The following is a 129,315-nucleotide window of genomic DNA, read 5'->3' as shown; positions in this document are numbered from 1 at the left end:
TACAGTACAATATTAAAGCTTTGCCTGTACTGTTTAATGCACAGCTTATTGCATAAAAAACAACTTGTTCCTACCTTTGATACATTGTAACCTCTTTCGGACTATAAAATATTTCCCCCTTCTCATCTTCCCTTGAGGATATGTACAACATTGCCAACACATCAGATTTTGACTGCCTGAAAGAAGGATCATAGAGAAGTCTCAGCCAAAACATGCAAGTAACGAGGGACTGCAACTGCAAGTACAGACAGCTGGTAGAATTGTGTGCAAGTGTTATCCTTGCTCTCCATCAGTAATATCGAGGAAAGCACCACAAGGGGACTGGTGCACTGTAAAGCAATAGCATAGCTAGAAGTGTTCTGCCAGGGTCTGTTCTGGTTTTGTCTCCACTAATAGTAACTATCCTACATGAATACATAGTGGTAAATCACTCCTCAGAATTAATATAAATAGTTGAGCAAACACTCATACGTCATACATTCTTTAGGTATGTTTATGTTTGTGCTTACACATGGTGATGACCAACAAGGCAGAATGTATTTGAAATTTCAACTGTGCTGTTGTGCAACATCACTTCAGACCTCATTGGGTCCAAAAGAGAGCATGGTTAGTGGAAATGAATGGTGCACACGGAACAAAATAGAGTATATTTAGGTAATGATCTGGGAAGGCTCAAAACTGTCTATATGTATTTAAAAGGAGTACCTGTCAGACGGAGAGCTGGGCGGTAAGAGGTGTACAACTAGGAAAAATAGGAGAAATATTTAAAAGGAGAAATATATGACAAAACCAAATTTTTTATTAATGTTTCAGTGGGAATTAACATGGAACCAAACAGACACAGCATTCTTTTTTTCTCAATATAGCATTGTCAAATATACAGTTTTCCACTGATTCTCTTACTAGCTTTAATTTACCAAATCCTTGCAAGTTTTAGCTTCGGTGCTTTTTCTTAACACAAATGATGCAGATAGCTAACTTTGCATGGGATTCTTGGTCTGGCCAGGTTTTTTTTTCCAGTGAGTATAACTATTTGTGGTGAAAAAGTGGTTGATGTTTCAACTACCAGGGCCTTTCTTTACAGGCCAAGTCCAAGGTGTTAACTGAAGTTACAGTCCCATAAGAAAAGACTGTGTTGAAACAAATCAATAGATCAAAATAACTCGCCTGGACCAGATTCAATTCTCTAAAGACTCTGAAGAACCTCAGATCTAACACTCATGAAATTAAAATGATGACGTGTGAGCTATTGTTTCAATTTGCCTTGTGCTAGATGAGTAGAAGGTGGCAAATGTGATCCTGATAACTCCTAAGGGGCTTGAAGGGGGACCTGGAGAACTACTGAGTCTGATTTGCATGCTTCCAGAATTGTTAGACACCTGGCTGCATACAACAGTGAAGATTCAGTACAGCTTTTGGAGAAGAAAGTCATGTCTTGTGTTTCTATTAGAGTTCTTTGGAGGAGTCAAAGAGCATATAGAAAATTGCCAGTCAATCAATAGGTTGTATTTGGCTTTCCGAAAAGCTTTTGACAAGGTCCTCAGATAATACTTTTAAAGAAATCAAATTGTTATTAAGAGGGATGATTTGCTTGTGAGTGGACAATTGGTTAAAGGAAGTAAAGTAAAAGGGGGGAAGAGTGACCAGTTTTCACATTGGTGAGAGGTTGTCAGGACCACTATGTGGAGGTCTCTCGTAGGACCTGCACTGCTCATAAAGAGCCTCTGAAGAAAATATGAAGTGAAATAAAGTATCAAAACGACAGGTTTCAGAATAGCTTGGACTAAAACTGAGTATGAAAGAGTACATTGTTCTAGTAGATAGTAAAACAGAAGGTGGAACTCAACGTTGACAAAACAATGGAATAATTCTCTAGTGGAGGGATATTTTGGATTCCCCTTTTACAATTCCAAAACTTCTGTTACATCTCCATACATTTCTATAAAAATACCCATTTAATGCTATATGGTAGTCAAAACGGCAAATAAAATTATTGGGAATTATTAGGAAAGGAAATGAGCATCAATATGTCAGTGTGTAAGACCACTGACATATTGTCCTGTCTCCAAAACATTACATCAGAACTAAGCAAGGTACAGTAAAGGAGAAGAGCTATAATAAGATGTATAGTACGTACAGGTTCTTAAAGCCTAAATAGATGAGGCCTCTTCAACTTTTAAAAAATTATAACCATAGGGAGATACAAATAGAAGTATATTAAATAAGTGGCATGGAAAAGGTAAATATAAAACAATTACCCATTATTTTTCCTAAACAAGAACTTAAGAATCACAGTGGTCAGGGGACAGACTTAAACCATGTTAATATATTGTTTTCATTCAAATATTTTAATTTAGAATAGGCTTGGGGTTGCTTTGTATTCTACTTGGAAGCATGTGCTTTTATTCTGAGAAATGGCATTTTAGTATGGACCTGTATGTGTGCACACTGATAGCAACACAGCACAAATAACAGGTATGTAAACTGTGCTCATCATCTTGCTAATCTGTTTTATCTCAGGTTACTGCCTTGTGTAAGAGTGTCGTTTAATGGAGTTGTTGTATGTAAATTAAAATACGCAGCACATTGTTTACTGTGGTTTTGTACAGTACATATACAACCATGCAGTTATTCTGATGTTAAGGGTACTGCTACTGTCTGTCAAAAAAGCCCAATTAATATCAAATTTGTCAGAAACTAATTTTGTGAAGCTGGTACTTTGCTCCTAGCACAAGATTAGGGCCCCAATGTATTTTATTCAGTTAGCCCAACAGTAAAAAGGTTCTTCATTCTCAATTACTTCTTCAAGCCCCACAAAACAATATTATAGAGTGTTTATTAAAATTAGAAAGCTAGTCCTGCACTGCCTAGAGAAGAAAGTTATTGCTTTTTGCATGAGGACATGGTTATGCAGTGAATTTCTTAATCTCAATTACCTCTTATGTAACTAGATTACACAGGAAAATATTAACATGAGTAATTTGTTTGCTGATGTGCAACTCCCTCATTTTGAGCCTTCTAACAATACAATAGGTCTCGGTCCAAAAAAATAATTGGTGAAGTCTGTGGCTAAACCAGCCAATTAATTTGATTTACACTTACTCATCTGAACTGAAGGTGACTATCAACCCCAGGCAAAAAGCCCTGATTTTGTTTCAGCAGCTAAGTTAAAGCTAAGATCTCAGAGGAAGAACCATGCACAAAAAATTATTACATGTAAGATTAATGTTTCATGAACACAATAGCGTGCTGACCTACCCCAGAGCATCAGTAGCAAAGGTAGCAGAGAGAACTACAGGAATGCCAGCATATACGTGACACTCTTCTAACTGGAGCTGATTTAGAAAAACACATTTAGGAATTAATCTTTGCATTCTTTCACACTGGAAGCAAACTGGTGCAGCTATTTGTGATAGATGTTCTATTTCCATACTCTATTAAGAGAATAGAAAGTACAGAGACACCCTCTGCTATGGATATGCAAATATGGCATAATCCTAGAAAAATATGCAATAATTAATGCAAAGTAATCTTTAATCAAATAATTACGTATATAACAAATTGGAACTAAAAAGATCTACCTCCAATAAAGCTGGGTGAATAACTAAAGTAGGATGAATAATTCAAGTAGGAAAATTCTGAAGGCACATAAATCTGGTAACTGCTGTTTTCTTACATTTGTTTCCTCTTTTCACACCTCTGGACCTGCCACACACTAGTTTTTTGAAAACAGGTTTTGTAATGGCAAATTAATGAACTTCTATGACACTACTACTTATCACATCATGCCCTTTTATATTGAAGATTCAATAAAACATTTTTAAATTTGAAATATCAAAATATGGAACTGCCCAGTTTTATTTCTATGTTAGTATTTCATCAAATGAATGCTTTTCTCAGAAATATCCCAGTGAAGACACCACCCTGCATTAGCCCAATCCCTTTACACAGAAATATTCAGGTTGGAAAAGACCTTTAAGGTCATCAAGCCCCACCATTGGCCCATCACTGCCAAGTCCACCACTGGACTGTGTCCATAAGTGTCACATCTACACGTCTTTTAAACACCTTCAGTGATGGTGACTCTACCACTACCCTGGACAGACTGTTCCAGTGCTTGACAACCCTTTTGGTCCAGAAATTTTTCCTATTATCCAACCTAAACCTCCCCTACTGCAACATGAGGCCATTTCCTCTTGCCCTATCACTTGTTTCTCGTGAGGAGAGACTGAAACATTTCACCACCACCACCACCTGAGCAAGGAAACAACAGATTTGCTGTGGAAGCCAAATCAGTTTCTTTTTTTTCAGGTAGGATTGTTTTTACATAAAACCGTATTTTCCAGTTATTTTGAATGCTTTGATACATTTTGTAATGTAGCCCATCTAACGCACTTTGTGTATACAGTAACTAAATGTTCATAGCACCTGCTTTAATTAGTATTCAGTTTGTCTGTTTATTGTGCATTTCTCTCTTGCTGCAATTTTTAAATTTCCTTTCATAGAAACTCTCAGTCTCTCTTTTCTACTTCCTTCTATAATACAACCCTGTCTTTCTCACAGGGAAGATTACCCTGTTAGGGTGGTTGTAGTGAAAATGTACATCATGCCGAGGATGTGTTTGTGCTACAGCTCTGCCTCATCCTTTCTTAGTTACACACAGCTTCAATTAAGTTCTCACAGTAACTTCACCTCCAGTGTTTCAGGCTCAGATTCTTCTGGCAGGCCCATTTCCCATGGATATCAGGAATGGTAGAGTGGGTGAGATTGGATACTGAGTATCTGATAAGTAAATTTCCTGTTATTCATAAATCCCACTTTATGTAGGTTCTCCTGATTGGCATAAGAAGTTTCTAAGGATCCTTAAAATGAAAGGACATCAGCAAAGTGGGAGATTATGACAATGTTTGTCAGTTAATAGCTAGCTAACACATGCAGTATGATGTTGCTCCATATATGAGTTTTATCACCAGATGGAGAAGAAAAAAATAAATCTGTTACTGCCTTTAAATTACTATTTGCTGCTAAGTAAAAATATTCCTTTTGATTCCAGCAGCTGTGGATTTAAAGGCAGCCACACTGACATTAAGGATGAAAGATATTCAGCCACGTAGGAAGACATTCTCATGAATAAAGTGCTCAGAATTTGTTCTAGTGTATTGTTTTCCCTATGCTTATTTCAAACTCTCCCCTTTTTCCTCATTGACTTACAGTAGCTAAACAAGAGACATGTTTTGCATAATGAGAAGGCCAAAGAGATTAACTCTAGGTTGCCTTTGCCTGCTGAAGTATTTTGTCAAGTCCCATTTCAAGGAGTCTTTTAAATCTTCTTAACATTATGACTTTGAAGGAATACTTTCCTGTTGCATGAGCTGAAAATGTTTCTGATAATTGCAAAGGAAGGTTTAACAACAGCATTCAGGTCATGACCGCTTTCAGATATATCTTCAGATGAGTATGAGCTTGGAACTTAACTTGTAGTTTTCCATGAGTTACGTTGCCAGCTGTTAGTGATTTGGGAAGATTTAGGATCCAGTTAAAGCAAATAGCACTGATACTGCTTTAAAGAGTTTCTCAATGCAACTGCAACTTACCATATTTCTTACATTACTTCTGGATAGGAAATGAAATGCTGGGGGTGACATTTTTTTTATAATTCTTTAAGAAAGCTGTTGTATAAGTATTCTCATATATATATATATACACACACACACACACTCAAAAGGTCTGGTGAATACTGCAGAAAGAGCAAATCTCATTTTTAGAAAGAAGTGGTTTTTCAGGAGACTTCCTGCTATCTTCCTGTTAAGTTTGAACAGAGAAGCCTCATTTCTACATTAAACTCAGTTCAGGAAAGCAGCTGTGATCATGCTCGTGTCCATTATATTGTCACATTCTGCAACATGTCCTAGTATGTGGCACTGCAGGATGACACCTTAAAAAACTCTCCCTTGTACCTATCCTAAGTTGCAGCCTCTTGTTGGAAATAGAATTAAAAACAAGCGGAAGGAAAAAACTACATTAAGATTCCAGAGGAATGAAGAGACAGCTGCTTTCTATGCTATTTTCTCTATTTGACAAAAATAAAGCGACCCCATTCCTACAGTAAATTTTATATAAATTGCTTTTCTCTCTGCTTAGTCATTCTGCCTGCAAGTTTTTGAATAGCCAAACAGGATATAAAAAGAAGTAACTCCAGATCACTTACCACACACTATGGTGTTAATATAAACTGTCATGCTAGATTACCATCTGGCAAAGGTGAGTAAGGTAAACTTTTTTAAAGGATTACACTTGGTTATTCCCAAAGAAACATAGGGAACCTCTCTATATGCTCCTTTTATTAGAAACGAGGGTTTTTTCTAGTTAGCAAGGAAATGGAACAAATAAATTGATGATATCACGGTGGAGCTTTTAATCTATATAATGATGAGAAAACAAGAAAAATTTATTCTACGCTTTTAAGAGATAATGATGAAGCACAAAAATTCTTGAAAAAATCTTACCATAAAAGGGACAATATGTGGAGAAAATAAGTTTTTGGAATTTATTTAAAGCTAAAAGGGGGTAGAAAATCCTTCTTCTGACACTGTTTAGGCAGTTCATGTGATTTACTTAAAGAGGGAAACATATGCCATAAAGAAGACAGTATAAACAAAGCTAAGCTATCTAAGTTTGAAAAAAAAATCCAAGCCCTCAGATTTAAAGTGATGTTATGAAACTGATCATGAGAAGTTTATGGGAGGCCAGGCTGTACGCTGACGCTTCCCAGAGTGGTGCCCCCCGGAGTGGCTCCCGCACCGCCACCTGGCGGCAGCGCTGCTCAGCGGGGGCGGCGCGGCTGTACCCCAACCTGCACCGAAACACCCGCACCTCAGCGCGGCTTTTCTGATCGCTGAAATATTAACCTTCAGAGACTGCGAGATGCTCATTCTCATCGCAAAAGGATTGTCCAGTGCTCAAAAACTCCACGGTTACCAGAACAATATAATTACACTGACAGAAGTTGTTTCTGGCAGTTGCACCTTCCGTGGTAGTGGCGTATTGAGGTTTGCAGATTTGTTCCACAGGTAAGTTGCATAGAGGCTGCCTCTTTATTCAGCACTTACTGCCTCAGACTATCACTTCTGAAGCGCTCATTTGTTCGTGTCTCTGTCAAATGTTTAAAATACTTACCAATTATCTAACTCAAATTAAATCATGGTGGTTTCAAACATACTCTGTCCTAGGAAAAATGCATTAACCAGTTCATGCATTATGCTCCACACACTCCCATCTTACTCTCACAGAAGATACAGCATAAGTACATCTTATTTTTACTTCCAAAACAGTGCTTTCAGAGATTCTTAAAACTATGTAAGATTTAATACTGAGATTACATGGTGGAAAGCTTTAGGAAATACATATATTCTACTTCCACTCATACTAAAGACAGTGATGGCAACAAAAAGAAAGGCAGGAGATAGTGAAGAAATAATAAATTACAGATACTTTAATGTAACTGCTTAGGAGTGGCTTAGGCAATGGCAGATAAAACCAAAAATTGCCTTTAAAAAAAGTTATTATCTGCTTTTTTAATTAGGTGGCAATTGAAAGATTCATCTTGTTGGGATGCAGAAGTTACCCGTTATTTTGGGAGAAAACACAGACTATCAAGAGTTTAGTTGATTTTTAAAGATTTAATTCCTGCAAATGTGTTTCAGCTAGCAAGTAGCATGAGACATACTTGCAAGACATTCTACAGTATCTGAGAAGCTGTGAGTTACAAAAAAGTTCTTGAAATATTGAAGTGATCAAAAATATCTTTCATAAACTTTAAAATCAGACAATTTAAGTTTTTATATAAGCATGCTAAAAATACCTAGAACTGTAAACAACTGTAACTACACAGCTTCTATTTACCAGCAATCTTTATGCTTTTTCCTAATTTTATTGAGAAACAAAGCCTTGTTCCTCCAGCAAAGATCACTATTCCTATCCAAGTTTTGCATCCCTTAATGCCGTTTAGCACCATCTTTGTGCTGCTTCTGCTTTCAGGTTTCCTGTTGTTACTAAGATGAGGAGGTCACTGCCAGAGAACTCAGCAGAGTGAGCTGAGCACGCTGCTTGGTGCTGCACCACTGGAAGCCACACGTTAGCCTCAGCACGAGAGCCGTGCTTCAGCACTACAAAGCCTGCCACTGGGTTCACAAGGACACGCATCTTTGCTGAGGCACAGGAAATGGGGCTGCTATTCAAAAGCCAGTCAGCAAAAGTGAAGTGGCATGGGTCGGAATTAAAAAAAGATAAGGTTGTATTGCAGGGCTGTCAAAAAACTAATTTCCCTACTGGGAGGGGTGAATTGGTGGATTTCACAGCAAGTGCCCACAATTTAATTGCTACTTAACAAATTAGCAAGGTGATGTTCTGTTCCTACAACAGATAAAAAGACATTCACTTACATCAACAGCTGAACTGGAATCCGATGTACTCTCTAAAATGTGCAGATGGCAACAGTGAGCTGAAAATCTTCTTCAAGCATTTTGTGATGAATATTTTAAGAACTAGACCAATGTGAGCACATTTTTCTATGTAGAAACCATTGTGTCCATCGTTACTTACCTGAAATCTGGTCACTGCGGGGAGTTTGCTTCTGCAGCACTTACATACATTTTGTACTCTTGGAATTGTAGATGCTTGATCTATCACATTCTCCTTACATTTATTATAAAATTATTTTGAATAAAGATAACCATTATCATGGCAGACGTAGGAACCTTTCTGCAGCTAGCAGTTACCCTTTAGAGATCACTTGTGATCCTAGTTTAAGACTCCCAAGTAATTTCCTAAGGGAGACAGTGTACAAACAGACATGGCTATTGAAACTGGGAAATAAATGACTTAGGCAGAAGGGGCTGGAGGAGGTATGGTCTCTACAAAACTCCCTCTCCAACACGCCTTTTATAAGTAATACTGTAAGGCCCCAGAATATTGATTTAAAGCTGGTGCTTACCAACAAAGCTAGAGTTGCAGTGAGAACTGGAACAGCACATGTCAGAAAGATTCAGTGATGGAGCCTGTGGAAGGGCACAGCCTCTTTAGGGTGAACTGATGTGAAAGTTTCATTAGACATTAAACCAGCATTTCTAAACAAGATGAAGAGTGTTAAGCTAAACTGTAGACCAGTTTAAATTTCCATTAAAAATGTAAAATAAAACATGGTAACAGTTTTCCTACCGGACTTCGGGAGTCAGTTTTCTGTATACACTGAAATTCTCCAAACTATCTTCCATTTAGTTCTTTGCAGAAGAAAAGCAAGAGGCTCTATTGATAGTACAAACTTCCTGTCTAGGAGGTTATAAAGACTAACAGAGCCTTGAGGATGAATTAAGCCCTTTTTTTTTTAATTCTGAGGCTTTTTGTAACTATGCTTAGTATAACCTATAAGAGCTTAGTTTAACTTTGCAGTTTCAAACATTAAGAAGTTAACTCTCTCTCTGCAATTTTTTAAATGGCCAAACACATTTCAGAATGCTGTAGTACAATTACTCTCAGTATTGTCAAGCTCACAACCAAGCACACCCATCTCCTCTGAACTGTCCACAGGTGATGCTTTTTACTGTATAAAGGCCATGAAGTAGAAATGTATTCAGTTATAATGAAGTGCTAGGAAGTGATACCCTGAATTTCAACAACTGTTCTCAGAAGGCCTAGTCTGGGCTGTTATTTTGGGTTTGATTTGCGATTGGTTTTTCTCAAAAAAGCAGGTTTTAGCTTATGTAGTAAAGAAGACAGGCATTTGATATTGCTATTTATTTCTTTTTAAAAATTAGACAATTCTCAATGTAATATTCTAGCAACATGCTACTAAGCACTCTATACATTCCTTTCTTCAGAATAATTCCAACTAGATCTTGGCAAGGATAAACCAAATGAGAATTACTTTAATAGTACCAACCAATGGAGAACTCCCCTCCTGAATCTGACATTATATTTATGTGAAATTGCACCACTCATATTTAATACTGTGTTGTCTTATATAACTATTGAAATACAAGTATTTCACTTCTCTAATAGAAACATTGTGTGTATATTTTTTCATCTAATTCAGAATAATAAAATAAAAATTTCCATGGGCATTAAGAAGAGTTTCAACTAAGGTTTCATAAGGCAGGCTTTAAAATAGTGCCTGAACCAGTTCTTCCATAGAGTTCTTGATTAAAATCTACACTTTCAATAACTATTTTCAGCAGTGCAAATTACGTGTGCTCCAAAAAGATTTAATGAAAACCATTTTAATTAAAACTGGTTTGACAACCTGAATATGCAAAGTCAAACCACAGGATACTAAGTACTTTTTGAGATTTGTTTGCTTATCTACAAACAGAACTTCCCTCCAACATCCCATGGAGCAGAAACAATTGTGGTAGCAATTAGAAAATACTCATTTGTCAGATTCAAGGTCACTAGTTAAATTATTCAGTCAGTTTTACTTCTAGCAAAGACAACCTCTTACAGGCATGTATGGTTTTGTATGTTGTTTCCCAATTTGTTTAGAAGCACACTCTTATATTCTCTATTTTACACTGTTGTGCTTTTTTACTTATTCATCTGTACCAGTTTTTAGCTGAAAATTATTGTTCAATTTGTACAAATCACCCATAATTTAAACTGTATAATTACATTTCATGTAATCTCACAATTTCATTGGGTAATTAAGTGATTCTCTCTCTACAGCTTTTTTATGAAAAAAAAAAAGCAATATACAACTAATGAATCCCAGTAGGATTTTTCCCCCTCACAAGCACTGACATTAGTTATTTAAACACACTGAACCAAATCCGTGGGCATGTCTGATGAATTGTGCAGGAATCAGACATGCATGCAAAATGGCTCAAAGCTCACCTGTCACAAAGGGCCAGATCCTATAGCAGGCCTGCATCCTTTTCACAGAGAGAGGAGAAACAAAGTGTGAATGTCTAAATTACATCAGCTGTACAGCTACAGTGGACCTTCATGCAGAAGGAAAGCCCAGTAGTATGCCCTCTTAAATTCTCCAGCATTTACTGTATTATTTTAGGAGTGCATATGGAAAAGATATATAGAACTCTATAGCACCAGAGGATTATACTTAAAATCCTCTCGGGGCAAATTACACTGAATTTAGGGCCATTTTAGGGCTGGTATTTCTATTTTCAGTAGCTATACTATTCTAGAGGATCTAGCCTCTATCATCATAGTGCAAATGTAACCTCTTGTATAGGTATCTTCTGGCAACAAACAAACAACATAACCTTAACAAAGAGAGGTACACTTTGTTAGTGAGGCATCATACATGGACTCTGTTATGCACCCAGGCACCTTCTTTCATTGCTGAACCATCCACTTTTCAGAAAACATTTTAAAAATAACATTTCCTTTGATAATATTAAAAGTAGATGAAATTATTTTTTCCTCAGTAAATTAATAAAGTACAGTATAAACTGACTTTTCCAAAGTCATTTCAGTTTAAAATGGGCTGAAAAAAGTTACAATGTTTAATGATAATTTCAGAATAGTACCTGGTTCACAAACATTGTTTTTTTGCAATGAGAAAACTTTGTAAGCAAAAAAATAACCGCATTTTCAAGTGATTTGCAGACAGTATTTTAGGTGCCACCACCACCTGCAGTTACGATGATGATGCCTTGCACCAACAGAACACTGTCCTACTGATGATCAACATTCATCTTCTTCATGCGATGAAGCAGGGCGTCTTTTTCCATTTGGACCTCAGCAAGAGTCATTTTGGCTTTGGCTAGTTCCTGTTTGAGACATTCATTTTCTTCAATAAGCTGAAATGATTAGGTTAGAAAACAAAGCTATTAGTATCCCTGCATACTGACAACTTTTTCCATTACAGCAACTTTTAAAATACCAAACGCTCCCATTCATTGCTGGGCAGAGGTTTGTTGAGGCTGTGTCAATTGCAACTGATTCTCAGTCAGTGAGTGTAGAACATGGAGAGAGCTGATGTCATTAGCTCAAAAGGTGGGATAGCCAGTGTTTTAGCTATACCATTTCCATTCTGGAATGGAATGGAAATGACCCAAGTTTCTAAGCTCTAGGAACAGATTCTTACCCGGTAGGAAAAACAGCCAAATTAATGTGTGAGTTCTATCCTCATCCATTCAAAATCTGGGTATGACTGATAGATCAGTAAGGGTCTGACCAACAGCCAATTCCCTTGTCTTTGGCAGCTGTGTTGTACAGGGATGAGGGAGATGGGGAGAAGAAAATTCCCTCATAAAACTCCCTCTGATGTAAAGGAAAAGAATCAGTGTGCAGTGTATTAATACACTATATAGAAAGCAGTAATTAATTGCTGAACCATACTTGAATATCCACAATCCGTATTTTCCATGTCTAAAAGATTTCTAAACAGAAATATATCCCAGGCCCACCCCCAGATAGCCTTACAATTATGATTAATAATGATTGTAACATAATTTTGAGTGGGCAAGGTGAAGTCAAAATCAATTCTTAATACCTCATTTTTAAGGAAGTCAGCTGAATCCCTGCTTGATTTAGAAGGTCTGGGAGTTTCACAAGTAGTCTGCGTGGCTTGGTCCTGTGTTTTACGTTCAACAGATCCTACTGCTTGCTGCAATGTACCCCTTGAATTCTTCATCTTTGACACATCATTTAATTTTTGATTGTCTATATCACAGAAATAGTGTGCAGGGGTTTTGTCAAAAAAAAATTTTTAAGCTTTATTCTTATCACTAAAAAATTAAACCCACCTACACCAAATATAATACTAAGTACATTTATATTCACCTCTCAAAATCAAATTCAAGAATAAAATTTAATTAAAACTCATAACCTTTTAGAGGAAGAAAGAAACAATATGTAACTTCCAGCCTGAAGAAAATAAACACATTCTTATACCGACCCATATCATCACCACAGAACATGCATTCTGAATAATCAGAAATTTGGGAACTATTAATATTGCTATTAACATACTATCTCCAGGTTCTCTGAAGACTGCATTTACATTTAAAGACACAGTGAGATAAACCTGCAGGACCAAGTTTTTAAATTAGAAAATAGCTTTAATTACTTGGCATTAAAGAAACTTTCTAGCATTTGTAACTGAAGTGCACTGTAACATCTGTTAAAATATGCTCTTGTACATCAAGGGGAAAAGTGAGGGTCATGGTCTAAAAAATACTCTTGTGCTTTTTTTGTCTTTTAAGCATTTCCTTCTAAACAAGGATTTTTTGTTCATTACCCCCCCCACCACACACATGAGGACTCAAAAGATGTAGCACTGCAGACACTTATCACTGCAGTGCAGATGGCATTTGACCTATGCCTTTGAAGTCACTGTACATGAGCAGTCCAAGAAAAGAATAGGGATCAAAGCACTTCAGCAAAAGGGAAAAAATATGAACTGAAAGAAACCTTAAAATTATGTGTTTTCTCACTACATTATTAAACTTTCAACGTTTAGTATAAAAAGACGACCAAAATGCATTGAACATCTTTAACTCAAACAATGCATTAGATAACATGAATAAATTGATCATGCCACAGCATACCTCTGAAAAGTCTGGTCCATCCTTGCTCTACCTTCCCATCAGGTGGATGAAGGGGGCATTAAGATCATCCTGCAGCCTCTAAAGTCATACAATACATTGCTTATTGCTGGATTAACATATCCAGGATCTGGATGAAAGGGTGGGTGCACCCTCTGCAGTTTTGTGAAATCCACCAAATTGAAGGGTGGGTGACTGACACACTGATGGGTTTCAAAAAAGAAAAGAAAAATAGCTGTTTTTCAGAGGAAAGTTGATGGGCTGGAGAGATAGACTGACTGAAGCCTCATGAAGTTCAGCTGAAGCCAATGTGAAGTCCCATAGCAGGGAGTCAATAACCTTGCTCTGCTACAGGCTGGGGACCAACTAGACAGAAAGCAACATCGCAGGAAATGACCTCTAGGCCTTGGTCAACAGGATTTATCATGAGTCAGCAGTGGGCCCTGACAGGAAAAACCAGGGACATACAGGCTGTACTGGCAAGCATATAGCTAGCAAGGTGAGGGAAGTTGTTACTCCCCACTACTCAGCACCAGTGAGACCATACCTAGAATACTGCATCTAGTTTTGGATTCCCATGTGTGAGAAAGATACTGACAGGAGGGGACTACCAAGATAATTGTGGCCAAGAGCACATGATGTACAAATGAGGGGCTGAGTGAGATGCACTCATCAAATCTGAAGATGAGACGGCTGTAGGGTGATCTTAATGCCACCTTTGCCTGCCTAGTGGTAGCATATGGAGAAGATGGACCAGATGTGCCTGAGGTGCCTGGCAAGCTATCAAGCACCTCTGTCTTGAGATGGCAGGACAGGAGACAGTAGACACAAGCTGGAAAAAATGGGAATTCCAACTACACGTGATCAAAAAAATTAATCATAAGAGTGGCCAAACACTGGGACAGATTATTTATGACAGGTTGTGGTATTGTCTTTTTGATGCTCAAAACTTGCCCAGACACAGCATTGAGCGATTTTATCGAATCTGCCCCTGCTTTGAGTAGGAAGTAGGAGTAGGACCAGATGACCTCTAGAGGCTCCCTCCAACCTAGACTATGATTCTTTGACATATCTGTGAAAGGCAACAGTGAAGTTTCAGCTCTGTATGTATTGCCTTGTTACGAGTGTTCCGTATTTGCCGGTGCATGTAAAAAACCCCCTCTAAGCACACGTATATGCTTCATGAAAAATACAAAGTTAAATCACTGTTCTAAATGCAAGTCTCAGTGCAATCCAGCCCTGAGCTGCCAGGACAGCACTGTGATACACAGAATTGAAAATTGCTACTTGTACTTCTTAAATAGTTTTTTGTTTTACAGTAGTTTCTACTACTACCTGTAACACAAAACAACAAAGACAGTAACCACCTTGGTATCTTTCTGTAAAGAAAGGCAATTTTTTTGTTTGCTTTGTAGCAACAAAGGGACCCTAAACTTACAATGATGAAGTGATATGCACTGATGAAGCATATCCTGATGACATTATAAGCATATTTTTATTTCTCTCACATCGATTCAACTGTGGGTTATCACAGCCAATACACTATACAAAAAGGTAGTCTTCCTCTTGGTGACTTAAGGTATATGGCAATATACCTTCCACAAATTATCATCAGTTATCTTTTCATAATTAGTCACATGTATGCACAAAGGAAAAAACAATAGGATTATAGAATTGAGATATCAAGGTGGAGGAACATACAAACCTCTAATGAGAAAAGTGCCATCATCATTTCTTTCTATCCAGAGTATGTCAATATGCAGTTTTATGGGTACCAGCTCAGATGCCTTGAGATTTTCACGTGGACTGTCATCCTAAAAAATACATATAATCAAAAATGAGTTTACCAGGAAATCAAAATAGATAATTAGGATGTTCATTTAAACATAAGTGGATTTAATGAAACTTGAAAGGGAATGTTACAGAGCAGAATTTTCTAATGGGATCTCCACTAAACTTTGGCTCCATTTTTTTTTCCCCCCAGGGATCGTATTAAAGGCTCAAAATTATCTGTGGAGTAAGTCTGCTGAACTCAATATACAGTCTGACTAAAATACTTCAAAGTGTTTTTACAGACATCTCAGTAAGACTATACCCCAACCCAAGACATTTGTTAGCTCAGGAGCTCCCTGAGTCACAGATAAGAAGCCTGTACTATATAGTATCTGATTCTCCCTTGAACTATTTAAAGATTGAATGGGTACAGCTATCATTCTTGAGCAGATTTTGTCTTTTTAAAATTTAGTTTGGTATGACACCAGCTGCAGTTTAGTTACATTACTATACTCAACAGAAGAGAAACTTCACAAATTACTTCTTTGGGGACTCCCCAGGAAGTCTTTATAGTTCATTATCCCTGTCAGACAGAATAAGGCAGCCAGTATAATCAGAAACTATACATATCAGCATTAAACATGTACCAAGAAAGCTGTTGAGATATAGCTTCCAAAGTTTCTTGAAACAGCACTGAGACTGCCGTAGAAAAAGCAAACAATAAAATAATATTTCATAATTCCTCCCTTGCCATGAAACACACTGCATCAAGTCTCATGCAGAAGAAATAAAAGAACATACTGTATTGAATAGGCAATGCAGCATATATTTGAACCATATCCTCTCACACTATAATACCCAACAACTCTGTAGAAATGAATCATCTCTATGTCAAATTTGCAGTTTGTCAACCATCATAAGTAACTTCACCATGACTTGTGTGCACCGCTGAGTGAGCACTTTGGTGCTTTTGCTGCCAAGCAGAATCTTGTTGCCAGTTTATTAATATACATTCCCCATCTCAAGCAGCTGCTTTCTCAACATTTTGCCTAAGTCTGCCTTCTTGCCAATAAACCAGCACAATCCTGGTTCTAAATGCAAATGACTATATGTAAAGACTTTGTTATTTGCATTTGGGCATTCATGTTTGTAATCCACTGAAATCTAAGCAATAGATCCACAGATCTTAAGGAAAATGCTTGTGCTAATCCTGTAAAGGAGAAACAGCTCTAAAAGGGTGCCCAAGGATCCTCAGGGGCTGGAAGGGCTGTATCACTGAGGGAAGGAAAACTGATGCATTTTGAGTAGAACACAAAACAATTGCCTTTCCAGTCAATAATAATCTTGGCAGAATCAAGACCTTAGCCTCAGATGTAGAACTGGAGCTGGTATTCCAGTCCTCACCTTGTTCAAAGTTTATATGTGTGATTATTACTGTCCAAAGCAATGTAATAATTATCTTTATGTTTGTTTGTTTTTCTGTTGTTCTACACCCCTCCAAAAAGTGTCCTTATCTTTATATTCAGTGGTTGTGCAGCACAGAACTCACCATCTTCTTCAAATGTCTGAAAGAAAACCCCCTAAGAGACTTGAGCAGAAGTGTCCTCTTAATGTTACTATTTTAAGATATGGTGCTGAAAAATGCTTGCATAGTTTAGTATCTGTTTCTAGGCAGAGCAGAACATGAAACTTGGGTTGTAAGAAACAGTGTTCAAGTGGTTTGTACTGGAATTCCATAACCTTTTCCTTCTTTTGTACAGAATTTTCATTGCAAGTACTATCCTCCAACTAGGAGAGAGAAATAACCTTTAAAATCCATGGTTTGTAATTAGAAAACCATATACTTTGCTAGGCAAAAAGCCCAACCAGAAAAACCCACATTGTGCCTCTGGAAGCTTGATATACCTTACGTATAAAATTCCCAGACACTGTCCTTCTACAAGAGAGATTTGGGAGAGGAGGAAAAAGTATAAAATATTAATTCATACAAATAACTTGGCCATGCAGATAATTCCCCTCCAGGCATACCACAGAGCTAACCAAATCTATGGATTTTAAAATTGTTTTAGTGTTATCTAAAGACCTTTCAGAGATGATAGCAGTTTCTTTGAAGTTAACTGTATCCAGATTAGTAGTTTATCATCAAAGAAACGAGAATACAATTTTTTTTTAGAGCAGCCAAGTATCTCATTGTTAACATACTTTTAAATTAATCCTTGCATTAGAAACTTTTATCTTCATAGGCATCACTTCTGCGACAGTTTCATCTTCTAGAAAATGTTGAATGTTTGTAAGAGAAGATGTTAGAAATTCAGCACTGAAGTTCTCCACATGACACTGAAGAAACCCATTTTTTACAGCTAGCAGGGAATGTACAACAGCACTAGGCCCGCTTTCCCATCTCAGACTAATCTCAGGTGATGAATTAACAGGTCCAGCCACAGATTTACTGTCAGAACCTGTTGCAAAAAGAAAACAAATTTGCATTAAAATTTTGCAGTGTACAAAAAAATCAATTATGATGTAATTATTTCCGCCCCTATTGTCCAACGGATTTTCCATAAAGTACCATATAGCTATTATTCATAAAAGGCAGTGTTGCAAATACAGAACTTCAGAGCAAATTTCTAAGTATATCACTTCAAAGTACAAAAATAAAGAGTACATTTAAGGACTAGTACCTCATTGTGACAAGAGAAAGGACAATGCAGAAGTATCACCATCCACAAAAAAAGTTTGTGTTTCCTTGGTACCTTGACAATGGAAAACCAATTATTTTGCATACTCTTCCACTAAGTCCTTACATTTCAATTCAGAAAAACATTGAAGTCACTTCACTATCTGAGGAGAGCAGGTATTTTCTTGGAAAAGCTGAAGTTCCTGACTTAGGAAACATAAATAGCAATGCAGTAAGATAGAAAGTATGGCCACACGTGCATTACTTGAGTGGCAACAGACTTGAGCCTTAAAAAAACTCTGGCACTTTCTTGCTAATTTCAGTGTCTTTAATCAGTAAGGACAACTGCAACATTTAACTAAAAAAGTTCTAAAAACCATAATAAACTAAAGTAAACTAAAATAAAAATTTAAGGTAACCAGATTGGGGGGGGGGGGGGTCAGTAGTATCCATTTCTGGTACAGTATAGTTATCCCCGTGGGATTCTCAAGTCATCTCATCACTATGACAGCTGACCTACAGAAATCATCTCTATGACAAGAAGCATAATCACAGTAACTATAGAAAAAACAAGCATTTAAACTTGAAAGATACCTCAAGAAAGAAACTCAGGAAAAATCAACTGAGTTATGTCAATTCATCATGCCACAGACACTGCCTGGAGCTACAGCAAGCTGACTAATTGATTTGCCTTCCTATCTGTACATTAATTGGGTTCCCCCTCCTGTATAGTGTGCCAGTTCATGGATGACCTGGCACAGCAGCAGAGTCAGGACTTACACACTTATCTACTGGCACTAGACTCAGGGTGTATGGACTGTCGATCTGGGCTGACAAAGGCCAATGGCAACATGAACATGAGAATCTTCAGCCTCTGCTGTGAACCAGAATCTCTCCCTTTGTTACCTCTGTGAATAGAGGTTTCCACACCAACAGCCATGACTCCATCCTTCAATCTTTCCAAGGTTTAAGAAGTGCTAAATCACATAATCCCTTTTCCCTCAAAAACCCACCCCAAAAACAAAGCAACCAACCAAAACCATACTGCACGTATCAGGTATTAGCTATCTTTTTAGGCTCAGTCCAGACAGAAGTGAATAAACTACCAGCAGCCCAGGAGAAGAAGGGAAGCTTTCCAGACAGAAGAACAATGACCACTCTATTCAATGAATCTCTGCAACTGGTTTGGGAAACTTCGTTTTCCTCAAGCATCCATACACTTCTCACACATATAGATAAAGAAATAAGCAGTAGGTGCCCTAATTATTTCTGCAACAGTAGAGAGTACCTGCATCATTGCTGGAAGAATCCAAAGTATAGAAAAAGAACAGAGGAAAAGACCATGCATTCAGTCTCAGATTTGAGTCAATTTTAGTTACCTTGCAGATACCTGAAAGGGGCAGCATCATGGCAAGATGGAGTAAAAATTACATTAAACAATTTGGAAGCTGCTGTGAACTGCTGTTGCCTTCTCACAAGCATGTCAAGCATGGTAATATCTCAATAAAAGCACAGCCCTCCCACAATACCTCTGCTATACTCCAGCCCCACCTTCTTTTGGTTTTGCTGCCAGGCAAGATCTGATAAAGCTGCAGTCCTGCATCCAGCCCTGCAGGGAACTGCACAGCTGCCATGTTGCCCTCAACTTAGTCCAGCTTTTAGCCACATTTCTCCCTTTCTACATCTACTGAATTAACAGTATAGTAGGCTTTAAATAGTTATTTTCATCCAGAACACCTTCTAGACTGTAATTACAACTTGAGTATTCACTGCTTTGAATGGTTCGTCAGGTTACTGGTTACAATTGTTAATGCAGCACTTGAGAAAGTTTTATTAAAGGTCTTGAAGGGGGAGGTTGCTTTTATTGGGATATTATCATAGACATTTGCTCATTTGTTCTTTTAGTTGTATTTTATTACCGTTAACTCTTAAATAGTCTCTTTTGATCTGATTCTCCAGCTTTTTCCAAACTTCTTCTCCCTTTGTTCTTCTAACAGAAATGAATATGGGAGATGGGGAGCAGCAACAGCTGCAGAATGTTCCTGACAGTACAGAAATCACAGCTCTACAGCAGAGAGAAGAAAAGATCAGCAGAGAGAAGATGTACATCACAGAATGGGAGTAACCAGCAATGCACAAAAAACCAAAAAAAGTGGTGTTGCCTCACCCCTTCAGGCACTCATCAGAAAAAGAAAGGAAGAGATACAAAGTGGAAGTATTTGGAGATCCCAATCATGTTACAACCTTTTTGTCCACGAAATAATCAGACAGTGCACAAGCCTCTCATTACCAGCTGAGAAGCATTATCATTACCAGAGGAAGCAGGTTCTAGTTGTAGATACACACAAGAGCAGGAAGGTGGCATGTTCATATTATTTACTCCCTCTGGCTTTTACAGAGGATATGGCAGATAACCAGAAATCAATTTGCCTGCTGTATGAACTGAAGGCCAGTCATGAGTCCTCCCTGCTGGACCTCCTCCTTGCCCTCAGATGCTTGAATCATGCAACAGCTGCTCAGGCAGCAGCTGCTGGCAATGGCTCAGCTTACCAGTAAATGGATTCTTTAGCCAGGGCATCAAAGGCTGTACCACCTCTGAAGCTGAAGCACCTCCTGAACAAAATCCATGCTGATAGAAGGTTGGAATACAAAATGGCAGCCAACAGCTGCTATAGCTATTTCCTGGGAAAGGAGCTGAACCAGATGCAGGTGCATCAGGGATCTGCCCCAAAAAACCCACAGTGCAAAAGAGCTTACATCCAGCTATCCACGTAGAAGGCTGGCAGAGAGGAGCAAAGCAGACTGTGACATGAACTTCCATGCCAAAACATCACGCCAAGGAAGAAACCTCACCCTATGAGAACTCAGTTTTCTGGCAAAGAATGTATATATTGTACTCATGGCCAAGAACAGCTCTGACAAGACACTGATTGATCGAGTTGTGAAAATATCTGGCATGAAACTACACTCTTTGTATCAAGCTTAAAAAACCCCAAAAACCAACCAAAAAACCAAAACAAACAAAAAACCCAAAAACAGTTGTCTATCTTTAAAGCTCATATTTCCTGACAGGAAATTTTTAAAATTTTCTTAAACCACGTATTATAAGTCTGTTTAAACAGTTTGTGTCATTTAATCTAGAGAAACTAATCCTGAAGAAAAGAAACTTTCCTTCACAGGAAGGTACACTAGGCAAAGTACTATTAGAGTCATAAAGGAGCTCCATCTTCACAAAACAGTACCACAATGCAATGTGTCAAGGTTCCACCCTGCCAGCAGTCAAGACCCACACAGCCTCCCACTCGCTCCCCCGCCAGTGGGATCGGGGAGAAAACTGGAAGGGTAAAAGCCAGAAAACTCATGGCTTAAGATAAAGACAGTTTAATAGCAAAAACAAAATCCAAAACATAGCCCCATACTAGTCACTATGAAGACAATTAAGTCTACCCCAGCCAAAACCAGCATATAATGCATCTTACTTCATTTTCAAAAAAGCAAACTAATGACCAGAATTCAATGCAATGCACCTTTTCACCCACATCATCATAGACAGCTCCATTTATTTACTCTTCCTTTTTAATGTATGGCAATGGAGAAAGAAATCAGAGTTCTAAACCAGCATAAAAGGGATGCTACTATACTAACATAAAACCATGTTTGCATTTTTATTTACTTATAACAAATACTTCCAGCTCCAATTTCACCACACTGAATTGTTAGTTCTTACCAACAGTTCTGCTGCACAGATATTGTCGAACACCAATATTTCCCAGTTGGTTTGGTATCACTCGGTTGACCTGTAAGCATATTTCTGTGTCTTCTCCTCTGATGTCAATTTCACCATTAACACCAAATACTTGAAAAACCACAACAGACATCTGTCAACAAGACCCAGATAAGATTATAAAATGAAATTACAGTGATTATTGTTCGTAAGGTATGTCTAAACCTTTTCCACCACAAAAGGAAAAAAATACCCCTTTGTATCCAAAACCCTTGCTCACAGAGAAGCACAAAGTATTCTCATTTCTTCTTTTCTTTTCGTACACATTGGCTTCATAATGGATTGCTCAACAGCCTGTCCAAAGACAGACACTTGTATTTATACCCCACTGACACCAATTCAGAATTGGCTAGAAAAGCAGTAGAAGTGAGACAGATTTTCCTTACTCTGACAGAGAAGCACACGACCTATGAGGTACCTGAAATGCATCTGACATTACCTACAACATATCTACAACTGCATTTAACTTTATGCATATCATAAGCACAACCAAGCATTTGCAGTGCTGAATCAGACCAGGTTGAAGAGCTAGGATAGGCTACTAAACTTTGGCTATCTGCATAGTAGTCAGCCCTTTTCCTCTATTTCCTGGGTTGCAGTATTTTTAAGAAAGAAGTAGAAGCCAGAGTTAAGTCAGCTTTGGTATCAGATGATGTGTGTCCATCATCATTACTACTATTTTGGATTCAATTTTCTAATGACTTGAAAAATCACCTCTAAAAGCAACCATTTTAGTTCTGTTTTAAGGTTTAATTTACAGAATCATGTATTCTAATGGAATACAATAATATTACCATTTCTTCACTAGTCTCATGGGCATTTTCTGAAGCAGCACTCATGGCATCTGGAGATGACCCATCACAATTTTCAATCACCGTGCCTCCTTCGTGGGCATTTTCTGATGGCCTTTGATAGTTTGTGGCTGTAATACCTTCCATATATACATCAGAAAAAACACAAAGTTAGCACAGCATAATCTGAATCACTCCTACATTAAAAATAAAGGCAGTGTCTGCTACTCATAAAAAACTCATTTTTTAACATGAGCTGAATGGCTTATTAAACAAATATTTATGATTGAACTGCCAAATCCATTCCTCTTACAGAGAGTTCAAAGTTCTAAATGCTAATCAAAAGTAAAGCAGGATATAGTGACAAAACCAGAACAGCACTCTACATGCATTGTTAAAAGAAACTGTGAAGGCATTTTTTAGTCTTCCAAATAAATGTGATCCAGCCAGGAAAAAAAATTCCAAGTTGTGTGTCTAAAATACTGCACAGTGCTTTTAGAGCAGATGTCTGTGTTTGTATGTTTAGAGAAATAAGCTACATATACTTTCATCAGGGCAATGATGATAATGTTTCCTTGACAACTGGAAAGCATTGATACTTAACCTGCAGTTAAATATTGTTTAACAAGCTAAAAAGACATATAAAGGTTATTTTAAATGGAAAACATATTTTATGGTACACTCCCACACAAACACATGCAGGAATACTCCTACAATTCAAATATGTAACAGGCTTGCAAGTGAAACAGTCTTCTCATTATTGCTCTAGACTGAAGAGAAATCCTACAGAAAAAAATAGTCAGTCTTTATGCAAAGTAGAATTATCAGAAAAGAGGTAGCAATAAGGTCTTCTTACTCTATTTCCTGACATGAGAAAATTATTTCATGAGTATATGCACAGATGAGCAAAAATTGGACAAATACTTGCTATTAAGACAGTCAATAGCTAGGAACTACTCCTTAAGGATGAGCTGCAAGGAGACTACCAAACCTATCTGCCTGGTAATTAGCATGGTGAGCATGAGTGAAAACTCATTTCTTTTTCATCCACCTCTAAAATGAAAGCTTCTTTACCACTTCATTTGTAACACCAATTCAGGCTACGACCTGTAAGTACTTGCAGGCAACAGTTGCTTTTAAGCAGAGCAAGGAACAAGTTCTGCTGAATTCAGATTTGCAACACAGCACTTCAATGCTCTTACTTTCCTCAAGAGAGGAAAATTAAGCTGTGTTAAAATTAAATAGTGCTGCTTAAGTAGCACACATTATTGCTTTCACTTGAAATGATATATAGTGAATACACTTGGTATTACTGGTGAAGGGAACAGAGAGAGTCTTGTAAAGTATCCAGGATTTGCTGGACTAGAATCCTTTTGAGCACAACTTTAATAACAAACAACATTTTCATGTATTGCTTAAAAATATTTTGTTAAACCTACTTACCTTTCTCCAGAAAGCTTTGACTATCACTTCCATCGCTCTCTGTCAAATGATCCTCTAGCATCATACTATCAATAGAGATGGTATCCAGAGAAACTTGTGATGGACTTCTCTTCATATTTTTGTAAGAAACAGAGAATGCAGGGAGGTTGGACGAGCAGCGGTCCTTATGCTTAGCACTTTTAAAATATAAAGATACAAAGAAATTATTATTTCAAATTAAAGGAAATACATAGAAGTTACTTTAAAAAATTCCTCTAAAGCAGGCAAGATATAAAACAAAAAAATATGATTATTCAATAATCCTTTGATAGGAAAAAGAGGTAAATGTGGAAACAACATATATTCATCCAGGTATTTGTGTCAATAATTCTCTCAATACTTATTTCCTAACATTTAAACTAAAAGCAAACAGTTTAAATCAATTAACTAACACTTCATCTTAACTTTCACTGAATGCTGGATATGGCGTAACTTCTAACATACAATCACAGAACAGCCTGAGTTGGAAGGACCATACAGGCCAACTCTTAAGATGTTCCCTTCCTGACTGCTAAAAGTACTACAAGTCTGTGGCCAACAGGATTACTAAATATTTTCAAAGAGTAGGAAAACTGATTTAGTATTAAATCTTCTATACCTTGATGAAGACTGGAATGCAAACATCTTAACTGAAGTCACTTTTTCTTTGTTGATTTCAAGCTCTTCAGATTCTAAGGCAGCTTCTAAGTCAGCGACTCGGTTAGGACAGCCTTCAGTTGTGCCTTCCTGTTCATTTAACTTATTTGAAAATATGTTTCTGTCATCCTCTTTATCAATGAAAAATTCAGTAGAATCTTCTCTCTTATTTAGAATGGACACCGAATCCCTAGGATTCAAACTACTTTTCTCACTTAGAGGTCCACAGACCTCCTCTGAATCACTTCTACTAAAAAGTCCACTGCTTCCTCCTTCACTTGTATCGCCCAAACCTTTTTCTGATGCATCATCAGAAAATGACATTGCTTTCTGAAAATCCATATTACTGTCTGATTTAAACAAAAGAGGATCTATTAAAATTCCTTTATTAACTTCAGCATTCAGAGGCTTGCAGTCATTTACATAATCAAAATTAGTAATACCAGCTTCCACTATCTTACTACCAACTAATTTACTCTCTGAAGTAAGAGTTGCCCCATTTCCCACAGGGGAGAGTTCTGATGCCACGGGACTTCCTTCTTCCTCAACAGGAGACTTACAAGGGTTTCCCTGAGTCACTGGATGGAGCAGTAAGGCTACTTCTGCACTTTTCAGTAGGATCCCAATGCAGACATTTGTTTGCTTTGCGGGTTTTCCTGTCACTGCCTCTACGTCATTCCTTAAGTTTTCCAGGAGCAATATAAGAGATTCATGGAGAAACAGCAAAAAAAGATACTGGTAGTGATTGATCTGCACGCTTACATGTTTTTGAACATGGACAAGAACATGGACATCTGCATCAGAGGAAGAGCTTTCAGAAAGCACTCCTAAAGTCTCAGACATTTGAATACCATTGGTCAAGGGCTCTGTCTCACTGCTGTAATACTCCTTTAGAAGTTTCTTACGTTGCAATCTACTAGAGAGATCACTAGATTCACTTTTTGGAATGTTCAAGGCTGTCTGGTTATGTGATACAAGCTCTTTTTGTGACTTCGCAAATCTTATTGGCTGGCAAATCCAAAGTGAAAGCGGGAAAGAGTCCACAAAGCTTATTGGTCGGCCTTTCCCACTTTTCGTTCCTTCGTAATCTATCCAAAACTGGGAAAAATGCATGGACCAAACATCAGTAGCTGCAGATGTCTTTAATGCATATTTATTCAGTTCTGGGATGATATAACCTTTATAAACATCATGCATTTTGGTATCTTGTTCATGAGCGTGTCTCTGGAAGATTGGATGCAAAAGATTAAAATTTTTTGGGGATTTAGGAAAAGTGGTGAAAGTTCTACTGAAAAATTCAGAGTCCTTGAAGTTCTGAAACAAAGCTTCTAGATCAGAGTGTCTGCAGTTTGGTGAGCATCTGGTATTCGTAGCAATCATCTCTGAACTTTGAATGGAAAGTGCACGAGGTTGATCCTTATGAATTTCAGGTTTGTTTTCAAACGGGATGATGATCTGCAAGGGAGAAATACATTTTGTCTAGTTAAAAATACATAGATTAAGAAGGTATACAATTAAAGAAACAAAATAGTAGCCATGACAGCTGATATAAAGGAATATAATTACAGTTTTATGAGAAATCAAGTACAGTGACACAGAACAGGGGTAAGTCAGGCTCACAGACTATGATTTATGTTTTCTCTCATTTTTAAGAGGGATGATGTGGCATCAATATTTGTACAAAAACATAAGGGTCTCAGGCTTTTCTTATCTGAAGGTCTTAAATTTAGTTCTGCTATATTAGGCTGAAGTGGCTCATTTGTTCAACTCAAGCAGCTTGCTAAAAAGTTTCGTCAAGTGTTTCCAAAATTTACAGCTTTGAAAAACAGAGAATTATAATTTGGAGTTCAATCTGGCTTGTCAGACAGGGTTTTTCACCATACCGAGTCCTACAGTATTTTATTTCTATGTTAAGATACAAGCAAGCAGTTAAATGTGCTAATGCAGCTAATACTTCTCTATTTAATTTAACCTGCATATTTTTAGTGCACATTTTAAAGTAAACATATTTTATGCCAAATCCTGTTTCTTAAATTGTTAACATGAACATTGGCAACTCTAGTTTTGCTAGTATCAGTTACACTGCCTTCTATCACAATATCTCCATTCTGAATCTAGAAAGTAGGAGTAAAAAAAATCATCCCTAAAGACACTTAAAGATGGAGGTAATGAAGCTTCTCCATTTAAATACAAGGACTCAGAAAAAAATAACCAAATAAAATAATTAGCTATCTGATATGTAAACATCAAGCATGCTATTAAAATATTCATCATTTGCTAGAAAAAAAATAATGCTGTTAATACATGGGTGACATAATTAGTTTAGTAGGCTATTCACATATAATAATTCAGTATCAGATCAATCTATATTTGCAGACTTCCAGTCATTTGCTCTTAATAACTGTTTTTATTCAATACAAACAGTATTTCTCCCTTGCTTGTAAAGCTCCATTAAGTATGTACCAGGAGCTTAGACAGATAACCATCTCTCCATATGCTGACTTTTTAGAACCCTTGAAACCTCTCCTGTGGGCACCACTGAAAAGACTCATTTTGTTCACCTCTGAACCTTGGAAACCATACAATGAAATTCACAATGCAAACAGGGGATGGGTGGGAAATTTATCTGCTCAATAATCCTTTTTTTACAAAGGATGAGAAGACAAGGGAAGCAAAAATTTGATGTTCAGCCATATTAACAAGCACCACTCCTCTGGAATAAGCATACAGAGAACTCATGTACCTGAACTACACCAAGAGCCAGCATGAAACAGAAAATGGTGAGAATGGGCTTTGGAGAAGGAAATAAACCTTCAGATAAACTGCTTTCCTTACTCTAGGCACTCATTAACAAGACAGAAAGAGTTTTGATATAATACAACCAGTGGAACAAGGGAGGGCCCTTGCATTAATATAGAGTAAAAATATTAATTTTTCACTAGTTATTTTTACTTTAGTGCTCAATTTCTTTTTAGTTCTGCTATGTCAAGTTCACTGATCACAGGGAAATACTTTGTTAGTACTCCCACTCAGGTCTTCAATACAAAACCAAAATACCCCTAGGACACAGATGAAGGAGTATAGGAGATAAGATGTCTGTCTTCAAACCATCGTATTCTGCAGAGTTTTTTAGATTAGTGTTTTTTCATTCATTTAGGTATTTATTTCTTAAGTTGCTCTGCTAACAGCTTTTCAGAATAAAAGAAATAGTCTTCCAAGGAACCACAAACCCCATCCTCAGTGACAGTGTACCTTTAACATTAGTCCATCCACTCTAACATCAACATGTTCATCTGATTTTGAATTGTCATTTAACTTGTACATGGCCATGAACTGAATAAGACTCTGTTTCAAATCCAACACAAACTGGTTTAGCCAAAGAATACTTCTCTGATCCAGGGTGAACTGTAAAGCATTCAGCTGGCCATACAAATTTGGACATGGAACTAAAAGAGAAAAGAAAATGAAACCATGAGAATAAGTCAAATGTTTATGGGTTGGGTTTTGTTTGGTTTTTAAATGATTACAAACTTACATTTTCACCAGTACTTTTCATCAGGGAAAGAAAAGAAACCTGCTCCCTTAGTCTCAAGGACGAATAAATTGTTAGCAGATACCTGAAGCGATGCTTCTTTCACTCCAAGCAAGTAACTGAATTTTTGAGTGTAAAAAAAACTAATAGAATTAAGTCTGAGGAAAGGGGGAGAATATTCTCATTACAGAGGAAGGGCAAGACCATGGAAATTTGCTGTGCTCGAGCCCCATCCCCAAGAAATCCACTAACATTTCTGTATATAAAACAGGGCCAGCCACAGAATACATTCCTACAAATAACTCCAGCACCTCTTTGTTGCATTTTAGGTATTACTGCAATAGTTTGAGTTCTTTTATGTAGCCAGACAGTGAAATTGCAGAAACAATATGTGGATGCTGGAGAATGAATAATTCATGTGCCAGTAAAAATGCTGCAAGTGTTTTTAGACTGAAAAACCATGTTTATAAAAAATCAGTATTAACAGGAGTTTGCCAGGAGCAAGCACTGTGGAAATAAAGCAGTCTTGTGCTCTAGCCATTTTAGAAAGCCATTACCTATTTCTGAGCGTTAAGCTTCACAAAGGTGAAAGTAACACACAAAATTTATGCTTCAGTACAAAAAAAGAAAAAAAAAAAAAAAGAAGTCTTACTAGGAAAGTCCTTTCCATCTGGGTAGTAATATTCAGTGAATTCAATGTGAATAGCTGGCATTTCTGGTGGAAGATAAAGTGACTTTTTATTGCAAGAGATCAGAGCTTTAGGGGAAGAACGACATTGGTCTGCTGTTGAAACCTGTAAAAGATAGAAGATTATTTCATTAACACATTACATTTTTATGAATGATTAAGCATTTGTAGTTGCAAGGTACTGCCCCTAGTAAGGTAACATTCCACTGCTCTTGGGTGTAGGTCCTCAAGCACAACACAAAGTGCTGACAGTAAGAAAGACTTAACTGCCTTGTAGCAGAAATGACTTGCATAGAACTGTTTCACAAGAAAACTGTTTCAAAGGTACCAGATCCTCTTCCCTCATACAAGGCAAGAGGCAGCAGGTCACTTTCAAAGGCATTCAGCAGAAGCCGAGAATGATCTGATTTTTTATTGCAAATCTTACAGCTCCTGTTTAAACATTTATGCTTGCATGGAGTGTGTTTCCATACAGTCTGGTCTAGATAAGGGAGAGATTAGAAGCTAGATAAGTTTATTACACATGTTAGGAAGTTCTTGTACTGTCATAAGAACAAATTCCAGTACACAGGCCAACTCTCACACTGTATGCTAAGCAAGGTGTTCAGCATGCACTTGGCAGAGATATGTATGCTTGGATATGCCTGATGGTCTGCTTCACAGGAGAATCAAGACACTATGGAACAGTAATCTCCATTTCTATTTCCTTACAATGTAAATGAACAACAATTAAAAACAAGTAAGAAATCAACATTTGATTTATATTTGACCTTAAATTTTATTGAATGTATCCTAGTTTAAAAAGTATGTTGCCAAAACAAAGCTCTTTCATTCAACAGTTAGCAGGTCAAACTGCTAGTTTGAAATTACCCAATGTATTAATATTGAACAGATGATGATGTCTACTAGAATGAGTTTCACTGGAAATAATGAATACTTGACCTTTACAAGCCTGCTTCACTCTATGTAGCTGTTTTCAAGAGGCAAACATATCTGCATTAACACACACAAAAATTCAAGTAAAATGATCTATTTAGAAAAATAGCTTTTAGGAAACTGCATAGAAATAATAACAATTCAAAAATTGAAAATGTGTTTGTGTAGAGAGGAGGAGACAAGAGCAGAAGGCAAATGGAAACATGAACAGTACAAAGCAGTAGTATAAAACCACTTCAGATCCAGATGAATGCTCCTAGCAGCAATCTGCACTCTCCCACAACACCAGAAGCAATATAGCAGAAAAATGTTAGAAATTGGAACAAGAGCAAGCAGAAATCACAATGACGAAGGACACATACTTAACATTTTTGTTAGGACCTGAAATTTATGATCCTCCCATATCACTACCATTCTGCCTAATGGAGATACACTTCTGTATTCCACTTTCCTCAGAACAGTCAACCTGGACCACGACCAGAAACTAAAACTACTCATTCTAACAAAGGGGAGAGGGATGGAAATGGTTAAAGCGTCTGCTCAAAATATCACTGGAGAGGGAGTGGCTGGAAAAAAACCTTAAAAACTTAAAGAAACCTCTTAACAGTTTTTAATGTACTTTGAAAAATATAACAATTAGAAAACCATGATACACAAAACCACATATTAAAATATTGGGCACATAACATAGTACAACGAAAAGATTAAATTTAAATTCCAAATTCATAATTTGGAGAACAGTAGAACTTGGATCCAACACATAGTTGTGATAGGATCACAAATTTTAACAAAGCAGAAGCAGTTCCATAAAGGTCTAATCCAATAATGAATGGAAAGACTCATTAATTTCAATGGGCTTCATACTGTCCCTTAAAAAGCACAGTTACATAACAGCCAAGGGTGGAGTAGCCCCAGTTTTACTAACTTAAAGAAATGTACCTGATATATATTGAAATCTGCAAGTCTAACCACAATAGGACTAGACATCAGTTTGCCCTTTGGTTGTTGGGAAGATACAGAGGAAGCCCTAGATGTTCCTTTCGGTATCTGTTCCTTGCCTGTAGGAAAGAATAGTGATGGAATCATTGAAAAGAACAGGGTTTTTTTTTTTTTTTCATAGTTTTAATATTTCATGGAAGTAGAGAATTAAGTGATGTAAACAAAATACCTGTTTGTAGAATCTGAGGAAATACAGCAGGTGGTGATTTGGGAGGAGAATCTATGACCTGATCTTTCACAGCCTGCTTAAGCAATTCAACATTGCTTTTGAATTCATTTAATAATTCTTTGGCCCATCCACTTCTGGTTTTAGTTGCATCACTATAATGCATCCAGTGATCACAGCTGTCTCCTGCAAATAAGAGAAATGGGGGAAATATTAATTCCTTTGAAATTTTGCTTCTAACAGGATAACAAGTTTCCACTATTTCACAATTACTCTTCAAACTATAAGCTCATTGCATGCTGTAATTATAGAACAACAGCAGTCATACCAGACGTTAAAACAGAAGTTATATATTCCATAAAATAAGTCCCAGCACTTCACAAAATCACTCAGAATATAGCATTGCCAGCTGCCTTATAACACCACTAACACTCAAAACATCATTGAGTATTTTCAGTTCAGAGAAATCTTATGACACATTAATGTCATATGTGAGAACATGCAAAAAAATGCTCAACTGGAAAAAAAAAAAGTGAGAGCAAGTAACAGAACAATGTTCTCATGCTCACTTTTTCCAAGCTTATCTTTCCTGCCAGAACTGTGTCCTAAGAAGTTCCTGGTCCCTTTCCAGAAATGAATTCTTTTTGTCTTGGTTCTCTAGCACCTTTATGGCACACAAACAAGAAGGTAAGTTCGAGAAGTGCTGCAGCACACACAGCCTTAAAAATCAATCCCACTGGAAATTCTTTTGTTCCTGTTTTCAATTCCAACATGTTTCTGTTGGTCAAGCACTCAAACCTCTGAAAGAAATCGCTGTATATTTAAATAGTCCTGTAAAGATATTCTACCAACCTGTTAAATAATGAGGATGCAATAACAAATAATTTGTAACAGTTGGTAGATCACTCTTTAAATAATACCATGTGAACACTTACTTTATTGGGGCTTAATGAATTTTTGGATACTTATACTAGGGATGAGTAAATATGTTTGCTATTAAAATAGGAAAATGATTTTGGAAAAAAAGAGATTTCAAGTCTAAATGCAAATATTGCAGCATTGAAGAAACTTTTAGGGTGGGGCCTATCACAAGAGATTATATTTTTCCCCACACTTCTTCCTCACGCTTATCTTTGTGGGTTATTCACATTTTTATAGCTAAGGAAGAAGATAAAGGAACAGGGAAGAAACCAGAAAGGGAACAAAAGGACAAACTCCGAAGGACCTACAGGACTTGGTTAGCATTACCATAGGGAAAGCTCTAATACCCCTTCTGGGAAGTCAGTCTGGGCAGCTGCCTCTCTGAAGTGCTTGCACACAAACACATGCAGCATCACGAACGCGTGGGAGCAGGGCAACCACAGGGGCGCGCAGGTGTATGCAAATGTATGATCTCATTAGGATCACAGATGTGGCGAGACAGCACACACAACTGAAATGCTGCAAGGGATGAACACGGCCTTTTGGGAAGCACAAGAGGGCACGGAGGGTGAGACCAATGGGAACAGATGGAACTCAGCCTCGGGAGGGATGATCAGCCAACTGAGTGTTTACAGGCTGGGAGTAGAGGACAGACCAACATGAATGATGATGTGGATTTCTGCTCCAGACCATCTGATTAGGAAGATGATCAGGCCCTTTTTCTTGTCACATGCTTTGTAACATATCCTGTCTCTTCTAAATTTTTTATATTTCTACTAGAAATTATTTATGAGAAATGTTTTATTTGTAAGAAACACTTCTTTGGAAACTGCTAACTTTTTTTAATAACATTTCTTAACAAAAGGCTACACAATTGAACCTCTACACACTGAAATTCTTGTTCAGCAAAATAAGATAAAAAGCAAAACACTGATTGGAAATGGACATAAAATGACAGACTTCTATATATGAAAAAAATCTAGCAGATTGATTCTTGCTAATATCTAGTTACTGAATTCTCAATATGCAATACTGCCTTCCTCTGTCAACACAAAATTCTCTTCATGTCAGAAGACCAAACAAAACAGTGAAGAGCGTTTGGCCTAAACCAGCTCATTTGCAGAAATTAAACTGGTTCCCAGGTTGTTGCTTTTGTTGTCTGTTTTTGCATATAGAAGGAAGTAAAAAGGTGCATTTCAAATGGTTTGAGCACGATTATCTAAGTTGTATACATGTACACACAAATTTTTTTAGCATTCAAGCATAGGTAATTCATAAAATGCTTGCTTTCATACCTGCTTTATGAAATGGATAATAGTCCACTGTTAAATAGCTGAAGGAAAGCTGCATGGCCCCTCCTGTAACACGTCTGTTTGGGTCTGTAAAACAAAACAATGCTTGGCTCTGCAGATATTGCATTTAGCATGTTAGTTCTATGTTGCTGTAATCCTTTAAACATCTAACAGCTACTGCTTTTTTCCCTTTACTGTCTCTCCTTACAACCTCATTATCTTCCCTCAAAATCTTCATTCATATAGTCTTCACTGGTTCCTAAAGATCAGCTTGTAGAATTCTGTACTCAGTCACTACTTACAAATTCCATACTGTTTTCAATGTTATTTAAAAGACAACACTTTGAAAACATACTACTGCAGTTTTTCTGAAACAAAACTTTTTACACTGAATATATGATTATGATCAGTCTTTGAAGCCAACATTTACTTTCAAAATACTATATAATGAAATTTTATTTGACAAATACTGCAGGGAAGATGTCTTCTGAGAATCTTCTCCTCTGACTTTTTCCACTGTTGAATTTAAACTTCATGGCCAAAAATAAGGGACCAATAAAGAGATCTCATCAGGAGTGATAAATTCCAACTGCAGTGTATACACTGCATGTAAGGAAATATGCCTCTAGCCAGTGAACCTTATGCTCTGCTGCTCTGAAAGTCTCTTTCCTAATCAAGGAAATGCATTTGTTAAACCCTAAGTTTTTCATACTCTTCTCCAGCAGACCTTGCATGTTTCCATAAATTTTTCCGTGACTAGCCAGCTTCTTACATATACACCAATATGTCACTCTTCTATGATCACTTTTAAAAGGCATGAAAAAAGTGCCTTCATTTGTCTTCTTTTATTCCTGATTCTAAATGTGACTATGTGCAATAGGCTTTTGTTAAAAAGAAACAGTACAAGATTTACACACAAAATTTTAAGGTCACAGGATACTTGCTCCATTCTTTCCATGCGGTGCAGATCATACCAAACTGTCTAAATTAGTAACACAAAGAGGACTGCTCTTTTATTAGTCTATATTTATGAGTATTACAGAAGCAGATTTTATAGTGACCCCTTCAAGCCACAGAAATGTTGCCAGTGCATTCTTCATAATGCAGTTAACTTATAAAAGAAAAAAAACCCCAGCAGTAACCATCAGACTGACAGAATCAGTTCCTAGAAGACAGAAAAGCACAGAAGCTACTAGCAATCTTAGTTTTTGCACTTATTCTAAAACAATTACATTTAATAGTGAAATGTTGTCCTGCCAGAGCCACCTAAATAATTTTACATGTGTCCACAGACACTGGAGACAATTCTGACTGTTCCATTAAACAAAAGTCTCTTGACTTTATTGTATTATTATTGTCTCATTGTTGTATTCCTCAAAATATCTCCTAAAGATGATTATGATTCTCAAACATGTTACTTAAAAAAAAAAAAATTACCTTTTTCTTTAGAATGGATATCATCACATATATGTAGGTCCAAATGGGAAATTACTAAGTGATAAGAAGTTTCTTTAACATCAAAATCATTAAACAATTTTACTATTGCATCGTTTTGATCAGGTGCTGCTGTTGTCTGGTGCGCTTTCACCTGCTGGGAGCTGGGTGCAGGGGCAGAGCTCTGAAAAAATATTTAGTCACATCAATTTATAATGTTTATTGTTTCTTTCAAGCATAAGTACCCGTTTACTGACACAAAACAGGCCTTTGAAACAAGGAAAAATCTGCATGACACGCATTCCCTCTGGGATCATTACTGAGATTTAAGTGTACTGTTCTAGAATAGCTAAGTCAAGCTAATGGATGTGTCACTGCACTGCCAGTGCATCTCCCATTCTCCCTGTTCCCCACACTTCCTTACACTCCTGTCACTTGCAGCACTGGTATTTTTCTAACTTTTGTTGCAAGCTGTTCAGGGAACTAAACCAACAGTGGGCTCCTTTCTGCTAATGTAGCTCCTCAAGCTACATCACAATCGGGTCAAACATGAGTCAGTGCCAGTATCAGGGAACAGGTGAGATGCAAGCACAGGGCACTGAAGGATCAGAACCTCCCAGCTCAACAGCAGGTAACCATTAGATTGCTGTGGCTAGACCTTCACACCACATTGTAAGGCATAAGGACCAGCACAAGAACTGAACTCTCCATTACAGTACACTAGCTTTAATCTAAGAGATTCTCTACAACTGACTTTACAGTAATAAATCATGTTTTATTTACAGCATTATCTTTTTTCAGTGTACCTGTCCTGCTTCTTCAGACAAGAAGAGGTGCCTCCCCTCAACACTCACAAAGCCCAGTTGGTCTAGCCTGCTCTGTGTGCTGAAGAATACCAAGATTTATATGCAGCATCAACAGCACAGATGTGCCAGCAGAAATATATTGAAAGTAGAATTGTTTTTCACTATATATTCTAATGAGAACCACATGAAGGTAAGCTCTTAATAAAAGCTAATTTTTCAGTACCATGAGAACAAATTGGACAAGCACTTTAAATCATTATGGTAAGCATATCTACCCACACATTAAGGTTACCTTAGTGTGTCTTAATTATTTAAATTCATAACCAGAAAATATTTGAAGAACAAATTTACTTAACAGTCAATAAAGAGTTAAGTAAATACAGGAATCTAAACACTCTGTACATGGATAAAGAAATAAAATTTCTTTTATTTTCTGCAATTAACATCAATACACAAATTTTTGCAAAATAAAGACTATTTTATACTACAATTCATTCCCAGTGTAGTTTAAGATATACAGCTGAATGAAAATGAGTAACTGAACATTTTCTAAAATAAATTAACACAACTAACCACACTGTGTTGTACTGTGGAACACCCAATAATGATACAGTGAGACAATCAATTCTCATACCTGGGCTGTTTCAGAAGCCAAGCTCTTCCTCTGTTCTGCTGATTTCTCTATGGCTTCACTAAGAGATTTGGCATACTGCACCATGGCTTTCAATTGGGAATCAGTCAAAACCCACAGTAAATCATCCAGAATCAGAACCAGTTTGGATGCCACAACATTACAGTCTTTTAACTGTAAAATAAAAATTGAAAGAAGTTGAACTAAGTACTTACATTTCTTATATTAAGTAAATGGGGTAAAGAAAAGCTGAATGCAAAAAGCAGTAAGAAACATTTTTTATTTTAAATTTTATTCCTCTCATTACCTAAGAAGTACCCAAGACACAGTGTATTTATGCCTCACTCTATGTATTTGGCATGCACCAAGTATTAAACTGCTGCATTTCTCTAAATATAAGTAGTGTAAATATTACCTGAATCTAGAGAGATAAAACAACAAGCATCATCATAAACAAAGCTCTGCAAATTAAACCATTTTATTAATAGGACCTGTATAAGGTCTTCATTTTCAAAATCTGGCTGTACTATTTCTTGTAAACTCTACAGTCTTATGTTACTATAAATTTAGTTCAGGGAATTCTACATTCGATATGGCCTAAATTAAAATCTTTACTATGGGCATGCATGCATTAAGAGCACAAATTACAAATTAAAAAACAAAATAAGATTTCAAACTTTTCAAATTTACCCTTCTTTTAAGTGTGACCCTAATTTTTGATTGGTTAGTAATCAGTCGAACTGGAGCACTCATGATTTCATGCTTAGAACTCTGGATTGCATCAGCTTCTATTCTGATCATCTGCCAGTTGATTTCTTTAAAAGTCAAAACCTTTAAAGACAGAAAAAAGAGAAAAACACCTTGATGCAATATGACAGTTTACTTGCACCTAACCCTGTGCATGTGTATGTGTACATCTGTCCATATGTAGACACAAACTCACATGAGCCTCATACAACTCACTTGTTATTCCACTTACAGCTGTCAGGAAGTAAAGCCCTCACCCTGCTTGCCACAGAAACATTAAGCTACTTCCAAGCAGGCGCAGGTAATAAGCAGCATTTAAAATATTCAGAAGAAAATAAAGGTCACAACTATTGCATACAAGGTTGCTTTTGGGAGAGGAATAAAAAGATTGTGTAGTTTAGTTTCAAAATGTTAAAAAAGAAAAGAGCAGGGAGGGAAACAAAGCTACAGGATAGGAAACGTTTTTTTGGAGTGTTATTTGGAGTTATCTCAATTAAAAGAGAAAGTTAAACACTGAGCACATGGCACGCCATGTAAATTCAAAGCTCTGAATCCACTACATGGATTTCTAGAAGACACAGCAAGCAAATGTTAGAATAATGATACAAGAGCATCAAGTACAGCTGGACACTGAAAATCAAATACGGAAAAATGAGTGATGGTCCAGCAGGAACATCATGGAGAACATCAAACGAACAGGACATCAATAGGAAAAAACAGTAATTCTAGTTTACGTAAAACTCCTTCCTACATGATCTGGATGATGGGATTAAGTTCCCTCAGTAAGTTCACAGACAACACTAAGATGGAAGATTGTTGATCTGCTGGAGGGTAGGAAGGTGCTGAAGAGGGAGCTGGACAGTTTGGATTGATGAGCCAAGGGCAATTTTATGATGTTCAACAAGGCCAAGTGCCAGGTCCTGCACTTAGGTCACAACAACCACAGGCAGCACCACAGGCTGGGGGCAGAGTGACTGTTCAGTTCTGGGCCCATCACTTCAAGACAGACGTGGAGGTAGCTGGAGCATGCCCAGAGAAGGTGAAGGCTCTGGAGCACAAGTCTTATGAGGAGCATCTGAGGGAGATGGGCATGTTTAGCCTGGAGAAAAAAAGGCTCAGAAGTGACCTTATTGCTCTCTACAACCTGAAAGGAGATTGCAGCAAGATGGGGGACAGTCTCTTCTCCCAAGCAGGAGACAAAACTAGCAACAGAACAAGAGGAAATGGCCTCCAGCTGCACCAGAGGAGGTTAAGGTAGGGACATCAGCAAAAATTTTTTCACTAAAAGGGTGGTTAAGCATTGGAATGGGCTGCCCAGGAAGTGGTGGAGTTACCATTCATGCAGATGTTCAAGAAATGACTGGACACGGCACTTAGTGCTATGGTTTAGTGGGCATGGTGACATTTGGTCAAAAGTTAGACTCAATGTGTTGGAGGTCTTTTCCAACCTTAATGATTCCATGATTCTACGATTACCCTCTGAAGAAACAAAGATCAGCCGTGAGTAAAGAGCAAGAAGGAAGAATTTGTTTGGTATGTGTCTTATTCTTCACCTGTCATTCTCCTCTTGTCAATTTGAAAACCTTACAGCATATGTCCTGAGAACATAAGCAGAGACTTAAGTAAAACATACCCAGTGGGTCTGGAAAGGACGCACACTCAGTCAAGTGAGCAAGATGGAAAGTGCAGTGCAAAGCATCCTGAAACAGTATTTGCAGAAAAGCAGAGTACCCATCCTCCTCATACAGGAGATGCAGTGTGATTGAAAGCTTCTAAAAGAATTCTAAGGAGACTCCTTAACACATTAACAATGTAGCTACAGTGCAAAGCTAAATGATTACACCCTAAAAATATCGTTCAGCACATGTTATCTTCAAAGTACAGCACTGGTTTTGGTTTTTTACCTTTTCATGAAATTTACTGCTAACAAATCATTCTCTGTAATTTCTAGACATTTGTTTCTGGTATTCATTGCACAAAAAGGAATACTCCCCCAAGGAAAGCTCTGTTGTGTACAGTCAACTGTTCAGAATCAAATTCTTCCTAAAAGCCACAAAATCAAAAAATCTGCCAATACAAAACTCCATCTAATCAAACTTTAATTCATCCCATTTAGATTTCATTAACATGGGAGCATCAGCATACAGATAAACTGCAAGAAAGGAAAACTGTCAGAAAAATAGTTTCCAACTTCTTACTTTTGTGGTATTTTTAACTGATATTCTCTCGGCGTTTCTTTCCCTACATAAAATCAACTACCACACTCCTTAACTCTGAGTAAGCTCTATTTGGTTCAGAATTATCACCTCTAAACAGGCACTCATGGGCAAAACTTAAAACACCCCTTTATCCAAGGCCAGATGTATGATGCTAAAATAAGTCTCCTTGAATACAATATTTAGAATCAACTTTGCAGTCAGTATACATTTGCCTTTGGTTACCTGGGAGAAGGCAAGTGAATGGTGTACATCAAAGTAGCATTTCCATGTGCTATTCTCCCAGACAGTAGAAACATATGCACTTTACTGCTATTACTTTATTATATATACATAGGATTTAGGTATTCCAAGAAAGTAATTGCACAAAGAACTTAACTAAAATTCATTTGAAACTGCTTTAGAAAAAGAAAATCCTTATCAGGCAGACCCTCACAAGCAAATAAATAACCAGTTAAAACTTTAAAAATATAATTCTTGTTGTTGTTACTATTATTACTACTACTACTACTAACAACAACAATAACAAAACCAGCACAACTTCTTATCCTTCCACATTTAATATACCATTCTTTGCTCTTTCAGTAGTCTTCAAGTCTGGTTCAGTTTGCATTTTAAAATAGTTACAAGCTTGGAGAACGTAAGAGGAAAACCATACACCTGCTTGCCCTGGTCTTTGTTCTTGCCTAAGCATCCACGTTGGCCATTTGATCTGACTCAAATCCACTATTTTTACATATTTGTGTTCCTAGAGGACAACTGAAATTACTGAACACAGAGTGTCTCCACTCCCAGTAATGGCATGTTCTCTACACTGTAAAAGGTTGCAATTCAACTTCCTCCTTCACCACAAAAACAAGGGAAAAAAGTTAGTAAAAGGTATTATTTACCTCTCCACGTTGAGCTTCTTGTATTCTGGTAAATCTAAGGTCAGCATGTTCCCAGTTTGCATTTACACTATATATTCTCAGCTGGGAAAGTTCAAATGAAGCATTAAAGGCTTTTGCACCAATCCTTATTATAATGGAGTTCACAGAAACTGAAATGCCTTCTACCACTTTTTCAGCAAAGCCATATTCACTAAAAAGTGAAATTCCAACATATTAAATATAAACCGAGTGAAGGGCACAAAATCAAACAGATGAAATAAATAATGAAAGAGATGTTAAATGAAGTTACTAGTGCATTCTACAGTTAGCAGCTTTTGCTCAATATACCTGTAGTTCACAATAATTTCCACTCTGTGATCCTAATCTCTACATAAAGAACATACATTTGACCAAGATCAATCTACATGCAGTATAACAGTTAACACAATCCTTCCACGTTAAATTATATGGAAGGATGTATTATATGTTATGTTATGTATGTTATACATACATAAAAATAGCAGTCTACATCATTACACAGAAATCTTACTCTTCTTTATGCACAGATGAGGAGTAATTAATGTCAAATTAATTATTTGACAATTCCAGTCTGGTTAGTATTTTTCTCTGTAAGCCGAATTATTTTGTCCATTAAGAACAGTAACTTTCATGTATTCAAAATAGTATAAAGTATTTGCTTTTTTTCATTCTATAAAGAAAGGCATCCCAAATGGTGGTTACTCTTCTACAGTATTAAAAAAGATTAAGCAGTTGCAAATAATTTTTTAATAAAAATCTTATACATTCTGAATGTTTTACATTAGTGAATGGAAAATTGAATATTAAATATTATTTTAACATCTAAAAATTTTTGCCCTTTTGTTTTCTTGGGTTTTTTCTGCTTCTTTTAAAAGAACAATTCGTGTGATTTGTCATTCCCTTCCTTTTGACAACTTTCATTCTACACAAAATCTCTGTGGCACAGATTTTCAAGCTGTACCTTAGAGACACAGAGGCCCATGGACTACTTCTACACATTGCACAGAAGTTAAAACGAGAAAAGCAATTGTATCATCAAATTTCTTTCTCTGCACATAGGTCCCTGTGACCACTGAAAAATGTTTTGGGTCCATGTAAAGGAAATAATTGGGGGTGTGGAGAGATGAAAATCACCGATGTAATGCTGAACTGTCTCACCAAATTATTTAAGTCTTGGTCTACACATTGTGCATGAAATCTCCCAGGAAGAATTGGCTGATACAACTAAGAAAATAGAACTTTAAAACACTGCACTCACAAACAGCCCTCAAAACTCTTTAGACAAAACAAATGAAAAATAAAATTTTTAAAAACCCACATGAACATTACATATATTTTCCAAAAAGGATGAAGGCAAGATATCATTAATTTTTTAAAAATTTAATATCAATTAAACTCAGTAAATATCTGACATAGCAGTTGCACTCACAGGAAACATATCTTGCAAGCTCCATACTTAGTTCACATGTTCTCTCCAGGCTTGGGTCTGGATAGCTCCATTACCACTACACTACTTCACACACAAGCAATAAAATAAAATTTTGGAGGAGATAGGAATGGCAACCTGCAACCCTATACACTTCTGAAAATTTGCAGCCAATCTGTTTTTTGACCAATTACATGTTAGTACCATCACTGACCTCTGCCCAGATGCAGTTGCTATAGGAGAGGGTCCATTAGGGGCACGTGGCTCTTCACATGTGCTCATTTCCATTACAACTTTATCCAAGGACTTGAAAAACAAAACAAAACAAAAAATTTAGAAACCTAAGAAGTAACAAAGTAAATAGACAACATATGGAGAACAAAAATACAAACAAAAAAAGGTCACTTGAGAACTTTTTCTGAAATATACATAAAGAATTTCTTACTGTGTCAATTTTTCCATAAACTTTTGTAACACACTAGAATTATCTTTTTTTAACTTTTTTCATTTTTTTAAAATTTTGTGTGTTCTAATACACATCCCCAGTCAAATATTTTATTACTGAATTCTTGATGCCTGAATATTATTTATCCAACACATACATTTTCAAAAATTGCACTCCAAAATGGACATGCTTTAATGTGTGGTTGTCTTGAATTTTCTTTCTATCAGTGAAAATACTTAATGCAACCTGATTCAAAGCAGAGTAGTTAAGATTTTGTTCCTGTCTAATTCTAACTTTCTACCACCCCTTCGGAATTCCTCCATTAATGCTCATAGGTCAGACAAACACCAAAAGCCCCTTTGTCTTCAATTTTAGATTTTTCATGATTCAACCTGCCCTAGCTACTGGATATTATCATATTGTGTTAACCATGCCTGTTGTCATAATCTGCTTGCTCCATATTTTTCTGTGCTACTCTTATCCATGAAAACCTGACTACAACCAAAAAATTAATGAACTGTTGAGTCTGGATTTATTTATACTTCACTGTATTTTGATGCTTGAAGGGAAGCAATAGCTGTTAACAGTAAATCGGACATTTAAAAATTATTTTTTCAGCTGTCTCAATGATTATCTTGCCTTGAAAAACAACAACAGAGGAAAAAAAACCAAGGAAAACCCAATCCCATAGTTTGAGGACAGTGGGGAGAAGCAAAGATTTCTCCTAGTTATCCTAACATTTCTGGATGTTTGACCACTCTTTTAAGAAGTCCCTTTACTACATGACTAGTGCAAAAACCAGTAGGACAGTGATTCGAGGAGATGGCACAATATAAATAAAGAGGTAATGAAGAATGCCTGGATGCAGATCTATGTCTTTTCTCACTGACAACCACTGTACTTGGATAGAGTAAAACCTGCTGTGTATCATCCTTGGGGTCCAAAATAACTCCTCAAAACTATCTTGTTTATAATATAAAACCAGAATTGGGTTGTGAGCAAAGATAACAGTATGTGCCACTGTGTTAAGGGACTGATTCTCACAAAGGGCAACTCAGCCCAATGAAAGGCCCTTTGCCTAGACAAGTGGGTTCTAGTTACCTAGTAAGCTGTGCAAACAGAGGATGCTATGCCAACTTAACTAAAACTCTCAGTAGCAAAAATATCCCCCTTCCCCTGTCCCTGCCAAAATACCAGAAGTTCAGTGATGTAATGAAGGGCTGAGGTTTGGCACTTGGGCCACTGAATTCACTTTCCTTTAGAAATCAAAAAGGCTGTTGTGCAATCTACCATTGAATAGTGAACTTCTGTTACTATCTAATGCACTTTCTCAAGGAAACATTTATGTAAAAAAGGTTACCTTGAAAGTTATCTTAGCCTCAAAGAGTGCTAATGTAAGTTCAGTAGGAGCAAAGCAAACAGCGCCTTGCTACCATAGGTCAAAGTGTGTCATGTTTAAGAATAGCACAGCTTAAACCAATTTCCTAATTTGGCAGTTGCATCTCACAGCCAAGAGGTTGAAACATCCCACCTCGGCATTACCAGACTTTAAGCTCTGGGTGTTATTAAGAAGCAGTACAGACATTAGTACATTACAACTGGGTCACTAGCAAATGCATCAATTATTTAATACAGCGCGTCTTTCCCAAGTCTGATTCAGAGCAAAGGAATTACAAGCACATTCACTGCAAGACTGGGAAACATGACAGCTAAAGGAATGTTCACTCTTAAGCAAATGCAATTAAGAAAGTTTACTCATCGTCAAATAAATTACTTCTGGTGCTACCACAATTGTTAGTATATTTAAAAAGAAAGAACAAAGGAAAACAAATGCAAGAATTAACATTACTTCTAATTGTTGTTGAGTCCTATCTACGCATTTTACCTCCTATTTATATCCAGGCTGAGTCCTAGGTGGTCACAAAAACCCTATAAATGCTATGTGTGTGAAATCACTGTGTAGAGTACAGACACAGAATTGAAAAGTCCCTAGAAAAGATAGCTCCAAAAGAGAGGCAGAAACTTGTAAAAGGGGTTAATTGGACCAATAACTAACCTTCAGGTAAACCCAAATTAACATGTAATGACTAAAAACTTGACAGAAATGAGCTAATGGTCAAACATTACAGTGATTACACTGAAGCCACAGATTAAGAAAACAAACCTACCATGAACACATTACAGCATTTTGCCTTGATCTGCTGCTACTCAGAGGACACTTAGTAAAGGCCTGTTAATGCTTCAGTTATTTCTAGAATCACGTCAAGAGAACTATATAAATATTAGATATAGATTCTGCTACACACAGTATATTTCAGAGTTTATTTCAGAACTCACCAAAGAGATGGGATGTGTTTTCAATTTTGTCCATGGTATCTGCAAGAGAAAACAGTATTCTAAAGCAAATTAAATATTAAAAATACAGTAAAATAAATCGCATAGAATGTGTTTTAGGCATACAAATTATTTTTCTAACTTCTGAACTCAGCATAATATTACTTTCAAAATATTAAGTTTATCTGAAGATACTATATGGTAACTTTATGCACACACTAGATGTTAAAAACTCTGAACTTCAAAATCTACTTATCACTGAGCAAAAAAACAGGGGAGCAAAGTAGAATCTGTCCCTTTAATAGTGAGTTGTCAAGCATCAGAAAAAGCATCACTGCCTTACACATTCTTTCTTTTAAAAGGAAAGAAAATCTACATTGCCTTTGTTGACCTACAACTGATTGGATGCCTGCAACAATACATCAAGTTCACTGCATTCAGAAAAATCAGAACAATCTCCCATCGGAGAAAACAAAAGCAAACAAAAAACCCACCAAAAGACTGAGGAGGTGCCAATGTTTGACCACACTGTAACTTCAGTCAAGAACAAGCCATCCTTCATTTCTCAATCCCACATTAGTATAAAGTGGTACAGATTATATACATTGTTTCAATTATTAGCAGCCACAATGACAAAAAAAAAGCAGCATCTACTAGATTTATTGTGTTTCCATGTTCCCCCCAGAGATCCAAATCCTCAGAAAGGTATGTTTTGGAAATGGGAACAGAACAAGAGGGAAAGCAATAAACAAAGAGAAGTGAAGAGAGAATACACAAGAAAGAGAATAATAAATAATTATGACAGACTAATTCCCATGGACAAATACAAACTTTTACTTCTACCTCACTTTCAAAACATGCAGGAATAAAATTTACTCAGAAAGAAAAAAAAAATTAAAAATAATTGCTCTTGTTTTCATCATTTCCAGATGTATTTTATGTCATCACATGAGAAACAAAAATTAGGAAGAAATTATTGCTGATAACATCTTTGTTGTTCTTTAAAATTTTACCAAGCACTTATCACAATTTCCTATTAATACAAAGTTGCTTGAAAGTTTACAGAGACAGAAGGAAAAGAAGAAAGATTTAATTACCATTCCAGCACAATAAATTACTCACCCTAATGGATGCTTTATTACAAAACACCTTGTTTATAGCCAGCCATGTTGGGAGATCCAGCATGTTCTGAAGTACCTCTTGATCCAGCTCTAAATTGGTCAGCTGACCTTCCCCCTTTAACGTGCTCAGGTTGATCTTGTCAGGTGAGAGATTTTTGGTGAACCTAAAAACAAGCACACCTTAAGTAAATACATATAAAGCAATCAAAGCTATCCTGCATATTAGTGACAATTTAACTTAAAGCAATGGTCTGGGGGTGAAGAAATCATCTTAGGTTCTTAGATAAATTTCATCCTGCAAAGAAATGGTACAATGGAATTGATTTGTCCCTCTAATTTTTTTCATCTCATTAGCTCAATATATAAATACATAAACAAAAACATATTGTGAGATATCTTCTAATTTTTGCATTACCCAGAATAACAAATGATCCTTTACTCAAACTCTTGATTTATTTTAAATTATATAAAGTAGAATTGAATCTATTTCACTCTTCTTTAATTTTTCAAAATGACAAAATAATTCCAAACCCCTAAAATTAGTCATAAACAGTACCTTTCTATATATTTAGTTAAAATCTTTCAATAAAAAAGTTTTATTTACAATATTAATTAGATTTAGCAACAGAATTTAATGACAAATTAGAAATACACATACACACACATAGCAGTATGAGGTATATAAAATACTGGATAAAAACTTGAAAGCTCAATATGATATCCATGTGGTAAAAAGTGTAACTATTTAGAAGAGTACATATAAATTTATTTATATTTCAAAGGCACTTGAATCTGCTGATGCAATAGAACAATCTGTGTGGCTGTATCAAACGGTTCACATCCTTGTGAGACAACATGATAGAGCTCATGGGTTCTCCAGCGTGGGTTCTTCAAACCAACAGCCGTAGCATTAAATCTACCACAAGCTAAGAACAGGCTATACTTAACCACACTTTCAATCTGCCATGAAAAATTGTTTCTACTCATGAATTGCATCTAGTTTAACAAGATTAGTAGAAAATACTGCTGCTGGCATTATGCTTTGTGACTTTTCCCACTGAAATCTCCCAGTGCTGCTATTCTCCAGGCAAAGGGATTCGTCTGTCCTCAATGACGGAACATCGCCCGAAAGCAATGTCCCAGGAGGTGCAATTACAGCATTTGCTTTCCATTCAAGAGACCAACTTCTAACTGAACTACAAGGTCCTCATTAAGTCTGATACTGGGGGAGATGGTGGAAAAAGATGAAGAAGGTCACCAAGCTTCTCCTCTTAAGAGTTTCCAAGAAGAGCTTTAAACAGAGTAGGCATTTCTGAGTCCAACTGCCTTACTCCATATTCCTGGGATGGTTAGCTTTGGAAATGCATTTACCTAGCCTGACAAAATGCCAGCATTATGTATTTGCAAATAACACTAGACATGTTTTTTATGACAGAAGTGCTGCAGTTGTTACTGTATTGCTTACAAGGCATAAATTATCCACAAGCAATGAGATTTAATCTGTGAATAATATAGTTTAATAATTTCAGTACTAAAAATACATTGAGATAAGGCTATTGATAAATGTATTTTCCTTGGCAACTAATGCATTTCTAACTGCTCTGTTTAGAAACATTATGAGGGGAATAAAGGACTTGAATTATTTTGTTTTCTGGTTACCCTTTTTTCTTCCTTTCAACAAGAACGAATAATGAGAAGAGCTAAATAACCTGCCTCATTGAAACAACCTATCAGTAACTGCAAAATATAAAACTTCCTATCTCAGACACCATTGCAAAGTCTCATCTGGCTCAGGTTATACAAAATTCCAAGAAGAAAAAAAGCAGCCATTGAGTGTTTTCAGTCACATGGTAGTACCTCGCACTCTTGACTTTCTACATAAGGGTCAACATAAGAATTACGAAGTGGTGTTACAAAGTCACATTTACACAGCAGAGGCAAAAACCTTCTGCCATTACACACACACACGTACACACAAGTCTCTGAGACTTGTGCTCTGTGAAAGAAGTCCCCCTCAGAGTCCCCTGTTGCTCAGCCACACCAGAAATGCCTCTCAGCTTAGAGACAGATCTAAGCATTATCCTGGTCACAGGTGCAGACGCATCACAGTGAAACACACAGGACCTACAAAAAGAGGTTTTCAAACTTCAAAGCAAGAAAGTTACCAAAATACCATTAAGGAGGAGAATGGCAACGGCACAGCCAATTTGAGAATGGCAACAGCAAAGCCAGTTTTGAGTTACCACAAGCCTCCAGCCTCATCCCCACTGAGCCAGAGGGCTTTGTCCTTTCTTTCTGGTGTGCTTCACACCCAACCAACCAAGACTCGGGGGCAGAAGTACCACAGACACACTGTTGTGTGTGTACCGCAAGTTCCAGTGAACTTGCCATGAAGCTGGTATAATCATCACTGAAAAAATTGTAACCCAAATACAATCTGCAATTTAATATTTTAATACTATTAATTCTTCATTTTATTATGAAATTAAATGTCAATATTATTCTAAATATTCTGGTGTTGGAGACTTTTTCTAATATTTATTGCTAGGCAAAATCTAAGGAGGCAGCATGGCTTTAGAGGTTGGCAAGTTATCTCTGTATCTAAAAAACTTCTGCGATTCTTAGTACTGTAACCCAGAATGCTTAATTGCTTAAACTTCAAGAACGTATTAGACTATGATATTTATCATACATTTTTATGTAAAACAGAGAGGTAATTCCCGTAAAGTTAGGACCATGTAATTCTGAATACAAAATAATTAGAAATCTTTGGTTGTGTCATGATGTTTCATGATTAGAAATCCCTGATAGGGCAAAACCAATTAAAATTTTCTATGAGCTTTTCATGTAACTACTCAGAACAATGGGCCTGAGTTCATGAAACACACACATTCTTCTCCCTGACCAGGCACATGCAAACAGCCCCCCTGCCAGCCTGCCACTTGTTTTTTACCCTGGTGTTCATTCCTTAGAATGAGTTAATTACTCCTTAAAAACTTGGGTCAAACTGGGAGCAGAGGTCTCAACAACAGGGCCATTTCTCTGTACAACATCCCAAGAACTTCTGACTGTTGCTCCTTTTCTAGGACACAGACCAATTGTTAATATCCACTACTCAGTACATGAAATAAATAAAGCAGGACAGAGCAAAGTAAAAGACAAGGACAAGAGGAATGGAAAAAAAGGTCATGGTTGAGTTCACCGAAGCTTTCTGTTACCTTGTTTTGCTGTGTCAGTAAGATACCACTTTTACTGAGGCAATACAGACTTGGTTTACTAATACCACAAGATATTCTTAGCAAAACTGTTTTCACAGATTGAGTTTCCATTTCACAAACTACACTTCCTTTCTCAAAACATATCTGAGGTTTGAATTACTATGTGATAGTATGGATTTCAATACAGTTTTAATATTGAATTTTATAAGTTGAATAATGCTGTAAAATATTTACAGTTAAAATGCAAGAACCCAGAAATATGAATTTATCAGTATCACAAGCAGCCTGCCATAGCTCCTTTGGGTATATCTACACATACATGCACTAAATCTTGCTATGCAGTTACAGATAGATGGTTCAACTTTAATTTACAAAGTACAGACTAAGAGTTTAGTGAAAAGTGTAAAAGACTGTACAGTAACAGCAGAATATTAAGAATCAAAGAGGAGTAAGTTACAATCAATGTATTTTGTCAGGACCACAACAGTTCTTTCAGATCTTTCCCTCTAAAATAACTCAAAACCTGCATAAAACATGCATTTATTTCCTTGCCTAAAATATTTATTTTCTAAAGGTTTGTTTGTAACACCACAGGCTTGGAGCTCTGAATGGAGCATTCCACCACACTGGCAGAGAAGATGGCCAAGAAGTTGAAAACAGAAACAACAAAAACCCAAGAACAGGTAGAGAAGATGGGAAAACACTTTTCTGAAGTCACAAGCTTATGGTTTGTACAATGAAGGCCACAGACCACATGAAGCTTAGAGCAGCGACCCCCAAAGGTTTGGAGCGAATACCAGATGCCTTGTCAAGTTTGACAACAGAAACTCCAACCTCTGGATTTAATAGAGAAATAACAGAAGTCTGGACTACATTTGGACACAGATTCTCAGCTGTTTTGCACATCTCCTGTATATACAGCCGCTTTCCCCAGCTCTACCATGTGCCTTCCCTGCTTTTTAAATAAAATTTCCTCAGTGATATGATTCTAAACGTATGCTCTAATCATGACAGACTATTAAACCACAGTATGTGCTACAAGTTTTGCTTATCTTCTTGTTATGAACTCAAACTGCTTAAACAACAGGCTCTGAAAAAGGGAAGCATGACCTACTAACCACTGGCAACTGGATCAATAATAGAACAGCAGAAACGGAACACAAAGATCACTGTTTGGTTTTTGTTACTGTTTCACCTGGCTGAACCATGTTATTTGATCGCTAAGGAACATTACACAATTTCTGAAACAAGAAAAATGGTCTTTTTCAATTGAGTTTCTCAGGAAAATGTTTGCTTCCCATGACTCAAAGTAACAGAGTGAAGGAGGTCTACTGTCAATCCTCTCACTATACCACTTCAAATTTTAAGACTTCAAGTGGAAGAGGAATAGAACTAACTCTCTGTCAAATCTGCCCCAGAAACAAAGTATTGGGATCAACAGTGTATACTGTTATAATTGAGTTCCTCTCATCCAGCGTAACACCACAAACCATAGCTGATTTTCAATAACTGGATTGGTCTGGAAAATAAATAAATCTAAATCCCCCCCAGCTTTAAGTAAGAAAAAAACAAAGTTACAGGAAATAGCATGCTGCAGGCAACATAATGATTTCCTCTCACATACTTTCTTTGCTGAAGCCAAAAGAAAAATCAGTGTCTCAGGGGAAAAAACACCACATGTAAATTCTGAGTTCAGGAGCATTGCTGTACTTTTTCCTGTGGCAGATCTTCATTATTTAAGTCCTAAGTATCAAAATTATTAGATCTATTTAGATGGCAGCAAGTCCTATACAAGAAAAAGACTCCCTAGATTAAAATACAACTCTACATACCAGCAACATTAAGCACAATGACATTCAGAAGAGTTCTTGGTAGCATTCCGCTTGATCCAAGTATGACAGGACAGAAAAGGTGAGACCCACTATCGTCACACATGGTTAAAGATAAGCTGCCATTAAGTAAATGACAGACTGACTAAAGACAGTCTCTACAGATGAAACAAGTGATTGACCTGTATTGAAAAAGGAACTAATGAAAATTAGTTAAAGGAAAATTAAAGGACGTGATAGGCCAGAGGAAAAAACCCCCAAATTTAAAAGAACAAACTTCTGTAAAAGATGTCAATTTCAATCCTTCAAACCTAAGAAACAAGATTAGAATCAGGCAACTGATATCTTTCCTTGGTACTCCAAAAAACGTCAACCAAAAAGCATCACAAAAAATGCTATAAAAATTAATATAACAGTAAAGACTTAAGGTTAGTATTGATCAGAAGACTGCAAGAGCAACAATATCACATATCTCACTGCCCAAAGGGTAAGCAGAAAGCCAAAAGCACTGAATATATTTAGTAATGCCCTAGAAAAGCTGGTGAACTGTGAATTACCAAAAACATTTGAGTGAATCCTGGTTGTCCTAGGGATGCTTTAATTTTAGTGCATTAAAGTAGTAATTTACCTAACAAGAAACCATTAGCTGCGCTTCGTGTAAGCTTATGAGTAAAAAACTTTTAGCTCTGCAGTCTGAGCTAAAATGTATAAAAGCTGACAGGCAGCATACAAGTCACATTCATCAAGTCCACAGAAAACTGTCCTTCTGAGGAACCCAAGACAGCAGCAAATGGTTTTGCAGCAATAGCTGACTCATTGCTGATGCAAGATACTCAAGATTTGAAAATATAATTCATGGAAACTACTGGGTTCCAAGTGAAAGATTTTTGGGAAATAAAGAGGGAAGATAAGAGACAATTGATGAAAAATTGTCTGAAATACATAAAGGTTAAAGTACTACTGTGTATAAAAAAATGAATGGGAAGTAGTACTAAATATCACCACAAAATATGGAATGTCTTCATCTTGGACACTACTTCCTTTTCTGAAAATACTAATTTTATAAATTAAAATTTATAATTTTTATTATAAAAATAATAATTAGTGTTATTTCTTTAGCACGAAAAGTTAATTGGATGCTCATTTACCTTAATATAGGAACAAAAACATACATGAAACTAAAAGGAACACTTCGAAAGCAAGTAAAAGGAAACACTAATTGCAAAACATTTTAATGTCCATGAAAACATCAGACTAGAAAACAGTACCAAAATCAAAAGCTCTAAAGAATTTAAAAAATTTAAAAATTAAGGCACTTGTGGAAGGGTTTTTGGGAACAGGTAACACCTTCTATGTTTACAACATAATAGGATTGACTAGACACACTCTGACACATAAAACACTTTAGTACTTTATTTATTAATATTAACAGTACATTAAGTTGAAAATAAGCATTAGTAAGGATAGATTTTAATATTTCTGGAAAAAAATTCCTCCCATAAACAATGGCACTCTCACATTCTGCACCAGAAGAGCATTGCCATAAGAGCACTGTAAAATACCACCACTGTGAGCCAGTGGGTGACCAATACACAAGTCTAGAGTGGAGGCATCTTTGGTGGTGTGAGAGGCTATTCCTCCAGCTATCCTCCAGCTTGTATCCAGAAGTCATCTGTGTCAGCAATGTTGTGTCCTGCATGGATTCCCAAATAGCATGCAGTTTTCTCCCAAGAAGTCCCTAACAGCAGTTGAACTGCAAGGGTTACCATCCCTCATTCTGCAACCAACAGGGAATCACAGGGGACTCCTAAATGACAATACCAACTGCAGCAGCTACCCCTGTCACCAGATCTTTCAAGTACACCCCTCGCTATCTGTGACACCCAACTGGCATCTTCTTACACCCTCCAACATTAATTTGTACACAAGAAAGGTATCACCCCTCTACCTGTTGGTATTGTGGCCACTCCACACAAATGCCTACATGCTTTATCTAATTTCACCTTGAATGCTTACAGAATCATCCGGTGTGTATTTTGTGTCTGATTTCAAGATGGAGAACCCTCCATGGCCTGTTGGATGTCCAGCATGGAGAGGATCTGCATCACCTGCTGCAGAGCACTTTGTGAAGGTGCTCATAGTCCAACCCTCTGGAGCAGGACAGGGCATTCCCTTGTTTACACACCCATGGAGCTACTGCTCTCAGGCTGGCCATGAGTTATAGCACACCAGACAAGTCCAAAACACCACCTACAACCCTACAGCTTCAGGTGGGACAGGCTACCATACAGGGCCTCAAGCACCTATCACTGATCATGCTTTTTGACCTATCATAGTCTAAAGACAGATCTTCCTTTCCAGGAAAATCACTAATTAGGACCTTGGCTCAACTAGCAACACGTTTTTGCGTAATATATCCGGTGCAGTGTCACACCCCCCCCTTATCCATCCCATAATAGGACCCCTGAATAATACATCTGCTTTGTTGACATTTCCAAATAATTGCTTCCATTTCATGACAACACAGAAGGACTTTAGCATGGACTCCTACTCCAGGTGACTTCCTGAAGACATCTTAGTACACTCTTATTCACTTCAAGACCCATTCCACACTTCTCAAATACTGACATCCCCACCAAGTCTCTTGGCAGTACATAATGCTTCCCCTAGTTAATTCTGTAATAACACATATAGGAAATGATTTTGTTTCTATTTAGAAAAGCTGTATTGCTTGCTTTTTGGGTACAGGCAGAACTGAGACAGCTGCTGTCATCAGTGGTTATTATCTAATTATGTGTCATGAAGCAGATCTGTGCAGACACAGCCAAGCACTGCGCATAAATGAGGAGCTTGTACTGCATGAATGATAATCATCTTGCAAGCAAAATATTGCTAAAGAAATCTTTCATTTCTGATAAACCCTCACACAGACCAATATTAGCTTTTCTATTCCATGAGTCTTTTCACATCAAGCAGAGAAATGGCCAGTATGATCAAACCCAAAGAACTTTATTCAAACATGACAATCCTATACGTGTCAGGCCTTAATGATATGTTGAGTACAAGATAACATAAAATCCTGAATATATTAAACCACATGTGGCAATGTATATGCAACTTCCCCACTGCAGGAAGCAATAAAACCACGTCAATTTGCTCATACTTGATAACAATTAAATTCTACTTAAAATACAACATTCTGTACCTAATGCAAAAAAACCCCCATTTGATGAAAAATCATTTTAGAAATTTAAAATCAAGAAATAACGATACAGCGTAAAATAATAACAACACCTGCTTTGGAAACGGCATCATTTATTTATACGACATTAGCAGATATCTTTTTAATGCTAACTGATCAGACTTCACAACAAAGTAAGATCTTTTGATAAGACATTAACTATAAGAACTCTTCTAATTTAAAAAAAAAATAACATCAGTCATTTTCTTCTGTAAATTAGGTAAAGAGCTGACGGATCCTTCAAATACATCAATACAGAGGTAATACACAATAATTTATGAAAAGGAATTAAGTAGATGCAAATGATAAACAGTAAATGTCACATAGCCTAAACATATCGGGAAATACCCAGATTACATTTAGAAAATACACATAAAGGTATGTTTATAATGGGATTGCTGATTTAGTTCACAAACCAGTTTTGCAAATTTAGTTCAGGACTTATAAAAACCCCAAAGAAGCCAAAACACACAGCTGCATAGCAAACTATTATCTTTTGCAGAATTTTAAATTACAAAAAGAAACAGGAGTGGAAACGCAAGTAACATTTTATAGAGCACACTTCACTCCTACGTTTATATAAATACATACCACCTCTTACATTTACTCTACAAAGGCGGGAGAGGGGAAGTTACCTGAGGGCAAGGTATTCAGACATAAGGCCCCTACTCCTGGTGAAAGCAAGTGGTCAGTTGCCACGGCTTCTGAGAAGCTTCTGGTACTCATTTTGGTAGTAAGGATATTCACAGCAAACCAATCTCCACCAGAGCCAGCTGGGATCGCTGCAGGGAACGGGACACAGGGGACACACAAGGGATCAAGTTCAAAGGGAAAAAGGAGTGATACAATAATGTAAGAGAGTTTTAGCTGAAGATAACTGCAGTTACAACAGTTTGTTACACATCATGATACTTCAGAATTCAAAAGGAAACAGACCTGGGTAAAACACTAGATTCCCATGAGAGAAACCCTTGCTGTCTAATGCTACAATACTGCAGCCCTGTTTAAATGAACAGCTTAAGAAGCAAATTTTAATCATGCAGAAAAGATCTCTATAATGTAGCCAAGTGGTTTAAGTGATACTCAGTTAGGACATCTGGAAGATGAGAAGGAAGATAGCCCAAAGATGAAGCGTAAGAGGGTTTTATTTTATTTTTAAATGGGAGACAACTCTTCAGTTTTGTTTTGCCTAGCCTGAGATTTCTCAACCCACATTATTTGCTCCTATTTACAGTGTCTCAGCTATTCAAAATTCATACTAAAGAAACCTGACTCTAAAGATATGGAGGAATGGAACTTCTGGATTAGTTTTTGTGGTTGGGGTGGTGCTACAAAGACTTGCACATGTTTGAAAGTCTGATTTTTCAGGCAATGAAATTTTAGTACAATAAGCTCCTCAAAAAAAAATTCTCTGTTAATTGTCTTCACTTCAAAGAGATGCCTCAGCTTAAATGTAACTAATTCCTACACTTTTACCCTTTTGGGTGCAATAAAACCCAAACATTTGGACAGTGAGCTTGGTAGGCAGTTCGTTGGGATATCTGAACAGCATTTAAGAGATTTATCACTAACATGAATTAGAGATACCTAATTACAAATTTTTATTTTTCTCAGGTCTCCAGACCCCCAGCAATGGAAGAAACTACAATATGAAAACTGTTCCAGATGTAGGCAACCATGTAACTCTCAGATTCCTGGGTAGCTGGATCCAAGTGTTGCTTCCTTGGGAGTCAGAAGCAGCAAGTGTCTCTGAGGAAAAAGAAAGCTCTGGTATTCTCAAACTACGTGGTAAAGATGCATGGCAGAGCTGCCACAAAATCTGTGCTGGGGACATTCTTCTTCCAGCAAGGCTCACACATCCATCTGGGGGAGGCTGAAAGAATTAAAAGGCACAGCCTAGCTGGAGCTCTTTCCTCTCCTGTTTTTTCTCATCAAAAAAGCAGACAATGAAGATATCTGAACCATGGTTAGCACCAGCTCCAGAAAGTACAGGAGTTACTGGATTGAGAAACCTGGGTTGTTGTGCAAGTGGCCAAACCCAAGATAACACTGAGTAGTAAGATACTTGTTAGAAATTATTCTCATGATTTGCAAAAAACCTGTGAAATAAACCACTTCATGTAAGCCTTTATAATTCCATTAATGTCTCATCAGAAATTACCTGATCTCCTTCATCCAATGTGCTTGTAGAAAAAAGAAAAAAATAAAACAAGACACTTTAAAAAGCACCTCTCATTCTTCGAATTATTTAGTAGAGACTTTTATTCTGCTTTGATATTAAAAAAAAAACTCAAAACACTAAGGCTTTGGCAAGAGAAATAACAAATTTTTAAAAAATGTAACTGTGGGTTGGTTTTGATTCTTACATACTCCATAATCACTTGATCTTAAGAAACAATTTTATTCCTCACAGGTTTTATTTAAATATCCTTTTTTCCCAGGGTATACTTCATACTAGCGTGTCAGATACTTGAACACAGTGATCTTCAATATAATTTTCATTGTGAAACTTACTAGTAAAACTATTCTGAGAATTCTTTAAAGAAAATGATGACATACAACTAAAATGCTGCTGATTAATTCCTCTTGATTGTGCAAATGTATTCGTTTTTATTATGTATGCACAAGAGTTGTCTGACTTCAACAAAGCTTCAGCAGAACTTTAATTGTACAAATGCAATGTCTGTAGAATTAGCATTTAAATTTATAATACATTTGCAAAAATAACATAAAACAAACTGAAAAGGAGAAGTCAGATTCTGTGAGTTTATTTCATTAACCCAAATGCTACTGAAAGCTTAAGAGATCTTTCTGAGATGCAGCACAAGATTTAATATCAAATCTTAATAAATGTAATGATTAAGAATTTTACCAGAAAATACATTATTGCTTCTTTATCTCCAAGATATCTGTATAATTTCATAAAGCACCACAGCAATTTCAGTTTGGATTTTGGAAGATGTTTTGTTACAGAATCTTAAAATGCACTATGATGCATGAAGCTACTAACAAAAACAGAAGAAAGTGAAAGTTTTTAAATTCTCTTCAAAAAAGCATTTATTGATTCCTTTATGCTCATCACATCACCAACACATTCACACAGAAGAAATTGTTGGCATGAAGTCTCCACTTAAATACTAAAAGTATTGATTTTCAAACATAAGGGAATTTAAGAAATACAGGATTATAGTCAAACTTTAAATTGCTCTTTCTCCTTCTTTTCTGCTGTCTCAAGCAGTTCTGCTCTACTACCTGTGGGTTTTTTTAGGCTTATTCTTTCATTAGGAGCAGCATTTAAGACAGACTTACTGCTGACACTTTCTGCAAGTATTCAGATTCAATACAGACTCATTCAGAACAACAGAGATTGTTATGTCTACATTGTGTTCTGCAATTTTCTCACATAATACACAAGCCAATAAAGTCAGTCATGTAGAATACACTCTGCAAAATTAGTACAAGTGAAGAGAGAAGCAGAAAAGTACACACTTTGTGCTCTTTGGCTGGCTAAAGGAACTGGTTAACTTTCACAAAACTAAAGTGACACAGAAGTGGAATACACAAAACTGAAAATAAGCAAAAACCTACTTATTTTGCTACCAACAGAATTTTCAACGTTCATCCAAACAATTTTGGTCATTTACTTACAGGAAGGAAACAGCCCATTCTAGCCAAACAAAGGTGTTACACGGCTTTATTCTAAAAGGAATCACCTCAGATGTTTTGAGAAGGTAACATTCCTGACCAGTCAGGCATGTCTGACTGGCATAAAAGCAGGTCAATATACAGGGCAAATATTTTGGTAGGAGACGTATCAGTGAAGCTGTACCAGATGATGTAGGGTATCATTGTTTATATCAGGACCAACCCATTCCTGATATCCATACAATTAGTATGCTATTCTTTGTACAACCATTCTTCATATGAGCTTTAGAATGATTTCCCAGCTATGAGTTGAAAACAATTGTCACAAAACTCACTGCAATTTTCTTCTATTGAAATCTTAGTATGTTCACATCTATTGATTCAGATGAGCAAAAGCCAAGGTCTAAGTTCATGCAGAACATTAACTAATGACACAACTGAAAAAAAATTCTGCCATATCAAACACTAAAACCTCTTCCTGTTTTCTTTGTGGAAAATAATGAGTAAGATACAAACTATAACTTTTTAAGTTGAACTATGTCTTATCATTGATAAACTTAAGAGTTAATATCAATTGAGGTGAAGACTATCATATTCAGTGTGGCCACTTAACAGAGAGTCAAAGTTTACAAGCTTGCCTTCATGCTTCTTATACATTCCTTGATAAACAAAACTGGTTTTCATAGAAGGGCATGGATCATGCAGATATACAGAAGACTCAGACTGCTCATTAACTAGAAAGGGAATTTCAATGATACTAAAAGCCACAACTAAAAAACACCTGAAAACAACCTTATACAAGTCTGTGTTAGTAATACCTGATCTCTGTACCTCCCACCCAAACAACCCAAGATGCAACCCCTGCCATGGAGATGATCCCCTTACAACCAGAGACAGTATTACAGTAACACCACAGTGAACTTGCACAGGGAAATCTAGATTCCAATTGGAAATCTTTAACACCATTGTTTCATACACTTGTCCACAAAGTCTGAGAAAAAAGAAGGAATGCTGAAGGATATCTGCAATCATCATAGCAGAGCACTGAACAAAAAATCTCATAATAAAAGGTGCTGTTCAACAAGAAATCTCTCACCCACTGAAAATATGTAACAGCACAAATGAAGATTCAACACAAGTTTCAGTTCACTGGCGAAGACCTTCACAGTAAGTGTTCCCAACACTACAGAGAAGACTTCTCCCAGGGATGGTTTGTCTTTCCCACCTCTGTAAAGGATGATGCCATTATCCAGAAACTTGTTTCATTTTAGGGCACATTTATTATGAAATAAAGACATCATCATTTGTATTCAGCAAAACTACACCTAACACATATGGAGCTGACAAAAATTAAAACCTCCAAATGGCAAACTCATCTCTTCAGTTTAGTTGATAGATTTAGGTTAGTATCCTACACCAAGCACCACATGATCTGAAGTACAACAAAAACACATATATTTCCTAGCCCTTCCCTGCTTCTCATTTTCTACCACAGCCTTGGGAAAGAACAATGCATGTTGAAGATAAAGGACATTTTTAAAAATTTTAAAATATTGAAAAAGCAAAAAACTCATCACCACATCCTGACACCACATCCTGACACATACAGACTTGTTACAAGTTGAATAAAACAAGCTTTATTACTTTCACTGCTCTTAAACTGTAAAACAGCAATAAGAAAAACCCTTTACAAAGGTAAAAAGTAATTTAGGTATCAAAACTGTTTCAAAATGCAGTTTGGATCATCTTCCTGTGCTCAGACGTTAAAGACTCATACCTATGTAAAATTTTCGCTGTTTAACAAATGTAGAATGACGAGGCTCCTTCACACCAGTGCCCATTATCAGTTCAGCTAATAAAAGCACTGTGAATTGCTAAATGGAAACTGCACTGCTGAATGACACAACGCTTTTATATTTGCAAGTAAGGTACCTTGATAGTAAAAAGAGCTGAAAACTGCTAACACATGATTAACAACTATTGCAGCAATCATGGCAAACATTGACAAATCAATGATGATTGGGGGAGCTGGACAAGATGATGGCTAAAGATCCCTTCCAACCTCAACTGTTCCATGGTTTGTGGTAAAAAATCGAAGTAGGTCTCTGTAATTTAAGGTACAAGTTCATATCTTTGTTCAAACATAAAGGGAAATAAAATAATCAGAAATTAAAATAAGTCGAGGTAAGAGGGTAATTCGTTCCACCATTGCTTTATTATTTATGGATTTCTTCCAATAAATTTTAATCCTGCCACTAATACCTACTTTGCTGAAGATGACAAACAGGCGGCAGTTTCAAGAAACTACGAAAACTGCAGGACAGGAACTAATGTAGTAAGAGTAAAAAGTGAAAATGTCCTTTGGCACTCTCTCTATTACAGGAAATTCCTTATGCATTTGGCTCCTTAATCATATTCTTACAAAACTTATTAGAGAAAATCCTGAAATAATGCTGGTTTAATTTTTGTTGAAGTATCAAGGTCCTGAAATTTAAGCAGCTCATGTCGCTTGAATTCTGCTTTCCTGAGTAACCAACTTCTGCAAGCACTGAAACACCTGTTCTGCAGGAAGTAAAGATATTATCTGAACATGTCATGAAGAATACCCATAACAAGGGGCTTAATAATACTGTCTATATTTTAGGTAGCAAATACACTCTTTGAATAGTATGGATTACGAGCATGAAGTTCAACTTACAAGCCTCAGATCACTGGATATATCCCATAAGCTTTCCAGAAGTAATAAAATGTGTCATAATCATTTGACAGAGCCTTGTTGAGTAACCAGGATCACAACACACAAGAGAGCAATCATAAATTTACCAACATGACAAAGTACTTTGTTCTAATCTCAGCTGTTCATTTGAAAAACTAGACAAAAAACAACTCATCTTACTCATGCCTAGTTCCAGACACATATAACCTGTAGCACAGACATTAGAGTTCACCTCTCTTTCCATACAGCTTGCGATACACCACTACAGGAAACAAGCTGCTAAATCCAGCTATGCCAAGCACACTGCTGATTAGAAAACTGACTCAAGCCTGATGACATCTTCTCGTTGCATTTCCATTCACACGGTGCTCTGTCATTTTCATGCAAAGAAAAGATTTCTTTATCAGCATTCCCTGCTACAAAACTCATGAGCAGGGTGGAGAAGAAAAATTTTTCTACTACTGCTTCATACATCACATTTAGCAGATAGATATCAAATGATTTGGAATGAGAATTATGTTTTCCATGTGCATCATCAACAGATTAGTCAAATGACAATCTGTCACTTCATTTTGTTTTTCTCCATAAACACTTTCCAGAAATACCACACAAAAGTGGAATAGAACATTTTGGTAACAAATAACTAAAAAATTGAAGTATTTCAGGTTATATTTTTTAAGATATAAAAGTAAGCTCTGAAGAATTAGCAACGCTGTGGTATTATGACAGATCAAGTACCTAACATGTTTTTCCCTCTCTTTAGAAAATGGGAGAAACGTGATGTGGCTTTTTAAAACTGTATGAATCAGATTGTGCACTTTCTGCGATTTCTCCATCTTTCAAGCACACGACATTGACAGCTAAGAAATTTACAGTAGGCTTGTTTGTTTTGTTTTAGGCCGCGAGGCACCTCAGACATGATTTCAGTCACCCAGAAAACCACGAACTTATTTTCATCCCTCTGCGCGCACCTTTTTGTTGCCCGGCCTCACCTGTGTCTCAAGAGCTCGGAATTCGCGAGCTGATCTGCAAGGACACAGGCCGAGCTGCCCCAGCCGCGGCCAGCCAACGCACCGGGGCGGCTGCTGTTCGCCCCCGCCGCCTGGGAATCACGAGGGTCGGTCTCCCCCGCTTCTCTGCCCCCCGCACACCTCGGACAGCGGGGGCGGGCACCGTCTGCCCGGCGGGGAGGCGGCCGGAGCCCGGCGGTGACTCACTCGGTGACTCCCACCTGCGCCAGGCAGACCGAGCCCCCTCCTCTCCTGTGCCGCCGGCACCGACCGAGGGAGCCGAGGGCCAGGGGCCAGCTAAGCGGCTGTGGCCGCCGGACAGACCCACACGACCACCCGGCCACCCCCCCTGCCTCTAAATCACTACGAGGAGGCGGCTTCAGCTCCCCCTTCCGCGGGCAGAATGGACCCGGTTCCCCCGCCCAGCGCCCAGCGCCCAGCCCGGGGGTCACTCTCCGGGACAGGGACCCGCCGTCGCCCCCGCCCCGCACCCCCTCAGCCTGCCCGGTGCACCGCACCCCACTGACCTGGAGAGATGCTTCAGGATCTGCTTCTTGATAATCCCCGCCATGGTGTCTGCCTGCCCGCGCCCCTCACGACGACCAGCCGGGACCAGGAACGCACCTCATCCCTGCGCCCGCCCCTGCCCGAGGTGCGAAAGCGCCGGGCGCGGAGCCGCTACCCCACTTGCGCTCACTCGACGCCCGGCGCCATCTTGGCCGCAGCATCGCCTGGTGACGGGGCCGAGACGGGGCGGGACGGGCCGGGGGCCCCCGCCCCGCGCGGAGAGCGGCGGCCCCGGGCGGGCGGAGCGGGGAAGGGGAAGCGGCAGGGAGTAGGGGACAGGGCACAGGGACAGGGGCACGGCACGGGCACACGTAGGGGCAGCGGCGCCTACGCCCTTCGCTTGCTCGCAGAGCCCCTGCCCGCCTGATCAGCGTCTTCGTCCCCATTCAGCGCCCAAAGCCTCTGCCCGTCTCATGCCCACTGCCCGCCCGCCCGCCCGCTCTCCTCCGCCAGCTGTTTCTTTCATCCCTCTTCAGCCTTCCCATCTCCAAAACTCTGGAAGCGTCTCTCTGCATCCCCGCCTGTGGCTCCATCGCTCCTCCCGCCTGTGGAGCATGTCCCAAAACCATCACATCTTTGCTTTGCTTGGGCCTGACTTTGGCCGAGCTAAGACAGGATAGCTGCAGCTTCTACAGCACCACACTAAAGTAACAAGGCTAGATAAGATGAGCTCACTGACAGAAACTTACAGTGCTATGGCAATAAATTCACATCTGTGCACACACACATATATATTTATATAATTCCCATACCCGAATTGCTCAAACCCAGAGATTTATAAAATCAGGTTGTCCCTCAGATGCTTATGTTTCACTGTGTATCTGTGGCAAGTATAAGGCCTATGAGTTATTTTAATTTTGAGAGAACAGCCTCTCATGCTGTAGCAAAATCTCCAAGTCAGTTAAGAAATTAATGTCTTGTATTAGTTTTGTTGATCGAGTAGCCCTTTTCCTCTGGCAGTTCCTCATTCAGAAAAGGCATCTTGAAGAATTTCAGTGGTGGGTAACCAAGTACCCTAAAAATATTAACAGGAAAAAGAAAAAGAAAAAAAAAGAAAAAATTATCAATTTAATTTAATTTAATTTAATTTAAATGTTTTTCAGATATGACTTCCATATGCAGGATGGTGCTCTGTAATAGTGTAGAGCTGCAGAGGAAAGACATCAGATACTATTTTCTCTGCTTCTCATATACGTAACATTAATAATTTGCAAGCAATGAACCAAAACCCTAAGGACTTTTAAATGAGAAATATAAAGCAGTAATAGAAAAAAATAGGTCAGGAGGTTAACATTTTCAATTGATTTTCCCAGACATTTAAAAATCAGTAAGTTGTGTAATACTGGCTCATTATATTCTTAAGGAGATTTATAAAGTAGGAATGGGCTGTGTATGAAGCTAACACTTTTATGCCTGTTTTAAGTTCAGTTTTCTCAACTGGGTAAAAGTCTACCAGTATCATGGAGAAACAATGCTCATCATCATGATGGGTCAGCTTCTCATCCAGAGAGAAAATACAAGGGTCAAGGAAAGCAGGACCCATGCCATGTGTTCTCTTTCAAGTGTCCTGCAAGCATGGCTCTGGAAGAACAAGGGAAGTCCTGAGGCTCTTCACTGATGTCAGAACTGAAAAACAGAAATCTTTCTGTCCAGATTGATCTGAATCGTGATCTCATGTGGTACTCCCATCTCCTGGAACACACTGTGTGAAGGAACGGAGGAAAATGCACAGATCAACACACACCACACGCCACACCCTCTCCACCCAGAAGGGTTAGAAGGGCACCAACTTCTCATGTTGATTTCAGACCTTCCCAGTCACCATGGACCTGCATGGTGATCCCTAGACTATGTCTGGCTCTTGCTAATCCAACCAGTCCTGATTCTGATCCTGACTTGAGGATTGTTTTACGTGCTTGACATTGGACCTGCTTTATTACCATGTTTGCCTGATAACCTGGGCTCTGGGCTTCACTCCCATGCCTGTCTGCCTTGCTCCCTGGCTGGCGGGTGGTGGGACAGGCCTTGGCTAGCAAGGCCCTACCCTGCTGGCCACAGTATCCCTCCCAGCTCCCAGATTCTCTCTCTCACGGAGCAGCTGGCACTCATGTCACCAAAAAAGAACCCCACTTGTGAGCATATCCAGGATACTAAAGTGATCCCAAGAAAAAATTTGCCTTATATTTGCCATAGGTATTTTAAGGGCCTATTTGTGAACACAACAGAGTTTGTGAATTCAACAGAACACCCAAGAAGAAGCCATGGCTGTAGAGTTTTCCATCAGGCAGTCATCTCACCCACCAACCTGTTCTTCACCATCACCTAGATAAAGGTATGTGGAGTACAGTTCATTGATGTGAAAACCAGGATAACAACCCCCTGTGTCAAAGGGTGCAATAACTTCTTCCTGAAGGATATTTTTCTTTGGATGCTCGAAACAACCTGGAAATTCTGTACTTGGCACAATTTGGTCATTCTGAGGCTGCTCGTTCCCACAGAGTGGAGCCAAAAAGCACCTGTGCTTTGTATAGGGTGTGCAGAGGGAGTTTGAGGTGGTCATGGGGATTTCTTAACTGTAAAACTGGAAGGGAGTTGAGAGGAAACCAAAACCAACTGGGGCTCAAGCAACTTCAGAAACATGAAGGTCACAGAATTAATAAAAAAAATTATTTGTTTTTCATATTAGATAAAGTAGTAAGAGATGTAGTAAAACAAACTAAATTCAAGCTAAGTTTCAGTGGGTGCTTTGTATCATACTTGCAGAATGAGAAATTTGGCATGGCTTCTTATGGATAATGCAAAAAATGCAAAAAATGGTCTGTCTTCAAATGCAGATGTGCAAGGTTTACATAGTCTTACAGACCATTATTCAAAGAGCATCACAAAATACCAATTCTCACTATTGTAAGGGGCAATGTACAAGATTTGCTACCACATGGACTTTTGAAAGCCCTATGTATGTGTCCTTGCTGTGTGGCTGACTTTGTCTGTGTTATGTACTCTAACAACAACAACAGAAAGTATTATCAGAAGTGCCATTGCAATATATGGGTGAATGTGTAAACAACCTCAATAAATATGTATAAATTGCCCTCAGGTAGCAGTGACAGTAAATATACCAACTTCAGTTCAAAGAGATTTTAAATATTTATGTGTATCAACCACTACACATAAATCTAAGTGAAGTCTTAAAAGCCTCTCACTTGTCCTACATCTTTAAAAAAAATATGAAAAAAGTGAAAGTAACTCCAAATCCAACACAAGTCATTGAATGATAACAGATGTAGCTTCATAAACCTGGAGCTAGTATTTAGAAGGGAAAAAGTAATTTACTAAATTCTGGTCTTTCACTTTTATTTTCACAAGGAAAAAGTTAGTGATATTAGGTTTTTTTGAATCTAAACAATTATTCTAAGAACTTTATATTAATAAAAGGATAAAATAAAAGTCTTGCAATTTTAAGAGTAATATTTTATTATTTTATTTTATTTCTCTTTAACACTGAATACCTAAATAATTTGTTACTATTCTGTTTGTGTCTTTTGGATTTTAATTACAAACCCAAAATTTACTATGGCTATACCTGTCAGTAGGCAAAAAAGGAGAACAACCTACAGTGTTCCTTAAAAGCACCCAAGAGCTCCTGAACTTGAAAAACAAGCTCTTGATAATTCCTCTGACCTCTTCTCAAGAATCAAATAACATATCTGCTAGAGTCAGGATTAAGGATGCTGTCCTTAAGCTACACTTCCTTTACAAGCACATAAAGAGGATTTGTCTAAAAGCAGATTGCCATGTGTTCCAATGAACATCCCAGCTCATGGAAAGACATTTGATACTTCTTAGGGCAGAGAGTCATCATACAGAGTAACATTTTTAAGTTAAGGAAAGTCAATTACACACAAATACAAAACTGTAACGCTCTTTCTATTTTACTTTCTATTTTACAACAAAGGAACTAGTGATTTTAAGTAAAAACATATAAATAGAGCAAAATTCATCATCAAGACAAGTGCAAGGTGCTGCACATGAGACGATGTACCCACAGAGCCCAGTGCAGGCTCAGACCTGTGTGCCAGGGAAACAGCCTTGTGGAAAAGGACCTGGGGGTCTGGATGGACATCAGGCTGAACAGGACTTGGCAATGCACCACTGCAGCAAGGAAGGCAAAGCAGATCCTGGGTTGCACCCACAGGGGCATTGCTGGCAGGGACAGAAACTTGATCATCCCACTCTGCTTGGTGCTTCTCAGGCCACACCTGAGTATTGTGTCTACTTCTGCTCCCAGCAATTCAAAAATCTGTGGACAACTGGAGAGCATCCAAATTAAGGTCATAAGGATGATCAAAGGTCTCAAGAACACACGCTGTGAAGAAAGACTGAAGGATGGAGTTTTTTCTGCCTAGAGAAGCTCACGGGGGACCTCATTGCAGTATTGCAGTACTTAAAGAGTGACTACAAAGATGGAGGCTGGTTCTTCACAGGAAGACAAAGGGCAACAAATTTAATTTGTACCAGGAGAGCTTTCATCTTGATATAGGGAACTTTTGCACAGTGAGAACAACCAATCACTGGAAAAACCTCTCCTCAGGGAGTTCCCATTGCTGGATGTTTTCAAGATGATGTTGGACAGGGTGTTAGATTATCTCATCACGGTTCCCTTTACCACGAAAGGTTGGACCAGATGATCTTTCAAGGGCCCTTCCACCTGGTCCTGTTCTATGGTTCTGTGATTCTATAAAGGTGTGTGCTATATTACACAGACTTCAGTAAAACAAAAGCTGGTCAGGGACAAAGAATTCCAGTAGTACTGCTTTCCATACTGTTTATAATAAAAGTGTTAATTACAGCATGCTTAGAACAACTTTCTACATGAAGGAAGGTTGTAGCCAGTTGGGTATTGATCTCATCTCCCAGACAACCAGGGACAGGATGAGAGGACTTACTCTTAAACTGCGCCAGTGGAGGTTTAGGCTGGGTATCAGGCAGAACTTTTTTTTTTTGTTTCACAGAAAGGGTGATTAGACATTGGAATGGGCTGCCCAGGGAGGTGGTGGAGTCACCATCCCTGAAGGTATTTAAGGAAAGGCGGGACATGGAACCTAGACCCACCGTCTAGTTTATATCGTGTTCAGTCATAGGTTGAACTGGGTGATCTCAGGTCTTTTCCAACCTAATTGCTTCTGTGATTCGGTAACAGTAAAATAATGATGATGGAATTTAGAGTTGTCTCCCTTTTCATTTTGTCCCATTCTTACACAGCCCAGGCCCGCGTTGCTGCGCACTTCTCAGTGTGACGGCCACTCATCACCTTTCTCCCGAGGCGCGGGGTTCCCGCACGGCAGCATCCCGAGCCGGCAGGGACACCCGAAGCAGGGCGCTCTGTAACTAAACCACCGCCACACCGCACTCTCGCCCTAACAGCCCCGCCCCGTCCCGTCCCCAGCGGTCGGTGCCGCCTCCGCGGGGCTGACGGCGGCCAGGGAAGCATCTGCCCGCGCGGGCGAGGCGTGCGGCCGGCCCGGGCGCTGTCCGCGATGACGCCGTGTCCCCTCCCCGCCCACCCGTGTGACGAGCGCTGCCGGGTCACGCCCGGCCAATGGCTCCCACAGCTCCGCCAGCGTCACCGGCAGGGCGCGCGCCCCGCGGCAGAGGCGGAGCGCTGCCGGCACTCCCGCGTCCCGCCGGGCCCCGCGCGCGCTGCTCCTCCGCTCTATGGTCACCGTAGAGATCCACGGCGGTGGCGGATCAATACTGGGACGGCGGCGGCCGTGGCGCCGTGGGGAACATGGCGACGCTGGTGCTGGATAACGGCGCCTACAACGCCAAGATCGGCTACAGCCACGCGAACGTCAGGTGAGAGGACGGGACAGGGCGAGGGCGGGCGTTCGGCGTCCCCTCGCGGCTTCTCCGCCGCTGCCGCTCCCCGCCGGCCCCGCGCCCCTCGGCCGCCCACCGGCACAGCGCGCCTGCGCTCGCCGCCGAGAGGCGCGGCCTGGCCCCGCCCCGCCCCTGCGGCGGCTGCGGGCCCCGCCCCTGCGGCGCGCGCCTCCGTGCCCCAGTGTGTCGCGCTGTCCCGCCGTGTTGCACTGTGTCACACCGTGCCCCACTGTGTTGCACTATGTCACACCGTGTCACACCGTGCCCCACCGGCCGGGGTGGGCGGAGAACCCCTGGCGCTCTTCTTAATGTGGTGGCAGGGGGTGGTGGCAGGGGGTGGTGGTGGTTGCAGCTCAGCGAAGTGTATGGCGGAGGTGGGGGTGGTGGTTGGTTTTCCGAAAGGTGTCTCCTCTGCACTGGAGTTGTCAGAAATTAAAGCTTTCCCTCCTAACTAGTTCCAGTTAATGGACTAAAGCCAAAATACAGCAGCAAAAAATATCATTGAAAGTACACTTGTTTGTGAAAGTGGAGTGAAGAAAGCGAATGTGCCTCACACCATGTTTAATAGGAGACTTCCCAATCTTTCCCAGCGTTATTCCCAACTGTCAGTTCAGATCAAAGACTGCACGCCTGAAAACCTTTACAGCAAATCAACTGGATGAAATTAAGGATCCCTCTGGCCTTTTTTATATTCTTCCCTTTCAGAAAGTAAGTAAGATATCCTCAGTTTAACATTACAGCCAAATGTAAATTGTTCTAAGGAATAGTTTTCATACCACATGTCCCAACTGCAGGGTTGTATGTAGTGTCATAAAAGAATCAGTCAGCAGTGTGAAGTTTAACAGTCATAGAATCGTTTAGGTTGAAAAAGACTTTTATGATCATCAAGTCCAACAGTTAACCCTGCACTGTCCAGTCCATCACTTAGCCATGTCCTTAAGTGTCACATCTGCATATCTTCTAAATACCTGCAGGGGTGGTGACTCTGCCAGTTCCCTGGGCAGCCTGTGCCAAGTGCTTGACAGCCCTGTTGGTGAGAAAATGTTTCCAATCTAAAACTCCCCCGTGCAACTTGAGGCCATTTCCTCTGGTCCTGTCACTTGTTACCTGGAAGAAGAGACTGACCACCACCTCACTGCAACCTCCTTTCAGCTCACTGTAGAGAGTGATAAGGTCTACCTTGAGCCTCCTTTTCTCCAGGCTAGACAGTCTCCCTCAGATGATCCTCACAGGATTTGTTCTCTGAACCTTTCACCAACTGTTGCCCTTCTCTGGACTTATTTCAGTCCCTCAATGTCTTGTTGTGAGGGTCCCAAAACTGAAAGTAGGATTCGAGGGGTGGCCTCACCAGTGCCAAGTACAGGAGGGCAATCACTACCCTGGTTCTGCTGGCCACACTATTGCTGATACAGGCCAGGATAGCATTGGCCTTCTTGGCCATCTGAGCACACCTGGCTCATGTTCAGCTGCTGTCAACCAGGAACGTCAGGTCCTTTTCCACTGGGCAACTTCCCAGCCACTCTGCCCCAAGCCCATAGTGCTGCATGGTGTTGTTGTGACCCAAGTGCAGGACCCAGCACTTGGCCTTGCTGAACATCATAAGATTGTCCTCAGTCCATCAAACCAGCCTGTCCAGCAATCTTTATGGAGCTTTCCTACCCTCCAGCAGATCAACAGTCCTACCCAACTTTGTGCTTTCTGTGAACTTACTGATGGTACACCCAATCCCCTTGTCCAGACTGTTGATAACAGGGACCCCAATACTGAGCCCTGGGGAACACCACTGGTGAGGGGATGCCAACTGGATGTAGCACCATTCACCACCACTCTCTGACCTGGACACTGAGCCAGTCTTTTACCCAGCAAAGAGTTCACCCATCCAAGGCATGGGCAGCCAGCTTCTCCAGGAGAATGCTGTGGGAAATGGTGTCAGGGACTTGACTGACTTTACTAAAAAGTCCAGGTAGACAACATTCACATCCATTCCCTCCTCACTCAGTGGGTCACCTTGTCATACAAGGAGAACAAGTTAGTCAAGCTATAATAAACACATGCTGACTGGACCTTATCACTTGTTTGTCCTCTACATGCTGGGTGATGGCACTCCAAGTAATCTGCTCCATAACCTTCCCTGGCACTGAGGAACACTGACAAGTTTCTGACAAAAAGAATAATGTATACAGAAAACACAATATAAATTGGTTTTGTAGTGCAGTAATCAACATATCAATGGAGAGTATTTGTGACATACCTTAATCCTATGTAACGTTTACTCCTTAGCGTAAAAATGTAAATTTAGACATTTTAACTCTCAAATTTTTATATTATTGGTCTCAATTATTTGTTGTTCGACTTTTTTTTAAAGTATGATTTTATTTTTTCTAAACAGTGTAAATATGTTTCTAAATTCCTACAGGGTTACTTGGTGAACTGGGATGTTCAGAGACAGGTTTGGGATTATCTCTTTGGAAAAGAAATGTATCAAGTAAGAGCCTTTTCTTATTTACATATTTTGTGTAGATTAAATACTGACTAATGGAATTAACAAATATTAAGTAGGACGGGTGATCTTACTGTTCTCTTTGAAAATGCCTTCAATTAGAAATCATAGGAATTTGTGTTTTTGAAAGCGTTTTTGAGTTCTGGTGTAGAATTTAAAAAACATTTAAATTTTTTAGTCTTGTATGTATGTACTGTTACTGAGTGCAGCTCCCATAAGAAATTTGTATCAATATGATTAAGAATTCAAGTTAATAAAAAATAATCACAGACAGATACAATGTAGTTAAGAGATCAAGAAATAGTTAATGTAAAAGGGAGGGATGAGCTGGGTCAGTAGGCCAAAATACATACACATTTAGTAATCATCTTTGGCTAGCCATTTCCTACCCATATATATATTTCCTACCCAAGGTATAAAATATAAATATCTGATACTTTATTGTTCCTATCACACAAGCTGGATTTAGCACCGGAAGTGTATTAAGACTTTCCTTTATTTTTTTCTTTTAAAAATGTTATGTTCTCTGGAAATTCTTGGGTTTTTTCTAGGACCTACATACTGAGAATGAAAGTAATGCCTCAAATTAGCTTAGTCTCTGTACACAAAAATATAGAGCTGGGTTTTGATACATAAATTTCATTGTAGTTTTGAAACTGTATTCAATGTAGGCATGGATTTGAGGAGGTTTTTTTTTAATTCATTAATGAAGACTACAGAGAGATAGGGCTGGTAATATTTTTAGGGCCATATCCAGCTATGATTGAAGTAACCCTATGAAGTCCTCTCTAAAGGAGTGTTTCAGATACTGATAAACATGGAAAGTCCAGGATCTTTTGCTGGCCTCGGTGGAGGTCACTGGGAACTTTATTACAGGTTCTTCACTGTACAGGACTTTGGTTATTAGACGAGTAATTTCGTGGTGCAAGTGCTGAGCTGTCAAGGAGACTTTCTGTATTTGACAGGATTAGTGTAAAGTATTTTACATTAGAATTGTAGTGTTCCTTTGTGGTGTCTCTTTAAAATGCTGGATTGCAATCTGTAAGGATGGGAACAGAATCAGGATATGCATGAAAGTGTTCCCTTCTATTATGTATTTTACCCATTAATTAGATAAACTTGTATCACTGCTTATGAAGCCTTTAAAAAAGCTAAAACATTCTAAGTTTAGCTTCTACAAACAGATATGGCAAGTAGTAATCATGTCTTCAGATTTACATGATCTTCCACTGCTGCTAAAGGTGGTAAGGGATTATTAATTTCTAAGTTTTATGCAATGACAATCATAATGTGTTTTTCATAGGTGGATTTTGTAGATACCAATATTATTATTACCGAACCTTATTTTAACTTCAGTTCAATACAAGAGTCTATGAATGAAATTCTATTTGAAGAATATCAATTTCAAGCAGTTCTTAGAGTAAATGGTGAGTATATCTCCTTCTAGTTTTCATTTTTGTATTTTGAAGCATAACCCTTTAAATAAATGAATAAACAAGCACACATGCACACATATATATACATAGTAAAAAAATTACTTCAATTGCTTCCTCGCTCTTCAGTAAAGGCAGATTAAACATTTTAAAAATTACTTCTTTTATAAATTCCATCTGTACTCTTGTACTACTTTCTAAAGAGTGTCATGGTATATAGTTACAGGAAATTTGAGAACAGTAAGGATGACAGAAATAACAGATGGATTTTGAAATGGGACAGCATTTTTAAAAAATCTGCCAGAAATTTGCATGAAGGCTTTGATAGCTTTCCATTTTTTGGGGGGTAGGATTGGTTTTTTGTTTAGTTTTGTTATGTGTTAGCAAATAAAATGCAGTGTTACAATCCTGAAATGTATCTGACAGGGAATGTGTAAACAACAATACCCCCCCTCTGAACGATAACTGGACATAGGATACTCCTTTAGATAAGTTTGATAAGTTTGTAGCGTGATCAGTGTGCTTGGACTTTAGGGGAAACTGAACATGGACTGTAATTCCTGAAAAAGATCAAATGGGGCCATATACAACAGTTTTATCCACTGTCAAAATGAATTCAGGCGTTGGCCATAGTATTTTGTATTGAGGTCTTGAAAGTCTGTCAAAGGCATTTAAAATATGAAGCAAGTACACCTTCATATCACTGTAAATTCTAAATGTTCATATAAAAATGGAATTAAATTTCTTGTATTTCAGCTGGGGCTCTTAGTGCACACAGGTATTTCCGGGATAATCCATCTGAGCTGTGTTGTATCATTGTGGATAGCGGATACTCTTTTACCCACATTGTACCTTATTGCAGAAGTAAGAAGAAGAAAGAGGCAATCATCAGGTATACTGATATATACAATATATGTTTTCTAGAAAACTGTTTGCTGTGCCTGAAGTTAATGACAGAATTCCTCATGTTACTCTTTTTCTGTAGGATTAATGTTGGAGGGAAACTCTTAACCAACCATCTAAAGGAGATCATCTCTTACAGGTAAAGCATGCTAATTTTTTCACTCTAAAACTTGGTATGAATGTGGGGTGTTCTTACTGGTTCTGTGAATTTTAGATTAATTGCTGTTTAAAGGAGAAGGGAATTTTTTGTCTGTTATTATCTGATAGCTACCATCTTGACCTTAAGATCAAGATGAATTAAGAAGAATTTAAACCCTTTCAGGAATTAGGCTGTTATTTTTCAAAGTGCCAGTGCTTTTGAAGTTGCTGAGGTTACCTGTGTGTTCACAATTACACAATTCTTAACATATTTTCTGAGGTGTCTCAGTAGATCATCAGTCATTTTGCTGACTGATTGTATCAATACTGCAAATAAAATGCAGTAGGATCAACCTTTCATTAGGATCCTTTAGCTTGGAACTTTTTCTAGGTAAAGGTCCTTGCTAAGAGAGCTAATTGCAGGAGTACAGCTATGTTTGTTAGCAAGACAATGGGCAAATGGAGGTTAATCTATTCACTGAACTCTGAAACAGGAAAATACTAAGCTCCAGTAGGCCAGGAGTGCTTTTGTAAATTGAATACAAGTTTAGGTATTGAGACAGTAGCTTCCTGTGGCTGGAAAACAATGGTTGCTCAATTCCAGTTGAAAACTGCACAGGAAATAGAACACTCAATTATTCTCAAACTTCTGTGGTTTTGGTTTTTGTTGTTCACAGGCAGCTACATGTTATGGATGAAACACACGTAATTAATCAAGTGAAAGAAGATGTGTGTTATGTTTCTCAAGACTTCTACAAAGACATGGACATTGCCAAGTATGTATACAATGGTACTAAATGTAAAAGTTGGTACTTCTGAATAATCTGTTTGTACAAACAAATAAAACTATACTCTTAATCAGAAAATTTCCCAGTTAAAGAAGTCTTGTCAGTATAAATAGCTGGAATTTAGAACTTGTTCTTTATTGTTGAATTTCACATTCTTTTTCAGATTGAAAGGAGAGGAAAATACTGTAATGGTGGATTATGTTTTGCCAGACTTCAGCACAATCAAAAAGGGATTTTGCAAGGTAATGATAGGTTTGAAGTTTTTGGGACTGGTCCCCTGCACAAGTCTATTGGAGAGGTTAGAAATACTCCCTTTTTTCTAATGCTGTATTGTAACATCTTTCTGTGCTATGCATTAATTGGTAAAGTTTCTCCTTAGTAAGTTGGGATGAAAACAAAATGCTGTTTTCCCAGCATAGCATTTTATGTTCTATTGTTCAACAATTGTCACTTTGTCTGTTTGTGCTCTGTCCTACAACTTACCCATATCAGTATTTGGGTTTTTTAACCTTAAGTTATGAAATGTTTTCTCTGCTTTGATGTTTTTTTAAAGTTTCTCTCAATTAGATTTAAATAACCTAATAGGTTGAAGGTTCAAAGTCATGTTATAGAAGAGCCTGAAATACCAATGAAGACGATTTAGCAGTTTTATCTCATTTACTGACCCAGACATAGTTTTGAAAGCAGTCCTATATTTTAAGGCCACTCTCAGGCATACCAGTTTTATTTTGCTTTGGACAAAACTACAGTTGGTAAGAGCAAAGTCACTTCAGATTTAATACCAGAGAATGCATTATTCTTAAAAGATTTGCTGATAGATAATATGACAGTGTAGCATACACTGCCTACCTCTGCAGGACATGAAATAGATTAGCTGAATATTCTAGAATGTGATTTCTTTTCTTAAGCAGTGGGTACTATTTATGTCTTTAATTTAGCCAAGGGAAGAGATGGTGTTAAGTGGAAAATACAAGACTGGTGAACAAATACTTCGTCTAACAAATGAAAGATTTGCAGTTCCAGAAATACTTTTCCATCCTTCGGATATTGGCATTCAAGAGATGGGAATTCCTGAAGCCATTGTTTATTCTATTCAGAATTTACCTGAAGGTATATCCTGAAAGTATTTTGAAAAGGACAGGCTGGGGTGGGAGAAGGAGGGATGTTGTGATGGGTTGGTTTAGTTTGGTGTGAAACTGACCAAAATTCAGTAATTTAAGCATCAAAGAATAAAATCTTTCTGACTGCTGTTTGTCAGAAGTAATACTAAGGCTTTCGTTTCATAGATTATGTAGAGGTGATTATTGTTATTATTACAAAGAAGACTTTCATAGGTTTTATGATACCATGTAAGTATGGCAGCATTTAGGCTATTAATGTATTCTTAAAAACCCTGTGTCACTTAAAATCCCTTTTGAAAGGGGAATAGTGTTGGCAAACATGAAATTTAATAGATAATATAAGAAAACAGCAGTTACCAAAACCAAATTCTGAAATCAGGAAGAACACAGGGTGATTTAACTAATACGCTTATTAGATGATCATAAATTTTTTGTATGCATATTTCTTACTTCTGTTCTAATTCATAACAAAATTGGAAAAAACACCACCTTTAATCTTTAGATACATGTTCAGTCTCTAACTACCTATTTACTTAATTATTTTACAGAAATGCAGCCTCATTTCTTCAAGAACATAGTTCTGACTGGGGGAAACACCCTTTTTCCAGGCTTCAGAGATCGGGTTTATTCTGAAGTTCGATGTCTAACTCCTACTGACTACGATGTTTCCGTTGTTCTTCCTGAGAAGTGAGTTCTAAGCTCCTAAATAAAAGGGAGTTTATCTTTCTAGTGGAACAAACAGTGAAGTAGGGTTCCTTCTGCTGATTAAAAAGATAGATTGAGTAAAGGCATTAATTTAAATATTAAGTGAACAAAAATTGTGCACGAAGAATGTTTTAAATCAGTGTATTTTCAGACAAACCAAATAAATTAGAAATCACCTGCTTGTTCTGTACTTAAGCTAATAAAGTTGAGGAAGTGTTTTTAGGGTCAGCCTTTTTATTGTAAACAGATAAATAAGACTGTATTGTCATTAGGTGGGTATATAAGTATGTAAGATTAGAGCTTAGTCTTTTACTTAGAAGAATTGACAGCAGCGTCCGAATGCTTTCATGTCATTATTAATGTGCCACTTCGGGGATTAGGAAGGGGTAACAATTTTGCAGGAGTGGAGACAAAACAAGTATAATTTGAATGCACAAAAAAAAGATCTACTTTTAAAAAAGTTGTTAAGGAGTATTTTTAAATACTATTAAAGAATTATGATCTGTGCAAAGTAAATACAAAGACATACCCATGTTGTTCCCTCTTCACACCTGCCTTCAAAGAGGCCCTTTTTTAAAAACCAAGTCAACTAGCCCTGCTAAAATTTCAATCTTTGTCTCAAAACTTCTCTGGAGTGGAATGGTTTGATTTAGCAATCAAAAATGTAGTTTTAAATAGGTATGGCTAAATAAAAGTCCTGGAAATCATCACTGCATACTTCTATTTTACATGATTTTATAGATGAGTAACAATAACTTTATTCATTTTCCAGCCCTATTACTTATTCTTGGGAAGGTGGGAAGCTCATTTCTGAAAATGATGATTTTGAAGACATGATAGTAACTAGAGAAGACTATGAAGAACATGGACACAATATCTGTGAAGAGAAATTTGATATATAGGTAGCATAGTTGAATATGTTGTTATTCCATTGATTTACTTAGAATGGAATTCTTTGTACTACAACCTCTCTTCCATCAGCTAGGATTGTGTTTTAGCTTTCCTGTATTGAATTGGGTTGAGAAAAAATAATTTTAATAGTTTAGAAATAAAGTTTTACAAGTGTAATACTATGAAATAATATGTTCATTGTGATTTCATTATGTTCTCATCTTTTCTGATAGCTTCATTTTATTTTTATTGCAGAAAACCTCAGTGCATGAGGCAATAAAAATATCAAATGCTTGTACTGGTGTGATGCTAATACATAGTGAGAATAAATGATTTTGTTTTTTTTCTTTCAAAATTAACATTATTTTAACTTATGCATGCAACTAAAAGGGCATTAAACACATCTCAAACGGAGCCTTTGATGTTGCCTCTCCTGAAAAGAAATAAATGAATTTTATTTTTGCTTATTTTAGTGAGTAGCTATGAGAGAAATATACTTGAAATGTGACCACTGCTATTGACAATACACTTAGGCTTTGAGAAAACAGTAATTTGAACATTCCGTTTTTCTAAAGGGTTTTTAGTTTAGTAGGTTGTGGGGTTTTTTGTTTGTTTTTTGTTTTAAACAACGGCTGAGCAAATAAGCTTCCTGCCACTCCCCTCACCTTTCTGAAAAAAGGTGCCACAAAGGTGAACAAAACCTGCAGCTGTGTCCTGGGTGATGATCCACGCATCCTAGATAAACACAAATACCCCAGTACTTGTTATTTCTGGCAGCAAAAGCTCTGTTACTCTGCCATCAGTCTGTACAGCACGGCATGCAGGAGAGGGAAGAGCAACAGCCTGGGCTACAGAGAGAAGGCTGGGAGGGCCAGGCTCATTAGGGGTGCCCCAGCTGGCTTGCTTGATAGCTGGGACAGAGATGGGCACTTGGACAGGGTGGATAATGGACACACTGGTGCTGACACTGACCTTGACCTGGCTGCAGGAAAATTGCCTTTGGAGTAGGTCTGGTGATACTTGGTGGTCTCAGATTTGCAGAGGAATATCCTGTTGTGTCTCATACTTCCTGTCATGTCCGCCCTAACATAAAACCAGTAAGTATTCATACACAGTGCACTTACCTGGCTACCTTCCTTAAGGGCAACATCAAAGAGTAGCCAGTGCTTCAGAGAATGGGAGATAATCTTTCTTCAATTCATTCAAAACCCACTGACCTGCTTCCAACATTTTTGACACACTTTGTACACTTTTACAATACCCACAGGAGTCATAACCTACAGTTTAAGATTAGATTATTATTAATTCGGATAGAAAAGATTAAAACCCCCTACTGATTATCAACCCAAGCATGGCTCAGAACATAGACTTGGCTCAGATAGAAAGCCGTGGAGTTGTGGGACAGATGGAAAAAAGTGCCAAACCCTGAATTGAAGGCAGCCCAAGCAGTGTGCTGCTATTACTAAATTACAAGTAAGGAAGTGTATTCTACTTAAAAGATTAATTAGATTTAATGCTTTTTAGCAGCATTGTAATTTTGATGGTTGTAATTTCCTGAAACTGAAGATGTAAAGACACAAGAAGAAAACATTTTTTTATGACCAGTTTTCATGTGCCTCCTCCATTCTTTTAAAAAAAAAAAGATTAAAAAAAGGCTGTATTGAAGTCTAACCATTCGGAGTACAAAATTCGCATGTAGTTTTACAACCACTACAGTAGACAAGAGAATGGTATTTTCGGAATTCTTTGATTAATTTCTTCTTTTGCTTCAAAGGAACAGTAGGGTCATTGTCCATCTCTTGAATCAGTGCTAGAAGATGCTGAACGGTTTGTTGTTTTTGATCTTCATATTCTTTAGGTGTAATGCGCTGACAGAAGGTGAAGCCTTTGTAAGAAATCAGAGGTTCAGATTAAGTTTCATGCATCATGTAAAAGCCGTGTTAAAAAATATGGTAAGCAACATAGGTATACTGATATTCCAGTTCAGATGTGATTACATCTACAATCAATGTGAAACATACAGCCCTCCATTGAGAATGGATGGAAATCTAAACATTAATTGCAAAAATAAAGTTGAAAAGCAGTGTTACAAGCACAGTATCATAGATGATTCTGTATTGCACACAGGCCTGCAAGACAAGGAGCAAATACAGTTCTCACACAGAAACCACAATGAAGAGCATTACACAACAAGAATGGTACCTTGCATTTGTCAGGATCCAAAGATTCCCTGTAAGTAAATCAGATCTGTGGCAAGGCCCAGTATCTAATGCAAGTGAACAAATACTTTGGAGAAACAGTTGCCTGTAAACCACACTTCAAAAATCAGGAATAGAATTTAGGAGCTTCTAGGTGAATAGACAGTTGAGCATGGTTTGGGCAGCAGAAGCAGAGCTGATGCAAGAGGCAGTGATTCAGGGTGAGGGCAGAGCAAGGAACAACCCTGAGAAATACTCAACTCAAGCATATCTTAGCTATAAAAAGGTTGTGAATCTCTGCAGTAAAGTACTGTCCTGCAAGGACTCAAGCCCCATCACTGGGCAGGTGAGTTCTGGCCTGAGGAAAGACTGGCATTCAGCTACTTCTCCACTCTTTTCCTTCCCATAGATATTAGAGAGCAATTTGGTTGAACAAGTGTCAGTTGCATAAAGGGGAAAAAATGCTTACAAATCTTCTTTACAAACACCATCATCTTTAGGCTTCACATAGTAGTATTAACCTGAGCTGTCAAGAGTTTTCACATGGAGCTGTCCTCCCCTTCTTTTACAGTAAGTTTGTCAAACATCAATATTTTTTATGGTTTAGTAGAATCAGATGAAGAAAAAAAGACAGCTCTTTCAAAAAGGGAAGCTTAACAACTGGGAAAGAGATTTAACTCTTAAAACTTCAGCATGGATCCTTTAGTCTTGTGGTTTCAAGTGTCTTACTAGATTCAAACCAACCCCAGAGTTCTCGCACTGGTTTTAGTCTTTTTTATTTCCAGCAGACCTAAGGATTACCCTCCTGCATAGACAGACCCCTTTTCTTATCTGGGTCTCCCAGCCTTCCCTCCTGCTCCCACCTGGATTTAAGAAGTTCACCAGCTAAGAATGCTCAACAGCTTCTAGGAAAGATTTTTCTGCTGTCTCCTTCATGAGAAAAGGGAAAATGAGGCACCAGACTATGAGGCACACAGGCAAACAGGAATATGCCATGCCGGAGAGCTTACGATCAGATCAAACTAACTATTTCAACAAGTAGATGGAACCTATATGCATTTACAGACTGGGACTCCAAAACTTAGTAGGAAAAACGTAGCATGGGGTTTGTACTTCAGTTGTCTGTTCAACGTGCTCATGGAGATCACCCCGGCTCCAAGAATATTACAGACAGGCAGCCTTTCCTCTGTTGCTCATCTCTGGATTCTTTGGCTTCACAATATGTGATTCTCAGAACACTGAACTGGAAGGAATTTGGACTCATTCCAGAACCCAACACAGATGGTAAAAGAGTGTACCAAAACTACTTCTCAGGCAGCTGCTGTATTAAATATAGTATTACACAGCAAAATAACTTAGTGTTACTTGGTTCCTGAGTGGTTTCTCTTCAGTGTTTAAGCGCACAATGCACTGGCAATACAGAAGTCAGAGAAAGTAAAGAGTCAGAGAGAAATTCAGTTACTTAGGCCAACCCTTTTAATCAGTGTTGCGAGATATTTTTGGCAGCAAGGCCAGATGGAATGTTAGCTCATGAAAGAAATAAGCTGAAAAGCATTAACCCCACATACAGAACGGTAGTGTAGCCTAAAAGGAAGGTATTTGACACTTGGTGTGTAAGTCCTAAGCTCTTAATAAACTTTGTACTTACACAGAAAAAGAAGAAAGTTCTTCAAAACATTTAGTCAAAACAGTAAACAAACAAAGTACGTGCTCAAGTCATCTATCAGAACCTTGAATTACTGAGTTCTGTGAGAATTTCTAGGTGTCTTGTGGCAAAAATAAAAGAATACTGTTCCTAAATACAAAGTCACATCAAATTCACAAACCAAATTATAAGCAAATCACTTCAGGAAGCATGTTTTGCACTACTATTTCCAGAAGTAATTATTTGGTAAAAAAAAAAAAAAATAAATAAATTGTAATATATCCAAACTAAATAATTAATAGAATCCTTGTTCTCAATATTCACACCACTTTTGTTGATAGCGTATAATTTAGTATTTAGTGCATTAGTCACTAATCCCGTTAATGCTTCACTTATAACAAAGGAAAAGAACAGTCTATGCAAAATTATAGTCAAGTGATGATAAAACAGTTTGTATACAATAATTTCAATAAAAATGTATCACATCATCTACCTGAATTGATATCTGGATCTTGCCCTTCTAGCAAACTCTGAAGTCTCCTACTTGTTAGTTCCAGAAGAGTTAAAGGAGCCTGAAAATACAACACAACAAAGAAAAAAATTACAAAAGCAATACTTCTGTATTTTGAGAATCTAAAGCTTTCAGATTACCAATTTAAAAACACTTAGTTAAATGAAAAAGAATCTATGCCTACATTTATTTAGGTACACATTCAAAGTCTCTCACAGAATTGCACTAGAACAAATAGTTTCACTAAGATACATGTGTTTATTTCTGGTATTTCCTATCTTCTGGCCAAAGAAATAGGAAGCAAAAAGTTCTAGATTTTGCTTTCCATGGCAAAAACTGTAGTGTAAAACAAGCTGATTTCAGCTAAGGCTCTCAATTGCAGCTGTCAGTGAACCACTACCCACTTGCTGTCACTGCTACACAGTTCTGGCCCCAACTCCAGTGGGGAATCAAAACCCGAACCCTCACGTCAGAACCCTTAATACAAAAAAAAAAAAAAAAAAAAAAAAAAAAAGAGGATTGGTATATTAACACATAAAAAAACCTCTCACTAATCACTTAATACTTCAAACTAAACTGGAGCTAGTTAAAATAAAAAGTACCTTCTCCCATGTCTCTTGACCTGAAGTCAGAAGTGGAAATTGATGTGTTGCATAAAAATAAAAACCAGTGTTTTACTGAAACCAAATTCCTGTGAAGTTTATTTTTATAGGGTATGGTAAAGTCTCATCTTTTCACATGTAACAATATGATGGAACATAAAAAAAGGAGACCATAAAAAGTCTACATCTTTACACAATTCATCAAATTTAATAAAAAGGCTATTACCGTTTTGTGGTTCTATTTGTTTTCTTTAATTTAGAAGTTAACATTGCAAAATACCGAAGGATCTTTTACAGTTGTCAAATCTATACACATACACTGGGGTACAAGGGCATGCCATTTTTATACCACTCAGAGTACAACAGTGAACTTCTAAAGGAAAAAGACACTAAGATACCTAAATATTTAGTAGGCAGTCATTAGGAACAAGGTACCAAAATGACCCTTCAAAAATTCTTAGTATTTTAAATATTTTCCTAATACAAATCATGCAAATAAAGAGAGGATATAATTTATAAAGGATTGCAAAGCTCTCAAAAATCTGTCCTCTATAGCCTGGAGTAACTTCTCACCCTGTTTGGCTCTACTGTTTGGCTCTACTGTTAACAAATGGAACAGACCTGTCATACTCCAAAAAAGGCAACTCATGACATTTAACATTTAAAACAACAAAGCCAATGATGTAAAGAGAATGATACCTTGAAGAGCTCAGAGTGATTGTCCATAAGAAACTGAGTCAGCAGTTCTGCCTGTAGTTTTGACAGTGTCCTGTTTTGCAAGATGAACTTTGTACAAGTCTTGATGATCACAAATCTGTTCTCAAACTAGAAAAAGCAGTACCCAGATTTGGCATTAGATAGAATTGCAGTGTCCTAGCAAAGACTAAGTATAACAGGATGCTAGCAGTGGGAAGAACACCTTGATATTTGTTTTAAAACAGATCACAGAGAAAGGCAGTAAACAGAATACTTCTAACTGGACAAAAATGATAGCTTTACTATGAAAAAGTGCTATTCTTCACATTAAGCAGAACAGATACTTACTTGTTTTTGCAATCTGTAGCCATGAGATTCCGACGCAATGGCTAGGAATGTAAGGAGCCTGTGTAGTTCTTCACTAATATTTGGTGCTAATAATTTTAAATAAAGTTGTAATGCCTCTAGAGCGTGATCTGTTTTTCCTTTTTCTGCAATGGAGTAAAACAGCACATCCAATGTTACTATTCATTTTCAGAGTCATGAGTACTTATTTAAATCCCAATAATAATTCAACTTTTGGGAGGTTTTCCTTCCAAACAAAATTTCATTTTGTTCCAGTTATTAAAGGATTCTTTTCTCAACCCACAAATTTTACTTTTTCCTCCCCTACCAGGGGCAGGGTGGCAGCAGGCAGAGAGTGAGCAGCTTTGCAGCACTTAGTTGGCAGCTGGGGTTAAGGCACAACAACCCAATAGGACTGAAGTAGCAACAAAGCCTATTTAGGGTAGGATTTATCTTAAACTTGTATTTAAATGAAACCCTTCTGGTTTACTTGTATGCATATGATGGGAGGGTTCTCAATAGTCCCTTTTATCATTTTAAATAACTTCTGTTACTAAAAAAGACCCTAAGTCCAGAACTTTAAAAACCTTATTCTGGTTAACATGAAAAACTTCATTGCAACGATTTTAGTTTTATGCTATTAGTTAGAAGTAGCAATAAGGGAAATTCTGAGTTGGGGTAAGGAACTTTCACGAGAGTAGTTACATATTGAAAGAGTTACCCACAGAGGTTGGTGAATCTCTATCCTTCAGATTTTCAAAATTCAGCTGGACCAGGCCCTAAGCAAATTGATCTAACTTTGAAATTTGTTCTTGTCTTGAGTAGAGGTTCTTAATAGTGATCTTGAGCATTTCTGTCCAACCCAAAAAGTACACCTGCAATGGCACTGCAAATGGTGTCATGATTCAGTCAATTGTTGCTTAGTGACATCCTCTACACAGCTTTCACCTGTATTTTTTGTTCCAGGTTGCTCTTACCTATAAGTTCTATAATTCCTAAGTGAATATCAAGATCCTGAGTGGCAAGAAGAGAGTCCTTCTTTTGAGTGTAATACTTCATTATAACGTCAAAAAGAATCTTTTTGTATGTATTCAGACTGCTGAGGTTGTTAGTGCTTTGAGGTAACTGCTGACTAACCATCACTAGGAACTGGTCAGGAAAATACTCCAAGCATTCAATGGCAGCATAGAGCCATCGGTCAAGCCTGTAGAAGGAAAAGTTAGTTTTAGTGCTTGCTTTAAAATGCTCTACTTATTTTTATTTTCACAGGTTCATAGAATATTCTGAGTCAAAAAGGACACACAAGGTCATCATGCCCAACTCTTAAGTAAGTGGGATTGAATCCACAACCTTGGCGTAATTAGTACCATGCTCTAAACAACTGAGCTATCTCAGGGTCCATTTAATCCTTTAAAGAAAACTAGATAGACATAACCATGCAGGTATAGTCACATATATGAACCACAATGCTGAACTGGTTTATTAAGCAGTTTATGTAACTTATTTCACTACAGCAGTTCAAGGACCTGCTCAAAATGAGCAACTTCCATGTTCTTCCTATGCTAAAGGCAATACACCTGAGATAAACCCAGATCAAGCTGCAATCATGACAGACTGTCAATGACCCAGGAATTCAGCTAGTATTTAAAAACCAAACACCACCCCACCATTACTCCAACACACACACTGAGAATTCACCAGGGCTAACCAGGGTGAAAAAAACCAAGGGACTGGATCTTTACAGAAGAGAAAAAAGACAGTTTGAAAAAAGAGAAAAAAAAATGTAGGTTAAATTCCAGAAGACTACAGAAGCAGTTTACTATATGACCTACTACAAAGGCATAAGTTTTCACAAGTATCTGTTGTCTGTATATCTTAACTAAGGGAAGAAAATGTAAGAACAACCTGAAATTCAGGTGGATAATTCATTGTTGAAAGAAGGCAGAAGATCAGAGGAAAAAGTCTCAACCATGTACAGAAACAATATAAAATTATAGAAATGTGTGGGGCAGAGGGGCAAGTAGTTTTATATGATTCTGGATGTAAAATAACTTGATCTGAACCAATGACAGGTTGCAAATATTATTTAAGATCCATAGAATCTTATTTTTATCATGGAGAGCAGAAACAAAGCTTGTGAAATTGCAGATAAAAATTGTATTGATTTGACACAAATAATAATTCCTAAAGGCATTCACATGAGCCTTGACATATTCATTCAAAGAAAATGCAAGATAAGAAATTAGTTTAAGTAAACAGGAACATGACAAAAGTAAGAGAAGATTTAAGGAAAAGAGCACTGACAACATGCAGCCAACTTTTGCTTTTATACTCTCATTACATAAACATTCTTCAGTGCTACAGCTTAGTTTCTCCTCTTCTCTTGCTAACAAAAGATGACTTACTGACTTTGTATCTTCACAGCATGGCCACCAGGAACTGTGACAAACAAACAAAAAGCCTCAAAATAAAATTTTTGAAGTCCTACTATCTGTTACAGAGACCTAAGAGTAAAGAATCTGGTCTAGAAACTAGGAGTCTTTACAACACTTGAGCTTAAAGTTTTAATGTTTACTTAAAATGCTCAAATGTCCAACTCTAAACATATACTTCCTGTGAAATCACTTACTACTTCTGAAAATAGGTCAATCACATTATTGCCACCGCTGTCTACAAGTATACAAGCATAATTATGTCTGTTTGTTCACTTAACACAAATCTTTGATCCAGAGTAAAATAAAGCCTTCACTAATAAATTCATTTTATAGATGTATAACTTACTCGGGCAAGTTTAAGCTACATGTAACCTCTCTGTCCAGGAAAGTATTTGAGATAATCATGTCGTCTTCTTTGCCAAAACTGTCTGATTTTGTCTTCACTGAAGACACCAAGATATCTTCTAGAAGGGGAACATCAATTAACTGCAGCAGTCGTAGCAGAGTTTGCTGTTTCCAGACATCTTCTATTACTGATACCATAAACAAACAAAAAACCCTCAGAAATAAGATCTTATGTAAACAGCTAACCTTTGTTTTTATGCACACAAGAATATTTTACGTGTTCAAAGAAAACAGAGTAACAGTGTAGTGTGCAGTTGCTGTGTCAGGAAAGAAGGGATCAAAATACGAACACTAAAAAAAAAGTCTCCCCCATCATATTAGGATTCAGAATAATCTACTCTAATTAGTAGAAGAAAAAAAAAAGACAAGTGAAAAGCAAAGGAATCATATAATAAAGATATTCTTAGTCTTAAAACCTATTTCCTTCTGAAGTAGTATTTGCATAAATAGCACAATTATGCAAAAACATAACCCTGTTGTGTTTCCTTCTGTTTAGTTACTACAAGCATTAACTCCTTTAACACTCATTTAGATATTTTGTCATTAGTGACAGGTTAAATTTGGGTCTCTGTGGAGCATTGTTTAAAGAAATGGGGCACTCAATCCAAGATACAGTGAAGAACAATCAAGTTGTAAAAAGAAAAAATTCAGTCCTCACCTCCTTTTGAAAGCAGGCGAGTTGGTTCATTAACCATGATCTTCGGAGGTGAAGATGCGTGAACGTATATTGATTGAAGAAGCTCCTCAACCCTCTTTTTATCAGCTACTTCCAATGCTAAGGGGTTTGAAAGTGTTGCGTCACACTTTGTTCTGCTTAGGGAGTGAAGAAAAGGTTAGGTGTATAACAAATACTATTAGGACACATTTGTCTTTCTGTTACTAAATTGTGCTTAAATCAGAATTTTAGGGCTTCATTATATCTGGAGTCTATCCTGCTAGTAGAATTCCTATCATCTAAATCTGCTTTGTGGAAAGGGCAAGGATATTGATTCCAAATACTGTTTGCTAGTTCCACTTCTTTTACCAGCTTTCAATAACTAGCTCATTCCTGCTAATTCCCAGATTTCAGCACAATTGATTGCAAAATCAGATTACTCCTAGGCTTATGCTACTCTGCCAGACTCTATTCCAAATAACAAAGGGCAGAGCAAGCACTCTACCCAAAAATACGTGGTAGCATCTACAATTTTGGCATAACACCTTGTTTAGACAGACGTAACTTCATCTACAGGTAACCCTCCCTAATTTATTAAAGAAAAAAGAGAAAGAATACATCAGAATAACTCACTTGGAACATCTTTTTGTTTTCTGTTTGCAGATTCGTTCAGGAGAGAAGCTTTCATTGTCCTTATTTTTTCTTGGAAGAAGAGAATCAAGACTGCTATTTACAAATCTATAGAGACTAGTGTCTGTGTCTTCAAACTCTGTTTCTTTCCCATTCTTGAATAAGTAAAGCTTGGCTCCAACTGGCTCAAACACTTTGTGATCCATCAACGCTTGGCATACACGGACTCCCTTCAGCCGAGAAATATCATTGCAGCTTAGGTACATGCTTTGCATAAGATGGCTCAGTACCACATCAACAGCATTGGAGCCAGTGAAACAGTTTCTATATGTTTTCAGGTGTTGTCTACGTCTTTTGATTTCCACTTGATTGTGAAGGGCATGTATAATACTATTCCACAGCTGAGTTGCTTGAAAAGGACCATCACAATCTGCAAAATATTTATATTGAAGTTTCACAGATTTATAAACCTTTAATATTTAAAAAAAATTACACTATGATTTTAGTTATATATCTTTAAAAATATTCAGAAATCAGCTGAATTTTACAAAGCAAATAAAATATTTCATGACTCAGTCCTTCTTGTAAGCTGACTCGCACCCACTATGGTAGAGTCAAGAGAAGAGAAGAAAAATCCACTAAAAACAGGCGAGGAAGGGCTTTTTGTTATTGTTATGACCATGCATACTGTATGCATGTGCTGTGTACATACACATTAAATCATTACAGAAACAGAAAACAGCCGAGGCTTGCAGGAACCTCTGGGGTCCATCTAGTCCAACCTCCCTACTCAAGCAAGGCCACCCAGAGCTGGTCGGCCACAACCACGTCCAGGCAGGTTTTGAGTATCTCCAGAAGTGCAGATGTCCACACACGATATCACAACCTCTCTGGGCACCATTGAAGAGAGTCTGGCTCCATCCTCTTTGCACTCTCTCTTTAGCTACTTGCAGAGAACCCCTCCGAGCATTCTCTTCTCCCAGCTGAGCAGACCCAGCGATCTCAGCCTCAGCCGGGGGAGGTGCTCCCCAGCCCCCAGTTTATCCTCACACATCGCGCCCAGCTCAGCAGACGCCAAACGAGCGTTTGCAGCGCATTAACCGCGCCCGCCTCCGGGTCGGAACACCCAGCCCAGCTCCACGCCCAGCCCTACCAGCGGCGGCCCCCGTAAGCTCAGCTCCAGGGGCACAGCCGGAGGCAGCTCCTCTCCGCCCCGTCCAGCTGCCGAGCCGCCCTAGCCCCGTCCTGCCCGCCGCCGGCCATCGGCCCCACCCGCGGCACCAACAGCCAGGGGTGGCAACACAAACAGCGGGCAGGCACCGGCCCCTCGCAGCCCACTCCGCTCCCCGGCCCCTCCAACACTGCGCGCGAGATGCTGCAGCGGAAAGACGGGGACGACGCTCTTCGCCCACCTCGGCGCCGCCCGCTCCCCCGCCGCGGCTGCAACTCGCTCTGGCTGTGGATCCTCCTGAAGCGGGGAGTCAAATACCCCGCCATGGCCGCGGCCGGGCCGCTGGCGGAAGCTGGCGGAGCACATCACTTCCCGCCCGCCGCCCCCGGCCGCGCCCAGCGCCGCCCCTGCGGGTCGGAAGTGAGCCGAGCTCGGGCCGCCCCCGCCCCGCCGCCGAGGCTGCCGCCGTCGCTATGGAGTAGCCGCGGCAGGACGGGGCCGGAGCGAGAGAGGAAGTCGGCGTGACAGGCGGCCCGCCGGGCCCACAGGGCGACGGGCAGCCGGGCGCTGCGCCGGCAGCTTCCCGCGGGCTCAGGTGAGAGGCCGCGGCCCGGGGCGGGAGCGGCTGCCCGTGGCCTGGTGGCGCTGCGCGGGGCGGGCAGGGCCGGCCGGCTCCGCCGGGGCGGCGGTCTCGGGTCCTGGGTGCTCGGCACCGAGGGCTGGAGGGGACGGACCGCCCCGGAGGCTCGATCGCCGCGCGGGCAGGGTCGGGCGGGGACCGCTGAGCTGCCCGAGCCGGCGGATCGGGTCACCTGCCGCCTGTGGCCGCGGCCGCCGCCCGCCCCCCGGCGCGCTGCTCCGGGGTGCCCCGCGCAGCAGGGAGCGCAGGCACCGGCCCTGCGGCGCAGTGCGAGTCCGCTCTCGCTGTAAATAACAGTCAGTACTTTGTCCGGGAGGGCTGGCCCGCAGGAGGCTGACCCGGGGTTTGTGCAGCGCGCGGGCTGGGTTTCACCTATCACCGGGCGACAGACAGAATCCTGTTCATGGATCTCGTTCCCTGAGGTTTTGGTAGGGATTCAGCTGAAGCTCAGTACCGAAATGGTGCATGAAAGTTAAGAAGGTGATGTGTAGCGAGAGCAGCTACACCTGGCACAGTGCTTCATTGCATTTGACCCTCTCGGGTTTTTTTGTAACAAATGCAAAAGACTGGTTGTGCCTGAAAAATGCTGGGGTTTTGTCCTTTTGTTTGCTGTGACTCAGTTGTTCCAGCACTTACTTCTTCTGTGAATTGATCCTGGCTTGGGGCAGATGGATAGGATGCGGTTGGGTGGCATGAAGTAGCTGTGCGCCAGCCTGCTGTCTTGGTTCCCAAAGAGGAATCCCGGCTTGTTATAATTCAGAATAGTGGTAGTGTATGTTGTACTGCTGTACGGTGTGCACCCATAGCCATACGTCAGATGAAGCTATGAATTAGTTTGAGGATAAATTGATGGGTTTACATTAAGCAGTTTTCTTTATATGAGTGAGAATTGAAAAATGGTGGACAGTCTTTGTTTCGGATTTCAAAAACCTATAGTTAAACATTTTGAATGTTTTGCCTCATTTCTTGTTGCTTACTACCTTGCTAAGTGATGGTTCTCATCATGCTGCCGTATTGTTGCTGATGTACATCAGCATAAAAACCATTACTGATTGTGAGAGGCATTCATAAAAAGAACATATTGAACATTCAGAATTTTTTAGGATTAGTTCCAGGTTTTGTGGACTTGGTATCAGTAGCATTAATATAAAATTCAAACAGGAAGAAATCAGAGTTCTTAAACATTTATTGTATGTCCTGTGTTGCTTGTCCAAACACTGTTACCTTTTAGATTTTGCACTTGTCTCATTTATTACCTTTTAACTTGAAATGCAAATTTCATTCTGGATGACTGACTTTATTGCCACTTGGTTATTAATTTTTTCAGAAATATTAGACCAGTCTTAACTGAATAAATGAGTTTTCCTGCATTTGAGAACTAGACTTGCATATTTCAGATATGGTAACCTTGTTGTGATTTGTGGTATTATAGATACTACCCAAAATAGGTATTTGTGGTGGGGCATGGATTTTCTAGGTACGTTGTTCCTGTTGACATGCATACAGTTTTTATTGAAGTAGGTGATAGCAATTGTTTTTATAAAGCAAAATACACTATTTTAACTTACAGTCAAATGTTGATAAGAAGATTTCTACAAATTTACATTTAGATGGATGTAAACTTTAAACCCCATCTGCTTATTGAGAAATAAGTTTCTTGGTACTCCTTGTTAAGAAGCTAAACTAAACAATAGTTTTGTCTACTGTCAAGCTGGAGAAGAACAGGCTGGACAGGGTCTACCAGGCTTGAATTTTAAATTCTAACGCTTCAGATACTGAAATGCTGTTGACATTCTCACCTAGTGGCTTTTCCAGGCTACTCACTGCAGTTAGTCTGTTACCCACAGCAGTGGGCACTTCTGATTTAATGAATACTACACCATTTTGCCACCATCTGTGTAAAGAAGCTTCCTTTTAGACTTACACAAAGGAATTTGAACATGCATGCACATGCATTTTCTTTGTAAAATTTCTGCAGTTAATTTTGCAAAGTGTTTTATTAGTTTTGAGAGTCCTAACATAGGATGATGTTGCATTGGTACTGGAGAAGATTTGATGGCTGGGAGCGAACAAATCAGTGGAAAAAGCACAAGATCTGAACTCACATAAATTAGGTTTGGGATTATCTTAAACTCATTAGGATTGATTTTATAGTCTTTTAGCATATAGAGTTTGCCCATAGAATAGCTGCTGAATAAAATCTTTGAGAGCTGGAAATGCCTATAGCTTCTTTTTTGGATAAGCCATGATCCTTGTTTGTACCTATTAGGTTAACGAAAAGTTCCTTTCTACAGGGGGTATTAGCCAGTGTCCTCATAGCAGTTTTGTCTAGGGCTGCACAGTTAGGACTTGCATGTGTTTTTCAATATCATGAATCGTAAAGTAAAATTAATTTCTTGTAATAATAAAATGTCCCACACTTAAATAAAATAACTTAATAAAGGAATTCTGTGTTTCCACAATTTATTTCAAGGTATGTTCTCAACAAAACACTAACTAGATACCAAATAAGTATGTAGTTATTCTTAAGATTGTCTTGTAATCTTAAGATTGTCATATCTAAAACTCACAGTCCCCATAATTAAGACAAACTCCACCCTTAACATGCTTGTAGTAACGTCTGATTCTGCTCTTGAGTCACTCTGTTGAAGTCATAACTACTGTATCTGATTTAAGTTTGAGTATTTGCGGGATTGAGACCTGTGCAGCTGGATTCCTGTCTTTTTTAAAATATATTTTCTTAAAATTCCTGGTGGGGTTCATCATTTAGTAGCATGAAGTTGTGTCAGTTCAGCTGACATGGAAATTGGAGAAATATCTATGGCGCCATAGCGTTTGTGTGTTCCTGCATTTCCCTAGGGAAGAATACTGAAGGTGGAATATAACTGCACCAATAGTCAAGATAGAGCAGCATAGCTGTTCCACATGCAGCACTGTGCTAAGGTTTGCTTAGGGCTTGGCTAATACTGTTATGCACAGCTGCACTGGAGTGAATTGTTCTATGACACAGGGAACTTTAAAAGAAGTTCTGTTTAGTATGTTTATTACCTCTTTTGTAAAACAGGTCTATCTTTGCAATTGAAACCTAATCAGACTATTTGTCCTGATTTGTAGTGGAAACAAATCTGTAGTACCAGGGAGAGAAGGAGTGCGTGTCCAGGTAACGTCAGTGTGGTTGATTTTGGTTAAGTTTGACTGAAGTATACAGGTGTCTTTACATCTTACTTGAGAGACTGAAGAAATCTCTTTAAATGTTGCTTTTGAATATACTGCATAATACTGAGTCCTGGATATAATTTCTTCTTGCATTCCCTCTTTGTCTTTGCTCACACAGATAAGGAAGATGAATTTCTATCTTCTTTTTTTTGCTTTTTGTTTGCTGCCTTCATTCTTTCTTGTATATACATTATCAGAGAAACAATTGTATAAATGGGATTCAGGCTTCAGAACTTGTATCTGGCAGAACAGACAAGTCAGATTTATTATGAAAATATAGAAAACTCTGGAAGTACACACTACAGGGGAAGATGAAGTAAATCGGAAGCTGCCACAGTCTTTTAGCTCTTAAATTTGAAAGGTGATATGAAAAAAACTTCCTTGTACAATTTCAGTAAAGGATAAAAGGATGGCTTCTTGTTTCCTTCCCCTGCACTTAAGACTTAGGTTCATTAATAGTTGGATCATACAAATGGTAATGTCAGCAATCTGATGGGCAAAATACTGCATTTTGAGCTTGTCTTTTGAAAAGCAATGTGTAGGAAGGAACACGTTTGTTTTTTACTTGCTGTTTGTATAATACACATCCATTATTTTGCTGGCCTGGGATCTTAAGCCATCCTTCACTTCAGAAAACTTTAGTTCTGTGAGCACTGGAATTAAAGGAGTGTTTTTCCTCAGATTTGTTTCTCTTTTTGATGGATACTCATACACAAGGTGTGAACCTTTCCTGTCGGGGAGGCAGTGTATAAATCCTCTGCATTATTAGATTACTGTTTTCAAGAAATGATTGAATTTCTCAGTCATTAATTGCTTTGTTATATCCAATGAAGAACAATCAAGGGATTCAGAAGTTCCTGAAGAGTAGAAGCAATGACATACAATCCCATAGGCATGCACCCACAGATACGTGTATGCAGTGTGAATATGTATAACTGCAAAGCCCTGGTAGTTACATTTCAGTATTCTTTATGGGGGTTGCTCCTGTATCCAGTTGGATCCTTGTTTAGAAGTTACAGTTTTCAACTTGTACCTTTCATTAACAGAAATTGAGAGGACTGTGAAAAGTTTCTTTTCTTGTCTTTGTAGGATAAGACATTGGTGCACAGTTGAAACCATGGAGTCCATGCTGAATAAGCTGAAGAGCACTGTCACAAAGGTGACAGCTGATGTCACCAGTGCGGTCATGGGAAATCCTGTTACCAGGGAATTTGATGTCGGGCGACATATTGCCAGTGGAGGTAATGGTCTTGCTTGGAAGATATTTAATGGAACTAAAAAATCAACAAAGCAGGTGAGTTATCAAGTAAAGACTTAAGTTTATAAACAGTAGATGACAGACTGATAGGTAGCAGTTGGTAAGTGGCAGTTAAAATCCAACTGGACTAATGTTAAAGGTAGTGAAATGACACAAAGAACTCAGCTCTACTTAAGTACATTATTCTCTGCTATATAAGTGATACTTGCTTTAAGCCTTCACTGTTGGAGAAAGAAGTGGTTCTGCATTCATATCATACAATTCGGAAACAAGATCAAGGATTCATCTGAGTTTAAAGTGATCTGACAAGAAGGAAGAAGTTTGCTTTAACATGGGTTGGTTTCTCAGTTTTTTGCACCTTGCAGCTTTTTATTGGTAACAATTCTTTTGCTTTTATGGTCTAAAATAATCATGAAGTGTGTCATCATTTGTTGCCAGCAGAAGACACTGTAGTTTTTTGCTCAGCTACCATACAGAAATTGAGTGGTTAGAAATGTTAAGTCATGGGATTCTGTAACAGGAAGGCATGGGATAGAGGAGGAGGTTGTGAAGGAAGTTAGTTATGCTTTCCCTGTGCTGCTTTCAGATCAGTATTCCCGTTTAGTTTCCCTAAAGTATTAGGATTTAGAGCGCTAATATACAAACTTTTGACTCACTTGAAGTCCCATGTAAAAATGAACATGGGACTGTGACTTTGGAAGAAGGTTTGCCAAAAACAGAGTTTAAGAATTGTTATTATAGAAAATTATTTTGTTACACTGGAGAAATGTGAAAAGTCTTTTTTCAAATTTGGGGAGGAAATACAATTTTCAAATTGTAAATAGAAGTGTTAATAAATTATGCTCTTTAGTTAAACTTAATTCTGAAGTGACGTGAAGTCACTTAGACAATGCATCAACTTGCTGCACAAGTACCAAAAAGAAATGGACATAAAGGAATAACTTTGGAAAACGTTTATACAATCTTTTAGATGATAGGCAAATAAGCAGTAGCAAATAGATAAGAAATATAATACACAGAACAAATAATCTGGAAAGAATGTGTGATCTGATTCTGTAGGACAGAGTCTGAATAATGTTTAATCGGGTACTTTTGCCATGTTTTCAGGCATCTTTTTAGCTGTTGCAGAGCTCTGTGCATCTTTTATTTACTGAATTTACTCAATATACCAGTTGGTTAGGGCTTTTTTTTGGTCTTACTCAGCTATACAAAGAAGTAATTGAAAGCATTGAAAGTATGGTAATTTTGATAGGCTTTATGCAGTCTATGTGCCCAGTAAGCATTTGACCTGTAGCAGGTATATCTTTAAAGTCTGGAGACGTTTAACAAGTTTCTTTCACTTGTTGACAGAGTATATGTAACTAGGTTCCTGTTGATCACGTTTTTCAAGCCTTGAATGGATGTTCTGACCAATTACAGAGTTCTAGTTCAGGTGCTCCATGTGGTCCTGCAATACCTCTATAAACCCTAACTAACATCTGTGCAGTTGTATGTCATTATTAGTAATTAAAAATACCGCAGCAGTTGTACTGCATGGAATTTTAGATGGCTGGTGTTTTGACATGCAGTTACCATTCATTATTAATATTACCAGTTAGGTAACATCATGTCAACATTCACTTTGCCATTGCAAAACAAAACTGTGCAGCAATATGGTTTATGCTGTGTTGTGCAATATATCTGTTCTTTAACGTGGTTTTTTTATTTCTTTCCCATGTACCTTCTGAATGTTCTTTGGGCTGGCTGTCATTTTCCAGGTGGTAGCAGTCACTTTTGTGCAGTGTTGCACATATTTGCTGTATTACAAGTATGTATATCTAGCTTGAAGCTACAAGCTTTTTTTGCAGTGTGTATTATAATCAGACAAACAGGTTGTAAGGGCTTAATTACCCCTGTTGTTGTCACTTTACCACAACACTTTACCAATAAGTCATTGTAGCCAGATAAAATAGCTAAATTTGGAGGTTTTAACATTACAGCAGTAGATCCCATCAGAAATCTTTGTTTTCAGGATTATTTTTGTTCCTATTTTAAGTCAGTGGGCAGTTACAAATATTCCATCTCTGGTGACAGTAGATATGTATGATTTTATACTTCTTTTCCAAATTCTGCCTGGTTCCTGCCTTGCTGTTCTTCCGGGATTTCTGAATGTTTATTTTTTATTATTTTTTAATGTACCTTGCCTTTTCTTGCTTACTTTGTAGGTGACTGAGTAACAGCCTCAAAGAACGTGAGGAAGTTACTTACTTGTGTACATATGTTTATCTGGTGTTATTTCATAGCTGATTTGCTGCTGTTTGTTTGAAACCTTTATGAGTCACTCTGGTTATTGATCAGTGTATAATTTTACAGTATGTATTTCTGCTCATCTTGGATTTACTAACTTGGACTTGATGCACTTACACTTTTTCTGGCATAATATGGCACTTGTCCCTCTGCTTAGAAAGTGCAATCATAAATAGATAGGAGAAGGTCACAAAGTACTTGCTGGCTCACTTGTAAAGCTAGCAGAATTCAGAAGGTAATGGTTTGTGCTTCAAAACTACTGTACTTGTGTTTAACTTTTCTTGTGATAGTACTAAATGGTAGATAGGTAAGTCAACTTTCTGTTGTTTTGGCTGTGCGTATACGCAACTTTCAACTTAAATCTTCCTGTTATTAAAACTTTGAAGGCTGATAAATTTTTGAAACAGAAATAATAGTTGTATTGTATACCTTATGACTGAGAGAAACTCATGGGGAAGTAAGGTTATGAAAAAACACTGGCAAGCTTATAAAAAATAAAACCCCCAAAAGGGAGAGAAAAATCTTTTTCTGGCAAAAGACCAGAGTAATATTGGAGTGCTTTCCAGTATTTTAGTTCAGTGACTATTTTGCTTATTTCAGTGGGAGGCTGTGATAAAATATGTGTTTGCATATTGGGTTACATTTGATTTTTCATGTGAAATCTGCATGAGTGCCTATGGGTAAAATAGAGGACAAAAAAGAAAGGGAAAACAAACAGTTTCTAAAATCAAGCATTTTGACTGCTACCTTTAAATTTCCTTTCATTTTATGTTCACGATTTAGTTTTTAACATGATCACATTTAAGATTTTTTCCATGAGAGTGCTATATCAATTCAGTTCACAGGATAGATGGTGAACTGTATTTATTAATTTTTTTGTGGAGTTTGGATTTTTTTCTTCTTTTTTCCGTGCTTAATCTCTGTCATTATTTCTTCACCCTATTTAAAATGTTAGGATTTGAGTTTGTATAGTATTCACCACTATAGTGCTTGAATGTTTTACAGGTTTTGTTAACATAGTTTCTCGGTATCCAGTGAGGTGAATAGGAAGACGTACTGTTGTTCCATTATCATTGCATATCCACAGCTTTTAGAGTGTTTACTTCAGAAATAATTTCTAGTTTGGTTTGCGTCTTTATTGACACACAAACCCGGTGTGTTTTTGAATGCTTGCCTTCCTCTTAGGGTCAGGAAAGAAAATGTGATATGCTGTGGTTCTCTGGTTGCTTTTTTCCTGTTGGAAAAAATTATTTCTCTCTCTTTTTCCCACTTTCAACCTTCTCTTTTTTTAGGAGTTGCATTGGTTAAGATAGAAGCAGGATTTTTGCATTCTCTTTAGTTTATAAGATGTCTATGTGGGTAAATAAGGACACATATTTTAAACTATCAACATGTGTTTCGAACTGGTGCATGTTTCATAAAAATTTCAGGATTGCAAATAGTCTGGGAGGATGTGGCAGGCTGACCCTGGCCAGCACCCACACAGCTCTTCACTCACTTCCCTATCCCTGGCAGGCTGGGGGCAGAAAATAGGAAGAAGAAAAGCAAGAAAACTTGAGCTGCTCTGGGAGGGCAGCCAAGAGAACAGCTGTGTGAGGTGCCCTCAAATCCACCATCTGCTCAGCCTAGTGGTGGGGCTGAGACAGAGTAGGAAGGTGCAAGTATTAGGGACTCTGAGAAAGATTGACTTGTGGAGGCACACCCTGCCGTACCGCAGATAAGTGGACCCCTCCTCCACGTCACAAGAAGCAGTGGATGCCCTGCTGTCTCACCACCAGGCAGAAGGAGAGGACCTTAGAGATGGAGGGGAGTGGAAATGGGTTTCTGCTCGGCGTGGCAGGCGAATTCTCTCCTGACCTACCTCACCTTCCCTTGGACAGTAGGTGTGAGGCCCTGAAATCTGAGGAGCAGGGAAATGAGAACGTGGATGAAGGTTCTTCCAGGACGGAGGAGTTGCCTAGGGCAGGGCAGCCTCCCACATCACAACCTCCTCCGTTAAGAAGACAAGAAGTTTAGTAGTCATTGGTGTCTCCCTTTTGAGAGGAATGGAGGGCCCAGTATGCTGACTAGACCCAATCTGTAGGGAGGTGTGTTGGCTCCCGGGGGTCTGAGTCAGGAACGTCATGAAGAAGCTTCCCAGTCTGGTGCAGCCCAGTGGTTATTACCCATTACTGGTTTTTCCAGGTGGGTATCGACAAAGTCCCAACAACAAGGCTACAGAGAGTCAAGAGGCACCTAATGGCCTTGAGTCAACTGGTTAAGGATCTGGAGCACAAATTGTGTTTTCTTCTGCCAGTTGCAGGGAATGAGTTTAAACAAAGCGTGCAGGATTGCAGCAAGCACCAATAGAACTAACTTCGAGCCATCATAAAACATTCAAGCCATAGCTGATATTCACTTTCTAGTTCTCTTCGCTTGTCATCAAACAGAAGTTTTTTCAGAAATGCTGTCTTAGTTTGAAATTTTGTTATTGGTCAGGTACTGCTCAGTGTATGTCTTCCATCCCCTGTTACTCTTCTCTGCCTTGTGCTAATGTTTGATCCATCACACTTAAGAGCTGGAGCAGGGAGCCAGTATGGATAGAAGCTGGAGAAATGTACTTAGTTGAGTTAGTTATAAATATTCACCTGCTAACAGCTTAATGAAAATAGCTAAAAAACAATTTTTTGTGTATTGGGCTGTTTGGATAGCCTATTTCTAGAAGCTTGTAGGGGTTTTCTTAATTAATAATATAGCTGTTCCTGTGAGATTTTAATTAGAGTAATGTTTATAACGTGCAGTAAAAGAGCATACGTTTCCTCTTGGGACTGAAAACTGTGTTTTCATGTTATTTTCTACTGCTTTCTAACCTTTATTATTATTCATAATGCTGTTGTAGCAGTATATAAAAGTCTGTTTCATTATAAAGTTTTTAATTACTTTTTTCGTCAGTTGATAGATTTCACATTAATGACTTCCCAGATGGTGATGTAATCTAATTTTTATTTTACATCGACCTCTGTAATTTCAAAGTTTCATATAAATTTCTTAATTTTCTCCTGGTCCAGTTGCAGACATTGGAGAGACTTTCTCTGTTTTTAACATTTTTGTGACTTTTTTTTACACATGTTGAAGCATTACAAAATTCTTAGCATTTTATCATATGAATGGTCTGATCAGATTAATAGATTACAGTGACTATTTTGTCACATTGTACTGGTTTGGAGCGGAACACTGAGACAGAACCTGGTTTAATAAAGCTCCACTTGATATATATAATGCTCAATGACCGCAAATATACTTAGAATATTTTGACTATTCATAATTGATATAAGTGCTTTCATCTACTTAAAATCAAGCTGGTTTCTGACTGTGGATCTGCTGCTTTGTCACTGTGTAGATAGGTGTTACAGTTTACACATTACTGTTTACACAATAAAGGAGCATTAGTACCTTAACTCTTAAAACATGTATTTCAGCGTTTATGTACAGTAAACTCTCCAATAACTGGGACTAAGTAAGAAGAACAAGTTTCTTTGTTTGGTTATTGTATTAGTGGGATTGTACTGTTGATTCAAAAACACACGTTTGTATGTAATTGTGTATAGGCTTGGTTTTGGCTGTGTTATATACTGAGTGAATTCTGTTGCTTATTTGCAGGAAGTGGCTGTTTTTGTCTTTGATAAGAAGCTGATAGACAAGTACCAAAAATTTGAAAAAGATCAGATTATTGATTCTTTAAAACGAGGTGTTCAACAACTAACTAGGCTTCGACATCCTCGACTACTTACTGTTCAACATCCATTAGAAGAATCCAGGTAAGCTGTAGTGAAGTAGAGAACAGTTATTTTTAATCATTGTTTAGGTATTGGATGTAAACTATCTGGAACATTCAACACATACATCTGATGAGAGTCAAGTTTACTGTATTTATTCATATGACAGTGGTATTCACCCCACTCTCATATTTACCCCCCTCTTTGCCATAGAATGCAGTTCTGGTATGAAGCTAATAAATAATCTATTGCTTGATCTTAGTCCAGTTGCAGCTGTAAGGCTACACATGACCCTTACAGCATGAAAACTTGGTAGTTTAATTAATTTTGCTTTTATAGAACTCTCAAAAATTGTTTTCTTTCAAAAAGTTGTCCTTACATTTTGTTCCATGTGTAAGATGTATTTAGTACATGTGAGAGAAGGGATTTTTGGTGAATTCTAAGTGTTGTAGCTACATATGTGTTGGAAAGGTCCTCAAATGCCAGTCAAGGGAGACGAAATTCAGCATGTTCTTCCAGTGCTTATTTGATTTATGAAAGGTCAGTCACTAGGCACAGTAACTGGTTAGTCTTACAGATTTATTGTTCAGCCATACTGATAACAGCACACTACAATCTAGCAAAGAAAATCAAGGTTTCATGTTAAAATAGGAAGCGGATCCTGATACTACCAAAGATGATCATGAAGGTTTCAGGGTTTTTTTTTTTTTTTCCCAAAATAGGAAGGGGGTTGGACTAGATGATTTCCAGATGTGCGTTCTAACCCCAGCGATTTTGTGATCCTAAATGGTAGCCTGATAAGGACTCATTATATATATATGTATATATATATATATATATTCATTTCTGTGTTACCTTGAATTTTACCAGATGGCTTCTAGGAGCCAAGAATACTGTGGGAATGCTTCTTCATCTTTGCAGTGCCTGCTTTGAGACAGATTTCTTGGATTAAATTGCACTTACATATTCATATCTATCTTTCCTCCAGTACTAAACAAATTTCACATTAACAGGGGTTCAAAGTTGTCATTGTGCCTATGATTCAGTATGTCCCTTACAAAGGCCTAAGGAAGGTTAATTAGGTAGTTGAAGACAGCTCTCAGAACTCTACAACAGTAAATAAACTATTACATGCTAAATGGCCTAGGGTCATCTCAAGTTACAGTGTATGCAAGTGAATCCCAGAGCATACTTGAGGCTTCTTCCTAAAATTGTCACAGTTTTCCAGTTGACTCAGCAGCTTTTCCCCTGAACTTTGACCTTCAGAAGAAAAGGCTAAGATTCATACCTTTAAGAAAGCTTTGGTGGTGTTCTTGTGAAGCATTTAAGCCTTTTGAGTGAAATTAACAGTATGGTTACATCAGAGTTCTTGTTTATGAGCTTTTAGTAATGCCTTATGCATTTCTTCAGCTGTTTTCCATTCCATACTCAGCACACTCAGCTGCTGGTAGAGACACCAGAAGCACAAAAACCTGTACAGTTGCTTGCTGTGCCAGAAACTGATGTAACAAGTTTTTGGAGGAGATGAAAAAAAGAAAGGTTTACATAGAATATTTGTGTGTGTAGCCTTGTGCAAGCCTGCTGTAAGATTGCTTTAGAATTTCAGGTCTTTCCAGAGAGCTTATTCTTGAAGAAATCTGTCATGGGCTTCTGGCTAGACTGTACCTGTTCTCTTCTTTTTCCCCTTTTTTCTTTTTTTGTGTTTCCCCAAAGTAATATACAGTTGTAATGAACTGCTTGCAGGTCACCCATTATTCCTCCTTTATGAAGCAGATGGATACTTGGTATACCTGGAGGGCTGAAGTAGACATGGAAAGAAAGGCCATACTTTTCTGATGCTAGTGTATAGGTAGTTTTTCCCCTATTAATGGAATGTCTCTACTACAAGTTATTGGTATCCAACATAGTTATTTTTAATATAAATGTACATAATGCATATAATGATATATACCTCTTAACAGGAATTTATATAATGAGTAACTCCTTATTTATACTAAATATTTAATATGAATATGTTTATTTACAAATGGTCTTGAATGCCATTAACAATGCTGGAAAGCAATATTAATTTATATTTAACTCGTTACTGAAGAAAAGGATAAAAAAACCAAATTGAAAGTTAACTCATAATTCATTGCTAGCCTTTAAAAATAATAGTAGTGTGAATTGTCCCTGATCATTTACTAGACATTGCATTTGTTACATTGTTTTGCTGTAAAAAGCATATGCATTTTTGTCCATTGCTTTTATTTTTAAAGTGTTTTTATTTTATTACTCTGAATTTAATTTTGATATTATCCAGGAAGCTGTTAAAGCAGCTGCCCCGTATGGCAGACATCAGTTTCTGCAATATTCTGCTATTTTAATTAGGCTTACCACATCCTTCCAATATTGTGGTTTGGGCCCTTTTTTAATTAGCTCCTAAAGTAAAAAATAAACAGCCATTTTTTTATTCCCTCAAAACAGCATTAATCAGAGAGTTTATGTTATGAAAACCACCGAATAACTTTTCCTTGGGTATTTTCTGTAATCTGTGCCTTAACCATAACTAAATGGATAAGCTCTGTGGTAAAGTTGAAGTCAGACTGAAAATAAAAGACTTTGTCATTCTGTGTTCTGGTTTTTCCTTGTGACTATAACAGAAACAAATTTTATAGCCCTAGTCATATTAATAGAAATATGAAAGGTATATCATTAACAGAATGGTAGGGAGGAAACCAAGCAAGAAAAATTTCTGTCAGATTGGCTGACACTTAGCATTCGATGTATTTTACTTTTCTGTTGCTTTTCCTTTAGAGAGGCACTAGATAAAACTAAAATCTGGATGAATAGTAAGAGGTTTGCATGTTTCAGCAGCCTTATTTTGCTTCAAAGGTCAAACTTGTTAATTATTGAAATACTTAAAAAATATGTGATAGATTCATGCTGAGTCATGTCTTCTGATGTTTTTATGGAATGATCCAACCTGCCTATAACTTTATATTCAAAAATGTATCTTTGTTACTCGATTTCTGTTTTCTGTGTTCATACTGATGCAGTATTTAGTGTTCTTGTGAATTAATCACCCTTAAAGCAGGTATGTGTGCTACCATCCATGTAATGCTTTCTCAAAAAAATCCTTAAAAAACAATTAAGGAGTGAGTTGTAATGGCTGTCCAGGGCCTCCACTGATGTGCAGACCAGTATGAAGAAACTGGATGTAAAGAATGACTCTGTGTTGCATGAAGTTTGTGAAACTGAGACATACTGGTTGCAGGACCAATTTTGAAATTAGAAATTTTGAAGCACAGTGTTACAACCGGTCCGATTTATGTGTGGAAGTTTGCTTCATCTGTGCTTTTCAAACACAGGTGACACAAAGCTGCATAAACAAGACCATTAGTTTTTCATGAAGAAGAAAAATCGGTAAAACATGCAAACTGCAGTTCATATAACAAGTGTATTTGTGTTTGCAGCTCTTCTTTATCAGTTGGCAAAGTAAAAGAATATTCTGGTTCTCCCTTATATTAATTTAGTTTCTAATCTTTGTCTGACCACATTAACTATTGGTTCAGTTAGGGACACGTTAGTTTTAGGCATAGGTAGAAGTCTGATTTTGCAAGTTTTAATAGTAGTAAGAATTATTTGATCAATTTTTCTGTATCAGGACAAGAAAAGTATTATTTTTTAAAAAAATTTTATGAAGCTTTGTGTGAATCATTAGTGATTTATGTGAATGTTAGAGAATAAAATAACTTCATTCTGGTATTTTTTTAAACTGCAGATATTTATGTGTTTCTCTTTAGTGTAGTAGTATAAGAATTCAAAACCTGAAATACAGCATGACTTTCGGTAGCACCAGGTGCTTTGGCAATGTGTAATATGATGTTTTTATGGTTCTTTATTTGCAGTCAAGAGATATATTACATTTATGTACAAGAAATTTTTTAATGCATTTCCTATACAGGGATTGCTTGGCATTTTGTACAGAACCAGTCTGTGCAAGTTTAGCTAATGTTCTTGGCAGCTGGGACAACCTACCTTCTCCTTTGCCATCAGACATTAAAGAATACAAACTTTATGATGTGGAGACCAAATATGGTTTGCTTCAGGTATGGTACAGGTTGTCTTTATAATTTTCTTCTGCTTTTAGTATTAATGATTTTTTTTTTATAAAGTCCTTGAACTGCCACAGTTTTGTCTGCCTGTAGTAAATCAAATAATTGTGAGGTGGGAGATCATAGTGCCCTGATCACTCTTAAGTGTTAAGAGAGGATAAACACTGGAAGCTCTACTCTTTTTTTGCTTGTTCTGACATGTAAAGTAGAAAATTCAATTAATTTTTATTTTCCATGTAAATGTCTATGCTACAGCTGTCTCTTCCATATGTGAATCTTTTCTTTATGTTCTGTGGAGAACCATTAGCTCCCAGGTTTTGTTTGGTGAATATATTTATCAACTTTGTAAAGCATTTTTGTTCTTCTGAGATCATATTGTGGCCTGAGGGGAGAGAGGAATGCACCACCACACTTATGCTGTGATAGTTAATTGACATTAGTAATCTCACCTGCTGATTACCCATCTGTGTTTAATTTCCATCATGCATAATTTTTGAGGCGTAAGCTAAAATAGTGATGAAAAATTGTTTCTTAGTTAACTTAGGAATTTAACTGTGACAACAGAATTTTTGTAAATGTGTTATAGGATGTTTGGGGAAATATTTAACCTGAAATATTGATCTTTTATTAACAGGTTTCTGAAGGTTTGTCATTTTTGCATAGCAGTGTCAAAATGGTCCATGGAAATATTACTCCTGAAAATATAATTTTGAATAAGAGTGGAGCATGGAAAATTATGGGCTTTGATTTTTGTATCCAATCAACAAATCCATCTGAACAGGAGGTAATAACCTTTATCATCATTCAATTTCAAATTCAGGTCTTTATCTAAAACCAGTTTCATGATCTTGCGTTCCAGTATAGAATCACTTATTTAATATTCACCTCTGTGTTTTGTTGGCGGAAAGTTAGAACGTAATGGCACGGGTCTGGACTGAAGTGCTGCGTTTGATCATCCCAGAAAAAGAGCCTCAGTGGGCTCAGTGGAGTCACAGTAGACTAGTGACTGTTTCAAACAGAGGCTGGAGCCTGTGCCACTTCTGCTCACCTCTGTGTTGGATGATATGCAAACCTGCCTAACTTAGTGTGTTGCATCTACTCAGTGCCTGGTTGCTACCTCCTAAAATGAATTCTGTCATAGCTCATGTTTCCTCATTACCAGCAGTGCTTTGATTTTACATTACACTTCCTAGCTCTAATATCCAGACATAACTGCATCAGCTAATCACTCTAAGCTACAGACAGAGATTCTTAACAGTTTTGCTTTACTCTGTTTCTGTTTGATTCATAATTGAATTTGAGAGGCCTAATTATTTTTTGCTGCTTGGGTTTCTTACTGAAAATGGTCTTTAAAAATCCTTGATAAATGTACTTTGTTTCACTTCTCATACTTTTCTTGTAGCCAAAGTTCCCTTGTAAGGAATGGGATCCAAACTTGCCATCCTTGTGTCTTCCAAATCCTGAGTATCTGGCACCAGAATATATTCTCTCTGTGAGCTGTGAGACAGCCAGTGATATGTATTCTCTGGGAGCTGTAATGTATGCAGTGTTCAATAAAGGGAAACCAATTTTTGAGGTCAACAAGCAAGATATTTATAAAAGCTTTAGTAGACAGCTGGATCAGGTATTTGTTTGTTTTATGACTATTTGTTGATTTTCATATTTGAAAAGTTATTATTGTAAAATAGGTTTAAATATTGAGAACACTATCAGAGCTCCAACATAAACTATCTGACAATGGTATCTTACCTTGCATCCTGTTGTTATAACAAGGAAGAAAAACATAGCAAAATACGGGAAATAAATGGGAAATAAATGAGAAATAAAACTTATGTCTAGAAGAAGTTACGTGTACCAACTTTATAATCTAAAAATTGCATTTTTCACCTGATTTCTCTGTAAACCTGTTAAATTCTGGTCTTGGGAAATAATGCTTACCTGTTGGGGTGAACAGTATGAAACACATGGCAGTGAATTACCTATGTAGGACCACTGAGGAGGGCTGGGTTTAGAGTGATTTGATCACTTGACATGGCAGTTGGTATCCACTTAGCTGTCACTATTTCACATTCTTTGTGGACTGTGAATATTAACAGAAAAGACAGTGTCACAGTTAATTGGATCAGCTGACATAATGTCTGTTCATATGCAGGTTTCCTTTTGTAACTTCTTTGGGTGCCCAATTGCCATAGTTGTATGTACTGTGTTTTAATGTGTGTAGGCAGCACCTCAGATCTTGACATTTTCCTGTTTAAAAACATCATGTTTGTGTTCTCTGATAACCTGAACTACAATGGGAAGTTGAAAAAAAGAGGGATGGGACCTAAAACAGGTAGGCTCTTGGGAAACTGAGAAGGCTATGAGCAATCATCTAAAAGGGGAAAAGGGAGGGATATCAAAAGCATGGATAGAGAAACCATCAAGAGAACAAAGTATAAGCCTGTTGCATACTGGAAATAGTTATATAGTTTTCTGAACTCATGGTGTATATGCTTGGATTACTTACACAGCTGAGCCGTTTAAGCTCCGGTACTCTTCAGAGCATACCCGAGGAGGTGCGTGAGCATGTAAAGCTACTCCTAAATGTAGCCCCAGCAGTCAGACCAGACGCAGATCAAATGACTAAGGTCAGTCCATGGAAAATACAGTAGCCATAGGAAAGAGAGAAATTAGTGTTTGATTTGTAGAGCTATTTTAAAGTGTTTTCTGTTAATCATTTTAGTTGAAATGTTAAATATTTTTTAACCATTTAGATGTAATGTTAGTTGCTGCCAAAAGTTGTCCTTATCCGACATTTATTCATATGGAAAAAGTGAGTACTGAGACAGAATTTAGAAAAATTATTCAATGCAACACTGCTTTATTCCTTTCCATACAGTTGGAAGCTTTTTTATGCTAGGCTTTTATACAATTCAGTCTTTAAAATTATATTGGAAGGATTTGAAAGTGAGAAAATTATAAAGGGCAATAAATGTAAGGATTAACTTTTGGCTTATGATTTTTGATGTATTCTTAAATATGCAGAAGAAAAAAGTGTATTCAGACATTATTTGCCATAACAAAGCAAAATTTAATTGCAAGTAGGATATAATGTAAGTTTTAATTTGGCAAACTGTTGCTCCTGAAAGTAGAACTTAAAGCATGGTTCTTCCCTTGTCTTATGCCCCATTTTCTCCAATCTGATAGCCTTTCAGGTTCCTGCTTATAGATTTGCTTTGCTAAACAATTCTAATCTTTTGCTATGGTGTAAAAAAATGGTACGCAGAGATAGAAATCAGTGTTTTAACTGTTGAAAGAAATAGTGGGTGAAGAGAGGAGAGGAAACAGGTGATGGTTTTCTCTGCTGATATGCTGACAGATGGGAGTGAGGGAATTGGCAGATATTTCTCAGGTATCAGCTCAGTTGTCTGAAGGACTACAACAAACAAATCTCTTAAGTGGTTGTATTAAGCACTATGGTTTTATAAAGATGTTGAGTCTCTTTTACCATATCTACACTGCACACTGAATCATAGGGTAGAGGTATCAGAGCTTCCAGGGTTTTCTGGAGTTTCCAGGGGTGGGAGCCGGATGTGGATGACCTAGTAGGTCATTGTAACGTAAAACAGCATGGTTATTCCTAGGAGAATATTTATGCAAAGTTTTTATTTTTCATTACTTCTTTTTTGTAAGCAATTTACTGTGTATGAAATAATGTTTTAGCTTAGATACACATAACATGCATGAGTTTTTGAAAAATGCTAGGAAAGTTCCGTCTTAATAATCAACCTGTATCTGAATATTATACTACTTGATATGTAAAAATTTAATTTTCTAATTGTTAGTTGCAGACATGTTATTGTAAAGGCTTACTGTAGTGCATTGAAAAGGTAAATAGATGGTGGTATTTTGGAATTATTGTAGCAGTGTCAATGTTGTCCCCCTCCAGATGACAACCTTTTAATCTTATTTTTAGATACCATTCTTCGATGATGTAGGAGCAATGACGCTTCAGTATTTTGATTCGTTATTTCAAAGGGATAACCTGCAGAAATCACAGTTTTTTAAAGGACTACCAAAAGTTCTGCCAAAACTACCTAAGGTTTGTCTGAATGATATCTTGTAACAGCAAGTTTTAAAATATATGAACATCTGTTAGCATTTTGAGTCTTGGAATGCTGGACTTTCTGTAGCATTGTAGCATAATAGATTGCCATGAGACTGTCAGAATAGAGTAGGAGGAAATAAAGGGAGGTTAGAACATGCTTACTGTGGAAGTATTCCTCAGCAATCAGTAATACTTTAAATGGAAAATGGCAAATAACCAAATAAGGAACCATCATTTGCATGTCCTGTTGTAGTTCATCCTAGTTTGAAAGGGAGTTGTCTCCTCTCCTCTTACAAGGCTTTCCATGTGTTTCCAGATGCCATCATAGCTCTTTGAAGCCATTTTGCCACCTTTTCTTCCTATAAGATTGCTTCAAGTTTTTTCGTAGCAAGGCAGTACTTTAATGTGGAATAATGCAAAGCTTCCTTCCCTCAGTAGACTAAGTGCTTTCTTGTGCTGGCAGTGCTCAGAAATCTCAAAAGCAAATGCCTGTCATTACATGTTTCTCCTGTGTAGTGCTAAACACTATGTCTAGACCGGCTCCTTTTGTGGTATAATTTAATTTACATCAGCCGTAATGCATATGTAATAGAAAAATAGTATTAATACATAATAGAACAACTGAGCTTCTCAACCAGTGCATTAAATTTCTTCATTTTTAATTCTGTTTTGCACTACGCAGTGCAACATTCAGATTCCATATTTAATACTTTGTTCTTTTAAATTTAGTAATTTTTTCCTTTGATCAGAAATGGTGGCTGCTTTGAATTTGGAAATAGGTGGCATGTATTTCACCTAACTTTAGACAGCCAGTGATTGACCTAATCATCTATAGGGCATTCTTTCTATTTTTTTTCTGTCTTGAAAGTATATTTTATGAGGGAAGTGACTCTGCCTTGAACCATATATTTCTGTTTATTGGCTTCAAAAGCATTAAAGGATGTCTAATTCTACAGTAGACATCCACAGTTTAAATATCTTTTTCATCAGCAGAATCCTTTTTAGGGAATGTACCTGGAGCTTTACAGGGAGGTATAGTAGGATTATGTGTTTGTTCAGTGAATGATGGGGTACAGAAAAAAATTACTATTTTGGAGGTTTATAGGGTCTTTTTAAGGGTCTTGTTTGGGTCTTTTCAAAGAAAGCATATAGAGCAAGGTTTTTGTAACTTGTGTGTGGCTGAAAGTCCTATTTTCTGTACAGTTAGTTGCTTTTTGTTGATCTTCACAGTTGTTAACATCTTCATTTATGTTTTGAGTGCAAACAGAAAAGTAAGCAGAGTAGCACAGTGTATTAGCTACAGTGCAAATAAGAGATCAAAACTGAAAATTATCTGTCTGCTTTTTTGTAAATATCAGGCTAATACAAAAGCTGCTGAACTGGCACAGTGGTAACTTACTGCAGTGCAGTACATGATTCATACTTGTTTTCTTTTTTTTCTTGTAGCGCGTTATAATTCAGCGAATTTTGCCTTGCTTGACTTCTGAATTTGTGAATCCTGATATGGTACCCTTTGTCCTGCCTAATGTTCTCCTAATTGCTGAGGAATGCACCAAAGAAGAATATATCAAGCTCGTTCTGCCTGATCTTGGGCCTGTTTTTAAGCAGCAAGAACCAATCCAGGTATGTTAATATTACTCATATTACAATTTTTCTCGTTGGTATTTTTTTTCCCTGAAAAAATGACTAATTGTTCTGTTTCCCTTTTCCAGTTTCACACACATTGCCCAACCTGCTCTGTAGTTGTCCAGACAGTCAGTCTTGATTCATACAAAACAGATTCTTCCAGGAAATTCAAAAAGCGTCTACTTCTGCTTCTTTAGATGGGTTTTCTGAGGGTATATTGTATTTATAGATGAGATGAGTTTTGCAAAAAAACCTTAATTTACCCACTTGGTTTTGGTTGATTGTAGAAGATACATTTGTAGGCATTTTAACACTTACCTGGGCAATCTGAGCAGGGTTGTACAGTACAGTGTTTGCATATATTCTACCAGTACATGAACCTGGGGTTTTTTAATTTGGTTTTTTTCTTGTATCCAGATTGGTGACATTGAGATCATGGGGCGGAAAAACTAGTTTTGACACACTCTTAGGAGTGCTATTTATTTACAATAAGAGTAGCACTTGTTTGAGGACTGTGCAAAAATTTGTGAAATTAGTTTAACTTTTAATTTGACAAATGTAATGTGTAAGTAAAATATGCTGGTTTTCCTGCTGTTAAAATGTATAGAAGTATTAAGACATAATTGTTACTGTAAAGAATCAAAAATTTACATCCTTTTATCATCACCATTTGCATGATGATTCCTGAGAAATCTGTCACAAAGTGAGGCATTGTGCCTCCATGGATGAGAGACAGTGCATTCCTTCGAGCTCACTCCTGTGTGCCATTGTTTTTCTGCAGAGCACTTAAAGGGCAAGATAAGCGTAGGAATGAACAAGCAGACCTTTTATTTCTGGGTTTCAGAAAACTGGACCAGAGAACTGTCATTACACTGAGGAGGCAGGGAAGGCATCAGCTGTGTAACTGAGAATACCTCAGGAAATTTGAACTGCTTAATGCTGTTTATACTTGGTACACTGAAGCTTTATGTTAGCTTTGTTCTCTTGAAAAAAGTCAATGTTTAACCAACCAAAAGCCAGTGAACATCTCATTTGTGCTGTGTCATCCTAAAAGGTAACACCGTGTTTTGCCACCTTTAATATTAGCTTTGTGACACAATCCTCGCTGCAAAAAGTTTGTAGCAAAGTTACAACTGGAGCATAATGGACACAAAAGCTGGTTTATGTCTTGAGAAATGGGGGAAGCAAAATACAAACTTGGAGTCATCTCATAAAGATGGAGCTTTGCAAAATTTTTCTGTGACTGTCTAGACTCTATTAAATTCTTCTGCTGGTATTTTTAGTGCGAAGTGCTACATGGCTTGTTCAACTGTTATTTCTGTGGTCTTTTTCGTATGGCAAAGTTTAGGTAATATAGATCATATTTTCAAAGTTAATATATCAGGAATTCTGGAAAAAATACAAGGGTTCAGAGTGCTTGAGGATGGAATTCCAGATCTGACTATCTTTGTACAAGACAGAAAATGTCTGGCTTCTGTGTGTTTGTAACTCCTGGAAGAGACATTCAGGGAAGATGCCAGTGTTTCTTCAAAACACTCTTTCAATATGTTACAGATTTGTATGATGGGCCTGTTGCTTGACTTTAGTAGGATATTTAAATTAGGAAATGGATGTGTCATAGGAAAGCTGCTCTAATTCAATATGAAGAAGTTGTTAGCTAGTGTTCACAATGTCTTTTTGTGAGGGAATTCATAATATGAAAAAGGCATATTTAGTTAAATTTACTCTTGGGGTTAGTGTGGAGTCTTGTGTGCTGTAGATTAACACCCTAGCTTACTCTGCCATAGCTTCCCAGACAAACCCTTAATTTATATCCACAGGATTCCATAGAGAGTTAGTGTAGGAAGTGCTGTAAATTCATTTTCTGATTCACTACACAGAAGTGTATCCTGACAAGTACTGGGCTCTGCATTAATGAATGCATTAATGAATGAAGCATTATTACTTAGAGTGCAGCTGCTGTTAATTGCTTATTAGATGGCCTGTGTGAATCTGTGACTGTACCATCTCAGTTTTTACCTAAATAGATAAAAGGTATCAAATATGATCCTAGAAGCTGGAAATAAAAAGTGTTCTTTAGAACAGTGTGTACTATGTTGTAGTTAAACGCAGGTAAAGAGAGATCAGAAATTATACAGCTTTATCTTAGTTAAAAGCCTTGATAGCCAGTGTAAGGAGCTGAACTGCTCCTGTGAAATCTAAATTATTATATAGTACTTGGTTCTTACTTTAAAGGAGATTTTCTAGTTGTTAAATAACAGGTTTCATTTATGTCCATTTCAAATTTACAAAAACAATCCAATGATATTTCTCCAAAACTATAGATTTAACTAGCATAGAAATTGTAATTCCACAATACTATAGGGTTGTTAGAGAAGAACATGTGTTAAGAGCACGTGTAGATTTCAAGAAGTCAAGTTTAGGGCAAACAAAGATTCTATATTGAGGAAAACTATAAAATCTATCTTTAAAACTGGTCTCATCCATCTCACTCTGATTGTCCCAAATAGGGGGACATATAATATTGCATATAATATATAACATATAATATTGCATCAGAATCAATGTTCATGGAATGAATGAATGAATGAATGAATGAAATTTTGTGTGTGTGCAGTTTGGAAAATAATAGATATCCAATAAGAAAACACTTACTAGCTGGAGTGTGAAAATCTGTTTTTCTTCTCTGTAAAGGAAAACAAATAAAAGGGGGGAATTTGTAATGTGGTCTTGGTACATTTCAGTTTCTACACTTAGATGCTTCTTTTTATTTGACATACAAGCACTGATTGCCATGTATTTTTAGACAAAAATTTAAATCTTCCTATAAAATACTTGGCTTTTTGTTATTAATGTGATAGTTTATCCACCTAGTTTAACCTATTTTCTAAAAGGAGTCTTGATATCCATGGATGCAAGGTGTTTTTTGTCCATCTAGTAGCTGTAATATTCTTTTTGTTATGTCCCTGTTTTGATTTCAGACACATGGAATACAGCTTGTATGTGTGGAGTTTTGATCAAGTGCTTTGAGGACAGAATTTGAGTGGTAGATTTTTTAAAGTTTAGCGTTTTCAGTAGTGATGTGTGTATAAAGATTTTCTGTGGGTGTATTTTAACAAACGGCCATAAATAGAAACAAGAACTATTTACAAGTTCTTGTAAATAGAAACAAGAACTCCTTACTGAGCCATTATGATTTGTTATTTTAGAAGGGTCAGTCTAGAACATGTGTATTTTGTTTGATTTGTATTTGCTGGTTTTAAAATGCAATAACATGTTGAAGTTTTTTTTGTCTTCCATGCCTTCAGGCAAGCAACATGGTAAGTGACCACATTTACTGAGTTATAAGAAAACTTCTGAAGTTTTTTTGATATGATGCAACATACTTTAAATTGGAAATATATGCTTTGCAGTTAAAACTTTTGGCTTCTGAATTGTCCTTCTTTTAACAGATATTGTTAATCTTCCTGCAAAAAATGGACTTGCTTCTAACCAAAACTCCGCCAGATGAAATAAAGAACAGCGTTCTACCAATGGTTTATAGAGCCTTGGAAGCACCTTCAATTCAGATCCAGGTATAGTAGTTGCAGCCTTTATTTATAACTTCTTTTTTCCTCTTTCAGCTGCTGTGCCAACTTTTTGTGTACTCCTGTGTTTGTTCACTTGTAGAAAAAAAAAAAAAGATAAAGCTGTATAATATGTCTGAATGTTGAAAGAGATGAATGCTTCATTAAAGAACATTTGTTTCTGGTACAGTAAAATTTAGTTCCCTTATTTTCCAGGAGGGTAACCACTTGACTGTTGTTTTAATGCTCTTATCTTAAATTCTTACTAGCCACCCTAGCAGAAAGTAGGATATGCATTTATATTTCACTGCCTGTGCAGCAGAAACTATGTAGGCATGCATGCTCGTACCAGTCAGTGAGAGGTGGCTTATTCTGAACTCCTACTGGTAAGAACATCTGTGCTGACAGTTACCTCAGGAGACCTGATGTGCTGTAAAATCATATTAATGTACCTTCTGGTGACATTTTTATGTATTCATATTTTATTTTTTTCTCCTTATGCTTTCTCTACCTTTCTAAGATTCTTCTGGGGATCTTTTTAATCATTCAACTGCAATTAACTTCCAAAAACATTTAGGAGTGGGAGATAAAGAAACAAAATATTTCTCAAAGGTGGTTTTGGATAATCAGATGTGACTTCTGCCTTTGCAAAGCCTTTGTAATATTAGGGAGAAAGGTTTTTGTTTCTAAGTACCTGGCATGAGTTTTTTTCTGCATCCGTACTTTGGTTACTGAGGTGTTTACTCACAACATACACTTAATATTACTGTCTCTTATTTTTGAGATTGGGCTGAAATTGTGTGTTTATCTTTTCTCTGTTGCTTAAGTATGGTTAATCTTGATGTGATATTTTATCTCTCAGTCTATCATTGTACTGCAGTGTATTATTGATGATACTCCTTGAAATTTTCTTGATTTATGTAGGAGATTGATAGTTTGCTGTAGTAAAAGCTGGGTTTTATATAAAGGTGTCTCATGAAAATGCAGGATATTCTTGCTGTTTAAATATTATTAATTTATGAATGCTCTTTTTTCTAAAATCCATTTTTGAAGGTTCTGTATACATATCATGATGCTTTATTATTCTAGCTATTTTTAAGTGAGTCTGATAGATTATAGTCAGCTTAGTTGAACATATTTCCTTAAATATTTCCTTAAAAGGAAAGCTTAAGAAGACATTTCAAGCTAACTGATATTGAGTTATATTAGTACTAATTTTATAATAAATATGCATGTTTCTTTTTAAACTTGTGTGGAATTTTTTTTTTGTAGGAGCTTTGCCTAAACATAATTCCCACGTTTGCCAATTTAATAGATTACCCATCAATGAAAAATTCATTAATTCCAAGAATTAAGAATGCATGTTTGCAAACTTCTTCTCTTGCTGTGAGTATCATAGTAATGTTCTCTAGTCTTCAGAAAATGTTGTAACTTTTAATTACTTTGGGTTTACCATGTCGCATCTTTAAAGAAAAGCCTATCAATATGTTCTGATTTCTTACTGAAATTTTTTCTAAATGCTTCTTGCAAGTGCAAAAGCACCGTTTACTTCTTTAACAATTTTTAAAGTTGTTAACAACTTACTGTGTTAATAATACTGTAAAAGTCACCGAACTGGGTTCCACAGTAATGCACATTGACAGTGTTTGTCATGCAGAAAAGCCAAGTTTTTGTGAGCATAAAAACAAGTGTTTTTCTTTCATGATACAAAAGTATTTTTTAACTTGTCTTGAATTTTTCAGTACAAAGGTTTTCTTATGACTTTTGTAAAGTTGTTGGTTTTTTTTTTTTCTCTAAATAAAGAGTTTGTTTCATTCTTATCACACTTCACAGGTCCGGGTAAACTCACTAGTGTGCTTGGGCAAGATTTTGGAGTACTTGGATAAATGGTTTGTGCTTGACGATATTTTACCTTTTCTTCAACAAATTCCATCAAAGGAACCTGCGGTGCTCATGGGAATTTTAGGTAACTAATATTTCCAACTTTCTCTTTTGTGGTTTGATATTGTAAATCTGAAAGCTTTCTATGTTATCATTGAACATGTTTACATAGTGTATCCCTAAAATGACTTTTAAAAACTTCCTATTTCTGGTTCTAGAGTTATGTCCCTGTTCAGTTACCTTATATATGACATCTGAGCACTAGTACATATATTTTTAGTCTTCAGGGCCAAGTGCAGTTCCTGAGTACTCATTGCAGTTCTTGGGCTGTGACACTTACATGAACTGCATGCTCCACGCAGTCAGAGAGGCAGTTTTCTTCAGAAGAGTATCTGAACTGTCTTTCAGATGCTGAGCTCCTGGCTGGAGCTTTCGAGATGTTACTGTTGCCTTCTTCTTCCACTCTTGATGGCAGATGCTATAAGTGATGGTGTACAAATCTACTGTTCTTTACTGCAGGTTTTGTTAGACTCATTTTGTTGGACGTTTAGGCACACAGTGGTGCCTGTGCACAGAAATGGAACACAGTCTGGGTGAGGTCTCACAAAATGACTAACAAAACCTAATGGCTTGGTACTTCTGGAATGGGAGACCTCACTCCTACTTGAGCTTTCCTACTGCCACTTGGTGCTTGCCTATCTCAGGGTGTGTGAGTTTAGCAAATTGAATGGACTTAAGGAGTCCAGATGACCAGAGCCACTGCCAAGAAGGAGGTGTGACTACTTGGCCAAGTCTGGAAGACAGTGACCATTTTTCTTGCTGACTCCAAAGTGGTGTAGACCAACTGTAACAGCTGAGCTGCACTGCCAATAACCCTCATTAAACACTGTACTAATACGTGATGGCAGCATTATTTTTATTTGCTCAAAAGCAGCAAGAAGGCATCTTAACCTGTACTGATTTAAAGCTGCCTGTTTCCCTTAATCTTTGCAGCTTCGACTTACATTTGCTATCTAAGAATAAGGGACACTATTTTTTGCTTTGTGTTAATCCTGAATTCTACTCAGATACAGTGAGTAAGTGAATCCTAAGTTGGAAATGATGGGCTGAAACAGTTTTATATACTCAGGCTCTCCCTTCTTCCAGAATCGTAATACCATCCTTTATCTTCTTTGTCTTGGTAACTACCATAGAGGAAAGCTGCTGTGTCTTTTATGCTCATATGTTCAGTGTTTGCCACCAGAGCTGGACTATTTAAGCAGAGGACTCTTCCTGTTAGAAACACTACAGAACGTGTGGGCTTAACACTGGGTCTCTCATGCCTGTCAGGATTCTTTTTTCAGTGATCTTAAAACAGATAAAGATTATGCATGAGTTCTGATCCTACATGTAACCCAGCCCCAACCTTCTAGGTAATAGTGTTTGTAAATGAGAGCAGGATGATAGTTAATCCTAGCTACTTGTGCCAGGAGAGAACACATCCTTAGTTAATGTAGCTTGATTTCTCAAGTGGCGGTGTGTTAGTTTGTGGTAACTCACTTGCACATGATCTGTCAAAGATGTATATTCTCAGATAATTGGCCAGAACAATACATTGACTAATACCAGGTTTCACAACTGCAAAATATGACTTTGGACATCCTCTTGTTCTGAACTGTAGCAAAGCCTCTTGCTGTTTGTTGTGGATCAGTAGTTAGCCTTTCTGATTCTCTTGGTCATGTTTGTCCCTGCTTGCACACAAACACAGTGATTGTTCAGATGATCAATACATATATGAGTGTGCTACTTTGGGTTTGTTCACATTGTTTACTGAACTTAACAATTTTTGCTATTTTGATGTTATGTGTTAGGTATTTACAAATGCACATTTACTCACAAGAAGTTGGGAATTACCAAAGAACAGCTTGCAGGAAAAGTATTGCCCCATCTGATTCCTCTTAGTATTGAGAACAATCTTAATCTCAATCAGGTAGGAACATGACTGTTTTCCATGCTTTTACTTGACAGTTATCAGAGAATAAATTTAAACTGTTGTCATAAAAAATTCGTACATTACTGCATGTTTGTGTCTGTTGTAAAAACAAACCCACTACAGTATTGTTTGTTTTTACAACAGACACAGACATACCAAAACCCTTCCCAGGTTTACTGTATTTGTGTGTTTGAAGCTTGTTATTTTTCAGTGTATTTACCTGATCTGGTGTAAAATTTAAAAATTAATACTTTCACCTTCCAAATGTCCTGCAAAAGCAGTTAGCTACTGACATGATAAGTATTCAAATAAAATGCTATATTGCTATGAAATATTGGAAAAGGGAATAGTAGGTTGATTTGTTTGTTTGAAAATCAATCTGGTAATACTCATATGTGGGGGGTTTGTCTGCATTGCCCCATTTCAATTTTTTTTTAGTGGCCTGTATTTTTCCCTGTTTCAGTGTGCACTCTGCTTGTAGTTTTGTATGTAATGCACGATAATGAAGGTCAGTTGTAAGTTATTTAAAAATCTGCACTTTATCTGACATTATGTATTGTAGGTTTATGAGGTATTATCTGCTAAGTTACACCTATTTGAATTCCATTGCTACAAAACCCAAACTTCTTACATATTTCTTTTCCAGTTCAATTCTTTCATTTGTGTTATAAAAGATATGCTCAACAGATTGGAAGCAGAGCATAAAACGAAACTTGAGCAACTTCATGTCATGCAAGAGCAACAGAAGTAAGTGTTAATGTTTATATTGGAGAAGTAGTAATTTTTTGGCAAGTGTTAGAAAACTCTAGCCATATCATTAAAAAAATTAGGTTATTCTAAGTTCAGTAGTTGAGAATTACCTCAAATAAGCACAGTTGTCAGAATATTTGCTTCTATGTGCTAAATTGCTTTCCTGTAGTTGCTGAGAAATAATACGTACCAGAGAAACATAAACATTGCAGCCTTTTAGAAGGCTGTGATTTTTTAAAAGTATTTGGAACTATTTTATGGAGTTTGATATGAGGTGAGATTTCTGAGGCAAAATAATTTGGGATATCTGAAATCTGGGTCACCCTGCTCAAAGGGAGAAATAAAGACCAAGAGAAATGATTAGAAGGTGTTTACTATTTATCATAGGAACATTTGCCAGTCTCCTGAAGGCATTATATAAAAGTGGTGGTGTTCTCCTAATGCGGTTTTTTGGTATTATTTAAATGCAGAAGAATGATCTGCATTGTTAGATCAGTGCTGTGGATGTGATTACAAAGTTGTCTTTTTGTAATACACTCTGCACTATGTAGATCCTTGGATATAGCCAACCAAATGAGTGTCTCTGAAGAGGCAAGATCTAGCAGTACAGGCAATCAGGTAAGCAGTAATATGTAACTTACACATAGAACATCGAAATTTAAAATTATCTAGTCGATATTTACAAAGCCTTAAATTACAGTATTTCAGGTAATGAAAGTTTTTTTTCCTTTGACCTTAAACAGATTGACAAGGTATTCAATAATGGAACTGACCTTCTAACTAGTGGATCTGATAGTAAAGAGAATGAGATTTCATCAATACAGAGAAAGGTGTGCTTTACTTTATTTTGTAATTCTTTTTTGTCCATATGTCTAATACAAGGTTGTATTAGATAGGGTTGCAGAAAAACAATGCATGTAAATATGTACCATACTTAAAGCTTTAGTAAAGAAACTAACTGCTTTTATATAGCACACCACTGCACAGTCATGTGAGAAGGTCCATGACAAATGTTCAAATCATATCCTTTGATTTCCATGTGAGCCTTTCCTTGAAAATAGCTTTGTACATAGTAGGCAGCAATTAGGATTATAAATTTGTGGTTATTTTCTTTCGCCTTAAGTATAGATTTAAATGAGACTAAAACTTCACCACTGGATTTATTGCAAAACAAAATAGGGGTCCTTATGATAAAATGACAAAGAGAAATGAAGATAAAATGTAGAATTTTAAGTTGTAGCAGAGACTGACTTTCCCTGTACCTTTCAAAGTTAAGTGAAAACAGTCAATTTGGGGTTAAATACAAGAAGCAAAGGAAAAACACGGCATAACAGAATACAAGCTTTAACTACTGTGAAATTATTTTCATGCTAATAATTATGGAAATGGCTCCCCAGAATCTACATATTTTATCATTTCTCTTTCTAGTTATCTGAATCTTCTCACTAATTTTAGACTAAGGGGGAATGATTAAATTATTTTATCCTTCATTATTATCAAAAATAGAGTTAAAATCCTCAAAAGACTCTTGAGCAGTTTTAAATTTAAATTCCCTTTTCAGCTCCATGGTCAATTGCATTTCTGTATCAAGTTAGTAACCATATAAAAACAAAAACTGAGAAGAATGCTTTTTCTTATTCCCAATATTAAGGAAAGAACGCTAAAGTGGTTTTGTTGATATATCTCTTCTATTTGAGATCTGCCCAAATTTCTCATTATGCTACTTTTAATATTGTATATGTTTGCTTTAAGTACTTTCTAGCAATATGGTAAATATTATAATAGATTTTGCTTATTGGCTTTCTCTTTTGTGTAAATAATTGTATTGTTCACCACATATTACTGAAACGAGCGTGCTATTATGAAATAAAAATATGAATGTACAGAATACGTATGAAAGAATAACCATTTTGAGCAACTTATTATCTCTATTTTCCCTTTTAAGGCCTCACTTACACTGGAAGAGAAGCAGAAGTTAGCTAAAGAACAAGAACAGGCACAGAAACTGAAAAGCCAGCAACCTCTTAAGCCCCAAACAACTACAGTAACCCCTCCAGTGAAGCAGGTGAGAGAGAACAAACAACTGCACTGTTTCCATTGGAACTCTGATGCCTTTTCAAGGGCTATATGCATTTAGCATTTCTTCCTCCTGTGAGTCACTTTTGTTTTCTCTGGTGGTACAGTGGCACAGCTGAGAAAAGCTAAATGAAATTTTCATGTGCCATCCATTTGCATAGTTAGCACTATTCCCCACTTTTTAAATTCTTAGAGTTTCCAAGGGTGTGATTATTATCAGAGGGTTATCATTCTAGATAAGGAAAGGACATATTAAGAAAGGTATTTCTCTGAAGAGTTTATTAAGTAAATAAATGAAGGATTTGGGGATAGGAATGGGGCATTTAAGCAAGTAGTCACAGTAGTACTTTTTGTGTAGTCTTAGATGTCAAATTAAAGCTGCCTAACAATTAGTTCTAAGCAGCAATGCACAAAAATAATCCAATCTCTCTTGTGTATTATTACATTTCATGCCCAATTCCATGCAGTGAATTCTAATTTCTGAAAACTTTATGCCAGGTCTGCAGGAGTAATGATAAAATACTGTTGCTAGAATGTCTTTACAGGAAAAAACATTTAACTGCATTTTATGTGTTTTGCAGACAAAAGACTTGACAGATACCTTGATAGATAATATGTCATCTTTGAGTAGCCGTCCTATCAACCAAGCTCAAGTTGCACCTTCAAACAGCTTCTCTTCTGTTCCTTCTATGGGTGTTGGAATGGGATTTTCATCACCTATTGACAACACAAAACGAAATATGACAAACGGACTAAACACAAATATGGGGTTTCAGACTGCTGGATTCACTATGGGAGCAGGTCTTGCCACTCAGAATTTCTTCAGTGGTCCAAATGCAGGAGCAACCAAGATGAACATTGTACCACCCGCCAATATGCCAAATTACAGTCCTATGAATGCTGCATCTGCAATCTCTCCACTGACACAACAAAACAGACCCCCAGATATGTCTGCTTTAGATAATCTTTTTGGTCCTCAAAAACCCAAAGTTAGCATGAAACAGTTGGCTCAGCAGAAATCAAGCCAGTGGGTTAATCAGTTTGTGCCACCTCCAGGGTCCCCGAACACGAGCAATACAGCCTTGGGACCACAGATGAACATGATAGGACAGCCGGGCTTTGGCATACAGGGTAATCCTTTCTTTTCTCCTCAGAACTTCGCACAACCAGCAGACACAATGACAAACAGCAGTTCAGCTAGCAATGACTTAAAAGATCTTTTTGGGTAAAATGTTTTGTTCTCTTCTTTCAAAGATTGATGAAATTTGGATCATGGGTAAGCTGATTAACATCTTGTTTTGATTAGTAAAAGCATGACTCGGGGAAACTTTCAACCCAGCAAAGTAATGACTTTTGGACAGGAAAAAAGGCTGATGTTGCATTCACCTGGTACTGCAGTGGAATTGTGTAAGTGCAAAGTCATCTTACATGCTAAAGGTCTTTTGTCTCTTTACCAACATGAGAGTACTGAAGGTAGGATGCATATATTCAACTGAAAAAGAAGTCTATCAAAATTATTCATAGGTGAACTCAGTCAACTCCTATGAAATTTCCTGCAAAATTTTGTTTCTTAAGTTAAGCAAAAATACTTAGGGGATAATGATGCTAGTGGATGCAAACCTAGAGAATTATTTGTATTGCCTGGATTTGAAACAAGCTGTCATTTTGCCCTATGACAGTTTGCGAAAATTCTTACGCTGGCCCAAAACTTTTGATAGCCGAATTATACAGAGAGAACTCTTAACCGATAAGTGGGGGCAAGACTAAGAAGGGAGCATATTTTGACTTCCTTCTCTCATGTAAGCTAATGTAATGAATGTGGTAGTAAACTGTAACAAGATTCGTAAGGCATAAGGAGTTGTTCTAAAATGTGGTTCAGGTTTGGAACAGAGTAAGAACACTGCTTCAAAGGTCATGCTGGATTACAATCTCTTTTATAATGCCAGATCCTTGTTAGAAGCCCCATAGCAAAAGCAACATACCACTTAAGCCGGATTTTAAAATACATGTGGTGATTTCATCACGTTTACTCTATATTCCATTGTTTTGGCTAATATGATACTGCTTCTAACAGATGTGTAAAAAGAATAATTGTAGTTATGAAACTTCACAAAATGAATGTAAATGTAAAATTCACATGTTGACTGCCCCAGCTGTGTAACTAAACACACGTTATATAGTTATACAGAAATATCTTGAATTAATAAATAATTTTGGGCTCAATTGAGAAGATTAAAAAGGATGGCTATATACAAGTTGCACAGGGTTGTGTGAAAAAGCAGACTGCCATAAATTGCCTTGACTAGAGTGAACTATTTCATTTTAATTTTGTTTTAAATCAAGTCCTTATGAAGGATAGATTGACATTAAGTGATTTCTTAAATACGGATTTGTAAGCTCTAGAATATATGATAAATTCACAGGTATTTCAGATCCTTTTTATTGTATTACTCTAAATTCAATAAAGGTCTCAAGAAATCCAAGTAGTAGTTTCTTCTACTTCCCAGAAGGTGTTATGTTCAGCTTGCCCATGATGGAATCTCTGCTCTGTCAGATACTACTGTTGGGTTTTAACTTTTTTTTCCTAAGAATTTCGAGAGCTTTCTTAACTAATATTTTGAAGACTGTAAATGGTTATTTTGAGAAGGAAAGAACTAGTTAACCTTTTTTACGGAAAGCCTACCTGCTTTATTTTTCAAAGCCTTTCACTGAAGAAACTCTTCTTTCATTTGCTGCTTAAGAAACCAAAGGGCCTTATGCTGTAAATATGACTTGTATTTTGTTATACTTCCACAGTTCTAAGCAGTTATAGCATTAAGCATATTTCTTAAAGAATCCTTTATGTATTATAGCTGCTGTGTTAGTCCTGTTATTTTAAAATACTTGGGACCAATGAATTTGTGGTCTAGAAAACAATACCTAACATATTGTGATGCTTATGTGCTGTTAATATTTGTGGTAAGCATTGTAGGTTATGTTAAAATACCTGTGTAAATTTAAATTCAAAACTAGATCTGTTGAACTATTTAAGTTCATTTATGGTGGCTGGCACTCTATACTCTTAATTAACGTCGTCTTTTATGTCAACTCCTGAAAGCTGTGTTTTGTTAGGGTAACCTAAGGCAAGCCTTTGAAGAATTACTTGAATCTGTATTCCTCTAAATTTTTTGGAGAATAAGTTTATATTAAAAGCAGCATCTCATAGGACTCTACAATGTATTAAATTAATACATCTATGGCAAGGGCAGTCGTAAAAGTCAGTGTCCTGATCTGGGATTTCAGTCACTGGTCTCTCTGGACTGGGGGCTTTTCAGAACTGGATTTAGTTTAACCTATTGCAGGGAAAGTTAAGTGAAAAAAAATTGATCTCATTTCATATACTAGACCTCCTAAACTGTGTGGTTTGGGGTATGTGCTTTTGGCATGGGCTGTATGAGAATATAATCTATTTTGTAAGAACAAAGTAAAAAAAAACCCTACAGATTCAAATTAAAAGTTGCTCTTTGATGAAGTGGTAATGCAATGGAATAAGCTCTTTATCTGACTCAAGCAATAGGACATTTTTCTATTTATATTCGAGAACATAATTTCGATTTCTCTTGTTTGCTGCAATTTTCAGAATGCCCAGAGTAGAAGAACAACAAAGAAAACTGAAAAGGGTGCTTATAAAACTTCTAACAAAATCTTCCAGGTTTTTAAAAATTTAAAAAAACCAAACTGTAGTTAAAATGAGCGACTCCAATCCCCCTTCCATGTTGATGCTTCCTGCTTAGTGTGTCAGGAAACTCAGTGTGTGTGAAGTTCTCTAATTATTTCTTCTTAACATAAAGGAAGGAGGACTTGCAAGAGGTAAGTCACCATGGCCACGTGCCCCTTGGCTCCTGCTACAATAGTTTTTCTTTAGGAAGCCTTGTCCAATTGAGCTCTCCACTTACAAGTCATCATTGTGAGGCCCTGCAAGAGGCTGGAAGAGTTGTGGCCAGAGTGAATTGTTTGAGAGCAGCGATTGTGCTTCACATCCAAGTTTTTTTTTGAGAAGGAGGAAGGTGAAGGGACAGTGTTACAAAATGTGGGTGTTGCGGGAGCCTCCTGCATCTGAACTTGGATGGAAAGCGGTGTTAGACCTAGCTTGGCCTGAAGCAGAGGGTCTCATGCAAAGTAAAATGGAGAACACAGGTTTGAAATTGGTACCTGATTAAGAAACTACAAATGCTGTTAATGAAATAGTAACCTGGTAAAAAAGTTGTTCTTCTTTACAATGCCTTGAGCAAGACTGCAAGACTGTAAATTGCACTAAATTTCTGCCCTTTGTATTCAACCTAATTTAAAGGAAAAAATGTGGGAGCACCCACTGTGTTCACCCACTGTGAGCGTATCTTCATTCTACTGTGGAAATGAGAACAGGGTCTGCACTGAAGTGCCCAGCCCACCTAGTTTACATTCATTTGTAAAGGAGGGGGTAAAGGGAAGGAAGTAAGTTCCTATTCTTTAAGTGATTCATCTATATTATATTTAGTACAAAAGGAGAAGCTAAGTGAAAATAGCTGCACATCTTATTACATCAGTTGTGCTTTGCCGGCTCTGCTGTATGCTAAATGAACATGACTGCACCAAGACAGAAGTGTTTTCCATATTAGAGCTCTTGGTTCCATTTGGGTTAAAATAGGAAAGCCGCTGAAGTATCCTCTCAAAACTCAGTCACAGAAAGCAAACTAATCCTGTCAGAGGGAAGGATTGTATTAGAGGCTTGAAAAACCTCCGTTTGGGCTGATGGAGAACCTTAAAACTACTAAGTTTCAGATTAGCTTAGAAACCTGTGATTCTGACTCTTGAGAGAAGCTGGGAGTGAAATGGCATAGGTGTCACTGGAGGAGGGAACAAATCTTCTGTTCCTTTTCATCACACAGGTGGTATGAATAAGGAACAGAACAGGCCTTGGAAGCTGCTTATGCAGGAGGGCAGCACTACCAGAGGAGTGTCTTGAAATGTAATGGAATCCACCAGTTATTTGGGAGATGGGGAGAGAAATTTTACTGGGAACATGGGTAGAGTGCCCTGGTTTGTTTTAATGAAGATACAATGTTCTCCTCACTGTGAATAAGAAATGTTGTGGGAAAGCTGTGGCCTTACACAGGTGTTGAGTACTCCCAAGTAAAAGGCTGAATTTTTGGATGTGTAGGTGCACAACATTTCAAGCCTTATTCTTTAAAACTTTCCTTTTCTGTTTTGTCTTTTTAGCTACAACTGGTTCACATTTATGTGAAACCGTAACAAATACCCTGATGGCCTTTTAAAGAAAAATGTATGTTGACTTCTGTATTATAACCTCTGTTGTTATGTTACCTGTATCTGTAGATACATAAGTGTGATTATATTATAGATTATAGGATTTTTGGATTTTTCAGTTCAACTGCACCAAAAAAACAGAGACTAAATGAGAAGTTAGATTTGAATCAAATTCCATAAAACTTCCATGCAGGCTAAGAATGACATGATACTTGTGTTATCTGTTATAAATATACATGCTTAGTCTGCCTACATCTGTGTGACTTGAGCAGAAAAGGAAAGTTTTTAAAACATAAGTTTATGAACACTGGATCTTGCATTACAGTAAAGGTTTTGGACTTCAGAGTGACCTTTGTGTATTGATTAGGGGCTTTTTATTGGGGCTGGGTGGGATATTGCTGATTTGTGCCATTTCCAACAAAAGAAGAATAGGGAGGGGGAGTACAGAAAAAAAAAGTACCCTGTTGTATATGTAACCCTTTTTTTTCTTTGTTAAGAGTTATGCTGCATTTTATATATTCATTGTGAACTTTTCCTTTGAAATAGCTGTGAGAAAACCTATCTGGAGAATTTCAGATGAGTTAGCTGATTTTCAAGTGAGGTTCTAACTTGTACCTTACCTTCCATTAGGTTTTGACTGCTTTGCAAGGAAATTACACAAGGCAGTAAAACCTTGGATTCGTACACCAAATCCTCTTGCCATTAAGGCCTCACCCTTGTATCAACATTACAAACAAGCCCCGAAGTTGTACTGTCTTTAAGTTCTCTGAAACAGGTCTAACTGCTGTACAGATTCCTGAGATGAAGCTGTAAATCAAAATGTGTTATAGTGAACTCAGGCCTTGAGCAAAATATTTAATACTTGTTTATTTGTCTAATTGTACAGTCTCTGTACTAGTGGCAGATTTATGTTCTGATTGTAAAACATTAAAATTCTCATGAGATTTATAAAATGATATTGTTGTGTCAGCTGTGATTCATAAATAGAACTGTCATAGCATGGCATCAGTGTGTATCTGGTTTATTGGACAGCTCTTCAAAACCAAAATTATTCTCGTATCAACTTTTAGATCAGTTACTTTGAAGCTATGTAAAAGGTACAGTGACAGTTTTGAGAAATACACACTACTTTGTATTCTGAATTAGGTTGCCTATGGAAATAAATGAACTTTTCATATTTTCACGTTGGAAGATATTTTTATTGAAAATTGTCATTAAATTAACTAATAGTAACTTCTGTAGAAAACTCTTTCCCTGTACATTTTGTTTGAAATACATTATCCTACATACTTTCATGTTCGTTTCTTAGAGATTGCTGTCCAGACATTTGTAAAATGTCATCGATACTGCTTTCATGCAATGGATAAAAGTTCTGGGGGAAAGCTGCCACACTAGATGCCTCTAAAATTATCATTTACTTTTTCTAAGCCCACGCTGGGATTCTGATGATACATAGTGATCTCAGTTTGCGTTTTCACAGCTCATTGACCAAGAAACCAACCCTTTCTCTAAACCCGATTTTCAAGATACACTGCTTTGTAAGGTTAGAGTTTGCCAGCACTCCGAAGGAATGTGGTTCTCAGCTTTTAGTATGGTACAAATTCTTCAAGTACAAGACATCTGGCTTCTGATCTGCTTAGAAGCATCATTGTTAGCCGGAGATGGTATGGGAGAAGAGAGTAGAACAAAAAGATAGATTCGGTGAAAATGGAAAAGTAGCGCCAGGTGGCTTCAATTCTCTCTTCATTTTCACTTGCTGAGGATGGCAGCAGACCCATTCCTTCCACAGCTGTATCCATCAAGTGAGCACAGTCCTGTCATATGCCAGCCCCCTGCTGAGAAAATGCCCGCCTTAATTTGCTCAGCTAATCACAGTCCTGATCTGACTGGTATGTCCTTCACCTTGGAAATGTTCTCTTTGTCTCTCCATGTCTGGATATTGGTAGGATCCCTAACTTCTACCCGTTTCTTAAGCAAGAAGGTTTCAAGTGCTGAAATCCAGATGTTCTGGGTTGGTTTGTTGTGGTGTAAAGTTGATGTTTTTATAAACTCTTTCATTAATTCAGATGGCATAAACCTTCAAGCAGGGACAGCTGGAGATCTTTGCAGTTGTTTATTCTTTGCCTGGAATCCTTTGATATTGGCAGCTAATTGTGTTTCATCACTTAAATATCTCTAGTCTGACCTTTGGATTTGTTATACACCAGAACTTTAGGTTAATCTTTTTTATATCAGCATTTGTAAAGCTGTGTTATCAGCTGAAGACCGCTGCACTAGCTCAGTAGGTTGGAAAATGGCTCATAGAGTAAAAAGGTGGATTCTGATTTCCTGTGCCAAACTGACAAAGCAGGAATTCAGTTTATACTCTTATCCATGCACAAACCCAAGAGCAGCTAAATAATAATAAATACTAGTTATTCAAGCTCTAAAACAATTTACTAAGAATTCTAGGCATAAAATTTGAACTCTAGACTTCAAAAAAATTCTTTTTTTCCTCTGTAGGACACCTGCCTATGAACTGTACTGTTAGGCTCTATTGCAGTTTCTTCCTGCAAATTAAGGCAGTTGTGGATGTGAAATGATTGGAAACTTAGAAATGGTAGAAGTTTAGTGACCTACCTATACTTACCAATTTTCTAAGGTTGGAGGTTTTTATCCACCTTTTGCTTTTGCCATAATTATTATTTGGCCTTTTTTCATGGAATTTCTTAAAATGCTTCACTTTTTGCACAACATTCAAAAGACTAGGTTTTACACTCTCCTGCAAGAATCATCTAAGGGATAATCAAAGAAGAACCTCCATTTTTAACAACATCAATGAAAATATTATCTTTTACCTGAGAACCAAGAGGTTTGGGAGCTGAAGTTGCAACACAGGCAAAGGCATGTAGGTTTAGTTTTTTAATTTATAGATGGTAAGAGATTTGACAGATTTAGTCACATCTGTTAGAACTTAAAATACTAATTTTAAACAAATATTTTGCTCGAAGAAAAGTTTATTTATCATTTTAAGCTGTCTCTATGTCATAATTTTTAAATGAGAAAAGGTTGCATGAAAGGTATTCTGGAGCTTATTTTATTCTAACATAAGTAAGCCCTAGCTGCAGTTGAGCATAAACTCAACTCTCCCTTCAAGTCTACTAGAGCATATATAGATTTTCATCTCTGTTTTTAAGATTGATGTGACTGCTCAGTCATCCTTCTCCCTCATTCCTTCTCAGCCCTTTGCAACTTCAAACCTGTTGCCCACTTTCAACCCTTGTTCAATGAAAGCATTGTTAAAATACCAAAGATAAAGAATTAATGTAAGTTTTATGGTAACTGTTGCCTCAGTAGACAGACTGACTTTGCACTTCAGGTGAGGGAAGGGCTGCAGAGATAGCTCTGGTTAGACACTAGAAAATTCACTTAAAGGAGAGCCCCCAGGAAGGCAGGTTTTATGAATTCTGATCTTCATGTAGTAGTGAGTTTTATTTGCATATCCCACAGTTTTGGTTTCTAACAGTATTTAAAAGGAAAGAATTGTATCATTCACTTCTATCATTATGTTTTCTTTTAAAGAGTTCAGATCTAGGATTAGAGAAACACAATGAGCTACATGCTATAATTTGGTGAATCAATCACAACTATTCACGATTGGGTATCACCGCAGGTAGTTACTAATAGTATATTATAAGTGTACTGCCTGGCATAGATAATCTGTTAAACATGGAAAGAAGACAATACCAAAGACCACTCCCCTTTTGAATGTATTTTTCTAGTAAGAAGAAAAGGGAAAATACAAATTTGAAGAGGTGGAATGATCTTTTAAATAACTTGTAACAAAAAGATTTCTAAAAACATCAAAGCAGTTCCTTACTGATAGTGACAGGCTGTGAAAGGTTATGAGATGTTAATTTCAAAATTATTTGTAAGATACAAGAAAACTGCCATAAGGTGTCACTATAACCCAAGGAACTTTCAAATACATTTCAAACATAATAGAAATGTTCTTGCCCAGCTACAAGACTCTCCTTATACAGCTTTGTGAAAGTAAAAATGGACTTACTTTTAATTAACAAACTATTCCTGTAGGCACAGAAATCATCATCAAGTGTATCTGTATTAGTGCAATGGTGTAGAAGCTCTGTCCTTTTTTCTTTTTGTGGAGAAACAGACATACTTCACATAGGAACTTTCCACATAGAAATGCTTTAAAAGCCCTCTTACAGTGTAAGGTAAGAAATGAGTACTTAATTAGCAGTTTTCAGTAAGGAAAATTATAAATAGGATTTCTTATTTCCATTATTATTTTATATGTTACATAGCATACTAAGAACCACTATTTTTATTTTGTGTCCAACTGTGATCAAATGTCTTTCCTACTGGCAATCTGATTGGGAAGTAGAAGTGAGAAACTAAAGATGAATTTTTAACTATTTGGAATTAGTGCTGGTTTTGCTGCAGTTATCAGAGAAACAAACACAACATCTGAAAAATTGATTTGGGCTGACTCAACACAAAGCATTTAACCTGGCAGGAAAGTACTCAGTTCTCATATGTGGTAAAATAGAAACCAGGATTCTGAAGTCTTTGAGTCCCTCTTCATTTACGGCAGAAAATTGTAGATGTAAAGCCATAGGTTTCAAAATCTGAGGGACCAGATCGATCATTTACTCTAAACCCTTGTATAACATGAGATGCCAGGTCACCTCTTCTATTTGACATCAGATGCTGTAGATCTTGTCGGCTGAATTCCTACAGTACCCTCTTTTTTATGTAACGTTGCAATGACTTTTACAGGTGCCAATACAATAAGGGTCTCCAGTACACCAGACACTATACAAATACAAAGGAAGAATTGGCTTCAGCCCAAAGTTTCATGCCTAACAATAAAATATGTTTATCACCTGGGTGGACCTCTTAGGCACCACTTAAGGACATTGGTTTAGTGGTGGACTTGGCATTGGTGGGTTAACAGATGGACTCGATGATCTTAAAGGTCTTTTCCTGAAAGAATGATTTCATGATTCAATGAAAGCTACCACCCAATTTTTACCAAGGCCTTGTTCTTGGGCAAAGCACTGTCAAACTTAACAGTGCTGTGAACATTAAAGTCTGCCAACCCTAAGGCCTATGTGCAGATGAAACCAGTATTCATTATCTCTGCTTAATTACTTTGCTCCATTTGGAAGATATGGAGGCATTTGAAACTTTCAAAGAGGCTTAGTTTTGAAACATCAAAATGTTTTAATTCAATTTAATTTTAAGAAATCTTCAGTTAGGAAGAGAGGTCACTCAGGTTTTTCTAGCCTTTGAGCTCTTGGTGAGAGCTAAAAAGGCAAAGTTTTCTTGCGTTAATTAAAGAAGGTTCCTCCAGATAACAAGAGCAAGCTGTGGTCCAAAAATCATCTCACAAGCACCAGGGATGTGATCACATGGCCTTGAACTGAAAAGAAACTGATTAAAAATTCACAGTTATTCTCGTGTATTTCCACTGGAAGACCCCAGCAGCTTTTGGTTACTGTTAAGGCTGATTGCTCAGCACAATGTGAAGCATCTTTGTGTTAATTCAGCAGAAACACCAAAAGGTTAAATTGACTTTCCCAGGATGTCAGTGTCAGGGTGTCAATTACTGTGATAATTAAACATTTG

General features: G+C 37.6%; 4 protein-coding genes across 12 annotated transcripts; 2 read left to right on the top strand and 2 right to left on the bottom strand.

Moving 5' to 3' along the window:
- Positions 1-9,777: 9,777 nt before the first annotated feature.
- Positions 9,778-61,712, bottom strand: UHRF1BP1L (UHRF1 binding protein 1 like). Of its 4 annotated transcripts, XM_048300503.1 has the most exons (22): positions 61,494-61,711; positions 54,231-54,377; positions 45,309-45,471; positions 44,190-44,228; positions 41,622-41,713; positions 39,964-40,153; positions 36,801-36,941; positions 36,114-36,284; positions 34,677-34,857; positions 33,243-33,326; positions 31,030-31,212; positions 30,801-30,919; positions 28,890-29,031; positions 27,958-28,151; positions 24,668-26,160; positions 24,031-24,206; positions 22,591-22,727; positions 21,740-21,890; positions 17,538-17,794; positions 15,268-15,376; positions 12,509-12,678; positions 9,778-11,813 (listed from the first exon to the last, which is right to left on the bottom strand). In XM_048300503.1, the coding sequence occupies exons 2-22, from the start codon at positions 54,251-54,253 to the stop codon at positions 11,688-11,690; spliced, it is 4,341 nt and encodes a 1,446-aa protein (XP_048156460.1). In that variant the 5' UTR covers positions 54,254-54,377; positions 61,494-61,711; the 3' UTR covers positions 9,778-11,687. The 4 variants fall into 4 exon arrangements, 3 of the variants coding, with proteins under 3 accessions (XP_048156460.1, XP_048156459.1, XP_048156462.1); XM_048300502.1 differs by lacking the exon at positions 54,231-54,377; XR_007203024.1 differs by lacking the exons at positions 9,778-11,813; positions 54,231-54,377 and adding an exon at positions 13,566-13,765 and having other exon boundaries at positions 12,592-12,678.
- A 5,450-nt stretch (positions 61,713-67,162) lies between these two features.
- On the top strand, positions 67,163-76,186 carry ACTR6 (actin related protein 6). Its single transcript, XM_048300067.1, has 11 exons — positions 67,163-67,389; positions 68,004-68,121; positions 69,830-69,898; positions 71,217-71,340; positions 72,103-72,238; positions 72,332-72,388; positions 73,065-73,163; positions 73,339-73,417; positions 74,114-74,285; positions 74,845-74,983; positions 75,774-76,186. The coding sequence occupies exons 1-11, from the start codon at positions 67,322-67,324 to the stop codon at positions 75,901-75,903; spliced, it is 1,191 nt and encodes a 396-aa protein (XP_048156024.1). The 5' UTR covers positions 67,163-67,321; the 3' UTR covers positions 75,904-76,186.
- Positions 76,187-77,384: 1,198 nt separating this feature from the next.
- Positions 77,385-87,558, bottom strand: DEPDC4 (DEP domain containing 4). Of its 4 annotated transcripts, none has more exons than XR_007202950.1 (10): positions 87,427-87,558; positions 86,018-86,444; positions 85,388-85,542; positions 84,671-84,857; positions 82,867-83,093; positions 81,893-82,035; positions 81,548-81,673; positions 80,229-80,307; positions 78,095-79,333; positions 77,631-77,777 (listed from the first exon to the last, which is right to left on the bottom strand). XR_007202950.1 is itself a non-coding variant. In XM_048300066.1 (10 exons), the coding sequence occupies exons 1-10, from the start codon at positions 87,509-87,511 to the stop codon at positions 77,747-77,749; spliced, it is 1,488 nt and encodes a 495-aa protein (XP_048156023.1). In that variant the 5' UTR covers positions 87,512-87,558; the 3' UTR covers positions 77,631-77,746. The 4 variants fall into 4 exon arrangements, 3 of the variants coding, with proteins under 3 accessions (XP_048156021.1, XP_048156022.1, XP_048156023.1); XM_048300066.1 differs by having other exon boundaries at positions 78,095-78,122; XM_048300064.1 differs by lacking the exon at positions 78,095-79,333 and having other exon boundaries at positions 77,385-77,777.
- Positions 87,559-87,588: 30 nt separating this feature from the next.
- SCYL2 (SCY1 like pseudokinase 2) lies at positions 87,589-124,864 on the top strand. 3 transcript variants are annotated; one of them, XM_048300060.1, is made up of 19 exons: positions 87,589-87,780; positions 92,131-92,335; positions 98,225-98,382; positions 102,287-102,431; positions 103,072-103,221; positions 103,840-104,061; positions 104,948-105,064; positions 106,393-106,518; positions 107,971-108,147; positions 111,459-111,470; positions 111,603-111,725; positions 112,989-113,102; positions 113,550-113,682; positions 115,448-115,566; positions 116,216-116,316; positions 116,871-116,937; positions 117,063-117,149; positions 118,265-118,384; positions 118,977-124,864. In XM_048300060.1, exons 2-19 carry the CDS (start codon positions 92,159-92,161, stop codon positions 119,622-119,624), a joined length of 2,796 nt encoding a protein of 931 aa, XP_048156017.1. In that variant the 5' UTR covers positions 87,589-87,780; positions 92,131-92,158; the 3' UTR covers positions 119,625-124,864. The 3 variants fall into 3 exon arrangements, with proteins under 3 accessions (XP_048156017.1, XP_048156020.1, XP_048156019.1); XM_048300063.1 differs by lacking the exon at positions 117,063-117,149; XM_048300062.1 differs by lacking the exon at positions 111,459-111,470 and having other exon boundaries at positions 87,590-87,780.
- The last annotated feature ends 4,451 nt before the right edge of the window (positions 124,865-129,315 follow it).

This window comes from Corvus hawaiiensis, chromosome 4, assembly GCF_020740725.1.
Source record: "Corvus hawaiiensis isolate bCorHaw1 chromosome 4, bCorHaw1.pri.cur, whole genome shotgun sequence".
NCBI classification, from domain to species: Eukaryota; Metazoa; Chordata; class Aves; order Passeriformes; family Corvidae; genus Corvus; species Corvus hawaiiensis.
The sequence above is the reverse complement of the archived record's forward strand: the minus strand, read 5'-3'. Positions and strand labels throughout refer to the sequence as shown.

Excerpts from the sequence above, each read along its gene's own strand:
- UHRF1BP1L (XM_048300502.1), bottom strand. The coding sequence starts at position 61,537 with ATGGCGGGGATTATCAAGAAGCAGATCCTGAAGCATCTCTCCAG. Across the intron at positions 24,207-24,667 it reads GCATTCCAGTCTTCATCAAG|TGCTAAGCATAAGGACCGCT; the intron begins GTATAGAAGATT and ends ATATTTTAAAAG. Across the intron at positions 15,377-17,537 it reads ATGCAAGGATTAATTTAAAA|GATGACAGTCCACGTGAAAA; the intron begins GTATGTTAACAA and ends TGTATTTTTTAG.
- ACTR6 (XM_048300067.1), top strand. The coding sequence starts at position 67,322 with ATGGCGACGCTGGTGCTGGATAACGGCGCCTACAACGCCAAGATCGGC. Across the intron at positions 72,389-73,064 it reads AAGGAGATCATCTCTTACAG|GCAGCTACATGTTATGGATG; the intron begins GTAAAGCATGCT and ends TGTTGTTCACAG. Across the intron at positions 74,286-74,844 it reads TATTCAGAATTTACCTGAAG|AAATGCAGCCTCATTTCTTC; the intron begins GTATATCCTGAA and ends ATTATTTTACAG.
- DEPDC4 (XM_048300064.1), bottom strand. The coding sequence starts at position 87,511 with ATGGCGGGGTATTTGACTCCCCGCTTCAGGAGGATCCACAGCCAGAGC. Across the intron at positions 85,543-86,017 it reads AAAACAAAAAGATGTTCCAA|CAGAACAAAGTGTGACGCAA; the intron begins GTGAGTTATTCT and ends TCACTCCCTAAG. Across the intron at positions 77,778-80,228 it reads AGATCCAGATATCAATTCAG|GCTTCACCTTCTGTCAGCGC; the intron begins GTAGATGATGTG and ends TTTCTTACAAAG.
- SCYL2 (XM_048300060.1), top strand. The coding sequence starts at position 92,159 with ATGGAGTCCATGCTGAATAAGCTGAAGAGCACTGTCACAAAGGTGACA. Across the intron at positions 103,222-103,839 it reads CAAATCCATCTGAACAGGAG|CCAAAGTTCCCTTGTAAGGA; the intron begins GTAATAACCTTT and ends CTTTTCTTGTAG. Across the intron at positions 117,150-118,264 it reads TTTCATCAATACAGAGAAAG|GCCTCACTTACACTGGAAGA; the intron begins GTGTGCTTTACT and ends TTCCCTTTTAAG.